Source organism: Giraffa tippelskirchi, chromosome 4 (assembly GCF_054371585.1).
Source record: "Giraffa tippelskirchi isolate mGirTip1 chromosome 4, T2T-mGirTip1v1.2.pri, whole genome shotgun sequence".
In the NCBI taxonomy this organism is placed as follows: domain Eukaryota; kingdom Metazoa; phylum Chordata; class Mammalia; order Artiodactyla; family Giraffidae; genus Giraffa; species Giraffa tippelskirchi.
The window spans coordinates 24900725-25044903 of NC_137278.1; the positions used below are offsets into that span (position 1 = coordinate 24900725).

A 144179-nucleotide genomic window follows, 5' to 3' on the forward strand; every position below is an offset into this window, starting at 1 on the left:
CAGAATGAGAGGGCAAGAGTGTCTGGAGGCCTCCATGCAGTCTTGTCCTGGTCCCACAAATGGTAGGGTAGAGCTGAATCTATGGGTTACTTTACCAACCAGCTTTGCTCATCATAGCCAGTCTCTGGAGTTCATTTTGGATCTGGTCAATTGGCCTAACTTGCCATTTGGTGAAAGTTTTCCATTGACTGTGAGATTTTCAATGGCAAGGACCATATATGGTTATGCATATGTAGTGAGATAATATTTTAAAATATTAGAGTGCTTCTCCCTTATATATTTTGTGTACACAATCTTCCCCTTATTTAGTTAGAGGCTAGGATTAGCATTGTTGTTAAAGGAATGCAAAGAGAAAGAAATGTCAGAGTTTCACTTTTGACTTGCAAAATAGGCTCTCGAAGCCCATAACAATGATTTCCAGGGAAAGGAATTAACTATAGAAGCTCAGGAGTCAAGGTTTTGACATAAACAGTAGATGAGAAAGAGAGTAGATGAACTATGATTTTCCTGCTCAGAGTTGATAGTGCCAGCTATGAGATGGTGGAAAGACCTTTGGGACTTAGATCTAAGAGGGCAAGTAAAGACCCCCAGAAGGGGAGGAAGATGGACATCCCAAGTTAAGTCTGGAAGGATCTGAGATCAGAAGATACCAATATTCATTTTTGCAAACCACATGGCAATATCTGCTCCCAGCATGACTTTCGAGTCAAGGAGTAGTGGCATCTCAGTCAGTTGTCTGAGAATGTGGGCCAAGGGTACCTTCCAGGATGCCTCATTTACTCCATGTAGTTCCGGAAAAGGGGCTGAGAGTTTCTGAGCCCCATGGAGGTATCACAGAAGTGTTATAAATGGGGTGATGGCCCCAAACCACTCAGGTCAGGTCCATGGGGAAACAGAGTACATTCAACAGGAAACAGAGGGTCCAGTGAACACGTGGATATCAGTGATGAGTGGTGATAGAAGAGGAATACTAAACAGCGAGAAGCCCATCCCAGTGGAAGCCCACTGTGGAGTCTTTATTCCACTTACCCTCTCTGTGAGGAGATATACAGCCTCCAGAGATTACAGGTGCCTCAGAGGACAAGGGAAGGAAGGTGAGAGAGAAGCCTGAATTTACAGAATTTAACTCTGGGAATCACCAGATTGTCCCAGAACTATCAAGGTTGTTTTCTGTTGTCAGGCAGAAGCGGATTCTCAAGAGTTAAATCAATAATAGAGAAATAGAGAAAAAAAATTTGCAGCTCTGAATCTGAGTTCTTGAAATTCACATTCTATAATCCTGGTTCTTTGCCCTGAACCTGGTATGACCTAAGTGTTCAGAAAACATTTGTTGACTCTGGAAATGAGGGAATAAAAATTAAGCTGTTCTGATTGCCAAGAAGCGCACACTTGGAAGACATGCTGCCAGCCTTCTCGACTAAAGGGTCCTGCTGGTTGTCATTTGGCAGGACTCACAAACTCTGCCCTGGGATGGATTGCATATAATGAGAATGCAGCTCAGCTAGTTACATACAACCTAGTACTTTATTGTGAGAAGGGAATGGTGTGCTTTGAAGTGTATGTGGGATGTATATTGATTCTTCTCCTTATCCAACTAAGAATTTATTTTGTTTATGAGAAATTCCTCTTCTATACAGAATAGGAGCATGGGTACTAAGGACCAGGAGGGAAAGTGGAAGATAATTCACATTTATTACTTCCTCTTGTACTTGGAGGGCTCTAAAGCCTTGCCATATACTTTGAAGTTGGCACTATTATTACCCTATTTTATAATAGTTAAATTGTAGCTGTGGTGAGTACCCTTGGCACTCAATAGACCTTCAAATGTTGCTTGAAGGAATTCATAAATGAAAGTCGAGTCACATGCTTAAGGCAGCACAGGTGGTTAAGTGGTAGAGCCTGGAAACACCTTTGAAACCAGTGTTTCCACAACACTATGATGTGCATCCTAGGCTTGTAAATTAACTTCTTGGTGATGATTAAAACCCTCTTTCTTTGTAATCTTGGATCTCTTGGTCATCATTCTTTTGTCTCTAAAGTATTTGAGTCTAAGCATCCTTCCTGAAAGCAAGAGAGAAAGGGAAGATGCATGAAGCCTCAGAGAGACTTCCAGGTGGACAAGATGGAAGTTGAGGGACCACAACTTCATGACTTCTATCTTCTCATTAATTAAGGTAACAGGTCATATGCTAAGGATAACACCTACAGATTGGGTTGGGCTGAAGACACTCCAGGACTTAGATTGGAGAAGATTTGGAGGGGGTTCTATGAGATTTGCTTGAAATTAGAGTTAAATTTGCAATAGTCAAGACATGGAAGCTGCTTAAATGCCCATCGACAGATGATTGGATAAAGAAGACATGGTATATATGTGCAATGGAATGTTGCTCAACCATAAAAATGAATGAAATCATGCCATTTGCAGCAACATGGATGTACCTAGAGATTACCATACGAAGGTAAGTCAGACAAAGACAAATATTTTATGATATCACTTATATATAAATCTTTAAAAAATGATACAAATGAACTTATTTACAAAACAGAAATAGACTTACAGATATTGAAAACAAACTTGTAGTTATCAAAGGGGAAAGGAGGGAATAAATAAGAGTTTGGGATTAATAGTACAGGGAACTATATTCAATATCTTGTAGCAATCTATATCATGGAAAAGAATCTGAAAAAGAATATATATAATTAACTGAATCACTTTGCTGTTACACTTGAAGCCGACACAGTATTGTAAATCAACTATATTTCAATTAAGATAAAATTAGAGTTGAATAAAAGATTTGCTGAGTACCAGTGGGGAAATCCCCAAATAATTTGTATGGAGAGTTACTCAGCTCACGTGTTTCTAAGGGCAGAAATTAGTCCCAAGTTGTGGATGAGAAAACTTAAGAATTTCTCAAGATTCTAAAGGGGAAAAAAGTGAAAAGTGTTAGTTGCTCAGTCGTGTCCAGGTCTTTGCAACCCCGTGGACTGTAGCTTACCATGCTTCTCTGTCCATGGAATTCTCCAGGCAAAGATGCTCAAGTGGATTATCATTTCCTTCTCCAGGGGATCTCCCCAACGCACGCATCAAAACTGGCTCTCCATTGCGGGAAGATTCTGAGCCTGTCTGAGCTCACCAGGGAAGCCCCATTTCTAAAGGTAGTAAGAGGCATTTTAGATTCACGTCAACTCCTGTAATTACCCGTATATATTTATGGAGTCTGCTCTCCATATTCGTTTCTCAGTTGACTGTTGGATAGAATGCCCACCTCTTGGGAGCAAAGACTATGTTTCTTCATCTTGTGTTCTCCGAAGCCCATCGCACAATGTGCAGTGCTGAGCAGGCTCTCAGAGGACTGGGATCAGAGCCAGAGGGTGGGCTTTAGATATACAAGCTGGGGCTGACTCAATCGATATGCTCATTTAGAGGAACAGCCCTGGAGAGAGAAAGATGGAGACTCAGGTAGGAGCTTAACTCGCAGGCTCAAGGGAGTATAAGGTAAGGCTTCATGGGGTCCAAATTACCCCTGGCTCATCAGGATTTTCCTTCTGACCCTGATCTGGAGTGAGGGAGGGGACCCTCTTCTTGCTGCTTCACCATGAGTGCACCTCCATGGTCAAGGACCGACTTCTTGAGTTTTCTTTCTCTTTATGACTCAGCATCCCACTTCCAGCCCAGGATACAGGTTATTGAAAATACTAACTCATATAACAGTCTAGTGCTCTGGAGAAATCTGGGGCTTTCACAATCGCAGGGAACCACCAGAGCTCTCACTGGGTGTGGATAAGAGGATGTTACCTGTGTGTGGCTGTTGAGTGTGTGTGATACGTGTAAGCAATTTCCTGAGACTATGCATGTGCCCATGCAGGCGTGTGCCTTGAGCGTATAGGCATGTGGATGACAGCGCCTGTGGCCCCAAGTCCTGGACAGCAGATTTGTGGTCCCAGAAATCTACTCCTAATTCAGTAGACAGAATTTTCCAGATTTTTCAGTCTTAAAATGACCTGAACACAAACCTTGATCTTGCTCTCCTGGTTGTGAAAATACTTGCTATACAATGCTATGCCACCACGAAACTTGACATTTCAGAAGCTAAAATAAATTCTTGAATCTTTGAAGAGTCTTATGTTTTAAAAAAAAATCTCATGAGTTTTTTAGGAACTGAACAAAATAGTAACTATGTATAATTTTTTATTAATATTTAATATTTGTTGTCTCAATTGAGATTAGAATTGGTTGTATTAATACACACACACACATAGACATACAAATAAATTATTTATTTTTCTCTCAGGTAAAAGAAGTGCAGTTGATATTGATATAATAGCTCTGTGAAGTGGTGAGGGCCCCAGGTTTCATCTAGGTAAAGGGGTTTTTGTTTGTTTTAGTTGCTCTAATGGCTGGGGACCATTAAATTAACTATATGTATATCCAGGGGTGATATTCAAAATACTTATGAATTGCTAGAGAGACTGTCAGTTCTCACTGGCCCAGGCATTAACCCTTTAGTTGCCAGATGGTGGAAATTTCTAAGGGCTCCTGGGGTAACAAGAAGGATATTCAGGGATCCTGGGAGCAGAGCTACTTACCAACCAGCATAGAAGTATTTCAGTATTTCTGTATCTGTCCTGTCTGTACTTTACAACCAGAAACCCTGGTAATATATTACCATGCTTAATTTTTCCCGGGTCCATAAGGTTGACATGAGTGAGAGAGGCTGTTCATCTCAGTGATGGGGAATTTCTGCTATTCTGGGTGCCCATCATTGGAGAGTGGATAATGTACACAGTAATAAAATGGAGATACACATAGACCAATGGGGATGGAGGTAAAAACCACAGCACCATATGGAATGAGACACATGAGAAGATTGAGATAAAGGCCAGATGACTATTTGCATAAATTTTAAATGTATGCATTCAAAACAGCCATACATATTTTGCAAGGACACATGGAAACGAAGGTGATCAATAAGCTCATTAGAATGGCAGCTTACGGAGAGCAGGTGGCAGTGGCAGTGTGGAAGGGGGGATAAAGGCAAAATAAACAATTAGAACAGGAGAGAGGCCTTGCGTGCTAATGATGATAATATGATGTAACTGAGGAGTATGAGTAAGTTAGCTTTCTGTAACCAAGGGAAGAAAAAAAAGAGGAAAGAAAGATGACAAGTCAGTCAAGCTGACCAACACTCATAGGTGACTGTAGTTGAATTTAAAGAGGAAGCATGGGTGTATTTGAAAGATCCAAAAAGATCTTTTGTTTCCTTTGCACCATCATATCTTGTTAGGGTAGGACTGCCTTATTATTATGGTAAAAAGCTGTGATTTTTTTTTCAAAATAAATTTTTATAGAAAATTTTTCCTGTCCCAGTGGCTGAATGTGGCTTCCCAAATGGCTCAGTGGGTAAAGAATCTGCCTGCAATGCAGGAGACACAAGAGATGTGGGTTTGATCCCTGGGCCAGGAAGATCCCCTGGAGAAGGAAATGGCAATCCACCCCAGTATTCTTGCCTGGGAAATTTCATAGACAGAAGAGCTTGGTGGGCTCCAGTCCATGGGGTTGCAAAGAGTCAGACATGACTGAGCAACTAAGCACAGTGACTGAATAGGTCACTTCCATTGACATCCCATTGGAAACACCTCAGTTGTATGCTCTCCCTTAGTGGAATGAGATGCTTGGACATGTAGACTTTATCCCTAGCCAGCAGTGTAACTTGTAGGATGATCAACTGTCCTGGTTTGTTTGGACCAGGGAGGTTCTTGGGACACTGGACTTTCAGTTTTAAAACTGGGACAATCCCAGGAAAACCAGGAAGAGTTGGTTACCTTATGACCCAGGTAACCATTGGGGCTATTACTACTGAGAGTGCAGAAAAGAAAAGATCACGAGGTTGTTCCTAGCAGTCTCCATCACAGAGAAAATCTTCCTTCTTCTGGTTGGAAATGAAGGCTAGACCCCTAAGTTCTATCATACAAATGAAGGATTATTAAAACAGGTGCAGGATTCCCCCAAAGGAAAACCCACCAGGTTCACACATCAGAGGTGGTGTTTGGTGCCTCTGAATTTGCTTTCCTGAGCCCTCCCTGAAGCCTGAAAGCCTGTATTCCATCCTTGTATCCATCATCCATCCATCCATCCATCCATCCATCCATCCATCCATCTCATTTATTCTTAAAGCAGTCACAGAGCATCTGTAATGGGCCAGGCTTTGTGGTATCGAGCTGAATAATACCACATAATGTTAGCCTTCAAGGAGCTCACAGTTTAACAGAGGAGACTCAATCCAAGGAGGCAATAGTAGTACAGGAGTATAACTGTACAAAGTAAAATGAGACCCAGTGGAAGGAACAACTAAATTGGATTTGTGGGTTAAAGGAAAGCCTCAGAGAATGGGTGATAATGATACTGGAGGTTGAATTGGCATTTGCCAGATAGAGAAAGGGGCGTTATCAAAATAGAGTAGGTAGAGCAAAGACTCAGAGAGCACACGAAGAGCCCAGGGGGAGGATGGAACTCATGTGTTAGTCTGGATTGTAAGAGCGAGGAGTGTGTTGGAGTGGGGGAAGATGTATAGGAATGGGTAAGGCAGAGAAAAGAGTGTGCCGTTGACACTGGCTGAAAAGGTAGGCCTTGGCCAGGTTACAAGCAGTCTGGAAGTCCACCCCTTGCAGTATTCTTATGACCTGAACTTCTCAGCAGAGCCTTTACTGTACTAAACCGTGCTGTGTGTACTGACAAGTGGGATGCCATATGCATGTGCCCAAAGCCTTTGACCAAGGCAGAGATGTTCCATGGAACTCACCTTGGGGGTTCTCAGAGGAAATCTCCAAGTACCTAGGAGAGCATTCCTTTGTGCCTGGAGATTTAAGTCACATTCTGTCACAGGGTTTTTTTCCTTGAATAAAGTATAAACCATGTCCCCTTATCTGTAGAACTGTAAGCTTTTAGAACTCACAAGGACTTTGGACATCATCTAATTCAAGTCCAAAGAGAACTGAAAAGGGGATATCACTGTCCTGTTCAGAGGCAGAAGTGGATTAGAATTCAAGTCTTTGAACTTTAAGGCTATAAATATTTAAGGCATTTTTCAAAATTAGTATAACAGAGGGCATTTAAAGTAAGCATACAAGTGATTTTGTGAAAGAAGAGCAATAATTGTAGTAATAATCTGGAATAAAAGCATTCTAGCTAATTAACAAGATTTAGTCTTGAGCTGCCTGGCATCCAAGCAAAGACATCAATGTGAAAATTTATATGTTTCTCTTAACCTGATAAAGGGTAACAGAGGAAAAAAAGAATGTCAGTTCCCACTAGGAGCAGATTGAGTTGAGCAATCCTATGACACAGCCACTGTAACTCATTTCACAAATATGCATACCCTAGAGAAGATTGTGGAAATTCAGTCTTCAAGGCCCTCATTGCCTGGTTGCACATAAACAATTAAAACTTATCTTTGACAAAGGTGGCAAGAATATACAGTGGAGAAAAGACAATCTCTTTAACAAGTGGTGCTGGGAAAACTAGTCAACCACTTGTAAAAGAATGAAACTAGAACACTTTGTAACACCGTACACAAAAATAAACTGAAAATAGATTAAAGATCTAAATGTAAGACCAGAAACTACAAAACTCCTAGAGGAAAACATAGGCAAAACACTCTCCGACATAAATCACAGCAGGATCCTCTATGACCCACCTCCCAGAATATTGGAAATAAAAGCAAAAATAAACAAATGGGACCTAATTAAACTTAAAAGCTTTTGCACAACGAAGGAAACTATAAGCAAGGTGAAAAGACAGCCTTCAGAATGGGAGAAAATAATAGCAAACTAAGTAACTGACAAAGAATTAATCTCAAAAATATACAAGCAGCTCCTGCAGTTCAATCCCAGAAAAATAAACTACCCAATCAAAAAATGGGCCAAAGAACTAAACAGATATTTCTCCAAAGAAGACATACAGATGGCTAACAAACACATAAAAAATGCTCAACATCACTCATTATCAGAGAGATGCAAATCAAAACCACAATGAGATACCATCTCATACCAATCAGAATGGCTGCTATCAAAAAGTCTACAAACAATAAATGCTGGAGAGGGTGCGGAGAAAAGGGAACCTTCTTACACTGTTGGTGGGACTGCAAACTAGTACAGCCAGTATGGAGAACAGTGTGGAGATTCCTTTAAAAACTGGAAATAGAACTGCCATACAATACCCAGCAATCCCACTGCTGGGCATACACACCGAGGAAACCAGAATTGAAAGAGACACGTGTACCCCAATGTTCATTGCAGCACTGTTTACAATAGCCAGGACATGGATGCAACCTAGATGTCCATCGGCAGACGAATGGATAAGAAAGTTGTGGTACATATACACAATGGAATATTACTCAGCTATTAAAAAGAATGCATTTGAATCAGTTCTAATGAGGTGGATAAAACTGGAGCCTCTTATACAGAGTGAAGTAAGTCAGAAAGAAAAATACCACTACAGTATACTAACGCATATATATGAAATTTAGAAAGATGGTAATGATGACTCTATATGCGAGACAGCAAAAGAGACACAGATGTAATGAACAGATTTTTGGACTCTGTGGGAGAAGGCGAGGGTGGGATGATTTGAGAATAGCATTGAAACATGTATATTATCATATGTGAAATAGATCGCCAGTCCAGGTTCAGTGCATGAGACAGGGTGTCAGGGCTGGTGCACTGGGATGACCCTGAGGGATGGGATGGGGAGGGAGGGGGGTCCAGGATCAGGAACACATGTACACCCATGGCTGATTCATGTCAATGTATGGCAAAAACCACAATATTGTCATTAGCCTCCAATTAAAATAAATAAATTTTAAAAATAACAAAATAAATAAATAAATAAGAAGTATGCTCATACACACACACAGAAAAACCTCAATATGGAGGAACTTTCCTTGTCTAGTGGTTAAGACTTAGCCTTCCAACGCAGGGGGTGTGTGTTCAATTCCTCGTGGGGGAGCTAAGGTTCCACATTTCTTATGGTCAAAAAACTAAAACATACTTGAGAGAATAGCATTGAAACATATACATTATCATATGTAAAACAGATAGCCAGTGGGAATTTCATGTATGATGCTGGGAACCCAAAGCCAGTGGTGCTCTGTGACAACCTGGGGTGAGGTGGGGAGGGAGGTGGGGGGATTCAGGGGGGAGGGGACATACATATGCCTGTGGCCAATTCATGTTGATGCTTGGCAAAAACCAAAAAAAACAAAACACAAAATTGCCAACACCCATTGGATCATAGAAAAAGCAAGAGAATTCCAGAAAAACATCTACTTCTGCTTTATTGACTATGCCAAAGCCTTTGACTATGTGGATCTCAATAAACTGTGGAAAATTCATAAACAGATGGGAATACCAGACCACCTGACCTGCCTCCTGAGAAATCTGTATGCAGGTCAAGAAGCAACAGTTAGAACCAGACATGGAATAGTGGACTGGTTCCAAATTGGGAAAAGAATACATCAAGGTTGTATATTGTCACCCTGCTTATTTAACTTCTATGCAGAGTACATCATGTGAAATGCCAGACTGGATGAAGCACAAGCTGGAATCAAGATTGCTGGGAGAAATATCAATAACCTCAGATATGCAGATGACACCACCCCTATGGCAGAAAGTGAAGAGGAACTGAAGAGCTTCTTGATGAAAGTGAAAGAGGAGAGTGAAAAAGTTTGCTTAAAACTCAACATTCAGAAAACTAAGATCATGGCATCTGGTCTCATCACTTCATGGCAAATAGATGGGGAAACAGTGGAAACAGTGAGAGACTATTTTCTTGGGCTCCAAAATCACTGCAGGTGTGACTGCAGCCATCAGTCACCAGACTTCAATTCAGTTGCTTAGTCGTGTCTGACTCTGCCACCCCATGGACTGTAGCACGCCAGGCTTCTCTGTCCATCACCAACTCCTAGAGCTTGCTCAAAGTCATGTCCATTGAGTTGGTGATGTCATCCAACCATCTCATCCTCTGTTGTCCCCTTCTCCTGCCTTCCATTTTTCCCAGCATCAGGGTCTTTTCCAGTGAGTAAGTTCTTTGCATCAAGTGGCCAAAGTATTGGAGTTTCAGCTTCAACATCAGTCCTTCAAATGAGTTTTCAGAACTGATTTCCTTTAAGATTGACTGGCTTGATCTCCTTGCACTCCAAGGGACTCTCAAGAGTCTTCTCCAACACCACAGTTCAAACACATCAATTCTTCAGCGCTAAGCTTTCTTTATGGTCCAGCTCGCACACCCATACGTGACTACTGGAAAAACCATAGCTTGGACTAGATGGATCTTTGTTGGCAAAGTAATGTCTCTGCTTTTTAATATACTGTCTAGGTTAGTCATAGCTTTTCTTCCGAGGAACAAGTGTCTTTTAATCTCATGGCTGCAGTGACCATCTGCAGTGATTTTGGAGCCCAAGAAAACAAAGTCTGTCGCTGTTTCCAAAGGGAGAGGAGATGTATAACTCAGGGCAGGAAAGAGGTGGTTTTCCTGAGGGTAGTGATTATCAGTTGAATGGTGTGCTAACAGAAGGGGAGTCTGTGGAGCAAAGAAGGATTTAGCAGAGGGTTTAAGGAGAGGTAGCACCACTGTGAAGGTGGGATCACATGAAAAAGGCTGGTGAGTTTAAGGAATTGTAAGTGTTTAACGTGCTCAGATTGGCTGGACTGATATTCAAACTCTGGATGAAAACTAGCAAATAAGGGGCACCAAATGAGTAAATGTTGCCCATCATTACTCATACTCTCTCACTCTCCACCTTCCTGCCAGAGATGAGAGCCTCTTCATCTTCACATGTAAACCTGTCCCTATTTAAAAACAAATGAGTACTGCTCTTGCCTCCAGGGATGCTGCCCAACTGTTTTCTGTCCTTTGTCCTTTCCTGAGAATGGAAGGTCAAGCACAGCTTTGGGTGAGGAGAGGGAACAGACCACACAGACATGTGGGTAAGTGGGTGAGAGAGGGAGACCCTGAAAATGGGAGGAATCAAGAGCAAGGAGAATATGGAGCCCTGAAGACAGGCTGCATGAGGCCCACTTGTTTCAGACACCTCCACTAACTCTGGGAATCTTCTCTGAAACCATGGAGGGGTGAGTACTAGTGTAAGCTGGTGATTAACCCCTTCCAGGCTGATGCAGGGCTTGTCCAGGTGCTTACCTGTGGGCAGGGTTAGTGAAAAGAAAATGGGGTGTCATATCATGGAGCAAAGAGACATTTTGGTGGGGTGGGAGGTGGATGTGTGGGAGGAAAGAAGGGGTCAGACAGATCAGAGCATGGACTTTAGTGATGGAGACTGTGGTCAGAGGAAGGGGCTCTAGATTTGGGGGGGGGGCGAGAGTGTGGCTGTGTGTATGTGGCTGAGTGTGTGTGCATTCACCACTTGGCCTGGCTCAACCTTGGAATAGGAAATAGACATGCTTTTTATGGTCCACGCAAAGCTTTCCTGTTATTTCACTGGCTTCACATGATCACCCTTTGAGGGAGAAACTTTTCTTATAGATGAATAAACCAGGGCTGAAAAGCCAAGTGACTTACTCTCAGGGCTCCCCACAGGGTACAGCAGGATAAGAACTCAGTCTGGCTCTCAAATCTGTGCCCCTTTTATCCTAACCCCTCCCCTAAATATGCCCAGAGTGGAGGCCTGTCCTTTCTGTCCCCAGGTCTCACAGATGACAAGTGGGGGCTCTTTCTGAGCCCCCTGTGTGTGCCTTCCCTCCAGTTCACATGTGCCAGCCAGACCTCACAGAAAGGACCTCACTCAGACTCTTCTGCACTGCAGATGCCTTCTGCAGTGCTTAGAGATACGGAACATACTTCATTCTCAAGTAAACAATGCTGGACTTCTGGGATAAACTTGGTGATTTAAAAGTGATTAAACTGCTAACTGCTGGGAGAGACCTGGAAGCATTCTTCTCAGGTGCTGATACAAAGTAAACATATTTTTAGGATAATCATAGCTTTGATGATAAGATGATGGATGGTGCATGAAAATTTACCTTTCCAGTCCACTTGCTAAGGCAGTGTAGATAAATGTCTGAATCCTCTTCCACAAGAGATGGGGCAGCCTAGAGGGTTCAGAGTCATGGGATCAGGGTCAGAGAGCTCCCCCAAAACACCTGTTCTCTAGTCATCTGCATCCCCATCTCGCCTTCCATGAATCCGACATCCTTTCCTCACCAAACGAAAATGCTGGAGGCTGAGGGCAGAGGACTTTCTCCTCTCCTCTGCCATTCCTGCTGGCCACCATCCTCTCCTCTAGCCAAACCGCCCTAAGGTTCAGGTTTGACTTCTAGAAGCCTACCAGACTTTGTAAGTACTGCTCCCTTATCTGACTCCCACTGTGGGCTTTGATCGGAGAAGGCAATGGCACCCCACTCCAGTGTTCTTGCCTGGAAAATCCCATGGACGGAGGAGCCTGGTGGGCTGCCGTCTAAGGGGTCGCACAGAGTCGGACACGACTGAAGCGACTTAGCAGCAGCAGCAGTGGGCTTTGATCAACCAAAAATGATGAGAAAAACCCCAAAGACACCCTGGGGGTACTTCAGTGAGGTCAGAGAAAGTGTCTTTCACTCTTTCCTCACACCCCTTTGCCCCCATCCCCTCCCGTGGGCCTGGTTCAGGACCTGGAACTTAACTATGTGTGTGTGGTCTTGCTAGGTGCTGGTCTGGGACAAGTGATGGGAGAGAGGGTGCTGGGTTGGGGGCGGTTGGCAGACTGCGAGATATGGGGCGGGAATCCGAGGAACACTGGGCGCCTACAGCTCGGAGCAGCTGGCTCCGAAGAATTATTGCAAGTCTGCACAACTTAAAAATCTGCAGTTTGAGGGCGGGAGGGGGAGCGCGGGGGTGGGTCCCCGAGCGTCCCATTTCGCCTCCGGGCGGTTCGCTGAGCATCCTAGCTCAGTGCGGAGGGGCGGGCGAGGCCTTCTGGACCACACGCCGCCCTCGCCGGGGTTCTGGGTTTGTTCCGAGGCATCTCCCTCCGAACCCCTCGTCCATCCTTCGGGAAGGGGACCGACTCGTCCTCCTTCCGCTCAGTGCACACGTCCGCCAGCTCTTCTGACTTGGTAAGTGGAGAAACGGAGCGTGTAAAACAATCTTGAAGACACTGCACGAGTCTTCAGGCAACGGGGCCGGTGGTAAACAAGCAGGACCTGGGGCTGCTTCCTTCGCACTTTGTTTTAAAACAAGTTGGGGGCCGCAGTCCTCGGGAAGAAAATTCTGGCAAATTCGCAGAGCTTTGCTTGCGGGCGGAGAGGCGTTGCGGGAGCCGCCGGGGCCGCAGAGGAGGTCACCGGTCTCCCGCAGGGCAAGGTGCACCCATCCCCGGAGGGCGCGCAGGTGGGAGGCGCAGGGCGCGCTCCTGCTGCTCCCGCCCGGACCCGGCGCGCCGCCCCGGGGGTGACTCTGCACTTGGGTCCGGGCGGGGGCGCGCGCCCCGCAGGGCCGCCTCTCGGTCCATCCAGCAGTCCGCTCATCGCGCGGCCTGAGTCCTGCAGCCGGCGATCGCCCGCGGCACCGGCTCCGCGCCCTCGGCCCGGAGCGCCGACTGCAAGTCTGAAGCCAGGCGGCGGGCGGAGCTGCGACCAATGGGGCGGCGGCCGAGCGAGGGGCCCCGCCCCGCCCCGCCCTGCCGGCGGCTCCCGGGCTCCGCGCTCCTGCCGGACTGGACGGACAGACCGACCGACGTGGGCCGCCGGGCTCTCCTCGCCGCCGGCGCGGCGGGCGCGGCGCCGCGCGGGAACGCCTGATCCCTGCAGCGCGGGCGGGCGGCCGCGCGGAGCGGAACCAGCCAAAGGCGCCGGGACGCCTGCAGGTACATGCTCGTGTCCCCTCCTCCCCGCGCGCTCCGGAGACTTCTCCGTGCGACCCCGCAACTTTCCCCATCATCTGCTGCTCAGCTCCGCCGTGGCCCAGGTCACGAGTGCACGACCCCCGCAGACCTACACCCGCAGGGCACTTGGCATCCTGCCGGGCGCGCCTGTCTCCGGCGCGCTCCATCCTCGGGTCCCCAGAGCCCGTCGTCGCTGGAGCCCTAAGGATCCGCCTGTTGCACGAGCCGCCGGCAGCCGAGACAGTGTCTGGTTCCCTCGGAAAGCCGCAGGGACGGTGTCTAGAATCCATTCTTGGGCGCCAGGTGGGGGACGGATGGAGGCGGGAGAATCGAGGAGCCACGGAAAGGCGGCACTTCGCGGAGGGGCTAGCCCTGGGGCGTTTCCTTAGCCGGGAAGCCGTTCCTTCTCTTCCTAGAGAAGAGGAGGAGGTGCTTTCCGGACCGCCTGTAAGTGTTTCCCTGGCCGCCTGCTCCGCCTTCTTCCCTGTCATTCTTCCCTCACCTTTGCCCCGCAGCGGTGCAGGGCGCCCCGCGACAGTTGCTGGGATGAGCGCACCCCGGGCGCAGGGCGCTGGCTCTGGGGCCGCGCTGCGCCCGGCCACTGCGGGCGCGCTCCGGCTGGGAGCCGCTTGGGGCTGGCAGGGCCCGTATCAGGTCCCCCGCCGACCGTGCGTCTGGATCAGCGGTTGTGATGGGAGTGGGTGCTTTGGGGTGGCAAACTTCCATTTCCCGCGCCCGGCTGGTTGGCTGCCCGACTTCTCGAGGTGAATCGGTTGGCGAGCGAGCCAGACCTGCTGGCAGGGGCCGCGGCGAGCCGGGCTGGGCGCCTTTCGCATTGCAGGGATCATTTTGAACAACCTCCCCGCCCCCCCGGACCAACTCCCCCGGTCCCCCCCCCGCCCCGCCCCCGCGCGCTTCTCCTGCTCTGCCTCTTGTGGTCTCTTTTGGGAAAGAGCACCCTTTGCGCTATTGGTGTCTGAGCGGCTCGGCTAGGGACCCTGAGACGGTAGCCTAGCTCAGGCAACCCAGGACACGGGTGGAGGGCAGCAGCGAAGCACCTCTACCTGCCAGAATGACCCTGGAAGTCCTGGTTTGAGGCTGGGGCGTGGAGGGCGTGTTTCTCATCGCCTTCCTGGAGAACAGTCTTGATTTTTGTCTTTCATTTCACACTCCCCCAGAATAGGGGCCAGTGAGAAAAACTAGATCAGAAACCTTCCCATCCCTTTTCACGTATTTGCTTAAGGGATTTGCATAAGCATTCGCTTAGAACTGGGTAAGTTACCCTTTGTTGCTCCTCTGTCTGACCACTTGCAAATACCTGCCCAGGTAAACAAGGCAAGCATTTTCCTGAGCACCTGCCCTCTTGCTAAAGGCAGATGCCCTAGTCCTTCTCTCTGCACGTCTCAGGCTGAGAGAGGGTGGCATTGATTCTGTGGTTGAACTTGCTGTACTAGGTAGGTCTCACTCTTTACCTGGGTGGTAAAATGCTTAAGGACATTGATTCACTCAGTAGGCGTTTACAATCAGACCACTGGGGTTGGGCCAGGCCTTGGTCATATGCAGTAAGGTGAAGTTTCTGCTCCCAGTTGTTGTTTTTTTTTTTTTTTTCCTTTCTCACTAGATTCCTTTCTTCTCCTGTTCTAATATTAAATTAGTCATTTCAGAACTAGGAATGATCAGTATTGGGGTAGGGAGAAGATGATCATGAAGTACTCAGACACTTGGAATCCAGAGCATGCTGTGAATATTTTAAGGAGACTTGCAGAATCTGTTTTGCCTCTGTCTTGTGTCTGAGCCATCATTACCTGGAAAATCAGCTTAAACAAGAAAAGCCCTTAGTGAATGCAGAAAAGCTAAGGTTTTGCTGGTCAAATATGTGAGAGCAAATGGGGAGGTTGGAAGCAATCTTTGTTCTGTTCAGAAATATTAAAATATTAAAAAGCCAATGCTCTGATGCTTGAGCTTGCCTGCAAAGCACTGGCTAAGTTTTTTCTTCTTCCTTATTATTTTAAAGAAAGGGAGGGAAGAGTGGGCACTTCAGCCACCTCTTCTGTGTTCAGTGAATTTTGCCCGTCCCTGTCATCCTTCAGAGACTGCCTCCCTGTTCTACCTGAGTTCTCCATCTGCCCTGTGTCTGGCATTTGGGGCTGGGAAGTGTGTCAGCTCTAAGAGAAGAGAGCAGGCATCACAACGATTTTCCTCCTTCTCTTTTTTTTTTGGCCAAGCCTCGAGGCTTTCGGGATCTTCATTCTCCATTTCCCCAGACAAGGGATGGAACCCAGGCCCGCTGCAGTGGAAGTGTGGAGTCTTAACCACTGGACTGCCAGAGAAGTCCTCTTCTTTATCCACCTGCAATGTGGGAGACCTGGGTTTGATCCTTGAGTTGGGAAGATCCCCTGGAGAAGGGAAAGGCTACCCACTCCAGTATTCTGGCCTGGAGAATTCCCTGGACTGTATAGTCCATGGGGTCACAAGGAATCGCACACGACTGAGCGACTTCTACTTCACAATATCTATCTATCTATGTAAACAATAGCATTTATTGGCTGGATACCATATGCCAGCTACTCTTCTTGGCACTTTTCCAGGCATTATCTCATTTAATCCTCAAAACACTCCCATTGGGAAGTGAGGCTTCCCTTCTTGGTGCAGTGTTTCTGTGGGAGCTAGCAATAGATGGAGCCCCTGCAGGGCGCTCTGAGACGATGGGAGACTGGACCCGCTGCACCCGAGGTCTCACTGGCAGGCAAGGACAGCTACCCAGAGGGGTTGGAGGCAGAGGGAAAGGTGGGCGTGCTTACTGTCCCTGCTGATCAGGTGTCAAGAAGATAGATCTGCCCAAGTACCACTTGTATGAAAAACCTACTAAGACTGGGGACCTGGGCTCCAGCCTGATTTCTACCTGCTCATGGCTCCTAGACTTACTGTGCTTCTCATTTAGCTGTGAGGATCTTGATGCTGGACATTGTTGTTACCCTGAACGAGGCACTATGCTGAAAGCTCTTGATGCATTAACTCATTTCATCCTGATGACAACCTTAGGAGATAGGCTCTGTTAACACCCCATTTTTTATTTTATTGGCTTAAAACGACAGAAAAAAAATTCTACAGTTCTGGAGGCTAGCAGTCCCAAATCAAGTTTGCGTACAGGCAGTGCTTCCTCCACAATCTCTGTGGGGAATCTGTCTTGGCCTAGTCCAGTTTTGGGTGGCTTCAGGCATCCCTTGGCTTATTGCTACATAGCTCTGATCTCTGCCCCCATGAATCACCCTACTGTAGATGAGAAAAAAGAGACAACTGAGTATCATGTGCAAAGTCACATAATGAGGATGATGGGAAGCTAGAATTCTGTCCCTGGCAGTCCGGCTGTGGAGCTGGAGCCACTGCTCGATTCCTTTTTGTGTATCACTGTAGCCCGGACTCTGTGCCCTGCGCTTAGTAGGACTCAGGCTGGGTTTGTTGGATGGTGACCTTGAGAGGTGGCTTGCTGCTACAAAGTAACTTTTTGGTTGCCTCTCCCCTTGAAACTCCCCATCTCCCCTTCCCCCTTCTTCCCATCTCCCCTTGAAAAGAAACTTGAAAACGATGCTAGAAAAATGTTCTTTTTTCTTTGGCCAATGTTATCCTCCAATGGAACTCTGCCCAGCTGGTTGGGAAAAAGGGAAACAGACCATAAAGGTCATGGGGTAGGTAAACATTATGGCTATTTCCAGAAAGGATGTTTATTATCAGTGAGAAATACAGGAAAATCACAGGACATTGCACTTTCTGTCAAATCCATTAAAAAAGCCAGCCAGTAACCAACTCACAAAAAATTATTGTGGGATTACCTGATGGTGGAAAAGATTGAAGGCAAAAGGAGAAGCAAGCAGCAGAGGATGAGATGGTGAGATAGCATCACCCACTCAATGGATGTGAATTTGAGCAAACTCTCTCTGTGAGATAGTGGAGGACAGAGGAGCATGGCGAGCTACAGTCCATTGGTTCAGAAAGAATCACTAAGTACATGACTTAGTGACTAACAACAACCACCACCACCTTGTGCCCAGTACGCAGGCACTAAGGACAGGCAGAATCTAAGATATATTCTGCAAGCTTGAACTTACAGAGGACTCGGAGACTCAAGATTAGCACGCATAAGACAGAAACACAACGAGATGCTAAATATGAGTCCTGATAAAAATCACACTGACTTTGTCATCTTTGTCTAGCCTATTGCAGTTTGCAGAAACCTCACAAGGTTATCTCATTTCACTTCTCACAGTAATCGAGTGCAGTAAGTGACAGGCTGAGGGAAGGTTAGGAAGTCCAAGTTGCAGATGAAAAAAATAAGGCAAAGTGAGTGAGACTTGGATTTGGCCATTTCTAGGACATGGCATCCCACTCCAGTATTCTTGCCCAGGAAATCTCATCGACAGAGGAGCCTGGCAGGCTACAGTCCATGGGGCTGCAGAGTTGGACACGACTGAGCTAGCAACACACACAGGAGTCTTCTGACTCCAAGTCCATCGTTTTTGCCTCTCACAAGTAGGGCAGTGGATGGGGAGGGTCCTTGGAGGTGTTGGAGTTTGAGTTTCATCCTGAAGCTGGATTTTGGCTGTTACTCTTGGCTATCTAGAAGGCTTAGTTTGGGCAGGGGAGAAGAAGAAAGTACCTTTTATTGTTGTTGTTTCATTTTTGCATTCAGTGATCTGGTAGGTGAAACTTGGAGAGAAATCACAATTGTGATGAACACAACAATATTTGGAGTGTGCAGTCAAATGTAGAAGCTGATTTAGAAAAAGTCCATCCTTGTCTTCCTTTATCATTTCTTAAGATCAGCCTTTGCAACTTTGTAACATACATCTATGGGCTATAAAAGTTAACTCCTCTTGCTAAGCTCTAAGTAGTTCCTAGATTAGTTTGTTGTCTTTTTTTGTTTGCAGACAAGGGGGTCTTGCTCTCTTTGGGATCCTGCAGAGCCTTGCATGATGTTTGTTTTTTTTCAAAAGTTTTTCCAGCACATTTCTGCTTACATCCTATTGGCCAGAATTGTGTAAGAGGCAGAGAAAGAAAGCAGCCTTTTATTAAAAAATTAAATATAATTATTAAGCATTTTAATTGTTGTATAGTTGATTGACAATGTTGTGTTAGTTTCAGGTGTATAGCAAAGTGATTCATTTATACAAATATATGTATCTATTCTTTTTTTTTTTTAATTCTTTTCCCGTTTAGGTTGTTATATAATATTGAGCAGAATTCCTTCCTGCACCATGGATTGTTTGGAGTAGATACCTTATAAAATTGTCTTTAATTGCACACGTGTTGGATGATAATGACCCAAGATCTCCTTTTAGCCAGTAACACTATAGATAAGCAATTCACTTCAGTATTCTTGCCTGGAGAATCTCATGGACAGAGCAGCCTGGCAGGCTACAGACTGTGGGATCCCAAAGAGTTGGACACGACTGAAGTGACTTAGCATTATAGACAAGCAGTTAGTGCTGATAGCAGCTGGCTTCAGTGTGCTTGCTGAAGTCTCCCAACAAATGAAGCATCCTGCTGATGTCCTGAGCAGATCACCTGAGCGCAACTGAGCACCCAGCAGATGCTCACCCATGTTGACTTAATGATTAGCTTCTGTGGTCATGTATAGATCCTCTTTACATATACAGATTTGCACAAGCATTTATTCAACAGGTATTTGAGTATCTACCCTGTCTTGTGTACTAGGCTGGGGCTGGTGAGGAGACAGATGTTAAACAAATGAATGCAAACACTTAAGTAGCGGCAAGAGTTCTAAAGAATTGCATCTGGGAGAATAGCAGGGATGGGGGTGCAGGCGCTAGTTTAGGTGGGGGAGCTGGGAAGACCTTACTGAGGAAGAGACTTTTCCTTCTGAGAGGTGAAGAGGAGTTTATCACGTTGAAAAGGCAGAGAGAGAGAGATTTCCGGCTGCGGAGGGTGTGAAAATTCTAAGACAGGAATGAACCTGGACAGTTGGAGGAACTCTAGGAGAATCGGCCAAGGTGCTGGGAGGAATTCAGAGAGGAAGGCAGGGGCCAGGTCATGCTGTGCACTTAGGGCCAAGTTCAGGATCTTAAGAGTTCATCACCAGGGCTCTGGGGAGGAGTTCATGGATTTGTGGCAGGAGAGTGTCAGGAGCCAGTTTATGTTTCTAGAAGATCACCCGCGAAGGCTGTGGAAATGAGATTAGAGACGAAGAGATTGGAGAGGTTCTGGCATGGCCACTGGGAGGCTAGTTAGAGGCATGTTGGAGAGGTGAGACCTCAAGCCAGCTGGGACTGAGGGAGTGAGGAAGTGGAGATCCTACAGGTGGAGGTCAGTTATGAAAGGGGAAAAACACGGGGTGAGGGCAGGGGAGGCTTGGCGTCTATGTCTGTCCGTGTGGGAGGCGACTGTGGCTGAGGTTAGGGAGCCGAATCCAGCTCCTCGGGAAACCAACACGCACCCATCTCTGAATGGGGTGTTACACAGTACTAGCACTTCTAGAAGATCAGACATTCCCCTGGCTTTGTCTCCAGTGGCTGAGTAAGTTTGAGTGTGTTACTTGTCCTTCCCTGCTTTTCTCCCCACAACCTGACAATTTCATGATTAAAAAAATAGATGATCTTTCTACAAATATTCTTCTTCCATAGAGTCATTTAGATGTGTTAATTTGGATCATTTTTATAAACTGAATTAGGAGAACTATGAGTGGGTATGTGGGAACATTTGTGGTGAGATTCTAAGCATTTGGTCTTTGATGATCACCAGCAAGCTGCTTTCAAATTGACTTAAATGGAAAGACATCCGTGATCAGCGTGCTGCCGGGAAGACGTGGAGCCTCTCCCAAGATGTATGGGGGCGAGGCCCAATGGGGAGCATCAGGCATGGCTAGAAGCCAACTTTCTACATCTCAGTGGAATCCTTCTTTACCGAGTCTTCCTCATCACATGGGACTCTTCCTCTGTACCCACGGGGATCCCGTAAAAAAATGCAAGAGAGTGACATATGGTCTGTCATCTGGGAACCTACGTGTAGCAGAATATGCTGGCCTGAAGATCAGTAAGGAACATCACGGGGAGCCTGATGGAGTCTTGAAGAAGTGATGGACTACCTAGTGACCAATCGATCGTTGAAGGGAATGACAACATAAACAGGACCATAGAATTGAAAATTATTCCAAAGATCAGTGATGAGGCATCTGCCTCTTGAAGGCTGCTTTCAGTAGTGCTGACTTATATCCTCACAAATCATTAGTGTGTTCAGATAAAAGAATGCCAGCAGACTAACATTTTGGGCTTGAGCATGTTTGCTTTCTTTTTTTTGCTTTCATTTTTCTGTCATCTGGTTTGGCTTTCCTAAGCCCTGATCTGCCTGCCAGGGTGAACCTAAAATCATGTATTTGGGCTTCTCTGGTGGCTCAGATGGTAAAGAATCTGCCTGCAATGCAGGAGACCTTAGTTCGATTCCTGGGTTGGGAAGATCCTCTGGAGAAGGGAGGAGCTAGCCGCTCCAGTGTTCTTGCCTGGAGAATCCCATGGACAGAGGAGCCTGGCGGGCTACAGTCCATGGTGTCGCAAAGAGTCAGACACAACTGAGTGACTAACAGTTAACACTTACAGTTTACTTAAGGTAACAAATTTATTGGCTAAAGAGATAGAGGAACTCCAGGGTTAAAGATTGTAGTTTGCAGATTTGGATTGAGAAGAGATGCCTGGATTCTGGCAAGGGTATTTCAGCGTTTTGGTCTTTGAGGTCAATAAATCATACCTTCTGGGTAGTGTTTCTCTTGTGGGTTCTTAAGATCCCAGTTTTCTAAGTGTGGTACCCTCATGAGGGGGCTTCCCTGGTGGCTCCATGGTAAAGAATCCACCTGCCAATGCAGGAGATGTGGGGTTGATCCCTGGGTCGGGAAGATTCCCTGGAGAAGGAAATGGCAACCCACTCCAGTATTCTTGCTTGGAGAATTCCATGGACACAGGAGCCTGGTGGGCAACAGTTCATGGGGTCGCAGAGAGTAGGACACAACTGAGCGACTAAACAACAGCACCACCTCATGAGGACTCTGCCCACCCTCCTCCTCTTGGTGATTAGCTATTGCCTGGCTAAGATTTAGCCCCTCGGCTGTTTCAGGGTTGAATCTTCTTGGTGAAGCTGGTCTCCTCATCGATAAATGTGTAAATAAAAAGTGTCATCATGTAACAGTGTTTATCTTTCTATCTTTGCAGAAGTATAAAAAGGTATCAGTATCCTCATACCTTCTCATCACCTCCTTAAATCACACATCCTATAGTGTAGGCGCTCCGGATATGCAAAAATAGGAATCTCATGAAAGTTCATATGGTGCCTAAGAGCTTTACCTTTAAGCCGTTTCCCCAAGCTTCTGGATCTAATTAGAAATCAAATGTCAGTGTGGTGCCTCTTTTTGGTGATGAGCCCTGAATTCCCTTCTTCCAGCTCCTCCAGACTTAAAATGTGGAAGCTGCAGCATACTTTGCCTTCTCATCTCATGTCTTTTATTCGGGGCTTTGAAGTAGAGAGTATCCAGTAGGATGTACGGTTATGTAACATGACCCTCACAGCTCCTGAGTTAGCTTTTAGTTGCTTTTTTACCAGTTGCTTCTCTCACCCGCATCAGCAGATAAGAGCACACCAGCAAACCCTTCATTTGTAAGTTGGTATCAGCAACTTGGAAATAATCCCCACTTAAATGCTATTTCTGTTGCAGGGCAGGGCTGTATTCCCTCCCTGTTACATGACCTGAGGCCAAACTATGGTGGAGGTAACTAAGATAATGGCGACCTCCTTCAAAATGTCCCATGCACGCACTGCCACACTCAGTGCCCCCGACCCTGCACCAGGCCACTGCTGACCCACACCTCTGCCTGAGACTCCTGGACACTCATGGGCAAGTCTGGGTCAGTCTCTTGTGGGGTCACTGCTCCTTTCTCCTGGGTCCTGGTGCCCCCAAGGTTCTATTTATGCCCTCAAAGAGTCTGTTTCCCCCGTCCTGTGTAAGTTCTGGTGGCTCTGTGGTGGGTTAATGGCGACCTCCTCCAAGAAGGCTTATGCCACACCCAGGTCTACTGCACCCAAAGCCCCTACCCCCACAGCAGTCCACTGCTGACCTGTACTTCCTCAGGAGACACCCAAACAAAAAAAAACAGTTCTGTCTCAGTCTCTGTGGAAGCTGGAATCAAGATTGCCAGGAGAAATATCAATAACCTCAGATATGCAGATGACACCATCCTTATGGCAAGAAAGTGAAGAAGAACTAAAGAGCCTCTTGTGCTCAGTCACTTCAGTCATGTCTGACTCTTTGCAACCCCATGGACTGTAGCCCACTAGGCTCCTCTGTCCATGAGATTCTCCAGGCAAGAATACTGGAGTGGGTTGCCATGCCCTGCTCCAGGGGATCTTCCCGACTCAGGGATCGAACCCAGATCTCTTAAGGCTCCTGCATCGCAGGCAGATTTTTTTACTGCTGAGCCACCTGGGAAGCCCCTAGAGCCTCTTGATGAAAGTGAAAGAGGAGAAGAGTGAAAAAATTGGCTTAAAACCCAACATTCAGAAAACTAAGATCATGGCATCTGGTCCCATCACTTCATGGCAAATAGATGGGGAAACAGTGACAAACTTTGTTTTTTTGGTCTCCAAAATCACTGCAGATGGTGATTGCAGCCATGAAATTAAAAGATGCTTGCTCCTTGGAAGAAAAGCTATGACCAACCTAGGCAGCTTATTAAAAAGCAAAGACATTACTTTGTCAATAAAGGTCCATCTAGTCAAAGCTATGGTTTTTCCAGTAGTCATGTATGGATGTGAGAGTTGGACAATAAATAAGCTGAGTGCCGAAGAATTGATGCTTTTGAACTGTGGTGTTGGAGAAGACTCTTGAGAGTCCCTTGGACTGCAAAGAGATCCAACCAGTCCATCCTAAAGGAAATCAGTCCTGAATATTCATTGGAAGGACTGATGCTGAAGTTGAAGTTCCAATATTTTGGCCACCTGATGAGAAGAGCTGACTCATTTGAAAAGACCCTGATGCTGGGAAAAATTGAAGGTAGGAGGAGAAGGGGACGACAGAGGATAAGATGGTTGGATGGCATCATCAACTCAATGGACGTGAATTTGAGTAAACTCTGGGAGTTGGTGATGGACAAGGAGGCCTGGCATGCTGCAGTCCATGCCTGTAGGCCAGGCGTGCATGCTGCAGTCGCAAAGAATCAAACACGACTGAGAGACTGAGCTGAACTGAACTGAACTGCTATTAGATGTTGGGGTTAAGTTTCAGAGTGCCCCATGAAGGCAAAGTTAAATCATAAGGAGTGGAGCTGGAGGTGGTTTTGAGCAGTGGACATCTGGGACTGTGTGGTGTAGATAGGAGGGGAAGGAGTTGTCTCCTGGGTACAGGGTCCTACCCCACACATCCAACTCCACAGACACACACCCTACACACTCTAGAGGAGGAAGGGTCCCATTAGTGTGGGCTGATTAGCTGATTGGACGAAGTAGACAGATCCACAAAAAGTACCCTATCAGGTAGAGAGTTCCAGTTTTAAGCATGAAAAGAGTTCTGGATTTTCAGATGGTGTTTGCATGCTATTATGAATGCTTTTAATACTGTTGAGCTGTATACTTCAAAATGGTAGAGAGGGTAAATTTCAGGTCATGTATATTTTACCACAATAAAAAAATCAGAAAAAAGAAATTGAGATTGCATTGCTGTGAAATTGCATTTTCAAATGTTTTGGTCTTAGGACCTTTATATGCTTAAAAGGTTTTGTTTTAAGCTTTTGTTAATGTGAAAGTCGCTCAGTCGTCTCGAACTCTTTGCAACCCCATGCACTATGTAGTCCATGGAATTCTTCAGGCCAGAATACTGGGGTGGGTAGCCCTTCCCTTCACCAGGGGAGCTTCCCAACCCAGGGATCGAACCCAGGTCTTGCGCATTGCAGGCAGATTCTTTACCAGCTGAGCCATCAGGGAAGCCCAAGAATACTGGAGTGGGTAGCCTATCCCTTCTCCAGCAGATCTTCCCAACCCAGGAGCTGAACTGGGATCTCCTGTGTTGCAGGTGGATTTTTTACCAATTGACTTACCAAGTAGTGTTTATATTAGAAATGAAAATAGATACCTTTCAAATTAATTATTAATTCATTTAAACTAATGATAATCTCATAACATGTTAACACAAATGGCATATTTTTATGAAAAATAACTATCTTTTTTAAATAACAAAATTATAAGTGACGTTGTCTTTCACTTTTACAAATTTATTTGTCTAGGTTAATAGAACACAATGGAATGCTTAGATTTGCTTCTCTGTTTTGTTCTCAAACATCATATATCCTCTGGAAAACTCCATAGGACACTTGTGAGAGAATGAGAAGAAAACAGGAAAATAACATCTTAGTTTATTATGAAAATAGTTTTGACCTTATGAACCCTTTAAAGGATCTTAGGAACCCCAGAGGTCCCTGACGACACTTTGAGAACTACTTGGCTGGCTTGCGTGCGTGCTCAGTCATGTCTGACTCTTTGCAACCCCATGGACTGTATAGCCCTCCAGGCTCCTCTGTCCATGGGATTTCCCAGGCAAGAATAATGGAGTGAGTTGCCATTTCCTCCTCCAGGGATCTTCCTGACCTAGGGATCGAACTCACATCTCCTGCATTGGAAGGTGGATTCTTTACCACTGAGCCATCGGGGAATCACTTGAGAACTACTGCTATAGAATAAATCCACAGCCAAATTAACTTTTGGTTATGTTAAATGTTTTTGTCTCTTTTCATGTCATACTATCTGATTTTGGACCTTCACAATTCCCTGTATTGCTTATCTATGATTTCAAGTGAAAAAACCAGGTGGCTTCTGAAAAAGAGAAGTATCATATCATTTGTTGTTTTCAAGCGTGCATTTCTGTTTACTGTGGAGTGAGGACTTCTGCTTAGAAGGTCAGGAACAAAGTCTGCACTGGTCTAGAGATGGTGCCAAAAGCCATCTCTGGGGTTCTGTCCACGTCACTGCTGTGCTTGCCGGAGGGCTTGGGGTCTCTCCTTTTCTTCCTTCCTGTTCTACCCCACCTTGTTCATCCTTGTATGGAGAACTTTGAAACTCAGAGAGAAGTGAGCACCCTTAGGATGTAGACTGGAGAAAGGAGAGGTGTGCAAATTATTTTAATAAGTCAAATTGAGAACTCTTTTTTAACTCACTTTTTAATGAAACAGTAACAATAACAATTGATGAAAGCAACCACAGGATTGGAGACAATATTTGTTCTACCCATGTCTGACAAAAGAAATTCTAGGGCATTTTAGGAATTTTTAATTTCTATGCTAGTCTACAGTTTGAATTTGCAACAGGTATATGTGGTCATAGGGTTTCCCTGGTGACTCAGACAGTAAAGAATCTGCCTTCAATGTAGGAGACCCAGTTTCAGTCCCTGAGTTGGGAAGATCCCCTGGAGAAGGGAATGGCAACCCACTCTAGGATTCTTGCCTGGAGAATTCCATATTGGGGCTTCCCAGGTGGCACTAGTGGTAAAGAACCCACCTGCCAATGTAGGAGATGTAAGAGACATAGATTTGATCAGTGCGTCGAGACAATCCCCTGGAGTAAGCATGGCAACCCATTATAGTATTCTTGCCTGGCGAACGAATCCCATGGACAGATGAGTCTAGCAGGCTATAGTCCATAGGGTCACACAGAGTTGGACATGACTGAAGCGACTTAGCATGCACAAATAAGATCAAAGGGAAGAGTTTATAATCACATATGGGGATCTCTATGTTATTGGCATTTTTGTTATTTGAGTGTTAAGTATTTACTCAAGGGTTGGCAAATTTTTTCTATGAAGGGCACGATAGTAAGTAGTATTTTAGAATTTGAGGACCGTGCATTTTTGGTTATATCTACAAATGGTCCTGACATGATATTTTGACTTACTGTTTTTTGATTTTACGATGGTGTGAAAGCAATACACACTCAATAGAAACTATACTTTGAATTTTGAACTTTGTCTTTTTTCTGGGCTTGGGATATGCCATTAGATTCTTTCTCATGATGTTGGGCAGTGGGAGCCAGCCACAGCTCCCACTTAGTCACGTGATTCTGACTTGCATCCCCTGGGGAATCTCATTATTTTATAATTTTTTTATATTGATAAAGTTAGGAATGAGTCATAGTGGATAGTTCTGGGCAAAGCGTTAAAAAAAAAAATCCTCCCAGCTTGGTTTCAAGGAGCTGGATGTGGATATTTGTGAAGCATAAAAACATTTTTTCTCCCTTCCAAATAATGGATTAAATGTTACATAAACCATCATATTTAAAATGTTAAGTGAAACTTCTTTTTTCACTCCATGAAATAAATAGTCTCTGTGACAACTTACTACAGCAACAGACATTTGGCTGTCTCAGAGTTTTGTTGTAAATATGTTGAAGATTTATGATTTAGCAAAATCTGTGACTCCTAGCAGCAATAGATGCTTTTCTACAATCCTTTGGAAAGACCTTGATGTATCGGGCTCAGACTAGGTAGAAATGACAGCTTGGTCAAACATGCTCATCCCACATGCTGGAGACTCCAGGGAAGACTGTATGGTGTGAAGGCACCCTACGAGCAGCCTTCTCCACTCTTGAGCAGGAAAATCCTTGTTTTTTTTTTACCGTTAGGTGGAACATTCATTTAGTCAGGATCCCACCAGACATCTCCCACTTGCCTGCTGTGTGTCGGGTGCTGATATCACTGCATGTTGGTGATATTGCTGAGAAGTACAGGTCTGTAAGCACCGAGCATGGTGCCTGTGTAGCTAGAGATGTGTGCATGGATGTGTGTGCACGCACTCACGTGTGCAGTGCCTCAAAAGAGAGTGTCCTGGAAGAGATGACACTGGAGCTCATTTCTTGAAGACCAAACAGGAATTTAACTGAAAAAGGAGGGAACCAAGGGGACAGCTTCAGTGAGATTTGGGAAAGAGAGTGTGCCGTATGGCTGGGGATGGGAAGGAATATGTCTCAGCCCACGAAGAGGGGTTGGAAGTAGATGGGTGGAGACAGTGGTCAGAGATACAGGCGGGGATGTTCTGGCTTTGACATCTGTGGAAAGGAGTTTGAACTCTGTCCTGAAGACACTGGGGAACTACTATAGGTTTATGGAAAGTGTAGACATGTTCTGACACGTTGTTTAGAAAAGTCTATGGCAGCTTGTGGCGAGGGAAGGGATGTTAGTGAGAAGTAGGGATGAAATGATGTCACTGACTTGACTACGAGGGGGATTTGGGGCATTAGAGAGGGACCTCAATCACCCACAGAGGTAATTTGACCTGTTCCTTGAGACCTGAAATTCCTTAGACTTTTATAGTGTTCATGTCGTTGGTTAGTCGCTCAGTCCCGTCCCACTCTTTGCGACCCCACGGACTGTAGCCACCAGGCTCCTCTGTCCACGGGATTTCCCAGGCAAGACTACTGGAGGGGGTTGTCATTTCCTCCTCCAGGGGATCTTCCTGCCCCAGGGATTGAACCCGAGTCTCCTGCATTGGCAGGTGGCTTCTTTACCACTGAGACACCAGGGAAGCTTGTACATTATTCATCATCATATTTATATTTATAATTCTAAGGTCGAGAGTAGAGAACTCTGTGGGAAAGTTGAATGGAATTTTCAGCCACACATCACTTTCCTCTTCCTGCAGCCCTCTAAGTTCCTTTGGGTAATTATTCCTCCCTGTTTGGTTGTTGTCTTGGTGGGATGGTGGTTGTTAAGGATGCCCCTGAGATTCCTTCTGCCCCAGTCCTGCCATGGGATGGACAGACGGTTCGTCCAGCCTGTCAGGCATCTGTCAGTGGAGGGACTGAAGAATGGAGGAGTCCACTGGTGTATTCCTTGCTCTCCCTGACCAGACCTCTTCTTCTTTCAGTTGTTTCTGTCTCCATGTCCTTCAGAAATGCCCTGGCTCGTATCTCTTGCCACGTGTGGATCTTCAGGCTTCTCTTTGGCCCAGAGAGCTTCAGAGAGCCTTCTGACGGACACAGATTGGATTTGTTAGTGAGCCACCCCAGCTGTTGTTGTTTGTATCCAAAGAGCCCTTGGTGTTGTGAGAAGTGTCTAGAGGTCTCACTTCATACCTAAGCATGAAGACTAACCTCACAGCATTTCCTACTGGTTTTGAAAGGGAAACAGCACAAATGCAAGAAGCGTGTTGGCTGGAAGCGAGTGAGGGGTGTACTAAAAGAGAGACATTAGACTAAAGCCCTGCTGGTGAATTTTGCTGGCCTCTCATTGTTGCTGTGGGTGAACCTGATGCAGGTGTGTCTACCTGGGGGGCTGGGGTGGGGGTCAAAGTAGCATCAAAGAGATGGGTCAGTCTCTGTGTACTTAGAATTCCAGGTCTTACTCAGATGACACTCAGGGCTCTGGCAATGCTTAATGATAAAATAGAATAATAAGTATTTATATAGTGCTGTTCTTAGGTGGTGCAATGGTAAAGAATACACCTGTCAATGCAGGAGATGTGGGTTCGATCCCTGCATGGGGAAGATCCCCTGGAGGAGGAAATGGCAGCCCACTCCAGTATTCTGGCCTGATAAATCCCATGGACAGAAGTGCTTGCTGGGCTGCAACGCATGGGGTCATGAAAGAGTCAGACACGACTGAGCATGCATGGCCTTGGTCTTAGATTAAGTTTTGGGTAGATTCAAACTCAAGCAGTGTGGATCCAGAGTTTATCCTGAAGTCCAAGGGAGCCATCAGAGCATGTTAAGGTTGTGCATTTTATTTATTTATCTATCTTTTTTCCTTTTTAAAAAAAACTTAAATTGGAGGATAACTGCTTCATGATGTTGTATTGGTTTCTGCTTATACAACAACATGAATCAGCCTTAAGTGTACACATGTCCTCTCCTTCTTGAACCTCCCTCCTATTCCCTCCCATATCTCACCCCCTCTAGGTTGTCATAAACCACCAGTTTGAGTTCCCTGTGTTATATACAAGGCTGTGCCTTTTAGAAGGTAGCTTTAGCTTGGATGGAAGAATGAATTTGAGAGTAGAGAATGTGGACAGGCCTGGAGTGGGGAGGACAGTCAGAAGTCTATTGAGTAAACCATGGGAAACACTGTGTGTCTGAACTGAAGCGGAGGCAGGAGAGAGAGGGGAAGGAAAGGGACTTGAGAGATGTTTGGGAACAGAGGATGAAGGGAAAGTGTACACGTGTTTTATTTCAAGGTCCCATTAGGGCATTTGAATGGATATATCCAGTAGGCAGTTCCGTGAATCCACAAGGTAGGAGGGGGCTCTGGGCTGGAGATCCACACCTGGGCTCCTGAGTTGAGTGAAATTTTCAGGGAGAAGAGCAGCGAGATGAGAAACCCACGGGATGGGGAAAATGACACAAATTTGAGATCCATAGGCTGTATCCAGGCTACAGATCTGTTGATTTGGCTTACAGTATTAAAACATTAACCACAAAATAGATGACATTAAAAAAGTTGGGAAAGTTCCCATAAAAATAAGATTAATGGATATCCTTGACAGGGTGGGTTCATCTGGCCACCTGATGCTCACAAAAGAGGGGCAGCGATCCTTTTCTGGCAGGACTGGTGCTCTCCAGGTTGTCACAGTGGCCAGGTGACCTCCTTTCTCATCTGACCTAGTCCCTGCAGGTATTTTATTTTGTGAACTCAGATTTAAGGTTTGGGAAGAGGAAGCAGAGTCTCATAGGAAACCAAGAATAAGTAGCCAGAGAAGTGGCATCAGTGAAGTGCAAGGGCTGGGAGGTGGGCAGTGACAAATGCCTTAAACAAGCAAGTCTCGCAGAGATGGGATGTGAACTTCGGCTTTGGTCGTCTGGAGGTGCCTTTAGCAAAACACTTAGTGCAGCATTAGGGCAAGTATTGTAGGAGAAGAAGGAAGGATGAGTGTAAAAACTGTTTTCGAAAAGCTGTGTTGCAAGGAGGAATTTGGAAGATTTTTTGTATTTTTATTTATTTATTTATTTGACTGCTCCTGGTCTTAGTTACGACACGGGGATCTAGTTCCCTGACCAGGGATTGAACCCGGGCCCCCTGCTTTGGAAGTGTGGAGTCTTACCCACTGGACCACCAGGGAAGTCCCTATTTTGTGTTATTTTTTAATATGTGAGTGACTTGAGCATGTCTGTATAAGGATGTATGTGATATAAAATAGCACTTCCTTTATTTGTCCTTGACTTACCTTTTGTAACTACAAGAAGTCCAGTCTTACGTTGCCTGGTTAGCAGATTATCCTACAAGAAGAAGGTTGTTCTTATTAAAACCACACGCTCCTGGGGTGTAGCATGGAGTGAGGTGCTTCATATGTCTATGAAGACAGTGCTGTGAACTTCAGATTTTATCAATATTAAAGGCAGCTTTGCTATTTTAATAGGTAAGCAGCAAAGCCTTCAAATGGGTAATTCTGCATTTTAAAAGCAGCAGGTTAAGTCAAGCAGTACCCATGTAGTGATTTCTTACATGTATTTACTCATGCCTTTGTAAGCTGTCCATTTCCTTTTTTAAATCATTTGCCAGGTGAAATCTGTGTGATGATCATACCAACCAGCATCACTTCTACTACAGTCTGAGTTAGTGTGCTTTTACTGGTTGTATGCCATATGCCAATTTTTCTGTTTACTTTTTTGTATTTGTTATGCTATAACTTTGATCCATAACTTGTGTGTGTTAAAACTTATCTATTTTGTCTTTGATGCAAAACTCTTTTTATTAAGGAAAAAAATGTATCTCCCATCTGCAGTGGCTGATAAGTAAGCTCCTTTTCATCTGTGGTGACCACAGTTTCAAAAGCACATTTTGTGTGATTTTTTTTTCCTCCCAGTGGGCAACAGAGACTGTCAAATTCGACATGGTGTGGAAGCAGCCAGTAGCCAAGATATGTGATAAATGTCAACCAACTAATTGATTCATCAATCAATTCAGTATGTAATTTTTGAGAACCTCATATATGTCATGTGAGGTTCAAGGCGCTGGGGATACAGTGAAGCATAAGATAAAAATTTCTGCCTTTATGGGGCTCATATCCAAGTGGGGAAACAAACTATAAATAAGATAAAAAAAAAAAAAACAAAGCATATGTCTCTCTATGTATTTTAGGGATTAACAAATACTAAGGAGAAAAAGTACAGTAAGGAAGAGGGCTAGGAGTTTCATCAAGGGATATTTTAGATAGGGTGAACAAGGAAAGCTTCACTGAGAAGCTGTCATTTGAGTAAAGACCTGAAGGATGTGAGAAAGAAGGATGTGGGATTCAATCACCTGGACACAGAGCATTCGAGGTGCAAAGATCAGTCAGTGCAAAGGCCCTGAGGCAGGAATGTGCCTCACTTGGCATGATTAAGGAGTGTTACAGAGACCAGCCCCTGCATTGGGAAGATCCCTTGGAAAAGGAAGTGTCAACCCACTTCAGTATCCTTGCCTGGAAAATTCCACTCACAGAGGAGCCTGGCAGGCTACAGTCCATGGGTCACACAGTTGGACACAGCTGAGCAACTGAGCACACAAACAGAGAGAACAGTATGCCAGATGGCAGTGTAAGAGAGTGAGAGGAGTAGGAGGCGGAGTCAGGTAGGTCAGGTCAGGGAAGGGAGATTTTACTCCGAGTAAGATGGAAGCTACTATTGGAGTAGCATGAAGTGATTTACAATTTTACACTCTTAACTTTTTTTGTGCCATGGAATCCTTTGGCAGTCCTGGGACATCTATGGACCACTTTTTAGAATAGAATTTTTAAATGCAAAAAAAAAAAAAAGCCACAGAATATAAAAGAATCCAACTGTATGGAAATACAGTTACCAGAATATTAAAACCAATTTATAACTTCGCAATGTATGTTCTTCTCTATTAATTCATTAAAGACGATCTAGCCATTTGGGTCACTGCAGTTCCTGGTGCACTGTTCTACCCAGTGGTAGCTTCTGATTTTTCAGATATTCTAGAGCAGTGATAATGCCAAAGGTTTTCTTGTTTTGTTTTAATTTCTCTGACCATAGCTTTGACCAGACAGACCTTTGCTGGCAAAGTAATGTCTCTGCTTTTTAATATGCCATCTAGGTTGGTCTTAACTTTTCTTCCAAGGAACAAGTGTCTTTTAATTTCATGGCTGCAATCACCATCTGCAGTGATTTTGGAGCCCCCCCCCCCCAATAAAGTCTGTCACTGTTTCCCCATCTATTTGCCATGAAGTGATGGGACCAGATGCCATGATCTTAGTTTTCTTAATGTTGAGTTTTAAGCCAACTTTTTCACTCTTCTCTTTCACTTTCATCAAGAGGCTCTTTAGTTCTTCACTTTCTGCCATAAGGGTGGTGTCATCTGCATATCTGAGGTTACTGATATTTCTCCCAGCAATCTTGATTCCAGCTTGTGCTTCATACAGCCCGGCATTTCACATGATGTACTCTGCATATAAGTTAAATAAGCAGGGTGACAATATACAGCCTTGATGTACTCCTTTCCTGATTTGGAACCAGTCTGTTGTTCCATGTCTGGTTCTAACTGTTGCTTCGTGACCTGCATACAGATTTCTTAGGAGGCAGGTCAGGTGGTCTGGTGTTCCTATCTCTTTAACAATTTTCCACAGCTTGTTGTGATCCACACAGTCAAAGGCTTTGGCGTAGTCAAAGCTATGGTTTTTCCAGTAGTCACGTATGGATGTGACAGTTGGACTATAAAGAAAGCTGAGCGCTGAAAAATTTATGCTTTTGAACTATGGTGTTGGAGAAGACTCTTGAGAGTCCCTTGGATTGCAAGGAGATCCTACCAGTCCATCCTGAAGGAAATCAGTCCTGAATATTTATTGGAAGAACTGATGCTAAAGCTGAAACTCCAATACTTTGGCCACCTGATTCGAAGAATTGACTCATTTGAAAAGACTGTGATGCTGGGAAAGACTGAAGGCAGGAGCAAAAGGGGACGACAGAGGATGGGATGGTTGGATGGCATCACCGATTCAATGGACATGAGTTTGAGCAAGCTCCAGGAGTTGGTGATGAACGGGGAAGTCTGGTGTGCTGCAGTCCATGGGGTCACAAAGAGTCGGACATGACTAAGTGACTGAAACTGAAAACTGAATTTCTCTGACTAGTTCCTTGTGGCTGAATAGTTCAGGAGACCTGGGGTGTGGTCTCACGTTTCAGCAGATTCTCTATATGGCCACTTGCAATCCATTTTTCTTCCATAGAGACATCTCTCACCTGGGTAACTCCCAGCTCACCAAGGTGTAGACAGTACAAGTTCAGTACATATTCTGAGAAGAAAGAATATATTTAAATACGTCCAGGGACTTCCCTGGCAGTCCAGTGGTTAGGACTCTGAGCTTCCACTATTGGGGAATCCCTGGTTGGGGAACTAAGATCCCAGAAGTCACAAGGCACAGCCAAAAAAAAAAAAAAAAAGTAAAATCAATAAGTCTAGGTCATACAGCTACATCTTGGGCGAGTCCAGCCATTTTCTGCTCTCTACCTACTATAGGCGTTTTAGTCCCCACATATTACACAAGTTCTTTCCTCTACTTGGAGAGCAGCCTTACTCTCCCCTGTTCTTTACTTGTCCGTATTTGATGCAAACCTTAGGGCTCAGCTCTGACACACCTGGTCAGGTAGTGTCCCTGCTTCCCCATCCCGGGGGATTACCTCCTCTGAACTGCAGCATCTTCTCAGTATCTCCTCTTGTGTTGATACTCTGCCTTGGGTTGCAGTTGTTTATTTACCTATGTACTCTCCTCCAACACTTTCTAAGCTCCTTAAGCGCGGAGGGCAAGAACCATGTTGTGTTTTGTCTTCCGTTATTTCCAGGACAGGCCGGCCTTAAAGCAGACGGAATGAACAGCAGAAGCTTATAATCCTACACGTGACGCCAGAGCACGTCGGCCTTGGGCTCTGTCTCACCCGGACCTGTGAGTTGACTTAATGTCTTCTCTTCTGTCTCTCCTCCCTTCCCAAATACTGACCAACGCTGCTTATGACCTTTTATTTTCCCAAGTAGAAATAACTGTTTTCTTCAGTGTTTTTGTAATACTTGAAAGAAATTCACAGAATGCTGAGAGTACAGAATAGAAGGCAAAAATCACCCCAGATGCCATCATTCAGAGAGAATATGTTTAACATTTTGGGTCATGTTTATATAGTTTTTTTTTTTTTTTTTCCATTTCATAAAGGCAGACATAGTTTATAAAGATCAGATCATGACACTGTTGTATTATAATTATTTTCTTCTCTTACTTAGCATTTTGTGACTTACTTTTCATGAATCTCTGGGCAGTGGACTCCGGTGGATGAACAGGGCTTTAGAGCATTATTGTTTGAATTTAAACTGTCAAACCATCACTTAGGAGCTACTGACTCTAGAGAGTTAGTTAACTTCTCTGTTTGCCAGTTGTTCCCTCTGTAAAATGAACCCAATGGAAATACTACTAGTCCAAGTGTTGTGAGGATTAAATGGGTTCAGGTGTGAACACCTAGAGAGGAGCCTGACTTGGTATGCAGAGCTGTTATGATCATGTCAGCATTTTTAACGGCCACAGAGTATTCTTTGGCATGGCCCACTCCTAATCTCATTTCACCATTCCCCTATCGATGGACTTTTAGGTTGCCTTTTTACTCTTATGAATAATTAATGATGCAGTGACATCCTTGTATCTGCATCCTTGGACATGTGTCTGATTTATTTCCTCAGGATACATTCCAAAAGGTGAAACTGTGGGATTTTGTGATATACATTACTAGTGTCCTCCAGAAGATTTCCTTTAATCAATTGACACTGCTACTATCCTTGCATGATAGATTTTTTTCCCCCCTGTACCCACAGAACTGTTTGCTTTCAGTTGATCATTTTATCACGGTGTTAGTGTAGGTGTTGGATGCATCAGTCATGTCATTGCAAATGTGGGGACAGATAAGACTGAACTCAAAGTCTAAAGTCCCCAGGTGGGATGATTTTCCTGTTTCCTGGCTGCAGGCTGAACCCCTGCTTGTCAGCCATGAAGCTGGGGGACTCCTGCAAAGTGGAGGGAGCCAGGGCATTCCTCCCTGGGGCCAGTGGAATGGTGGCAGTCGTGGAGGAGGGCCACACTAGGGTCAGTGGCAGTGTGGTTTTGCTTTTCCTTACGAGGTGCACAGCCTTCCACAGGACCCTCCTTACCTTCCTGTGTGTGGGTTGTGTTTGAAGATGACTCAGCAGCAGCCGGCTGCCTTTTACTGCTCCCTAGGGGAGGTCGTCTAGGAACAGAACCCTGGGGGAGGACAGTGATGTTCAGTTACCACGCTTGTAGCCCTTGGGATTTCTGGGGATGGTATTGCATTCACTCATTCTGGATGGCCAAGGGAAGTATAATTTGTATTAACCTTTCAAATATCATTTAGAGGCCTTGCTTTAGCAAGCACTTACTGGTTTTCTCTCTGAATACCAGAATACCTATCAATTTATTTTTAATTCCTGAATATTTTAGACCCTGGGAAGCTTGCATTTTCTTCTTGAGACAGAGCAAAAGGAAGGAAAAAGAAAATCTTTGTTAATTTAAGGATTTTTCCTATTGGCTTAAGGTATTTCTTTTTTAATGGCCTCTATATTTTATATTTTGGGCTTCCCTTGTGGCTCAGGTGGTAAAGAATCCACCTGCAATGTGGGAGACTTGGGTTTGATCCCTGGGTTGGAAAGATCCCCTGGTGAAGGGAAAGGCTACCCACTCCAGTATTCTGGCCTGGAGAATTCCATGGACTGTATAGTCCGTGGGGTTACAAAGAGTCAGACACGACTCAGTGACTTTCACTATCACTTTCACATTTTATTTATTTATTATTTTAGTATTGGAGTATAATTGCTTTATAATATTGTACTAGTTTCTGCTGTACAACAAAGTGAATCATCTATATGTATACATATATCACTTCTGTCTTGAGCCTCCCTCTCACTTCCCCCATCCCACCCCTCCAGGTCATTAGAGCACGAACTGAGCTTCCTGTGCTATTCAGCAGCTTCCCACTAGCTGTTTTACACATGGTAGTGTATATACGTCAGTGCTAGTCTCCCAGTTTGTCCCACCCTCCCCTTCCCACTCTGTGTCCACATGTTCATTCTCCACTGAGATTTGATAATTTGGAAAAAATAAGTCCTTTGGAGATAGATATTCTTAGTAAACTACTTTCTGAATTAACTGGTCAGGGTTGTATTATTCTGATTGCTTTGGATTATAGGATTTAAATATGATTTTACTGGCACATTAAATTCTACTGTGGTGGCCTGATTGCGTTATTTTAGCTTTATTTAAGCAAAACCCTTGACCACAGTTCTTACTAACGAAGCAAGCTAGCGGTAGGGTCAACTTTCACCTTTTCTTTGTACTCGTGTCGCATCATTACTCTTAGATTTTATTGGAAATTGGTCTGTAGATGATGAATACGGGCAAGACTACCAAACTGATATTTTGTGGAAGATCAGAGTTTCCACCAAGGGAACATTTCATGCAAAGATGGGCTCAATAAAGGACAGAAATGGTAGGGACCTAACAGAAGCAGAAGATATTAAGAAGAGGTGGCAAGAATACACAGAAGAATTGTACAAAAAAGTTCTTCATGACCCAGACAATCACAGGGGTGTGATCACTCACCTAGAGCCAGACATCCTGGAATGTGAAGTCAAGTGGGCCTTAGGAAGCATCACTATGAACAAAGCCAGTGGAGGTGATGGAATTCCAGTTGAGCTATTTCAAATCCTGAAAGATGATGCTGTGAAAGTGCTGCACTCAATAGGCCAGCAAATATGGAAAACTCAGCAGTGGCCACAGGACTAGAAAAGGTCAGTTTTCATTCCAATCCCAAAGAAAGGCAATGCCAAAGAATGCTCAAACTACCACACAACTGCACTCATCTCACACGCTAGTAAAGTAATGCTTAAAATTCTCCAAGCCACTCCTCAGCAATACGTGAACCGTGAACATCCAGATGTTCAAGCTGATTTTAGAGAAGGCAGAGGAACCAGAGATCAAATTGCCAACATCCCCTGGATCATCGAAAAAGCAAGAGAGTATCAGAAAAACATCTATTTCTGCTTTATTGACTATGCCAAAGCCTTTGACTGTGTGGATGACAATAAACTGTAGAAAATTCTGAAAGATATGGGAATGCCAGACCCCCTGACCTGCCTCTTGAGAAATCTGTATGCAGGTCAGGAGGCAACAGTTAGAACTGGACATGGAACAACAGACTGGTTCCAAATAGGAAAAGGAGCACGTCAAGGATATATATTGTCACCCTGCTTATTTAACTTATATGCAGAGTACCTCATGAGAAATGCTGGGCTGGATGAAGCACAAGCTGGAATCAAGATTGCTGAGAGATATATCAATCACCTCAGATATGTAGATGACACCACCCTTATGGCAGAAAGTGAAGAAGAACTAAAGAGCCTCTTGATGAAAGTGAAAGAGGAGAGTGAAAAAGTTGGCTTAAAGCTCAACATTAAGAAAACTAAGATCATGGCATCTGGTCCTATCACTTCATGGCAGATAGATGGGGAAACAGTGGAAACAGTGACAGACTTTATTTTTTTGGGCTCCAAAATCACTACAGATGGTGATTGCAGCCATGAAATTAAAAGACGCTTACTCCTTGGAAGGCAAGTTATGACCAACCTAGATGGCATATTTAAAAGAAGAGACATTACTTTGCCAACAAAGGTCTGCTAGTCAAGGCTATGGTTTTTCCAGTGGTCATGTATGGATGTGAGAGTTGGACTATGAAGAAAGCTGAGCGCCGCAGAATTGATGCTTTTGAACTATGGTGTTGGAGAAGACTCTTGGGAGTCCCTTGGACTGCAAGGAGATCCAACCAGTCCATCCTAAAGGAGATCAATCCTGGATGTTCATTGGAAGGACTGATGTTGAAGCTGAAACTCCAATACTTTGGCCACCTAATGCAAAGAGCTGACTCATTGGAAAAGACCCTGATGCTGGGAAAGGTTGAGGGCAAGAAGGGGACGACAAAGCATGAGATGGCTGGATGGCCTCATTGACTCAATGGACATGGGTTTGGGTGGACTCCGGGAGTTGGTGATGGACAGGGAGGCCTGGCATGCTGCGGTTCACGCGGTCGCAGAGTCGGACACGACTGAGTGACTGAACTGAACTGAACTGAGAGTTTCCACAAGATTGGCAGATTTGATTAAGAGTGGGTGTGGCCAGCAGGAGCACCCGCCCCTCAGGAAGTAGGCCACATCTTTGAAACTGTATGAATGTGAGGCCCTGGGTGTTATTCTAGGCTGAAAATGTTAGCAAACAGAAGACCAACTCACTGAGAAAATCACTAATCTTTACACTAGACTCAAGATTCAAGTTGTGTGACGCATGCTTTGACTTTCAACAAAAGGTTAACCTTGCTTTTATCTTTTCTCATTTGCAAAATTTTGCTTGTCTGACACCAGAAATGCCAGCACTGAATTCTAAAAGAATAAGTGTTTTGGGGAAATTTCCCTAGCACCTGTCAGCAGATGAAGTATTAGTACAATCTGTCGTTCTGACCTTTCTGAACTTCCAGCTCCCATATAGGTGTCTGAGGTGTTTTTCCCTCTGCTTGTTGATTTTGCCCTTGAGGGGACATTTGGCAGTATCCGGAGAGATTTTGATTGTCACCCTCTGGGGGGCAGGAAGGAGGTATACTGCTGGCATCTAGTAGGTGGAGTCCAGTGCATGCGTGCATACTCAGTCGCTCAGTCATGCCTGACTCTTGTGACCCCATGGTCTGTAGCCCACCAGCCTCCTCTGTCCATGGAATTTCCCAGGCAAGAATACTGGAGTGGGTTGCCATTCCCTCCTCCAGGAAGGATCTTGCTCCTCCAGGCATTTTCCTGACCCAGGGATCACACCTGTGTCTCCTGCATTGGCAGGTGGATTCTTTATGACTGAGCCACCTGGGAAGCCTTTGGGTAGAGGCCAGAGATGCTGCTAAATGTCCTGTAGTACATAGGACCTCCCTTAAGAAAAAAGAATTATCTGGCCTCAAAATATCGGTGGTGCTGAGGCTAAGAGTCCCTGCTATAGAAGTTTGCAAGGTCAGCATGTCTCCAGGGAAGTTGGTGGGTTGCTTAGGAGGGGGCTCCAAGGTGTCATTTACCTGGTAACCTTATCACGGATCGGAGTCAGGTCTCTCTCAGACTTGTGACTTCAGAAACTCAGGTGTCCCAGAGCTGAGTAAATAAACTTCTTTTTGCTTTACTAAGTTCCATTCTTTAAATAGAAGTGGTGGACAGAGTGGACACTTGTGTGAGCTGCATAGCTTATTTGCTCTGTGTTGGCAAGGAACCTGGGAACTGAAATCACCAGCAGGTGCCTCAAGGAGCTGAGTCCGAGCAAGGGGAGATTTGAGGGTAGGTAATGATATCTGAGACTCTGAGCTCTAGAGACTTAAAACCCCACTCAAGATGTATCATATCTGTGTTGGAGATGCTGTATCTTCAGAATAAAACTCTTCTCCTTTAGAAAGTGCTGGAATGGGTCTTGGCAACCAGTTTTGATCTTTGACACTTTCCTACTCTGCTTCCATTGCTGACCCTCGGCCTTTCATTATCCACACTGATTCTTTTAATTAATTTACTCTTTAGTCTTGTTGGCTTGGGGGAGAGGAATTGGCTCAAAAAGAAAAAAAAAAACCTTTCAGGTGTCATTGTGTAACAGAGACAATTAATTTGAAGATTAATATTAGGACACTGTCCCTAACTGCAGGCTTCTGAGTCTTGTGGGTGGCGCTGAAGTGACAACATTTCTGAAGGATGTGAGCAGGGCAGTGACAGCTGCTCTCAGCATTCTCTACAGACTCAGAGGACACAGACCTAGGCTGCAATGTCACTTGGAGTGTCTGCTTTAAGTTCTCAGGCACTGATTTTAAAGTTTAATTTTGGGAGAGCAACATTATTCCTGTGATTCTCTGGGAGAATGACGCAGGGCATCGTGATCAGTCTCGTCTACTGTCTGCTCGTCCGTTTGATTCTCCTCGTTCTGTTCCAAGATTGGATGTCAGGCCTCTGGGTGATGAAAGAGTCCGATCTGCCACTTAATCTTCACCTTTCGCCTCTCAGTATTGGAGGCAGTCATCGTGTTCATTTTGGAAAGCTGTAGTCAACCCAGCAGGAAATATAGCCAGGCTGGACGGGAGCCCAAGGATGCCACCAAGGGTCTCCCTTTGTCCTGTGAAGAGAGGAATTCTGCAGAGGCTGGAGATACTTGAATGAGCTTGATGTGTTTTGCCAGGATCCTGTTGAATCACTCAACAAAGTCAGAAACCAGCATAAGGGCAAAATCACGAATGCTCCAGTCTTTTTTTTTTTGAACAGTTGCACACAGATAGGGATGATTGGAACACAGAAACAGAACCATTTGGTGGTAATAGTTCAGCAGGAAGAGGGGAATGTGTCACATGTACACATTTTTCTTCCCCTCAAACCTGCTGGTTTGGGCCATGGCTGCCATCTCTACCAATCTTTCCTTAATTGTCCCCAAGGGCTAGAAGAGGATCATGATTTTCTATACTCACTGAAATCAGGCAGACCTACCTGAGTTTGAATCCCATCTCTGGTACTCACAGGTGTGGAGCTTTGGGCAAAGAGTGTCTTTGAGCCTCAGTGTCCCACCAGTAAAATGGGAAGATTCCTGGTGTGTTGTAGGGACTTGGAAAATGCTATTTATCATTTTATGTGGAGAGGTCACACCTAGTGTATGAATGCCGTAAGCAGGGGTGAACTGACATAAATTCACATCAGTTCAGTTCAGTTCAGTCACTTAGTGGTGTCTGATTCTTTGTGACCCTATGGATTGCAGCACGCCAGGCCTCCCTGTCCATCACCAACTCCCGAAGTTTGCTCAAACTCATGTCCATTGAGTTGGTGATGCCATCCAACCACCTCATCCTCTGTCATCCCCTTTTCCTCCTGCCCTCAATCTTTCCCAACATCAGGGTCTTTTCCAGTGAGTCAGTTCTTCGCATCAGGTGGCCAAAGTATTGGAGTTTCAGCTTCAACATCACTCCTTCTAATGGATACTCAGGACTGATTTCCTTTAGGATGGACTGGTTGGATCTCCTTGCAGTCCAAAGGACTCTCAAGAGTCTTCTCCAACACCACAGTTCAAAAGCATCAATTCTTCGGCACTCAGCTTTCTTTATAGTTCAACTCTCACATCCATACATGACTACTGGAAAAACCATAGCCTTGCCTAGACGGACCTTAGTTGGCAAAGTAATGTCTCTGCTTTTTAACATGCTGTCTAGTTTGGTCATAACTTTTCTTCCAAGGAGTAAGCATCCTTTAATTTCATGGCTGCAGTCACCATCTGCAGTGATTTTGGAGCCCCAAAAATAAAGTCTGTCACTGTTTCCACTGTTTCCCCATCTATCTGCCATGAAGTGATGGGACCAGATGCCATGATCTTAGTTTTCTTAATGTTTAGCTTTAAGCCAACTTTTTCACTCTCCTCTTTCACTTTCATCAAGAGGCTCTTTAGTTCTTCTTCACTTTCTGCCATAAGGGTGGTGTCATCTACATATCTGAGGTGATTGATATATCTCTCAGCAATCTTGATTCCAGCTTGTGCTTCATCCAGCCCAGCATTTCTCATGATGTACTCTGCATATAAGTTAAATAAGCAGGGTGACAATATATAGCCTTGATGTACTCCTTTTCCTATTTGGAACCAGTCTGTTGTTCCATGTCCAGTTCTAACTGCTGCCTCCTGACCTGCATACAGATTTCTCAAGAGGCAGGTCAGGGGGTCTGGTATTCCCATGTCTTTCAGAATTTCCACAGTTTATTGTGGTAAACACAGTCAAAGGCATAGTCAATAAAGCAGAAATAGATATTTTTCTGGTACTCTCTTGCTTTTTCGATGATCCGTCGGATGTTGGCAATTTGATCTCTGGTTCCTCTGCCTTTTCTAAAATCAGCTTGAACATCTGGAAGTTCATGGTTCATGTATTGTTGAAGCCTGGCTTGGAGAATTTTAAGCATTACTTTGCTAGCATGTGAGATGAGTGCAGTTGTGTGGTAGTTTGAGCATTCTTTGGCATTGCCTTTCTTTGGGATTGGAATGAAAACTGACCTTTTCTAGTCCTGTGGCCACTGCTGAGTTTTCCATATTTGCTGGCCTATTGAGTGCAGCACTTTCACAGCATCATCTTTCAGGATTTGAAATAGCTCAACTGGAATTCCATCACCTCCACTGGCTTTGTTCGTAGTGATGCTTCCTAAGGCCCACTTGACTTCACATTCCAGGATGTCTGGCTGTAGGTAAGTGATCCCACCATCATAATTGTCTGGGTCGTGAAGATCTTTTTTGTACAATTCTTCTGTGTATTCTTGCCACCTCTTCTTAATATCTTCTGCTTCTGTTAGGTCCATACCATTTCTGTCCTTTATTGAGCCCATCTTTGCATGAAATGTTCCCTTGGTATCTCTAATTTTCTTGAAGAGATCTCTAGTTTTTCCCATTATATTGTTTTCCTTTATTTCTTTGCATTGATTGCTGAGGAAGGCTTTCTTATCTCTCCTTGCTATTTGAAACTCTACATTCAAATGAGACTGAGACAGAACTGTGTTTGAGTGTCTCCTGTGGAGGTACGGGTTGGCAGTGGTCTGCCTCAGGGACAGGGGCTCTGGGAGTTGGTATGGCATAAGTCCTCTTGGAAGAGGTCGCCATAACCCCACTATAGAGCTGCCAGAACTTGCATAAATTCACACAGAGTAGTATTGACTGATTTTACGTGTTTTCCAAAAACCCAGTCTTTTGGACAGAAATCATGATGAGGGGAAATGAGGCAAGGCACAAGAATTCTGATTTTCAGAGGATGAAGAGAGAAAAAGACAGCCTAGGATGTTATTCATGCATCAGACATTGATGCCCACTGAGTGCCAGTTTCTGTAAAAATGATACGCTTGGCTAAGGTCACAGTCTGTCCCTGGACCAGCTCCACCCTGAGAAGGTGATGAGCCAGTGTCCAGAAGTGCTGAGGTTTCTTAGAAGTGCTGAATAGCCTAAGGACTTTGTGGATTTTTTTTCTTCAGTAGTTAATGTAGTTATATCAAAGCTGTTTGTAATTAGTTAATTATCTCCTAGCTAGATTAATCTTACCTTCCTTTAAAATGTGCTACTTTTGGAAAATGTGTCTGGTAGGGAAAGGAAGCCTATATTTGTGTGCTGTACCCTTTAAAAAAGGCACGGCATTTCTACATTTCAAGGGGAACACAAATATCTGAGGCTAACCCTTTGAGGTGCTGCTGGGAGGCCGTGGAGGAGGAGGAGGAGGAAGAGGAAGATGAAGATGAGAAGGAGGAGGGGGAGGACAGTAAGGGGGAGGAGGGAGAGAAGGAAGAGGAGGAGTTGGAGATGGAGAGGGGGAGGGGAAGGAGGAGGAAGAAGAGGAAGATGAGGAGGAGGAGGGGGAGGACAGTAAAGGGGAAGAGGGAGAGAATAAGGAAGAGGAGGAGTTGGAGATGGAGAGGGGGAGGGGAAGTGGGGGGGAGGAGGAGGAAGAAGAGGAAGATGAGGAGGAGGAGGGGGAGGACAGTAAGGAGGAGGAGGGAGAGAATAAGGAAGAGGAGGAGTTGGAGATGGAGAGGGGAAGTGGGGGGGGAGGAAGAAGAGGAAGATGAGGAGGAGGGGGAGGACTGTGAGGAGGAGGAGGGGTGAATAAGGAGGAGGTCGAGGGGGAGGTGGGGGGGAGGAGAGGGGGGAGGGGGCTAGCTCCTGAATTTTATTTGTCTGTGTTGAAATTTCTCTACCTCTTCCGCCAAGGGTCCCAATCACAGAAGTTCAGTGTGGGTAGAGCTGCACCTGTTCTGTATCCTTCCTCACTGCCATCTCTGTTAGAGGTGGAAATTTGCTGCAGGGGCGCTCTGGCCCTTGTTGGGACCGGCTTGTGGTTGCTGCTTTGCTCCCCGCCCCGTCGCCCCCTGGATGTTGGTAGGACACCTCCACGTGTTTGGCTTCAGTCCTGTGGGCTCCTGAGATGGGGGAGAGGGCAGGTGCTGCGTCTTGTTTGTAATCCCAATGCCCAGATAATATCAGGCAGAGCTTCGGCTCTAATGAAAGTTTACAGTGACTGACAGCTGGAAGCATGTCTTTCACTTCTTTCTGAAGCTCAGGATCAATCCTTTCTTCTTTATCTTCCCCGCTTCCCCTTTGAACTTAGCATTGATTGGAAAACCTGAAAATCGATAGGTAGATGCTTAGATACTACCATGGGAAAGCACCACCATGAGGCAAGGCTTACCTTGTTGGTAAGTAAAGGTTTTTTTTTTTTTTTGCTTTCTTTAATTTATTCAAAGAGAAAAAATGAAATTTGTCCTCTTATTTTCATATTAACTCTCCCTTATACATAACACACACACACACACACACACACACACACACATGCATTAACTAGAGAACTTTGATCTAGCATGTGTAGTCATTTCTGATCTATGAAAGACGACAGTGACCAATGAAGCAACATTGAATGTGGCCAGCCTTTGAAACCTATTGATTTCAAATTAGAGCAGCAGTATTCATTCTATTAGTGCAGTCACACTCAAAACTTGGTCTCTATATGGATTAAAGATATTCAATTAGAAGTTTATAAATATGTTGTTGTTGTTCAGTTGCTAAGTCATGTCTGACTCTTTGAGACACCATGAACTGCAATAAGCCAGGCTTCCTTTTCCTTCACTATCTCCCAGAGTATGCTCAAACTCATGTCCATTGAGTTGGTGATGCCATCCAAACATCACATCCTCTGTTGCCCCCTTCTCCTGCCCTCAATCTTTCCCAACATCAGGGTCTTTTTATAAGTATATCCTTGATGAATTAGCTAGGAAAATGATGCTCCTGGAAGAAACAGTGTGGGAGGTGAGTGACTAACATCCTAATTCTAGGACCTCATGTTATGGATGTTTTGTTGGCCTTGGGGTCAGTGGAGATGCCCCAGGTGTCCACTCCTGTCAAGATCTGAGTCCTGGAGCCTGAAAGTGGTTGCGAATCACTTCATGATGTCTCCATAGCCACATGACCAACGGGAGTGATGGGTCCCTGGGAGTTTGATTGGGCTCTACGATACGAGTCTAATTGGTAAAATGCCCAGAGCATTGAGTCTGAGATAAAACTTCTTGGATGTGTTTTCTCCCTGTAGTTACAACATGACTGATACTTTCTTCTGCAGGTGAGAGTGATTTCCCAGCGATTGCTTCGGCCGGTACAGCCAGAGAACAGGATTCTTTTCTTTTTGGCTGCTAAATGCCTCTGTACCCCACGCTTTCCAGTGAGGGGAGAAGGCTGGAGCTTCTTGGATGATGATGGACATTCCGCTGGGCAGGATGAGGGCAGAGTGTGTGACATCAACACCACAAGGGTAAGAGCTGCCTGTCTGGTGTTTTCTCTGATGCCAGCATTTACCAAAGGAAGGGGAGAAAAACCTAGTGACAGAAATGAGGATTAAACATCCGGGAGACTCTTCTGTTTGTAAAAATCCATGGGGCAGTTGGGGTAGATGACTGAGGAAGGAAGGGAGAGGACTGGCCTGGAAGGACTGGGTTGCTGTGTGCTGGGAGACACAGCAGGTCATCTTTGGAAGATCCTGTTGTCCACGTGGCCCTCCCTCTTTTGTGGTTTGTAGTTCAGACTTGAGGAAGTGACACTCCTTACTGTGACAAGGTTCCATTTGTGTCCATTTGAGTTAGCCAGGCCTGAAATGAGTGCCATGGTGCTGGAGCTGAGAAGAATCTCGCTCTGGTCCCAGATTGAGGACTTATTGGCAGTACTGGGCCCGGAGACACATTTTTGCTTGAGCTTTATAGGTGGTTCGGATGGTAAAGAATCAGCCTCCACTTTAGGAGACCCAAGTTTGATCCATGGATTGAGAGGATCCCTTGGAGAAAGAAATGGCAACCCTCTCCAGTATTCTTGACTGGGAAATCCCATGAACAGAGGATCTTGGTGGGCTACAGTTTATGGGGTCCCAAAGAATTGGACACAACTGCACGACTGACACTTCCTATAGTGTTAAAAACTTTTTGGATCAATTCTGATTAATGTTGAGATAGCCCACGTAAAAATTAGATTTCTGGCTTTTCCAGGAACACTGTAAGATACACCCAGACTGGCCTTCTGTTCTCAAAAAGGACTCATGCCGAGTAGCCTGTGCCTCTGAGATAAGCCTGAGTGGTTAACCACAGTCCCAACCAGCCCACTTCATTTGTGTAACTTACTTGTTTGATTGTTTGGTCACTGGAGGCATGTCATTTCACCATGCCCGATCTACAGCCTTTTGCTAGCTCTTTCACAAAACAGTGTTTTTTTTAAGAACAGTTTACAGAAAAATTGTGCAGAAATTTCTGAGTTCCCATGTACACCCTCCCCTTATCCACACAGTTCATCCTACTTTTAACATCTTGCCTTGGTGCAGTGTTTATTACAATTGATAGCCAATACTGACATATTATTATTGACTTAAGTCCATAGTGCATATTAGAGTTCACTCCTAGTGTGGGACTTTCTATGGGTTTTGTCAAACATATAGTGGCATGTATGGACCATCACAGCATCATATAGAATAGTTTCACTGCCCCCAAATGCTCTGTGCTCCATCTGTTCACAGTGATAAATTTTATTGATTCTTCCAAATCAAAATGAGTATCTTTCACTAGACCATGGGCAGCACTTAGCATAAGGGGCTGGTGCTGTGGTGATGACAATAATACATGGTCCCCTCCATGGAAAAGCTTGGAGTCTGGTGACAGTAATGGTCAGAGTTGTGAAGGATAAAGAGAACTATAAAGGCAATAAAGAGAAGGATAAAGAAGATAAAGATAACTATAAGGGTATAAAGATAACTAAGGATAAAGAGAAATATAAAGGCACTGTAATCCCTTGCCGGGGGTGGGGTGGGGGGTGGGGGGGGAGGGCAGTACAGATAAAAATGCACTTGAAAGGCTATGGGAGAAAGTGAACAGAGCTGGGAAGTAGGGCAGGGGGAATGACTCATGTGGTGCAGATACATTCAGTGCTCCAACACTCTACCTCTGGACCTCATCGCATCACCCTGACAGCTGTCTTTAGGGTCTTCTCCAGTGAGTTGGCTCTTCACAACAGGTGGCCAACTGTCTGCATAAGGGTTCCTCCATGTAATGTGACTCAGTTGGAGATGTGATGAGGTAGCTACTGGAGAGTTAAGTCTCCCCTCTTGTGGCAAAATCCACAGTTTTCCAGTTTCTGGTTGAATATCTTTCACTTCTGGTTCTTTGCTTTTTACAAATAGAACAGATTTCTGGCTTTTGGGTTCACTGAATTAGCCTTCTAAAGCAGCTCTCCGGCTTGGAGATGAGCTAGGTGAGTTACAGGGATCCCTGGAGTTTGCAGAGGGAGTCAGCCATTCTAAATGGAATCCGGAGGAAATATGCACCTCTCTAGTATGACTGTCCAGATGGAGGTGGTAAGAGAGGGAAAGGAGTAAGTAGGGGCAGGAACGAGGAGGTAGGGAGACTCATCTTTTTTTTTTAGTTCTGCCTATTTATTGCTACCAACCCATGTCCCTCCACCCCCCTCACATGTGCGTGCTCAGTCTCGTGACCCCATGGACTACAGCCCTATCAGGCTCTTCTGTCCATGGAATTTTCCAGGCAAGGATACTGGATTGGGTTGCCATTTCCTTCTCCAGGGGACTCTTATCTTAATCTCTTATTTTTGAAATAAGGTTTTACATGTATCTTATGCTTTGTGTTTTCAGAAGACTTTTGTGTTTGTTATCGTATCATCAAAGTGTGTACATCATTTTTTATTGATCAAGAACCTCCCATCCAAAGTCACAGAGATGGGAAGTGGCACTTCAGGCACAAGTTTTCAGAGTCTTAACCTTGTCTTCTTTTCTTTAGGTGCTTCTGATAGTTCGGCATGGATAAGGGGACCTGGTGGGTTCATTTCTTTCAGTGCAACATTTAAAAGTTGGGTTTGGGTTATGAATCTTCTGAATAAGGGTGACCGGGGACCTATGCCACTGGTGTGTTGTCAGCTGCACGTAATGCTGTTGGAACACGGATGTGGAAGAGACCAGGAGGGAGTTTCCTTGCTCTGCTTGGCCAGTAGGACTCACTTTACATCTAGGCTTCCTCATGGTCTGGGAAGAGCCGTTTGGAAGGCTACTGGGGGGATTGGCTCCACTTAGAAGCCTCAGGATACCCAGGAAATGCTGATCCCCACAAACAAAGACTTAGATCTAGAAGGCTCTTTGAGGCTTTGTATGGCCTGCACACTGGCTCTGGGCATGTCCTCCTAGATGTCTCATAAAGAGCTATTTCTTTCTCAGGATTGTGCTGTAAAAAGACACTCTGATCCACAAAGATCTGAATCAAGGACCACTAGCATCTCCATTTCCAAATTCACAGTCAAGGTGGACCATGCAATGCCACTGACACTTCATTATACTTTCTGCCCCTCTGTGACCCAGCCCTGACTTCTAATTTCCTTCTCCTTACACACTACCTACCCCAGTGCATGGTGAGCTTGCTCTGGGAGAAGGTCATCACCAGGGAAGGTTCCTGGTGAGAGGATGCTCAATACCTGGGTGTGGATGAGGTTTAGATTTTCACTTCTGTTTACATTTGTTTCATTTTATTTGGAATATTCTCACACAGCATGGCTGGAAATAGAATTTAGCATGATGATAAAGAATCCACCTGCAGTGCAGGAGACCAGGGTTCGATCCCTGGGTTGGGAAGATGGAGGAGGGCATGGCAACCCGCTCCAGTATTCTTGCCTGGAGAATTCCCATGGACAGAAGAGCCTGGTGGGCCAGAGTCCATGAGGTTATACAGAGTCAGAAATGACTGACTGACTAAGCACAGCACCCTTTTAAAAAACATATATGATTTTTCTTTGAAAGTTAATAGAATGAAATACAGCTTTTCCAGATGATTATTCCATAAAGACGGCAGTGTTAATGCAGAAAGATGCCCCCTCTTCTCCCTCGATGATAGGACTAATGTAGATTTTGGACAAGTGGGAAGGACAAAAGAATCTAGGTTTTTTGTTTGTTTGTTTGTTTGTTTACTTTTATAGAATTGGTTTTAAAGAGTGGTTCTGCCCAATAAAGCAAGTAGAAGTGACTTGTATTTGTTATGCCTTTCTTACTTTCTTGAGCGAATCAAGTGCATTGTCAAAGCCACCCATGCACTTGTGTGCATGGATATGTGTCAACCTTTAAAAGACACAGTTCTGAGAGCATTTATAAAGTGAGTTTGAGAGCATGAAGCAAAGAGAGCGGTAAGAGGTTAATGGCTTTGGAAAGGCTTTATGGATGCCACTTGGAGAGAAGTAGATCAACGTGGTGTTTAGTTTAAGCTGCCAGAGAATATCTTGAATTTTTGACATCTTTTTTCTTTCTTTTCAATCTTACAAACACCAGGAGACACAAGGGGCTGAATACAGTATATGGTGTTCTCACCATGAGTGATTTGTGTTGATAGTAGGCAGAGGATTGATGCAATGAAGTGAAGCTCTTGAGGAAGAGAATGAAAATAGCACTTGAGTTTTCTACCTCATGGCCAGATGCCTTTGGTATACATAGATGTGCCTGATTGGAGACCACATGTATCCTTTACGTGCTAGTACCAAATCCCCTACCAGAGTATACAGCATTCTTTATTGAGGCTGACTGATAAAATATATAAAATTGAAGACCAACCAGTTAAAGACCTTCCTCCTTCCAGTTAAAAAAGTTAAATGTTTGAAGCATAGTGGAAAAAGTTTGCCCTATAAATCTGTGTAATGTTGGCTAAATCCTGAGCCTCAGGTTTCTCTATTTGCAACACGGGGTATAAGATCTACTGCTAGAACTGCGGGAGAATTAAATGAAGTCATTCATTCAATGATAATTACTCATTGCTTATACTGAGGTACTACGTTAGTTGCTGGGAATTAAAGGGTGCACAATAATGTATATGAAAACATGTATCACAGTGCATAGCCACACAAGATGCTTAGTAGATTTTTATTAAAACATTTTTTGATGGAGAATTTTAATGTGTACAAAAAAAGAGAATAATTCATTAAATTCCTCTGTACCTGTCACTCAGCTAAAATAATTGTCGTAATTATTAATTCATAGCCATCTTGTATGATCAGTGACTCCTCCCTGTCCTCCCAACCCCACACCAATGAATTATTTTGAAGTAAATTCTCAATGCAGTAAAATTTTATCCATAAAATCTTAGCATATATTTCCAAAAGATAAAGGGTTTTTTAGAGCATAATTACAATACCATTAGCACATTGAAAAATTGAACAATTGTAATTTTACATTATCAAGTGTCTAGTTTAGTGTTCAGATACTCCTGATTTTCATATATATATTTTTGAAAGCATTTGGCTAGCTTGAATCAGTATCCACACAAAGCCACACACTAAATCTATTTGATGTGTCATTTATTTGATCCATCATTTGTCCTGTATAATTTCCCACAGTCTGGTTTTTGCTGATTGCATCCCTATAGTGTCTTTGAACATGTTCCTCTGAAATACCCTATTTGATTTTAACTGTTAGACCTAGAGCTACATCAAATTTATGTCTTATTTTATTTTTTGTCTAGGATAGTTCAGAATTGTGTATGTGTTTCCATCAGGAGGCACATTCTGTCTTGTCTCTTTTTGTTACACTGGCTTGAACAGTGAGTTCAGGTATTGTTCTCTGAACTAACCATTGTGGAGTTCCTTATTTGTTTTTTAACTGGGTTTTAGTAGCTGTTTATGAGCACACTCAGATCTGTTACTTTATTATGAGTGGCCCAATGGTGAGATTTTAATTTTATCATTCCTTCACTGTTTTCCAAATTGGTCACACCATTTTCCATTACTACTCATTATGCTTGAAGGTTCTGATTTCTCTGCATCGTCACAGACACTTACTGTGTTATAGCATAAGACTTGTACTATTATTACTTTTTGGTTATATCCATCCTAGTTGTGTGAAATGGTATTTCATTGTGACTCTGACTTGTGTTTCCTAGTGACCTGTGAGCATCTTTTCATGTATTTTTTGGCCATTTATATATCTTTGAAGAAATGTCTATAAAATCCTTTGCCCATTTGTCTTTTTGCTGTTGAGTTGTATGAGTTTTTTATTTTTTAAATCTATTCTGGATTCTAGACCTATCTAGGATTAGATAGGTCTAGATTAGATCTATCAAGTCAAGTGTTAGCCACTCAGTTGTGTCTGACTCTTTGTGACCTCATGGAACACCAGTCTCCTCTGTCCATGGGATTCTCCAGGCTAAGAATTCTGGAGTGGGTTGCCATTCCCTTCTCCAGGGGATCTTCCTGACCCAGGGATTGAACTCATGTCTCCTGCATTGGAGGCAGATTCTTTACCATCTGAGCCCCAGGGAAGCCCAATAACTTGCAATATTTTCTCCTAATTTGTGGGCAGTTTTGCTCAGTATTTCCAAATTCCCCTTCATAAGAGTTGCCCTTCATTTTGTTTTCCAAATTGCAGTGTGCAAAAGTGCCTGCTTCCCCACATACTCAGTAATAGAGTATGTAGCTCAATTTTTGTATTTTTTTCCCATTTTGGTATTAGATATGATTTGTTGTTGTTTAGTCGCTAAGTCATGTCTGACTCTTTGTGATCCCATGGTCTGAAGCCCTCGAGGCTCCTCTGTCCATGGGATTTCCCAGGCAAGAATACTGGAGTGGGTTGCCATTTCATTCTTCAGGGGATCTTCCCGACCCAGGGATCGAACTCACGTCTCCTGCTTGGCAGGTGAATTCTTTACCACTGAACCACCTGGGAAGCCCATTAGAAATGATACTGCTCCATAATTTTAATGTGCATTTATCTTACTACAAGCAAGGTAGAACATTGTTTCCCTGTTTTAAGACCCACTGACATTTTTTTTTTGTAAACTGTCTATTCATATCTGGCCCATTTTTCTATATTGTTTTTCTCTTTTTCTTCTCTGTCTAAAGCCTTTTATATGCTAGGTATATTAACCACTTGTCTGTGATATAAGTGGCAAATTTTTTTTTAACATTGCTTATGGCATGGTTTTCCATACCAAAATTTTACTTTTATATAATCAAAGCTATTTTTTGTATTTTTAGTCAAAATTAAAGAGATTTGTCTCACTTATAGAGGAATTGACCCAAATCTTTATTTAGTACGTGTATAATTCTCTCTCTAAATATGGTTCACACTGTATGTATATTATATACATCTGTTTACATGTACATTTATGTGTAGCTTCATGTATAAAATATATATAAGATAATTATATATAAGATATATACTAAAAGTATATATTAAATATATATATAAATATACCTTTGACACATAGTATTTTCTAAATGGGAATGAATGATGCTGTTAAATGCTGGCCTGAATATAGCAGTCTTGCAAATAACGATGTTCATTATTGCTTTTCTTACTTACTTCTTTGAGTGGGTGAGCCAGCAGACTGCAGAGCAGAGCGGCTGACATAGGGAGCCCTGGCTTGAGTTTTGCTCTAACCCTTAATAGTTGTGTGATGCCCATCTCTTCTAACCCTGCTTCCTCACCTGCAAAATCTCAAGGTAATAGTGAGGAGCAGATGATATAAGGACTGAGTGTAATTGGCCAGGGACTAGCTTCATGTAAGGAAACCTTGCTACAGTCTATAAAGGTGAGGTCTTCTTCTTCCCTGCTCTCCATGGGCTGCTGTGGGCCAGACCCAGCCAAGGAAACCAACAGTGTACTCTGGCAGCCATGATGTGGAGAATCTCATCTTGTCCTCTGAGCTGAAGCATTTGATCTGATATAGAGATGCTTTCTTTTTTCTCTCCTCTAAAAGTCCCATAATGCCAGATCCCTGGTTTTATGATGTGTATTGCTATTGTGATTAGGCTTTGTGGAATGAGGGCTTCCCTGGTGGCTCAGGTGGTAAAGAATCTCCCTGCCAAGCAGGAGACCCAGGTTTGATCCCTGGGTTGGGAAGATTCCCCTGGAGGAGGGAATGGCAACCCACTCCAGTATTCTTGCCTGGAGAATTCCATGGACAGAGGAGCCTGGTGGGCTGTAGTCCATGGGGTTGAAAAGAGCTGGACATGACTGAGCGACTAACACTTTTTGTGGAATGAGTAGACCTCAGAACAGGCTCTTTTTTACTGGCATAGAGTGAATACAAAGCAAGGAGGACAGAACAGGAAGACGGCTATTATGGTTGATAACAACGTTCTTTGGAAAAGTGATTTTGGAACAGTTGGGAAATGGATGGCACACTCTCTGATCATGAGACTCACTTCAGCAGGTTGTATCATGAAGGGAGACAGTGGCTTTCAACTATTGTGGGTTTCCGGGAAAGCTAAGGAGATAAAAAATAATACACCAGAAGAAAATGTCCATGAAAGCCTTAATGCTAGCTTAGCTAAAACTCGTTCCTTGGAACATTTTACTCTTGTACTTGTCATGAACATAAGCCTGCTTTCAGAGATCTGAGGTTCCATAAATATTTGGACCAGGCCATGAGCTCTGATTTAGGCCCTTCAAAGAAGATCTCTAACTAAAAATAGAAAGCTGAGGCAGGAAAAAATCATGTCTTTTATAGAGGTCAGCACATCTGTGAAGTGTTTTGCTATGCCAGGCTGTGGTCTCTGATTTCATGGGAATATTGTCAGTGCTGGTGTGTCTAGAGCAAATGGAGCAAATAGCCTTATATTCTCTCTCACAGTGAGCATCCTCCTAGGGTGGATGGCAGAGGGCTGTGTTTTCAGGCTGTGTTCTCTGGAGTGTCCTTTTCAGAGGTGGAATCTCTTGTCTCGCTGACAGCTTTGTCTTTGTAAACATGTGGACAAGAAATTCCTACCTGACCTTTATGTTTCCTCTAATGATGTTATCCGGTTGTGCAGAGTAGAAAACACATCTTCCTTTTGACTTTCTTCTTCCTTATCTTTTCCTTCCAATCAGTGACCAAGTCCTCTTGATTCTACATTATTTGTTGTTCAGTCACTAAGTCGTGTTCGACTCTTTGCAATCCCATGAACTTCAGCGTGCCAGCCTTCCCTGTCCTTCACTATCTCCCAGAGCTTGCTCAAACTCATATCCATTGAGTCGGTGATGCCATCCAACCATCTCATCCTCTGTCACCCCCTTCTCCTCCTGCCTTCAATCTTTCCCATCATCAAGGTCTTTTCTGATGAGTCAGCCCTTCACATCAGATGGCCAAAGTATTGGAGCTTCAGCATCAGTCCTTCCAATGAATTGATTTCCTTTAGGATTGACTGGTTTGATCTCCTTGCTCTCCAAGGGACTCTCAAATCTTCTCCAGCACCACAATTCAAAAGCATCAATTCTTCGGCGATCAACTTTCTTTATGCTCCAACTCTCACATCCATATATGACTACTGGAAAAACCATAGCTTTGACTATATGGCCCTTTATTGGCAAAGTGATATCTCTGCTTCTTAATACCCTGTCTAGGTTTATCATAGCTTTTCTTGAAAGAAGCAAGTGCCTTTTAATTTTGTGGCTATGGTCACCATCTGCAGTGATTTTGGAGCCCAGGAAGATAAAATCTGTCACTGTTTCCACTTTTTACCCTTCTATTTGCCATGAAGTGATGGGACTGAATGCTATGATCTTAGTTTTTTGAATGTTGAGTTTTAAGCCAGCTTTTTCACTCTCCTCTTTCACCTTCATCAAGAGGCTCTTTAGTTCCTCTTCACTTTCTGCCATTAAAGTGGTATCATCTGCATGTCTGAGGTTATTGATATTTCTCTTGGCAGTCTTGATTCCAGTTTGTGAGTCATCCAGCCTATCATTTCGTATGATGTACTCTGCATATAAGTTAAATAAGCAGAGTGACAATATACAGCATTGATATGCTCCTTTCACAGTTTTGAACTAGTCCATTGTTCCTTGTCCAGTTCTAACTGTTCCTTCTTGTCCTGCATACAGGTTTCGCAGGAGGGCAGGTAAGGTGATCTGGTATTCCCATCTCTTTAAGAATTTTCCACAGTTTGTTGTGATCCACACAGTCAAAGACTTTAGCATAGTAAATGAAGCAGAAGTAGATGTTTTTTGGGATTCCCTTGCTTTTTCTATGATCCAGTGGATGTTGGCAATTTGATCTCTGATTCCTCTTGCCTTTTCTAAATCCAGCTTGAACATCTGGAAGTTCTATGTTCATATGCTACTGAAGCCTAGCTTGGAGAATTTTGAGCATTACCTTGCTAGCATGTGAAGTGAGTGCAGTTTTATGGTAATTTGAACATTCTTTGGCATTGCCTTTCTTAGGGATTGGAATGAAAACTGACCTTTTTCCAGTTCTGTGGCCACTGCTGAGTTTTCCAAATTTGCTGGCATATTGAGTGCAGCACTTTCACAGCTATAAACTTCTTGAATTTGTCACCTCCTCTTTATACATGCCACTGCTGTATGAGTTTGCATCCTCTCACCTGTTCTGTTGTAACCCTATCTCCTTGGCCCCCGTCATTCCTGCCAACAGTCTTCTATCCTGCTGTCAGTAGGTTTTTTCTAAGTTATAGTCACAAATACAGCCACGTCCACTTATTGATTAAGGTGATTTAGCAGTCTTACCTACAGGATCAAGTCCAGACTCTCTATTTTATTTATTTTTTAAAAAAGATATTTTTTTGATGTGGACCATTTAAAAAGTCTTAAGTTTTGTTACAGTATTGCTTCTCTTTTATGTTTTGTTTTTTCTTGTCACAAGGCATGTGGGATCTTAGCTCCTCAACCAGGGATCCAGCCTGCACAACCTGCATCGGAAGGTGAAGTCTTAGCCACTGGACCACCAGGAAAGCCCCATGTCTAGACTCTTTAGATTGATTCACAATTCTCTTTACAGTCTGACTTGTCCCCACCTTTTGATGCCGAGTGTTGGGAATGTCCTTTGCCTTCATTGCTCAGCTCTGCTTAAACCTTTAACATTTACCTAAATAGAACCTCTGCTATGAAGCTTCTCCAGACAGAGGTCATTGGTGGTTCCCCAGTAACCCCAAGGATGCTTGACTCACTTTGGTCATAATACTACTACCTTTATTGGGTTATTGGATTATAATAAGGAAAAAAAACCAGAAAGAGATGGGAGGGATATGTGTGTAGCGGACATAGCATGGGCTTTGGAGTTTATCAACCTGGGTTTAAATCATGGCTTTACCATTTGCTTATCTTGTGATCTTGGACTTAACTTCTCTGAGTGTTTATTTTCCTATACGCCTACTGTATAGTATTGAAAGGATGAGATCACATGATATATGCAAAAATTTATTAGCACTTGGTTGGAACTCAGTATACAACAACCTCCTACCTTTCTTTTATTTGCATCATCAGCTCTGAGGAAGCATCATTATATTGGATGATGCTCAAAACCTATTATTTTCTCTCTGAGAAACAGTTTTGGTACATCTTGGTTAGAGTCAAGACTAAAATAGCCTGTATATGCTGGGCCAGTATAGACTTGAGTATCCAAGATTGGGAGTGTGTAGGAGACTGTTTGTGAAGGGAGGAGGGAGATTGCAGAGGAGTGTAGCTGTATCAGGAAATTGATACTGCAATTAACATAAAAAGGTTTCCCTAAGTCACTTTCTTCCCTTGTGGATGTACCTGAAACCCCATCCCATGAAGTGTAACTGTATCTTTAAGATACTAATGGACAAGGAGGTAATTATATCCTCTTGATTGTCCACATCCAAATATAGGGACTAGAGCTTTCTCTAAAAGGAGTGAAACATGGGAGCATAAGAGGAAACTACATCTTTTGTAAGATCTGATCTGAGCTCCAGTGATGTGTGGCTTGTGTACGAGGTGCAGAGCAGAGAGCTGTTCCTGAGGGTACTTGACCAAGCCCTAGGGACCAGGAGAGATGAGCTACAAGCCAGGCAGCAAATAGCCTGCCACATCTGAACTGAGCATTTCCAAATGAGGAAGCCTTGTGCTTGAGGCTGGTGATGCTTGTATGTGTAAGTGATCTCAAATGCATTGCTTTTGGGGTATGGCATGTTATTATGAATGCTTCAAAAATAGAGAAATAGGAATTGGGAATTCATAAAAATTATATGGTAGTCTTTTCCAAAAAATGGATATATAAACCCATTTTTAAAAAACCAAAAACCTATTTTATGTTGAATTTCTTCTAGTCAAAAGGGGATAGTATATTCTTTTTTATTCTGTTTTCAGTTTTGCCTTCTTTTTTTAATGGTATGTAGTCTTTATAGGATGACTTTTGTTTCATTTATTTATTTTTTCTGGTCCAGTCACATGGCACGTGGGATCTCAGTTCCCCGACCAGGGATTGAATCCGCAGCCCCTGCACTGGAGGTGTGTTGTCCCAACCCCTGGATCGCCAGGAAAGTCCCTCTGTTTTTAGTTTTAATGTAGTCCATCATCCTGGAAAGGGCAGATTAAAAATAAGTTTGGCACGGCTGCTCGGAACAGGGCTCATGCCGTCTTGTGTTCCTTCCAGGGCCAGCGTGAACTCCCTCGTCTCCCTTCCCAGCCAGCTCTCCACCGCTTGGATCCACCATGGTGTTTGGTGAGTTTTTCCATCGCCCTGGACCAGACGAGGAACTTGTCAACTTGAACGTGGGGGGCTTTAAGCAGACGGTCGACCAGAGCACCCTCCTGCGCTTCCCTCACACCAGACTCGGGAAGCTGCTCAGCTGCCACTCGGAAGAGGCCATCCTGGAACTGTGCGATGACTACAGCGTGGCCGATAAAGAGTACTACTTTGATCGCAACCCCTCGCTGTTCAGATACGTCTTGAACTTCTATTACACGGGGAAGCTGCACGTCATGGAGGAGCTGTGTGTGTTCTCGTTCTGCCAGGAGATTGAGTACTGGGGCATCAACGAGCTCTTCCTGGATTCCTGCTGCAGTAACCGCTACCAGGAGCGCAAGGAGGAGAACCATGAGAAGGACTGGGACCAGAAGAGCAACGATGTGAGTACCGACTCCTCCTTTGAAGAGTCGTCTCTGTTCGAGAAGGAGCTGGAGAAGTTTGACAAACTGCGATTCGGCCAGCTCCGAAAGAAGATCTGGATCCGGATGGAGAACCCAGCCTACTGCCTGTCGGCCAAGCTCATCGCCATCTCCTCCCTGAGCGTAGTGCTGGCCTCCATCGTGGCCATGTGTGTCCACAGCATGTCGGAGTTCCAGAACGAGGACGGGGAGGTGGACGACCCCGTGCTGGAAGGCGTGGAGATCGCGTGCATCGCCTGGTTCACGGGCGAGCTGGCCATCCGGCTGGTTACCGCTCCCTGTCAAAAGAAATTCTGGAAGAACCCTCTGAACATAATTGACTTCGTGTCCATAGTTCCCTTTTATGCCACGTTGGCTGTAGACACCAAGGAGGAAGAGAGCGAGGACATCGAGAACATGGGCAAAGTGGTCCAGATCCTCAGACTCATGAGGATTTTCCGAATTCTCAAGCTTGCCCGGCACTCGGTGGGACTTCGGTCTCTTGGTGCCACACTGAGGCATAGCTACCAAGAGGTTGGCCTGTTGCTTCTCTTCCTGTCCGTGGGCATCTCCATCTTTTCTGTGCTTATCTACTCTGTGGAGAAAGACGACCACACCTCCAGCCTCACCAGCATCCCCGTCTGCTGGTGGTGGGCCACCATCAGCATGACGACCGTGGGCTATGGAGACACCCACCCGGTCACCTTGGTGGGAAAGCTGATCGCCAGCACGTGCATCATCTGTGGCATCTTGGTGGTGGCCCTTCCCATCACCATTATCTTTAACAAGTTCTCCAAGTACTACCAGAAGCAAAAGGACATTGATGTGGACCAGTGTAGTGAGGACCCTCCAGAGAAGTGTCAGGAGCTCCCTTACTTTAACATTAGAGACATTTACGCTCAGCGGATGCACGCCTTCATCACCAGTCTCTCTTCGGTGGGAATCGTGGTGAGCGACCCCGACTCCACAGACGCTTCAAGCATTGAAGACAACGAGGATGTTTATAACACAGCATCCTTGGAGAATGGCCACCCAACGTGAGCAGGGACCTTTGTGCCTGGACCTTGTGTCCCTTCCCAATGTTAGGTTAACACAGCTTTATCAACCTCAATGGGTTCGTTAAAATCATTTACTTCTCAGGGTGTACTCTTCAGCCATAGTTGGACATTTCATTGCTCTGAAATGATAGAAACGTCTTTATTTTTCTCAGTGAGGCAAATGAAATGCCTTGCTCTGAAATTTATTTTTTACAAGAGAGTTGTGATATGATTTTGATTTTGCAAAAAAAAATTATGGTATATGGTATTGGGTGGGATTTCTTGCTACGGCTTCTGTATCATTCTTTGTTTATCATTTACTCACATTGAGCTAACTGACAAGTAGAATCAAAGGCCCAGCTGGAGGCTACATGCATGTAAGATCCACAAAATGAGACAGTGCATGTCAATCCGTGTTCACGTTCTAGACATGGACAATAGGAGCCTAATAAATTGCCTAATTCAGTACAGAGAATGTCTTGGTGGTATGTTTTTGTATAAAGTAACTATATTTCAATACGTTCACAATCAACTTGGGAGGGAAAATGCTCTTTTTAGCACATCAAGAGCCCTTTCTGTATGTTTTTGAATTTTGGATATACATCATCAGTGGGCTAGTTCTTCTGTTCCATAGAGCTGGTGGAGGTTGGCACTTGGAAGGGTCATGTTCATGATTAAACCACACTTTCCAGTGTAACCTGATTATGCATGTACACGTTTAGGACATACTCAAATTGGTATATGTGCGTGAAACATGTGCCCCTACAGATATGTTTCTAGTATTTATTTTCTAATTTTTAACTGCTAGAATAAAACCTCATCACCTGAAAATTGTGGAGCAGAGTAAACTTACACACTCACAAACAGAGATAGCATTCAGTGAGTGGAAGGAAAGAGAAATGCTGTACAAACCCACAGATGTGACTCACTGTGGCCAGAGGAGTGAGACTTAAATCACTGAACACGGCTATGCCAGCAGCTGTGAAATGAGCCAACATTTAAAAATAGCCTGAGAGGCAGTCATGTCCACCTCTTATGTTTCTACTCTTCATAATGGGAGAAGACATATTAATACATACTCATTTCCAGAGCGATGACAGCAGTTCTATCCAATGTGGAGAGAATGTAGCTAAAATCTTAATTTTGGAGATGTATAGCTTCCCTGGTGCCTCAGATGGTAAAGATTCTGCCTGCAATGAGGGAGACCTGGGTTTGATCCCTGGGTTGGGAAGATCCCCTGGAGGAGGGCATGGCAACCCACTCCAGTATTCTTGCCTGGAGAATCCCCAGGGACAAAAGGGCCTGGTGGGCTACAGTCCATGCGGTTGCAGAGTTGGACACAACTGAGTAAGCACCACCAATGGCGACTCTAACTCATGCTGTCGGACTGGGTTCTTTCCATGAGATCTTCTAAGTGGAGAAGCTGCATGGATTTATGATCCAACTTTTTAGGTTTGCAGATGCGTTTTGTTGAAAGAAGGTTGTTCTCTCTAGGTTATTTGATGAAGGTAATTTTTTGACTCACCACTCCTGCTGTTTCCTTGACTTTTGAGATGGTTGCAACTAACAGGGTTTATAGTCACTTTTAAATCTGGAGGCTTATTACATGTATGTGTGTCATCTCCTGGGACTTCCCTGGTGGCTTAGTTGGTAAAGAATCCACCTGCAATGCAGAAGACCCAGGTTTGATCCCTGGGTTGGGAAGATCCCTTGGAGAAGGGAAAGGCTACTCACTCCAGTATTCTTGCCTGGAGAAATCCATGGACAGAGGAGCCTGCTGGGTCCATGGGGCCTGCCCATTTGAAGAAATGTTTTTTTTTCCCCAAATGCCTTTGATGTTGGCATAATTATGTTGACTTTGAGGCATGACAATAGGATTTGGAACCCAGTTTTATTTAAGACTTCCCAAATAGTAATGAAGTAATTGAAGACTGCTTAAATAGTAATAGTAATAGCAGTGAAAGTGAAGTTGCTCAGTCGTGTCCAACTCTTTGCAACCCCATGGATTGCAGCCTAAGAGGCTCCTCTGTCCGTGGGATTTTCCAGGCAAGAATACTGGAGTGGGTTGCCATTTCCTTCTCTAAGTAATAGCAGTAGTCATAGCAATAGCAATAGTAGTGGTAATAAACAGCAATGGCAATAATAATAATAAGCTACTATGTAAAGGCTTTACCTATATAATCTCATTTATTCCTTACAACATCCCTAGCAGCAAGGTTTGATTAATGTCGGGTCTGGGGTATGGGGGAGAGCAGGGAGGGGGTAGGGAGTGAGTGTTTTAATAGGGACAGAATTTCAGTGTAGGAAAAGTTCAGGAGATGAGTGATGGTGAGAATTACACAATCATGTGAATGTGTTTAGTGCTACTGTACAGTTAAATGTGGTTAAAATAGCATATTTTCTGTTATGTGACTTTTACCACAATTAAAAAATGAGGACACAGGTCATAGGAAAATGGCTCGAGTTCTCATGGCAAGTAACAGGCTTGGGCTCAGAATCCTGGGAGCCATATTCTGGAGCCTGTCCCTTGAACCCTGCACTGCACTGCCTCCTGCTGCGCTGGGTTCAGGAGTGGATTTAAGGATGCGTCAGGGCCATGTGCATCTGAAGAGGCAAAAAGCAACAAACTCTGTCAGATGTTGATTTTTCCAGTACGTGAGTAGAAAGGGAAAATACTGGCATATGTACCTTCCTCCTCCCGACTCACAAAGCTGACACAGTTGTTGACAGAGCAGGGTTTTCTAGAAGCTGGAGCATCCTCTGAGGGTCTTTCCCTGATCCTGAGTTGTGGACTCAGTGGGAAACTTATGGTTCTATAAGAATCCAGAGCATCTCCCAATTAGTGGGTCCTTAAGAAGAGCTTTCTGGATCCTTTTACTCTTGAGTTCTTACAAGCTGTAAAAGACTCGTGTTTCTGCCTGTTGTTGTTCAGTTGCTTGGTCATGTCTGACTCTGCGACCCCATGGACTGCGGCTTGCCAGGCCTCCCTGTCCCCTACCATCTCCCAGAGTTCGCCCAAGTTCATGTCCATTGAATCGGTGACACTATCCAGCCATCTCCACCGGTATCGTGTGTTAATTCCTAGGGGTGGCTGGCCAGAGCACGTGATGGCGTGTGGAGTGAGTAGTGGGCTTTGCCAGCTGGAACTCTCTCTCCCAGAGCCTCACCTCAGTCCCTGACATTCTCTTCAGTTGAAATTTGTGCCGCATCATTAAGGCTCTAGCGACAGAGCTGCAGACCTTCTTGTGTTTATGCCTCTCTCAGCTTTCATGTGATGCACTGGGTCACTGTTGGTCATCCTCACGTGGTGCAATGGGGGTTCCTTCTTGAGGGAGGAGCTGAGTCAGTGGCTGAATGCCCACTGCATAGGGATTCTGGAGGTGGAGTGGGTGCTGAGGGCAGAGGAGGAAGCCAGGCAACCTGCCCTAACCAGCATGGCTTCTCATGGAATTGATCAGTCCCAACCACTGGGGTTCATTCGTTCCAGTGGGACCAGACAACCTCGCAGAATTTTGTCTTCTAGTTCTTTCAGACTGCCTGTCCCTGAGTTGATCAATCCCAGCCACTGGGGTTCATTCGTTCCAGTGGGATCAGATCACCTCGCAGAATTTTGTCTTCTCATTCTTTCAAACTTCTGTCCCTACGCTGTAGCCACTTCCTCCATTTCCGTGGATTTGTTGTATCATTCTCAACAGCAGTTCCTATGTTGCTTTGGAATGTCCTTGGAGCACCCAAGGACCTATCCCACCAGCCATGGTTTCCTCCCTGCCAGTCCTTCCCCTTTGGAAGTAGTCTTAGTTTCTTGTGTCTCCACTCAGCATGGCCTGAGTGCTTACTGGGGTGTGTGCTCAGGGCAGGCACTGAGAATATAAGAATGAGACACAGTCATTGACCTCAAGGAGTCTTTAAAAGGCTGAAGAGAGATGGATAAATCCATTGACTTGCATGTGTGTGTGTGTGTATGTGTGTGTGAGAGAGAGAAGGAAGGCTTCCTGGAGGAGGTGACATCCTCTGTTGGGGATCATTGGTCTCAAATTGTGGTGAGTTCAGTTCAGTCTTAGGGATAAAAACTTAACTGATTGAGGACAGGTCCCAGTCACAGACATAGCTAATCTCTGCCTTCAGGGCTTCTTTCCCCACCCCTGCTGACCACCCCTCTTTAGTTAAAGGCTCTTCTGCCTTTAGTTGTAATGATCCTCCTTTTTTTTACTGTGGAGGTTTAGCGATGCCCATATAGGTAGACTTTGTGTCTCTGCTTGCTTGTCCTCTTTTTGGTTTGTTTGTTGTTGCCAGCAATATTTGGTCACAGTTGCTTTTGTATGTGCCTGAGCTCATCCTCCTGTGTTGATCTGATATTTAACTTAGAGTTTTGGGGGCACTTGGTATTGTCCCCATCTAGAGGATCAAGATGGGCCATTGCCTTGGGACTTCCATGCTCTGAGACCCCTGTTCTATTTTATAGAGATTGATTGATGTTGTTGAAGAAGTTTTCCTAACGTCCAGAAAGGGATGGTTCATGCTATTATTTTGACCTAGAATAATAGCAGTTTCAATATGGTTCAATTTAAGGTTAAAGGTTTGCCTCATGTTAGCAAAAAGGAATTTCTCAAGTTCTTAGGCAAACCCTGTGGCTGGTCCCATCTCTATGTCTAGTTTCAGGAAGAAGTGGGCATCAGGAGGGGCTTCCCAGGCAGTGTTAGTGGTAAAGAACCTGCCTGCCAATGCAGGAGACAGGCGTTCGGTCCCTGGGTCAGGAAGATCCCCTGGAGGAGGGCATGAATACTCCAGTATTCTTGTCTGGAGAATCCCATGGACAGAGAAGCCTGGTGGGCTACAGTCCATGGGGTTGCAAAGAGTCGGACACGACTGAGTGCATGCCCGGGTCACCTGGGAAGCCCATCATGTAGCTATACTAGTAGTAGTTTAGTCACTAAGTTATGTCCGACACTTGGGACCCCATGGACTGTAGCCTGCCAGGCTCCTCTGTCCATGGGATTCTCCAGGCAAGAATGCTGGAGTGGGTTGCCATTTCCTTCTCCAGGGGATCTTCCTGACCTGGGAATCGAACCCGGGTCTCCTGCATTATGAGCCTGCTATTCAGCTTCTGCTATTATTGAAACATTTTCTCTTCCTCAACTCACTTCCTCTCCTCCCCAGGTTATTTTGAAGCAACTGTCAGTCATATCATTGAATCCATAAGTATTTCAGTATATTTAAAAGAATAAATTTTTTCTAAACACAATTGCCGTGCCATTAGAAAACTTAAAAATAATTTCTCAGTACTCTGAATGATACAGTCTTAGAAGATATTGCAGAGCCATTACTTTCCAGTTACCTGGCATCTTTGAACACCTAGTTCAGGTAAGAATTTCGACAAATCATGGCTAAAAGAGTCACAGGAAAGCAAGGAGCCTCAAGAAGTAATTGAAGTGATTTCTGCTTAGACCTGCAAATTATCCGAGACACACAACTATTTCCTCCATATTTAAAAATCTCCAGAGGCTCAGCGAACACACCTTACAGCTTACATTTAATGTTACATTGTGCTGCAATTCATGGGGTCGCAAAGAGTCGGACACGACTGAGCGACTGAACTGAACTGATAGCTAAATGTTGCCAACATGATGGTAAAGAATCTGCCTGTAATGGAGGAGACCTGAAGTTGATCCCTGGGTTAGGAAAATCCCCTAGAGAGGGGCATGGCTACCCACTCTAGTATTGTTGCCTGGGAAATCCCATGGACAGAGGAGCCTGGCAGACTACAGTCCATGGGGTCGCGAAAGAGTGAGCAACTAACACTTTCAACACTTGCCAACAGCAGTTTCAAGTTCTTTCATCCTTGTTTCACTCTCCCTAAAGGTGGAACCAACTACAGCTGCTCCTGAATAAGGAATGTCTGTGTCTGAGCTATTCAGTTTCCATCCTGAGTTCTCTTCTTAAAAATATCTAAACTCATCCTGAGTTCTCTAAAGAATCCCAGTTTTGAAAACTTAACTCAGTTTTTTCGCAGGAAGATAAGAAGATAAAATATTTATTAGGTGTTATTCAATTTGAACAACAGTCAAATGAAGGAAGGTATTTTAGTAGAGAGCTTAAATGACTTTCTCAAGAGTGATAGTTTCCTGAGGCTGCTGTGACAAATCATCACCAACTGGGTGACTTAAAACAATAGAAATTGATTCTGTCCCAGTTCTGGAGGCCAGAAATTTGAACTGAGTCTAAAAGAGGCTAAAATTGAGGTGCTGGCAGAGCTGCTTCCTTCTGGAGGCCCTGGGCTTGGGGAAGTGGGGATCAATTCTGGGCATCTTCCAGCCTCTGATGGCCGCCTACATCCCTCAGCTTGTGGGTGCACCACGCCAGTCTCTGCCAGTGTGAGGCATTGCCTCCTCTTCTGGGTCACACTTCTCTCTGCCTCCCTTTTATAAGGACGCTTGTGATTACAGAGCTTCCCTTGTGGCTCAGCTGGTAAAGAATCTGCCTGCAATGCGGGAGACCTAGGTTCAGTCCCTGGTTTGGGAAGATCTCCTGGAGAAGGGAAAGGCTACCCACTCTGGTATTCTGGCCTGGAGAATTCCATATAGTCCATGGGGTCACAGATAGTTGGACACAGATGAGCAGTTTTCACTTTGTGATTGCAGTTAGAATCCACTCAGATAATTCAGGGTAATCTCCCCATGTCAAGATCTCCAGTTTAACCAAAGCTGTAAGTACCTTTCCCTGTAATTTAGCAGATCCAGCTGCCAGGAATGAGGCCCTGGATATCTTCCAGGGCCCATTTCAGCCTACTATACCAAAGTTACACTGTTACTAAGAAGCTTTCATTTAATTTATATATTTATGGCTGCTCTAGGTCTTTGTTTCTTTGCTCACTTTCTCAAGTTGTGGTCAGTGGAGGCTACTCTTCCTTGTGGTGCATGGGCTTCTCATTGTGGTGGCTTTTCTTGTTGTGGAGCACAGACTTGAGGCACAAGGACTTCAGCAGTTGCAGCTGGTGGGCTCTAGAGCACGGACTCAGTTATTATGGTACAGAGGCTTATTTGCTCCACAGCATTTGTAATCTTCCCGGACCAGGGATTGAACCTACATCCCCTGCATTGGCAGGTGGACTTTGTTATCCACTGCGCCACCAGAGAAGTCCAAGAAGCCTTCATTTCAATTGTATGCTAATATAAATAATCTTATTGGTTGGGAGAAAGGAACATTGGGTAAGAACGTGGGTTTTGGCATCTGATAAACTTGAGCTCTAATCCTAGCCTGGTCTGTAACCATAGATAAGCTCTTTAACCTCTCTTGAGTCTCATCTTTTCATCTATGCATGGGGTTGATACTGATCTTCTCAGAGAGATAGTATAAGGATTAAATTGGCTAATCAATATAAACTTTCTGGTGCAGTGCCTGGCATATAGGATACATTCTGTAAATGGTCTTCCATGTTATTTTAGTGCAAGACATCTTTTGATTTATCTCTAGTGGTACCCAGGCAGGACCTGGTGTTTTCTGTCTGATGTAGTACATTAATGAAATCAAACACAATTTCTACTGACACGGTAGTAAAATTATTTATGAAGTAGTATTGTATGAAAAGACACTGAAGCTAATACAAAATCAAGAAATATAAATCTAAAACAGAAGAATCACATTTAATGTTAGGTCAACTTTTAAGTGGATAGTAAGGGCTTTTGTAAAACAGAAAATGTCACTGAGATGTAATGAATTTGAAGATGGAAAAGAGCACTGGACCTGGAGTCAGAATACCCTTTGTTCACATCCAGATCTGCTGATTACTTTCTGAATGGACTTGGGAAGGCACTTCATCTGTCTAAGCCTCAGTGTCTTAACGTATGAAAAGGGATCAAGATCATGGTTGTGAGGATGTAAAATGCTTCACGCATGTTCCACAAACACTGCATAGTAAGAAGCCATCATTAGGCCTTTTTATAAGCAAGGCAGAGAAGCAACTACATGTGGTGTCTATCTATGACAGACTTTACTGCCTCATTAAAAAAATCAATGAATATGGCTCCTGAAGCTTTGCGCAGCTTTATTTGAACACAGCTTTCTTTTCAAATGAATCCTGCAAGCTACCAATGTGAGTATACATTTTATTGTGAAGTTCCATGGTGCTGTAAGGCCAGATGTATGAAGCACGCAGAGAGCTCTTTTTCCAGTAGCAATTAGCTGATGAAATCGCGCCTTGTCTGCAGCAGGCAAACCGGATATATTCCCATTGGAGTAGGGAGCACGTGCTGTGGTATTTATAAACTGTAAAAGATGTTTGTCAGCATGCACAGCACATATTTTCATCCCTGAGTACTGGCAAGAAACAGCCTCATTGTTTCTGAAGAGCTAATGATGGATTCATAAATTCTGTCAGCAGAGTTATTGCTGCATGGGATTCTCTCCATGGATGGTAATGATTCTAGGACATGCAGTTCTGATTGTGGACTGAATTAAGTGCAAGGACCCATATCAGACTCTTGGCCCATTCTTCCCTGGATCAATCCCAGCAGATTCCAGAAGCCAGGGAAGAGTCATAGTGTAGAGTCCTTGGTGACACAGAGAAGATGGATCATGGAAGGACAGCTCAGTTAGAGTCTTCGTCTTCATACCTGCCATTGCCCAGCAAGAGAAAGCTTTCAGAACCAACTTAGATATATTTCACTGCCATGCTGGGGGGGGGTGGGATCTGCAAAGACCAGGACATTTGAATGCTTTTCAGGTTCTCAAGGGGGTTGGCTCTGTTAGGATAGGGGCAAGAGTGGTTCACAGTTTCTATACCTTTTGTCTCCTGGCCAACCCAGCTGCCTAGCTCATGAAAGTGAGCTACAAATTCACAGCCATCAACCCAGACCCTCTTGTTCACAGCAATAGACTCAAGCCCTCTTCACCAGTCCCTTCCAGCTTCCTATGATCTGGGTGTGATCTGACTCCTGACTCTCAGGTTTGGCTTTTGTTTATCATCTTCCTATTAGTTCAGTTCAGTTCAGTCGCTCAGTCATGTCTGACTCTTTACAACCCCATGGACTGCAGCACGCCAGGCCTCCCTGTCCATCACCAACTCCCAGTTTACTCAAACTCATGTCCACTGGGTGGACATGATGTCGGTGATGCCATCCAACCGTCTCATCCTCTGTCGTCCCCTTCTCTTCTCGCCTTCAATCTTTCCCAACATCAAGGTCTTTTTCAATGAGTCAGCTCTTCACATCAGGGGGCCTAAGGATTGGAGTTTCAGCTTCAACATCAGTCCTTACAATGAACATTCAGGACTGATTTCCTTTAGGATGGACTGGTTGGATCTCCTTGCAGTCCAAAGGACTCTCAAGAGTCTTGTCTAACACCACAGTTCAAAAGCAGCAATTCTTTGGTGCTCAGCTTTCTTTATTGTCCAACTCTCACATCCATACATGAATGCTGGAAAAACCATAGCCTTGACTAGACGGATCTTTGTTGGCAAAGTAATATGGATCTCGGCAAATGATTTCTCTGTTCCTCACATAATTTGCCCTCATACCCTCTGTATATTTGTCTTTTCATTTCAAACCATTTTCAATGTGAATCTACCCCCAGCTGGCCTCTCAAGAAAATCTCAAACCCCAAACAGCCAGGGATCAGCCCAACACCCTGAAAGTTCTGCAGGGAGAAATGACATTTCAGGCTGTTAGAATCCATGAGCTCAGCTGATTGATGTAGGACCAATTAGACATCACTCCAGGCTTCATAGCAAGAGTTATCAGCTAACGGTGGGAGCCCAGAGTCAAACCTAAGAAGATGCATGATGGGTAGTAGGGTTTTGAATGGACCACCCTTCCCCTTGCATATTCTTGGGACCTCCAGTATAACTAGCAGTTATAACCAGCAGTCCCAGCTACTCTTGGTGGTTAAGGGACTTTGTGGGGTTGGGTAGTTACTTGTGGTAGCTTCTCAGGTTGTTGTAAGAGAACCCTAGAGCTGTTAGGGCTTTTCAGGTAGCTCAGCGGTAAAGAATCCACCTGCCAGTGCAGGAGATGCAGAGACACAGTTTCGATCCCTGGGTTGGGAAGTTCCCTGGAGAAGGGAATGACAACTCACTCCAGTATTCTTGTCTGGAAAATTCCATGGACAGAGGAGCCTGGTGGGCTACAGTCCATAGGGTCACAAAAGAGATGGATGTGACTGAGTACTCACTCACTCACTAGAGTGCTTATTCTGTGTGATTGCTTTCAAGGATCCAGATTACTTATTATGATTTTGCCTGATTTACAATTTCATTTGTTCAATGTAAGTTTATTAAGAGCTCTATGTTAATATATATTTATTTAATACATATGTCTATATATTCTGATATACATGTGAAAAGGACACAGATCCTGCTTCCAGGAAGCTCATGGTATAATGGAATGGGCAACTGAGCTGAGGGGCCTGAGGGAGAGCAGGAACAGAGTACAAGCCTTGGAGGAACTTCCCTGGTGGTCCTGTGGTTAAGCCTCTGAGCTTCCACTGCTGGGAGCACAAGTTGGGTCCCTGGTTGGGGAACTAAGATCCCACATGCTGTGTGACACAGCCAAAAAAAAAAAAAAATTAAGAGAGCACATGCCTTGGAGTATGGACCTTATTGAGGGTCTAGCTTCATCACTTAGTTCTCTGATCATGGTCAGGTTATTGAACCTCTCTGAAGACCTCTGTTTTCTCAACTAGTCAAAAGGGGCTAATCCAGCCCATTTCACAAGGTTCAGATAATGCACATTAAAGATGCATGAAAAGAAAGTGAAAGTCACTCAATCGTGTCCGACTCTTTGCAACCCCAAGGACTATACAGTCCATGGAATTCTCCAGGCAAGAATACTAGAGTGGGTAGCCTTTCCCTTCTCCAGGGGATCTTCCCAATGCAGGGATCAAACCCAGGTCTTCCCCTTTGCAGGCGGATTCTTTACCAGCTGAGCCACAAAGGAAGACCAATGATGCCTAGTGGGGGCTCAATAAACATTATTTTCCTCTTCTTTCCATTAACCAATATGCACTCTTGGCTAAGCTTTCTAGATAAGAAGAACTGAAGCCATGACATGTATTTAGTGAATCTGAATAATGTGGACAGTAAGCCAGATGATTCAGACTTACCATCTTCTTGCTCTTCACCTCATCCTTTGCCTGATAAATTTGTGTTGGCTCCTCAGAATGATATTAAATTCCCTTAGTGCTCTGAGGTGAAGAGCAACCTCTTCCACCCCTGACTGATTGCTGATACTGACCTTTTTATCTTCCGCTGATGATCATATGCATTCTGAATCAGGAGATCCCTGAACCACAGGAACCTCTTTGAGCAGCTATGGACTTGCTGAGGTTTGTGAGTTCAGTGTTGCCTTGTCAAACAATGAGGGATTCTAAAAACAACATGGGCCCAAAATAACTGCCTCATGAACAGTATTTGAGTGATGACAGTCATCACCATGGCCCATAAAAATTTTGGCAAAGGTTTCCATTCTTCACTGAGTACCAGACTTTTACAATGGAGCCACACAGCTTTGTCCTGGGACAAGCCTCCTTCATTTATGATGGTTAAATGCTTCAGTCCATCTCAGGAAATCATCTGCAATCAGCAGATCTAATAAAGCTGGAGTTTTTAAAGTAATTTTGGTGCCTTTGGGATGTGCAGTTGCATTTGAAGTGGCAGCTGTACAGTAATAATATTACATGTGTCCTTGGCATTGGTTTGAGTGCTTTATATAAATACACTCATTTAATCCTTACAACAACCCCATGAAGTAAGTTACTGCCTTTACCCTCATTTTACCATTAAGAAAACTAAAGAACAGAGGGGTTATGAAACATGCCTCAAGTCACCCAGCTGCTAATATGGAAGCTAGAATTTGAACCAAGGCAATTGGTTTGACCTCAGAATTCATGTTCTCAACCATTACAATATATTGAAAAGAAAGTGTTAGTCGCTCAGTCATGTTTGCTTCTTTCGCAACCCCATGCCCCCAGGTTATTCTTTTCTTGGGATTCTCTAGGCAAGAATACTGAAGTGAGTAACCGTTCCCTTTTCCAGGGAATCTTCCCCACCCAGGGATCAAAGCTGAGTCTCTTGCACTGTAGGCAGATTCTCTACCATCTGAGTCACCAGGGAAGCCCCACAATACTAATTTAAGTCACACAGTTAATGGTTATTCAGAAATTTGATCGATGAGATTTTGACTATCTCAAAAGGCTGAGTTTTTAACCTTTAGTGAAAGTGTGACTTCCAAATCTGAATGTTGAAAACCGGTTGATCCTTTTCTTGTCATGGCTATTTTTATGGAGACCCTGCTCTGTGATGAGGATTTTCTTAATTTGAGGGGGAGAAGACTGGAGGATCATTAGATATAGTCCTGTAGAGGACTGTGTAGAATCTGAAATTTTACCCTGCTTGCATGGTCATGAGTCTGCCTGCCATAGATTCACAGATGCTGGAGGAGAACACAGGATTCTGGGCTCAGAGACAATGGGCAGTTCATTAATCACAGCAATAGCAGTCACCAGTGTGTCAGCATTGACACCTGTTTCCAAGCTCGTTTCCTTAGAGTGATGCAAAGTGGGCCTGAAGAAGACACTAGAGCTGAGGGATCTCAGATGTCTTATATTGGGAAGTAAGCATGTCCACCCTTTGCCCCAGAGGGTGGCATTAACTTTATTATACTGCACAGTTAGCAAACTTACCTTTTATTTCCAGGCACCACCTGGAGACACTCCTTCTATTATCTGAGGCTGTTTGTTCTACAAACATCCTTGAAAAAGTAGTTTAGAATGAAGGCAATTCATGGGTCTCTTGTGTTTCTTCTCATCTTGTGAGCATGAATTGTCTCCTAACAGGTCCCTAGACTCCTAAGAAGACTCTAGAATTTCATTGTGTGAGTGTGAACAACAGACATGAAACATCTGAGTAATATAGAGGGATTGTATAATTTGACCACAAATATAAAGGGCCTCTTGGAGGGGAAAGTCATTGTGAGCTGCGAGGAGTATAGAAGTATGAAAGAGGAGAGATTACACTAAGCAGAAGAAATTGGAGAGTGAAAAAAGGGTGAATATTTGATGTAGCATCACAGCTGAGGCTAGGTGTTCAATCATACAGGGCTTTGCACTTGGGGTCAGACCTGAGCTCCAATCATGGCTCATTTGTTTGTTTGTTATGTGCCCTATGCAACCTCTACGAACCTTCTGGCTGTTGCTTATTGACTTTTTCTTTGCTTTTCTAAAGGGTATGAGTACTTATTACCTGCAGATGTAGAGGTCAGAATTTTGATCAATATCACGGTGAAAAATGACAAGACCTTTGCTTGTCTACACCCGCAATGCAGAGTTAAGAAAAAAGTTTCTTTGTATTGAGGAAACTGGTGATGTGGCCGCAGTTACTCAGGTTGTTTGATTAATTGCTGATCCTTCCTCTCTTAACCAGTGAGACACAGGCAAGCGATCTCCCTTCTCCAGTTGAGTTTTCTTTGACTACCCCAACTCAACCTAGCTTTCTCTTTCTGATCATGTCACTGTTGTTCCCAGTCCCTCCGTTGTGCTCACTGTCTAAGGGTGAAGTTCTAACTCCACAGTTCAGCTCACGTGACCTCTGTGAACTGGCCCAGCTCTGGCACTTCTGCTCCATCTCCTCTTCTCTGCCCCTTAGACTTCACTGACCATCTAGACTGAAAGTGGTATTGTTCGTACTCACACATACACACACATAACTGATTTTTCAGCTTTTCGTGTTTTTGCTTACACTGCTCTGTCTCTCTGGAAAGCTTTCTTTCCTATTCATCCTTCATGAATCAGCTCAAGAATTCCTTCTCCTCTTCCCTTAAAAATAAAACAGCTAAACTTAATGTTCCTGGTTAATTTCTCACCTTTTCCCTCTGATCTCTCCATCCATCCATCCATCCATTCATCCATCCATCATCTATCTATATCTTGCTATAGTTACTCCCACAGTAATATAAAATGTGTATATAAGTGTCTGTCCATTAGACTGGGTTTTTAAAGACAGATAATAGGCCTTCAGTGGATATTTGTCTAATGAGTGAATGAAAACATTTAAATGATTCTGTGAATGAATGACTGCTTTGGGGCCAACAAGCATACATCTGAGTCAAGACCCTCATGGCAAATGTACAGTGTATCACAGATTCATAGCCTCTCTCTCCTGCACATGTTGATGCAAAGGAGGGTGGGGGGTAGGGCTGGGTCTGGGCACAGCCTGTCTTTTTCTCCAACTCTTTCTTACCTTCTCACCCCTTACACTGCCCATCCTTGTCACTTATCCCTTTCTCATAGCAGATTAGTCAAAGCTAGAAGCTAGGATTAGAAGCTTGGGGAGGGGGATAAATTTCCATGTACTCTCATCTCCCTTCCTTCTAAGAGCACTTTGGTTTTTAGAGAGGCCTCATGAAGATGCAGGGCTTCCCAGGTGGCATTAGTGGTAAAGAATCCACCTGCCAATGCAGGAGACACAAGAGACAGGGGTTCCATCTCTGGGTCAGGAAGATTCCCCGGAGAAGGGAATGGCAACCCACTCTAGTATTCTTGCCTGGAGAATCCCATGGACAGAGAAGCCTGGTGGGCTACAGGCCATGGTGTTGCAAAGAGTTGGACACGACTGAGCACGTGCACACATGATCCAAGAGCCTTGAGCCCTCCTACCCTGGGAGAATCCTGAGCAGTGAATTCTAGGTCAGAAGAGAGCACAGGCTCTACAGAGCTCCACTCCAGACCCTTTTGTTCTGTCCACAGGAATGAAAGTGGACTCTGCTCTCTGTTATGCTCATCCAAGCTTTCAGGGTCACAGTGAGGTCATAGTCCATCTCTGTAAGCCTGTAGACAACTTTGAGAAAACAAGCATTATCAGGGAAGGTGGTAGACAAGTTCATTTTCCCAGTGCATCCCAGTGGAAACCTGGCACCTAACTTCCATGAAGCTGAAGCCAGAGAAGTTCTGGGATATGACCACCACCTTTTTCTGAGGCATGAAGTGTGTGTGAGGGCTCTACAGATGTACATCGCTTGTGCCTTTGAATTCTCAAAGAGAGACGCAATTCAGTAAATTGGTGGATCTGAGTTGGAGATGACCTTGAGATGGACCACAAAGCCCTGGAAAGCCGTTTCTGCTACGCTTGAGTGCTGGGAGGGAGACTTTGACCTTGGGGACATTGCTGGAGAAATCAGGATGATAGGCTGAATTCAGTGGCACATTCTAGCCCTTCCCACTTATTTCTGTGGGGTGTTTGTGTACACCCGTTCACACATTTTTATTTATGTGTGCATTTTAGAGGAAAAAGCCAGGATTCAGGTGTCTCGTACGCTTGGATTCAGATCTCTAACTAGCTGAGTGAGCTGAATAGCTTCTTCCATCTTCAGTTTCCCCATCAGTAAAGTGGAGAAACTACCCAATTTAGCTATCATGAGGGTTACATGAGATAAAATGTGAAGAGTCCTTGGGCACAGTCCTCAGTGGCTATCAGGTGCTCAGTAAATGGTACCTATTGTTACTCTAGAAACAGGCTGCATTTATTTGTTTGGTTACTAATACTCTACCTTACTCCAGAAAAAACCTGGGGTCACTTACAGAGAGTTAAAAGAGATTAGTTCCCCAAACATGTTCTAACCCCAGCTACCACTTCAGTCAGGACTCTGGAATAGAAATGAGAGAAACAAGAAGATAAGGATAAATTACTTGAGGAAGAGGTGGCCACGTAAACTACATTGGTAAGTATGCAGAGCTATACACTTCAAAAGTAAATATTTTAAAATTATTTGTACCTTGACTCTTTTTACGAGGGTTTTTTTTATATGGACCATTTTAAAAGTCTTTGTTGAATTTGTTACCCTATTGTTTCTGTTTTATGTTTTGGTTTTTTGTCCTCAAGGCTCGTGGGATCTTAGCTTTCCAACCAAGGATCTAACCCTCACCCTCTGCACTAAGAGAATGAAGTCTTAACCACTGGACCACTAGGGAAGTCCCTATTAGAAAGTTTTAATGTAGTTTACAAAGATATATTCATCTAACATGACAGAGTTAAAAGACCTGCAATATACCCGTTCATGCCCTGACTGCTGCCCCAAATGACTTTAACTTGTACATTGAGAACAAATGCCAGAAAATTAATATTAATTAAAAAAGAACAAAAGTGAATTAGCAGAAGAAAAGTTGAATTGAGCTGAGACGCAAAGTGTGCGGTTTCTATGAGCTGTAAGTGGCCTCTGGTATCCATCCAGACCCTTTATGATAGTGCATAAACACTAACCAGGGCAAACTTGAGACCCTGAGAGATCATGTTTCCTGCAATCATCTGGCTTCCCCTGCTTTGCTTCCAATCATCTCTTCTGCCTCTACCCCGACTCCTGACTTTGATTCCTTTGTTTTGCTCCTGCTCTCCGGTTTATACACCAAACCCTGTCCTCATTTGACTTCAGCAAATCCCTTAGGACTTTGGTTCAGGCCCCCTCTAGCACTCTGTTCCTTGCTGCCCCATCTTGGAGTCATAGGGTCCGAATCCCCATATGGACGGAGTTGTCTGGAAGGATGGGATGCGCTGCTGAGTTAGCAGCCCCACATTCACTCTGATTGACCACCTTCTCTGGTTGTTTCATTTGCCTGATGGTCTGTTTCACCAACTTGTCTGCCTTTGCTGTGAAGCCTGGATTTGGGACCCTTCAGTTCTCTTGACTGTGTATCAGGCATTGGACTACTTTGTGCACTGTTGGTGGTTTCTGTAAGTCACTGGCTGGCTTGTCAATTTGCTGATGGGACACTCTGCAAGCGTAATCAAGACAGCCACTTATAAAGGGTTTCAGGTTTCTGCTAAATAAAATATTTAGACACAGGAGGGCTTGCTTCTTGGCTGCAAAACAACACCATCAATGCAAACAACAACAGCATCCTCTTCAATTTTTGAGTGCTTCTGTGGCAGGTGCAGTGCTAGACACATTATACTTGTTCTCACAAAATCCCATGACTGAAGGATAATGTTTAGCACTGTTCTACAAGTAACAAACTCAGGTACAGAGAGGTTAGATTTTCCCAAGTTCAAATGTGCAAAAGTTTTAAACAGGATTATAAACTGTGTCTTCACGACTCTATCGCCAGCTTTCCCCATGTCATAGCATCTTCTGGGTTGTTTGGCCTCATCCATGGCAGCCAAAGGACCTGCCTGGAAAAATTCAGGGAGGAGGGTCCTCACCTGGGGTCCCTGTGTGACGAGTGCCTCGACCTCTCAACACACCCTCTCTCCAAATAGCCTCTGAGGTAAATGTTCATTCAAAGTGAAATCTTTTACTTATGATTGCTGGGGAGAAGGGTGGGAAAAATAGATAAGTTAGGGAATTTGGGATGGACATTTACAGATGCTATGTTTAAAATGGGTTACCAACAAGGACCTACTGTATCCCACAGGGAACTCTGCTCAATGTTATGTGACATTGAGATGAACGTGTATACACTGCTATGTTTAAAGTGGATAACGAACAAGGTCCTACTGTATAGCACAGGGAACTCTGCTTAATGTTATGTGGCAGCTTGGATAGGAGGAGAGTTGGGGGAGAATGGATTTATGTATATGTATGGCTCAGTACCTTCACTGTTCACCTGAAACTATCACAACATAGTTAGCTAATTGGTTATACCCCAGTACAAAATAAAAAGTTTTTTAAAAAGTGAAATATTTTGCTGCAATGCTAGTTAAAATCCATAGCAATTTATTTATATCTGCACCCGTTCTGCCTTCTTTCCAGTCCATGAAAGTCTTTCTCAAAACCATTCTCTTCACCTCTGTCTGTCCATTTGTTTACTTGTTCATCATTCATTCATTCAGTACTTATCAGTTACCTGCTGGGTGCCTGACACTGTGCCCAGCAGTGGGAATAACACTTGCTCATCCGTCAGTGCCAGCCTTTCAGGGCTTTCACCCATCTGTCACCCCCTTTCTGTCACTCTGTCTTTCTGGTTTGTTCCAACTCAGCTTATAAAAATGCTCCAGTCTTTTCCATCTTCTCCCTTCTTTTGTCATCTTACTTTTCCTCTTCTCCACCAAGCTTCTAAAGAATTGCCTGCAGTTCCGGAAATCCCTTCCTTTTTGCAAAATCCTCACAGTCTGGGTCCTACTGTTCTGGCACTGGCCTTGCCAAAATCACTTCACTGCACACTCTGAGTCCACACCATGCTGGGTCTCTCAGCTGCACTGGACAGCTTGGTCCCTCCTGCCTCCTGGAAACCATCCTTGTGTTTTTGACCCTACTCTCTAGGTTTTGTAGACTCCTGAATGTTCTTCCTCTGTCTTCTCTAGGGCTCGCTCGTGCTCCGCCTAGCACTTCAGGATGGATCTGTGCGAGCTTTCTCTTGCCCAGTGCTCTCCTTTCCACGTGTGTTCTTCCTCTTGTGGCCCCATCCACTCACAAGGCAAAGGCTGTACATGAGAACTGGCTTAAGGGCTTAATCAGAGCAGTGACATGATCATTTTTATTTTGTCTCACAGTGTGGAGAATGGAGAAGAGAGGAGAGGGCGCAAGAGGGGAGAGGATGGTTAAGAGGCATGAGATGATGGTGGCTTGTCAGTATCACCCCCCCCACCCCCGCTGCCCCCAAACAGAGCTGTAGGTCACTTTACACCAAGTCTGTCAATTTGGTTTGAAAGAACTCAGTTGTCTCTTTGGAGAGAGTAACCCTGATCGCTCAATTTCATGAGCCCTGTGTCTTCCTCAGATCAAGGGCTTTATGGGATGATTTAACTCGAATCCTCCTGAGGAAGCTGATTTGCTGCCCATGAGGCTGTTTTCCAATGATTCCTTCACAGCTGCCAAGCCCTCCTCCCACCCCTTACCCCCCCATCAGTCAGACACAAGCCAGGCTGAGGTCACCCTAACAGTAGTGTCCTTAGCTCTGTGTCCAGAAGGGATCAGTAGCACCCATGCCCTGGTGGCCACGGAAGGCACCCCAGACAGTCCAGCGCTTCAGGGAGTGGGGGCAGCCTCCCCCCTCCCTGGCCTCGGTGGACCTCTGTGTGAGGCAGCTGCCCTCTTGAGCCAAAGCCTGGATGCCAGCCGCCCAGCTGGGGTCATGTGCAGCCTGGGTCACATGAGGCCACTTTTAACTGCAAACTGGACTAAGGTTTTAAAATGAATTAATTGTTTTTCATCATTAAACTTTAGAGCTGGATGTATGGGCTGGAGCCGGAATCTGAATGTGAAATGCACCTTGAATATTCTCTGGGGGACCCTTCCTCCCAGTTATATGGATATTTATTGAATGAAGGTGCAATCCTTCTGCCAAAATTTTAGGAAGCTTCATCTTGCAAGAACATCAGAGCAACAAGTCAGGATTTGGAGGGGGCCCTGGAACGGGTGGATGATGGAGGCCATTACACAGAAGGGAAGAGACTGGGGGCACTTGGTAGTGAAGATGCTGTGTGGGCAGGAAGAGGAGCAGCAGTCATGCTGTGCTATCACATTTGGGGAAAGAGGAATATGTTCAAAAAAGATTTTTAAAGAAATCATGCTGTGTGTTTTATGGAAGGCACAGTCCTCTTCAGTTCAGTTCAGTTCAGTCACTCAGTCGTGTCCAGCTGTTTGTGACCCCATTGACTGCAGCATGCCAGGCCTCCTTGTCCATCACCAACCCCCAGAGTTTACCCAAACTCATGTCCATTGAGTTGTTAATGCCATCCAACCGCCTCATCCTCTGTTGTCCCCTTCTCCTCCTGCCCTCAATCTTTCCCAGCATCAGGGTCTTTTCCAATGAGTCAGTTCTTCCCATCAGGTAGCCAAAGTATTGGAGCTTCAGCCTCATCCTCAGTCCTTCCAATTCAGGACTGATTTCCTTTAGGATGGATGGGTTGGATCTCCTTGCAGTCCAAGGGACTCTCAAGAGTCTTCTCCAGCACCACAGTTCAAAAGCATCGATTCTTAGGCACCCAGCTGTCTTTATAGTCCAACTCTCACATCCATACATGACTACTGGAAAAGAACTTGACTAGATGGATCTTTGTTGGTAAAGTAATGTCTCTGCTTTTTAATATACTGCCTGCTGCTGCTGCTGCTGCTAAGTTGCATCAGTTGTGTCCAATTCTGTGCGACCCCATAGACGGCAGCCCACCAGGCTCCACCGTCCCTGGGATTCTCCAGGCAAGAATACTGGAGTGGGTTGCCATTTCCTTCTCCAGTGCATGAAAGTGAAAAGTGAAAGTGAAGTCGCTCAGTCGTATCCGACTGTTTGAGACCCCATGAACTGTAGCCTACCAGGCTCCTCCGTCCATGGGATTTTCCAGGCAAGAGTACTGGAGTGAGTTGCCATTGCCTTCTCTGTAATATGCTGTCTAGGTTGGTCATAACTTTTCTTCCAAGGAGCAAGCGTCTTTTAATTTCATGACTGCAGTCACCATCTGCAGTGATTTTGGAGCCAAAAAAATAAAGTCTGAGTTCCTTTAAAAACCTCCACTGAAGTTCGATGTTATTCTTCAAGGTCTTTGCCATTCAATTTGTGTCTTATTTCATGTGTCAAGTGGCAGAGGCATGCCTCCAGGAAGCCCAGACATTCTGGTTTACAAATAAACAAAGGAGCGTGTCTGGGCTCCTTCACCGCACTGTTTCTGGCAGGATCCTGGGGTTGGCACTAAGCTGTGCCAGTGTCGCAGGCTCCTGGTAGAATGATCAGTACAAGGGACTTTAAACAAACATTTGTATTGGCTCATTCTTGACTCTCAAAAATTCCTAGGCTGTCATAATTTACCATTGGTAAATGGTAAATCATTTAGCATTTTCCTGATGGGGACATTGAGGCTCACAGAATGATATCACAGGATATTATGTAACTTCTCAAGAACTGGAACATTCTTGCAGGGAGAACTTGTTTCTTTCTTGTTTCCCAGTTCTCTCTCCTCCTTAGGGTCAGTAGCTGAAGTGGACTTAAATTAGAAACTCCCTGTGTCCATGAAGACTCTTTTGGTTACAAACAACAAAAACAGTTTCTAGATTACATTAGCAAAAGGTGGGGTTCATTCAAAAACAGGAAGGAGACTCACTGGCCCATAGGAAGAACAGAATACCACTCCATGGGAGGACATGACTAGGGCATCTTCAGGGTCACCAAGGATGCCTCCCTGGGGACCTTGCCGACTGACTCCAGCTGCTGGGGTTTTGGACTCGGAATAATCACGTGGTTCTTTAAAAAAAATTTTTTTTTCTAGCTCTTTTACCCTCTCAACTGAAAGCATTTGAAAGAATCAAAATTGCTCAACTGATTCTTGTTTGTTCAAAATAATCAGAACTTTTGTTGATGGCAAAAATAATTTTTGCCACCTTGTGTTCAAGTCTTTGGGTAAATGCTTGGGCATGATGGGTGTTAGAAAGTAGGGGGACTGTTGGAGGAACCTGACTCAGCTTGGCTGTACAGGCTGCCGTTAGGCTAAATGCATGGATGAGTGATATTAGACTGGGTGACTGGGCATTGATGAAGATGGGAGAGTGTTCAAGGCTGAGAAAACTTTGGTCAAAGGTGATCCTGGAGCAAAGGGAGTGTACTGGGTTGAGATGAGAATTGCAGGCAAATGGAGAGAGCAGTGCCAAGTCATGAAGAGCTTGGATCTGATCCCGTGCCCTGTGGGGAATCTTTGAGGCAGCATTAAGGAGGGGAAAATGGGAAGTTTGTATTCTAGAAAGCTTTCTTCGGCCATGTGGTGAATGGGAAGACAGCAAGAAAAGATGAAAAACAGGAAAGTGAGGACTTAGAAATGGGACATGCAGCAACCTTACTCCACATTATTGCAACAGGCAAGTGAAATTTAGGAATAAAGAGAATTCGCTGACAGTTTTCAGCTGTACAGTGGAGTCTTATTCATATCAAGGTCCCATTTATTAGACGGAATCACAGCCCAGACTTGCAGTGGCCTTAGAGTGAAGTTTCTGCGTATACCTGCCCTTAGGTAAGCAACCCTCCATTAGGTGCAGAGGTGATATGGGGTCTGGCATGGCTTATTGTTTGGAATGGTTTTCTTATTTTTTAAATTTTACTCTTTTTCTTTGGAAACTGTCCGGGCGGAAGGGCCTCTCTCTGGTCACATGATTCGTTAGAGCTCAATCCCAAGAGAATTAAGGAGCCACAGCACGTGGTCCCTTGTCTGAGACTGGTCGCAGTCACGTGCTGCCTGGCTCTCCAGGCAGGGTGAGGGTTCACGGGTAGGGGCTGTGTTGATGTTCTGCTGTTGCTCTGGGGTCAGCAGGGCCAGTGTGTGCGACCCAGGGTTCAGACATACCAGCCCCTTGAGGAGTAGAGGCCTGTTCTCATGGCTGGGCAGGCATGTGGGAAGGCAGCCCAGGGCTGAGCCCTCCCTCTGACACCTTGGGGACTGTTCCTTGGCTGCTACTCCCCTGTGCTTTTACAACAGCCTCATCCTTTGTCTGTCTACCTCCACATTCTGTGCAGCCACTACATATTCATCATACCGTCATCTTCTTTTGGGCTTCCCAGGTGGTGCTAGGGGTAAAGAACCCTCCTGTCAATGTAGGAGATGTAAAAGATGCAAGTTTGATCCCTGGGTTGGGAAGATCGCCTGGAGGAGGGCATGGCAGCCCGCTTCAGTATTCTTGCCTGGAGAATCCCCATGGACAGAGGAGCCTGGTGGGCTACAGTCCATAGAGTTGCAGAGTCAGACACGACTGAAGCAATTTAGCACACAGCATGCATATTCTTTTGATCTCCCCAACCCCAATTTAATTTTAAGGAAAGTTTTAAAAGTTGAATTGTGGTAAAATACACACAGCATCAAATTTACCATCTTACCATTTCTAAGTGCATATCAGGAGTGTTCAGTAGTTTTCACATTGTGGTGCAACCCATCTCCAGAACTCTTTTCATCTTGCAAAACTGAAATTCTGTACCTCTTAGCCCAGGGGTCCCCAAACTCCAGACTCTAATGCCTGATGATATGAGGTGGAGTTAGTGCAATAATTAGAGAAATAGAGTATGCAATAAATGTAATGTCCTTGAATCACCCCCAAACCATCACTCCCAATCCTGTTCCAGTGAAAAACTGTCATCCATAAAACTGGTCTTTGGGGCCAAAAAGCTGGGGGACCACTGCCTTAGACAATATCTCTCCATTGCCCCCTCCCCCAGCCCATGGCAACCATCATTCTACTTTCTGTTTCTATGAATGTGATCACTCTATGTATTTCATAAAAGTGGAATTGTACAGAATTTTTGTTTTTGTGATTGGCTTATTTCATTTAACATATCTACAGGGTTCATGTATATCATAACATGTATCAGGATTTCTTTCCTTTTTAAGCCTGAATAATATTTCACTATTGTATATACCACATTTTGTTTATTCTTTCATTTGTTAACAAACACTTGGGCTGCTTCCACCTTTTGGCTATAAGAATAATGCTGCTAAGAACATGAGTGAACAAACCTTGTCCTTCTTTGTATAAAGTCCTGTCTCCTGAGCCGACCCTTTTCTTTCATCTGGAGAGCAATGACATGGCAGCTTTTTCTACTTTCTGCCCAGCCATTCTGCATCCTGGTGGCCTAAAGGAGTGTCTGTTCTACAAGTACATTCTGTATTGTTTCAGTTGAGCTATTTAATCCTTGTCCCTCAACTATCACATATTTTTAGGAGTTTCTTTATAAATTTTTTTTGAAAGTTTTGCTTCCTGATCTCTTTTCCATCATTTGCTTCTGGAGGGGACGGAACAGGAGCATCACTGCGTGAGGGGAAGATGCTCCCTAGGGTGTCACCCAAGGAAAACATTCCGAGCAAGAAGACAGTGCACTGCAGGAGAGGCAGATCCAGCCCTTCATGGGATCGTTAGTCGCAAGGATGACTTTGCAAGGACTGAAAGTCCCAGTGTCCATTGGTGCCATCACGTGGGGAGAACTTGACCAATTGTTGGGAACTGCAGGCCCAGGAATGAGCGTGGACCCATGCCAGGGTGTCGTGCCACTTGGATGAGAAGGAAAAAGGGACAGGAGACGAGAGCCTGTAGGACCTGCATGCATGTGACAGGGGGAGAGGAATCAGTGCCTGAAGGTACTTCTGAGAGGCTATTTGGGAGCTGAGATGTGTAAAAACCCCTGCTTTGGTGCCCCCTTTTTTAAACCTACAAGTTTAAGTGCTCCTAAGATCCAATTTATGTTTCCTTTGCATGTGACACCATCCAGAGGCTTGGTTGTAGAGGGCTCCCCAGGACTTATTAAAGTTAAATGTTGATATTAAAGCTGCCTGTCTTTGGTCTTTGGTCAATACTTCCTTAGTTTGAGTTTGGCAGTGCTTCCCCACCACTCTCTCCCCATTTTACTCTTAGATTTAGAGAGAAAGTAGTTTATAATTTCATATCTAACTTGTCATCTTCTTCTAGACCCAGGAAAAGTAAAATGAGATCTCTCAAAAAACACTAATAAGAGGAAGGCAATTGTGTTCTTTATACAGGAATTTAAGCTTTAAAATGGAAAAAATTTCCTTGAGTAACGCTTTCCTGAAGTCACTGGAAATGTGATTTCACCCGATTTTTCCAATATTCAGTTCAGTCGCTCAGTCGTGTCTGACTCTGTGACCCCACGGACTGCAGCATGCTGGGCTTCCCTGTCCATCACCAAACTCAAACTGGAGCTTGCTCAAACTCATGTCCATCGAGTCAGTGACATCATCCAACCATCTCCAATATTTCCATTTCCAATATTACACTAATATTTTTCCTATATTACACTAATATACACTTGTGTACTTAATACACATGAGGACAGTAATATTTTTAAATTATAAAATATAGTATTTCCTATGTTATATTTTTATAAGCAGTTGGCTTGAGGAACATTTCCTTACTCTTGGCCTGGTATTTGAGAGCACATACATCAAATGCCATTAAAGGAAAATGGTTCTAATTGGCAGAGATGCCGTTGAAGATTAGGAAGGATTTACGATGCAGATCAGGGATGAACCCAAGAGTTCCTGCATTTTGCTGCATTCTTACCTGCTGTCACCTGCAACATACTTCCTCTCTCTGCAATGCTCCCATCAGAAGAGCCACAGGCATTTTTTGCTCCTTTGAAAGAGGTATCTGTGGATCACACTTTAGTGTTCACTTATCTGGGTCCTACCACGAATTCCAATTAATATTTCCTTTGAGATCTAAGACAATCCTTTTACTAGCTTCCTAGCCTCTATTTCCAACCATCATTTTAAGCTGTTTAATTTCAGGGCTGACTGGTCACCAGAAATATTGTTTCCACTAAAGCAAGTAATTTCAAGCTTGTGAGATTTAATAATGATCGAATTCTTCCATTCAGAAAAATCTCTCTAGGAGTCAACTATGAGATTAGGAGAAGGCAACTTTAGAAAGCTGATATTATAAACCTGTGTGTCTGTGGGAGTGAGGCCAACCTATGGAGGCATTTAGTCAGGAATGTGAATGCTTTCTCACCTGGTGTTTTAAATCTGACGTCACCCCCTTCGTCTCTTTGACACTAACATGTTTTCAGCTCCTGTTAATGTCTTTGGTGGAATGCTGTGATCTATTGCGTGCATGTGCTACATTGCTTCAGTCGTGTCTGACTCTATGGACTGTAACCTACTAAGCTCCTCTGTCCATGGCATTCTCCAGGCAAGAATACTGGAGTGGGTTGCCATGTCCTCCTCCAGGGATCTTCCCCACTCAGGGATCAAAACTGAGTCTCCTGCAGCTCCAGCATTGCAGGCGGAGTCTTTACCGCTGATCTACTGGGGAAGCCCTGAGATCTATTAGTGCCTAATAATTTATGGTTTTTTTTTTTCCCATGTGGATTTCATCCCTAAATTAGGTAGATTGATAAATGGTGGTAAGATTTCATTTCATTATTCTTCCTAGCTTCATACTAGTACTAACTAGTGTCTTTAGACTATTATAAGAAACTTGTCAGTCACCTGTCATACCCCTGCGTTGATTCCTCCAGCAGGAGTCTCTTGTTATTGGAGATTTTCCTGATGAATGCAAATTGAGATATTTCCTGCCATATCAGTAAATGAAGGAAGTCACAGTCATCAGCAATAGCAGCCATCACTGAAGGTGAGCGGGTGAGCCCTGAGAAAACTCAAGATGTGAAAAATGCAGGATACTGGCCCCAGATAGCTGAGGTGGAGATCAGAGGAAAGATTTCAGTGAGCCCAGACTCTTGCACCTTTCCACAGATTAAAAAATAACGTTAAATTCCTTAACTTGGATATCTGGTTTTCTTTAACTGAAAATAGACTTTCCACATTTAGACTACCGGCCTTTGTTGCAAAACTTCTATGTAACCTGGCTTCTCTTCCTCACCTCCTCAAAGCATTTCTTTCAGGGTTGCTTGAGATGCTGCCTCCTAGGCTTGAAATCCTAAAAATTCCTGCTGTGTAAAACATACCTCTCAACTTTTAGGTTGTGAATATTTCCCCCCCCCCCCTTTTTAGGCTGTGAATACTTTTTTAAAGCCTACATTAACAAACTTTAATTGAGCGATACAGTTTTTGCACCTTCCCTTCTCCCAAATTCCTTTGGTGGCAAAGATCATCTTTCTACTGCAGAAACCTATTCCTGTGTTCTCTGATGGTGCTAATGTTTCCACTTTTTTGGCCACAGGCGTGGGCAATGCCCCAGACCCTTCAGGTACAAATGGTCAAGAGGTGGAGTTTCTCCCTTTCATAGAATCAGTCTTTATAAGGATGATGTGAACTGAAGCTGTTGATCCCCATCATTGCCACCACATTGGGGAAACTGCCTGAGAATAAAGTCAGAACAGAAACACAGAGCTAAGGGATGGAGAAAAAAGAGATGCCTTCACAATATCCTTGAACCTCTTTCTCTTGACACCCCTCAGTCAATTCTGCTCCTTACACCTACCTGGGGCTACAGTCCATCTTTTGTGTACACTAGTTTAATAGTTGGGCTTTTGTCATTTGCAATCATAGTATCCTAAGTGATACAACTGGCAGCAATTTCATCTGTGGAAGTTTCTTTGTATCAGGTTTCATTGCCTATTTCATTTACTTCTCTGTCATTCTTGAACTTATCTGGTGATCTGCACAGAGTGGATGATGGACGGACACCTATTTTTCATGAAGGGCAGTAGGCAGGTGGCTTTCAGTGAGTTGGAAGATCTCCTACTAAGGTTGCCAGATAAAATACAGGATGCCCAGTTAAATCTGAATTTCAGATAATGAATATTTCTTTTAGTATGAGTATGTCCCCTGTAACACTTGAATTTCAGGCCAAATAATTTTAGTATAAGTATGTCCTATAAATTTATGGGATAGACTTATGCCAAAAAATTTCATTGTTTACCTGAAATTCAAGTTTGAGTATCCTGTATTTTACCTGGCAGTACAAGTCTCACCAAATAATCATACTTTAGGAATATGCTTAAAATAACATCATGAGGTTTCTAAATTTAGGAAAGCATCCTACATAAATATCATGCACATCTACAATGTAAAATTTAAATTTAACTGGGCATCCTGTATTTTTATTTGCTGAGTATGTTCTCAACTTACTTCAATTATCTTCTTGATTTGTTGATACAGTTCCTAAATTCTAGTTACCAGGAGCCAATTTGTTTTTCTGCCCCATGGTCAAAGAAGTGATGTTTAGCTTCAAGCCACTTCAATTGGCCCTCATCTCTCTCCCTTGTCTCAAGGCAAAGGGTATTATTGCTTATTTAAAATTTATTTTATTGAAATATAATTGATTTACAATGTTGTGTTAATTTCTGCTGTATAGCAAAGTGATTTAGTTATACATATATGCATTCCTTTCCAAATTCTTTTCCATTATGATTTATCACAGTATATTGAATACAGCTCCCTGTACTATACAGTAGGACCGTGTTTATCTATCTTGTATACAAGAATTTGTGTCTGCCAATCCCAAGCTCCCAATCCACCCCTCTCCCATTTCCCCTTCTGTTTAGCAACCACAAAGAGCGTTACTGTTAATGAAGCACAGTTCCATGGCCCATGTGGGAGGGAAAGAGATGTCAGGAGAATTAACATTTACCAAGGCTTGCTCACTTGTTAAGCTTTAGGGAAAGTTTTATACCCTTTGATTCATTTACTCTTTGGGACCACTGTGTGAAATAAACTCCATCTATCCCTATTTAAAAAATAAGGGAATCGAGACCCAGACAGGTGAAGTAATTTGCCTCAAAACTCATAGCTTGAAAGTAGTATCAGGTTCAACTGACCCCAAAACCACACTCTTTATGTTGGTTCAGTTTCTTAGAGAGAGAATAACGCCCGTGCCAAGTGGCTTCAGTTGTGTCTGACTCGTTGTGACCTCCATGGACTGTAGCCCACCAGGCTCCTCTGCCCATGGGATTCTCCAGTCAAGAATACTGGATTGGGTTGCCATGTCCTTCTCCAGGGGATCTTCCTGACCCAGGGATCAAACCTGTGTCTCCTGCGGCTCCTGCGTTGCAGGCAGATTCTTTATTGCTGAGCCACTGGGGAAGCCTGGAACAACTCTTGTGGTATTTTTTAGCGGAGTAGGACATCCCCAGAGCAATGAGATCAGAGCCAGCAGAGGGACAATGATTGCCAATGTCCAACTTTGGGCCAGAAAATCTGAGACCTTTACCCTCTGTTCACACCCAGCTGGAATGGGTGGACAGTTTCATGCCTTTCCTTGATATAGCAACAACAGCAAAGCAGATGGACCTCAAACATATGAAAAAAATGTTCAAATATACTCATAAGTAGAAAAATAAAAATTAAAATATCTCAACATAGCATTTCTTACCTATCAGGTTTGCAGATATTAAAAAGGTTAATCAACTGGTTGATGAATCTGTGGGGAGACAGTTACTATTATACATTGCTGGTGGGGATGCAAACTGGTACTACTCATCTGGAGAGGAATTTGGCTACACTTGACAGAACTATAAATGTGCTTACCTTTTGACACAGCATTCTGGCTTCTAGGAATCTGCCCTGAAGACATATCTCAAGGATGTGAAAACATGTATGCACCAGTTTCTTCATGGAAGCATTGTTCGCAATTGCAAAATATTGGTTTATAGTTAATAGCATTATGCCAATGTTAATTTCCTAGGTTTATCCTTCTATAATTTTGCTCTGGTTATGTAAGATGTTAACACTAGGGCAAGCTGGGTAAAGGGTACTTTTCTGTACCATGTTTACAAGTCTAAAATTACTTTATCAATATAAAAAGTTTGAACTACAACAAGGAAGCAGATTTCTCATCACCTCATGTGAGGCATGATGTCAGGAGTGGACCAGCAGTGAAGGGTCTTAGCTGCTCAAGTGCCTCGTCTTTAGGACCATTGCATCCTGGAGAAGTGGGTTGGGCTGAGCTTGCAGGCAGGAGGTCATGAGAGAGAGAGTGAAGAGGTGGAGATGGCTATCAGCCATGTCCTTGCTGAGACTTTGAGGAGCAGCACACTCCAGTGGGAGAAAACCAGAGGGCAGCATACCTGTCCAGACTGCTCTATCTAATGTTCAGACTAAGGCTCTGAAGGATATCCTTGGAAACCATTCCGTTATATGAAAGTGTCATCTCATTTATGTGAGAGATTTACCGTCCTTTCCCAGTCACTGGTTATTTGTATCATATGTTCAAATACCTTGAACTATTAAGACAGTACACATCCCTCTCTTTATGTGGCATTTTCAGTCCTACAAAGAGAAAAGCTATGAATTGCTTAAGAGGGAGAGTCAGTTCTTTCTCCAAAATGACTTGCTCAAAAATGCTGTGCTCTTACTTCTAAAAGTTGACCACTGAATTGAAGTGTCCTTAAGATGACTTGGGTGTCTCCTAACATCTTTTATCATTTTTAGTTTATGCTTCATAGTACAATAGAGATTCAGTTCAGTCACTCAGTCATGTCCAACTCTTTGTGGCCCCATAGATTGCAGCACACCAGGCTTCCCTGTCCATCACCAACTCCCAGAGCTTGCTCAAACTCATGTCCATTATATTGGTGATGCCATCCAACCATCTCATCCTCTGTTGTCCCCTTCTCTTTCTGCCTTCAGTCTTTCCCAGCATCAGGGTCCTTTCCAGTGAGTCAGTTCCTCGCATCAGGTGGCCAAAGTGCTGGAGCTTCATCATTCACCATCCTAAAATATAGATTAGCTGATTTCTATTTGCTCTTCTAAATTTTTTGGCCAGAGCTAGGCTTTGGGCTTCAGTGATACCTCACCATCATATGAAACCCATAATCTTGTGGAAATGGGGTGGATTGATATGTGTATGGGGAATGTTTTTAACCATGCAGCATCCCTAAATTCACACTTACTCTACTACCTGGGATGAATGCTGAGACAGGGCAAGCCCAGCCCTGCTGGGAGTCCTTACTTTCAATGTGGGGGTTCATGTCCATGGGGCCTGAAGTACCTGCATGAACCAGGAACCATGCTAAGGCTGATACTGCATTTAATCACCACAGTAACCCACCCTGTTAGGGCTCAGAAAGGGTAATGGCTTTCCTGAAGGTCACAAAGCTAATGAATTGTGGAGCTGAGGTTTGAATCTGTCTGATCCCAAGAGATCTTTTTAATAAATACACCTTCTACCCAGTGGGCCGTCCCTAGTGGCTCATATGGTAAAGAGTCTGCTTGCAGTGCAGGAGACCTGAGTTCAATCCCTGGGTCAGGAAGATACCCTGGAGAAGGAAATGGCAACCCACTCCAGTATCCTTGCCTGGAAAATTCCATGGACGGAGGAGCCTGGCAGGCTACAGTCCACTGTGTCGCAAAGAGTCAGACATGACTGAACAACTTCACTTCACTTTACTGTACCCAGTAGAGCGTGACCAACTTAGCCAATTCTGCCACCTTCCTGAGGCCTATTTCTGCCCATGCTTGTGGGGAAAAACAACAGGGTCCCACTGTCAGTAGAGGCACCTCACCTCTGTTCTAAACATGGGAGCATCTGTCCCTCGTTCTCACTCAAGGTTCATAATATTTTCCCAGCATCAAAGTCGTTTCAAGAGAAGGCTCACTTGTCAGTTAAGATTGGCATATGCAGGAGACCTCAGAGCAAGCCCAGCCTCACCACCTTCTGACACCAGAGCCTCAGGACTCTCACCCAAGAGTGAAGAATGCCAAGAACCCCTCTTCTTGCTTTTCAAGGAAAGGTTCCATTTGTGTCTTGAAAAGACCATAGGCTTGGAGTCACACCAGAGTATGGATACTGTCTCACCACTGTGTTTCCTTGGATAAATGAGTTCACTTCTCCAGACTTGACTTTTTTTCTATAAAGCAGGAATTGTAATACTTTTCACTGAATTACTGTCTGAATTTATGAAATCATCTAGTCTGTGGCAGGCGTTGAGTAAACGTTTCTTATTTTGACAAACACTACAAATTCTCAGTATAGCGCTTCTCCCATATATTCCTTCCACAGTGCTTGGTTTGTTTCCAATGTAGAAGAATAAAGTTGCAAAGCATGCTGCCTCTCAGAATTACTTTTATTTCTGGAGAATGGAGACTCTGCCTAGGAGGAAAATGGGAGTTTTCCCGGCTTTTGTGCAGGTTTTATTTGTATGCACCAGCAAACAAGCCTTCTTTGTTCTGAAGATAAATTTCATTCTAATGGTGCCAATGAATCTTTCAAAAATTTCATAATTGCCATTCCTAGCATGTTCCACACTGAAAGATAACAAAAGATTTAGGTGGCCAGTTCAGATTGGACTTGGAGATGGATGTGCATTTGAAAACGCTTCAGCTGCTCCCTGAGTCATCTCAGTCCATGATGACGTGCAGCTGAGCTAGATGGTGGAGTCAGCAACATCAGCCCAGCCTGGGTTGGCCTGCCAGTAGGACTGAGGAAGTCTATCGTATGGGGTACAAACTGGAATGTAAGAAGAGAAGATGATCCAGAGGCTACAGCAGGATAAGTTAGTGAGAGATGCAGTTTATGAACATGTGCAAACAAAGATCTAGTAATGTTTTGGCAGTTATTCAAACAGAAAAAAAATGGTGGGAGAATTTAGTTACCATGTCACACCAGGTAGTAAATTTATCCTTTGGCCTTCAGGGCATAAATGTTCTAGAATTACCCAAGAAAGTATGATTGATGATGCAGGTGAAATGAGCAACCTAAAATTACCTGTTTTTGTCATCTATAATGATAGAATAATCTGCTCCACTTTCTTCTGGCTAACTCCTATTCATCCTTCAAAACCCAGCTCACGTGTTTAACAACTGCAGGAAAATTTTCCTAACCATCATTTGTCTCCTGAAATGTATAAGGTTTCCCTCCTTCGTGTCCCCATTTCACTTCACAAGACCTCTGTCATGGCCTGATCTCTCTATCTGATGATTAAGGGTACCTCACGTCACCTAAACTCTTGCATCACTTCTCTACTGTGTATTTGGGAGTAATGTCTATTTCAGAGTTGATTCACACTCAGCTGCTTCTGGAGAAGGCAATGGCACCCCACTCCAGTACTCTTGCCTGGGAAACGCCATGGTTGGAGGAGCCTGGTAGGTTACAGCCCATGGGGTCGCGAAGAGTCAGACACGAGTGAGTGACTTCACTTTCACTTTCACTTTCATGCACTGGAGAAGGAAATGGCAACCCACTCTAATATTCTTGCCTGGAGAATCCCAGGGACGAAGGAGCCTGGTGGGCTGCCGTCTATGGGGTTGCACAGAGTCGGACACGACTAAAGCGACTTAGCAGCAGCAGCAGCAGCTGCTTCTTTATGGTCACTGTCTTCCAAGCTGCTTTCTGCTTCACTTCTTGGAAGTGATCTCTTTTCTCCCTTAATACTCTGTCATCACCAGCATGTGCATCTCAAAGGCAAGATGCTCTTTATTGCCATATCCTTTTATTTCTCATACCATCAATATGAAGTTTATAATGTAGCAGATTTTGCTGAACATTTGAGATAATGAGAACATGACAAGAACTCTTAAAGCTTGATGTTAAATATCATTGCTTCCATCACCTAAAGGGAAAGGTAAAAGGTTAATTCCTTTGTAGAGAACTCCTCATGATGTTTCCCAGGCTTTGCCTCACTTTTTCTGTCCCCCGCCCCACCCCGTTGGCAGAGAGAAAACCCTTCTTCAATGCTTTACTATAAAATTATCTTCTGCTTGAAGCAAATCACCATCCCCTGCTCACCGAAGTTAGCTTGCTCCAAGCTTCTGTTCTATGTCCTATTCTGGCTTAGTTCAGGCTGTTACAACAAAATACCATGGACTAGGTAGCTCAAACTTCAGACATCTATTTCTCATCATTCTGGAGGCTGAGAAGTCCAAGATTAAGTTGCTGGCAGATCCAGTTCTGTTTAGAGCTTTCTTCCTGGTTTGCAGGCTGCCATCTTTTTGTTGTGTCTTTACATGGCAAAGAGCACAAGCTCTAGACTCTCTTTTTACAGGGACACTAATCCCAACCTGAGGTTTCACCCTTAGGAACTTACCTAAACTTCATTAGCTCCCAAACCCTCACCTCCTGATTCCACTGGGGTTTAGGGCTTCCCTGGTGGTTAGGACAGTAAAGCATCTACCTGCAATGTGGGAGACCCGGCTTTAATCCCTGGGTCAGGAAGATCCCCTGAAGAAGGGAATGGCTACTCGCTCCAGTATTCTTTCTAGGAGAATCCCATGAGCCTGGCGGGCTACAGTCCATGGGGTCGCAAAGGGTGGGACATGACCTTTTTTCACTTCCACACTTAAGACTTCAACATACAATTTTTTGAAGGCTGCAAACGTGCAGTTCGTAACATTCTCTTACACAGGTCACCCACAGGGCAAAATGATTGGAAGCTGTTCATTTTCCGAATTTGAAAATGTATGTGAGAGAGGGAAGGTCTTGACAAGCCAGTTCTGCTTTGAGGTCCCTAATCGCGTGAGATGAAGCTATGGGCTTGTTCTTCCTGTGGACAGGGACAGTCCTTCCTGGGACAGTGTCCCAGCCACCTGAGGACAGCTCAGGGACACAAATCCATATTTGGGTGCACACTCACACCTCCCCCAAGGATACATGTAAATGCTTGTGGACAGTTCAAACTAATTATAGGTTTAAGATAAGAGCTATCTTCCTGAAGGTGATATCATTGAAATCCTTCCCCTGACCCACAATGCAGGAAGCTCTCTTCCTTTTTCTTCCCATCCTCTTGCTTTCAGGTTCATGTACAGGAAGCATACTGTGCATAAGAAGTGGGCATCCATTACAGGATCTTCCTGAACAGCAGAACCATCTGTCTCTTATTCCACCTCTGGCTACAAAATAAGCTTTCTGCCTCTGTGTTACTCCTTTGTCTCTGTTAATCCATTATTGATTGATGCCTGCAGACTGAAGCTTCCTTAGAATCAAAGTATTTATTCTTTTCCCAACTCTCCCTGCCCCTTATCTTCCCCTTTCTCCACCCCAGCATTTGCCTTTTTTTTTTTTTTCAGTGAGCTATTGAAGTCCTTGTTCACTGGAGCCCAGATTTTATGCGTCCTGGATATCACCAGCTGAGCAGTAGGAGGCCCACTACCAGTTGGGTGAGGCCATTGGCTACAGGGACAGTTTTCCCTGTGAGGATGTGTTGCACTGAGATACGGTAACTTTGGCTCCAAATAGGCACTGAATGTATCTGGCTCTTTAGGCAAAGAGGGTTTAGTTTTGAATGATTAATGCTAAGAAAGGTCAGGTGTGCATGGTGTGACCAGTTAATGGAAAAATGACACCCTGTTCTCAGTTGACTGTGCTTACCCCAGACAAATGATGATGCATTTGACAAACTTCTTGTGAGTTTTGTGTCCCGGCTCAGTTCTAAATATTTCAAGCAGTCTGTTCTCTATTCGGCATGCTCTGAAGTGAGCTTTTGTATGCAGCATGTTTTGTTCCCTATTGAAACTACCCAAGCTTTTTAAAGTGTTTAATAACAGAATAGGCAGTAATAGATCCGGCTGCATCTGGCTGTTGAACCCAGTAGGCTTACTTATCTGTAAATCCTCTGAGGAGTAGCCAGTAGGAACATTGCTCATTTTTCTGTTTCTTCCAGGAATTCTTTTATAAAGTTTGAGCGAGGCTGCAAAGTCTCTCTTCCTATTATTGATAATGATATTATTATTATTAATACCATTGACAGAGGCCAAAACCATATTTAAAAGAATGACAGTGGATAAACATGGTAAACCCAGTTTCCTGATCAGGGATCCTACTCTCTTTATGGAAGAGTGTCCGCTGAAAGCCCTCTACTGTTGCTGATGTCATATAGTTGGAACTTAATGAATGCTTTTCTAGTGTATGAATCAAGACTAGGTGAATTGACACCTAGGCAACTACATTGTAAAGTTCCAAGGCCACATTGCTTACAATATGCCTTAAGAAGACCTAGGTTGCTTTCCCAACGTTGTCACTTTTCTAGTCCAGTGACCTTAAGTCAGGACCTCGATTCTTGTGATGATTCTAGTTACCATTTGTGAGTCATAAAAAAAATGATGCATGGTGACATTTATATAAATAAATTTTGTATTTAATCTTAATAAATGATAAATTAAAATAATATTTTATTATATATTTTATACTATATAATATATAGTATAATAAATATATTATATAAATATATATATAATTATATATATAAATATATTATGCATGCACACTTGCTAGGACTCTCAGTAGTGTCCAAGTCTTTGTGATGCCATGGGCTGTAATCCACCAGGCTCCTCTGGCCATGGGATTCTCCAGGCAAGAATACTGGAGTGGTTTGCCATATATATTAAGATAATTATATATATATGTATATACATACATATATATAGTAGTGTTAGTTTCTCAGTTGTGTCTGACTCTGCGACCCCCCTGGACTGCTGCCCATCAGGTTCCTCTGTCCATGGTTTTCTCCAGGCAAGAATACTGGAGTGAACTGCCATTCCCTTCTCCAGAGGATCTTCCCGATGGAAGGAATCGAACCTGCATCTGCTGCATTGCAGGAGGTTTCTTTACTGTCTAAGCTACAAGGAAGCCTCAAGGAAAATGTTTATACTATTGTCCAGCACAAGAACTAAGGAATTATTTGATATTTGAGCAATACCAGCAGAAGTAAAGCGACTATATTCTGTGTATCTAATATGAACACAAAGTGTTTCTAGCTGGCGGGAGTAGAGGTGGGAAGAGCTTTGATTAAAGCATAAATATGTCATAAGTAGTTTAAGTTACACTGATACATGCGTTATCTTCTCTTCAGAATTCCTACAGTACTTGTTTTTGCTGCTTAGTGAGCACTTAGTCAAGTCAGGACATGTGATTGAAGGACAATTATTAACTTGTGAGAGTTCACATTTTTCCCCTGCCGAAGAGAATGTGTAATTGGCAGTCAGATGCACCATTTGTCTCCTCCTCTGTCCCTGAGAACTATTCTTCACATTAAAACGCTACTGTGGAAAACAGATAGGGAAGGCAGGAAGAGGAGCAAGTGAGTACAAGAGGAAGGAGAGGAGGAATTTTCTAGGAGCTATTTGCATGTGAGAAGCTCTTGAGAGCGATGACTTAAGAAATGTTGTGGCAAAGCTAAAGAGGTCTGGGATTTATAACACAAATAAAGAACAGAATTACTTTAAGAATCCTTTTTGCAGATTGACTGCCACCTGGCACTTCTTACAGACTGGCCCCTCTGGTTCACAGTTTTAATAGGGTTACAGATGAAAAGCATTCATGTGAAGTTTTTTTCTCCATCCACCCAAATAGTCTCATCTTTTTTTGTCATCTCCCAATTTGGGCTTCCCTGGTGGCTTAGACAGTAAAGAATCTGCCCGCAATGCAGGAGACCTGGGTTGGTTTCCTGGGTTAGGAAGATCCCCCGGAAAAGGGAATGGGTACCCACTCCAGTATTCTTGCTGGGAGAATCCCCATGGACAGAGGAGCCTGGTGGGTCCTTGGGATTGGACACAGCTGAGTGACTAACACACACGATCAACTCTTGCTAGTTTATCCTTCACTATCATTCATCAGAATAATTTTTGTGGTACACAAATGTGATTATGTCAGTTCTTTGTTTCAAACCCTCCCTAATGGTATGGACAACCCATCCCTTGTGAGTCAAGTTGAATCTGCAGATACAAACACTCCGTGAGCCCTTTGCCCCATGACTGCTCCAGACAACACTCCACCCTCTCTGTGTAGGTGGTCTAACACTGATTTTCCCTCAGGAGGTTAAGATGAAGATGGCTCAGCTGGAGATGAGAGCAGGGATGTCCTCCTGGATGCCCTGGTAATCTCTGCCCAAGCCCACGAGTGATGCCAGCCAAAGCGACAAAGGCAGCAGCCGCACTCCTCGTGAAATCCAGCCTTCAGCTGAAAGCACCAGTGTCATACCAAGGAGTGGGGGTGCGATGGGCGTGTCTGCCCTGTTCCAGAGCCCTGTTTCATCATGGCCATTGTTTGAAATTTCCAGCATAGGATACCACTTGGCTTTATTATTGCTTTTAAAATTCTCTACTGCAAAGCACCCCCTTACTGCCTTTGCAGACTGCTGCCCTGAGGCAAACTGCCCCCGCTCCCCATTTCCTTGTTCACCATAGGACCATGACACCCTCTCCTTTTTCTTTTGCTAGAGACTGAAGAGAGAATGTATCACAGACTTGTGTTGACTGATGCGGAAGTGCTGGTGACCATTGGAGCAGCATCTCCCAGGATTGAGGAAACCAAAATTTGAAGGTCAGACACTTTAGGTCCACACAGAGTGAGACCAGAGGGGAAATTCCATGCCTTGGATTTTGGACATGGGGTGGTGGCTTCAGAAAGGCAAGACATCATGACAGAAAAAGAAGCACTGTGACTGTATAGGTAGAGTTTGGTCATTAACTATGGCTGGCATATCTATATTCAATTTCTCAGCTTGGGATTGTTTTATAAGTACTTATAGATATTAAGAAGATCAAACCAATCAATCCTAAAGGAAATCAATCATCAATATTCATTGGAAGAATTGATGCTGAAGTTGAAGCTCCAATACTTTGGTCACCTGATGTGAAGAGCCAACTCATTGGAAAAGACCCTGATTCTGTGGAAGATTGAAGGTTGAAAGAGAAGAGGGTGATAGAGGATGGTTAGATAGTATCACTAACTCAGTGGACATGAATTTTAGCAAGTCCCAGGAGATAGTGAAGGATGGGGGAGCTTGAGGTGCTGCAGTCCAGGGGGTTGCAAAGAGTTGGACACAACTGAGAGAATGAATAACAAAAACAACAGACATTAAACAGGCTTCCCTGGTGGCTCTGCAGTAAAGAATCCACCTGCCAATGCAGGAGACACAGGAGATGCAGGTTTGATCCCTGGGTGGGGAAGATCCCCTGGAGAGGGAAATGTCAATCCAATTCAGGATTCTTGACAGATATATCCCATGGACAGAGGAAGCTGGCAGGCTATAGTTCATGGGGTCCCAAAAGAGTCAGGCATGACTTAGCAGCCAACAACAACAGACATTGAATGCTATTCCTTTCAAGAGGGCTCTGTTGAATTGTTTAGGTCCCGAATTTGTTATACATTAAAAGTGCTTTATAAAGTTTGTGTGTATGTGTGTGTATGTGTGTGTGTGTGTGTGTGTATGTGTGTGTGTCACTGTTTCACTTACTGTAAATCCTGATGAATTTTGATTTAAATTAAAAACTCTCAGCTTGCTTAAAAGGGGGCAGATATTTGCTACTGATAAATTTGTTTCCAGCAAAGCCTTATAGAACAAACATTGATTCATATGCTACAGAGAGAAGGAACTGGTCAAACACTAAAACTAATGTTATCAACAGCTGGGCAGAATTGAGAAAGGGAGGGCCTGGCTTGGAGAGGAGGCCAGAGCTCTTGATAGAGATCTTTCCTGGGCCTCATAACAGACATAGGTTCCCATCACCTGAAAGATAAGCCTGTGCTCCTAAACGTAGCAGGTACAGACTTGGAGCCCAGCTTGCCTTCTCCACTCCATCTTCCTATGTTGTCCCTTGCATGTATCCTATCTCCATGCCCCAGGCAACAAAAACAGCCAGTCCCTGACTATGACATACTCTTTCATGCCTCTGTGCCTTTATAGGTATTGTTTACCTTCCCTGAGAAGCCAAATTTTCTTCCTTCTCCATCTTCCCATACTCATCTTCCAGAATTAGCAAGTTATTGCTCCCATGGACAGCTCTCTGATTCCATTCCCAGTCATATCCTAAGAAGAAGTAATTGTTCCCTCATCCGTCATGTTTTAGAAGTGGAAATTCTGAGTTTGGCTCATGTCTTCTCCACTTAATGCTGTGTGACCTTGGACAAATTGCTTAATCTCTCTGTGCTTCAAATCCCTCAACTGTAACATGGGGATAATAGCAATAATGATACTATCCCTTATAAAATTAAAGTGAGGATAAATCTTTTAGAAAGTTTCCTAGAATCACATAATAACTTAATGTGTTAATTGTTTTTATTATTATTTGTTACTCTCACTACCATTATCATCATATATATACCTCCTTTGTGCTTTTATTCACACCAGTTTTAGTCACATGATTATTATTATTGATGTCAGTCTATCTGAATCTCATTTACTATCTTTTTGGGCAAAAAAGATAGTAAATCACTGCAGATGGTGACTGCAGCCATGAAATTAAAAGACGCTTGCTCTTTGGAAGAAAAGCTATGACAACATATTAAAAAGCAGAGACATTACTTTGCCAACAAAGGTCCATCTAGTCAAAGCTATGGTTTTTCCAGTAGTCATGTATGGATGTGAGAGCTAGAGAAGAATTGATGCTTTTGAACTGTGGTGTTGGAGAAGACTCTTAAGAGCCCCTTGAACCGCAAGGAGATCCAACCAGTCCATCCTAAAGGAGATCAGTCCTGAACATTCATTGGAAGGACTGATGCTGAAGCTGCAACTCCATACTTTGGCCATCTGATGCAAAGAACTGATTCATTTGAAAAACCCTGATCCTGGGAAAGATTGAAGGTGGGAGGAGAAGGAGACGACAGAGGAAGAGATGGTTGGATGGCATCACCAACTCGATGGACATGAGTTTGAGTAAGCTCCGGGAGTTGGTAATGGACAGGGAAGCCTGTGTGCTGCGGTCTATGGGGTCCCAAAGAGTTGGATATGACTGAGTGGCTGAATTGGAACTGGATCTTTCTCCTCAGGGTTCAAAACAGTACTTGGCATTAGCAGGTGTCCAGGAAATAGTTTTAAATTTTAATGCAAAAGGCATCTATGTCTTTTTTCTTATCATAAGCTTCATAAAGTGTCTTTTCTGCTTTGTAGCAATCCTCATGGATGCTAGTTCAGTACCCTGCACATAATCAGGCTCAATCTACTGAAGAAACATGTGTACAAACGACTATTTAGATATTGGCTTCTGGCCAGCAGGCAGACCAGTGGTGTCATAGGATACTTACTCCCAGCTTCTCATGTAAGATCAGCTGGTGAACTGAAAGCAGATTGTTTGGTTCACTTGCTTTTTTGTTTCATAAACTTCTGCTGAGTTTAAAAGGCAGTCAAGATGTATTTAAAGATGAGGCTCTGCCTTGTGAAGATGAAACCAGTGTATGAAAGTGGTAAGGGATGGATTAAGGATTTGTAGATGGATTAACTGAACTAAAATGTCCTTTGCAAATATGAGAGAAAACTTCTTTACCCCATAGTTTTAAAAATCCATATTTCTACAAAATTGGGGTCTTATTACCAAAATTTCTCTGCTTCTTCAAACTATCTAATGGAGGTTTTTGATTGGATGTTCATTATGTTACATCATCAGGTTACAAATAGATTAAAGTCATACTTTTTTTCAACTAGGGACCAGTCTAAATGGAACTCTTTGATCCAACTCCGGAGGACAGGACACAAGTATTCCAATGGGAGTGTTTCAAATGAGTTGTCTCTTATCCCAGGAATGTGATGCGTTTTTGACCCATCTCATATCATCTTCTATTAATAATATTCTGAACTTTGGATTGATTATTTAATGTTGTTGTTGTTTAATTCTTAAGTTGTGTCTGACTCTTTTGTGACTCCATAGACTGTAGCCTGCCAGGCTCCTTTGTCCATGGGATTATCTCGGGCAAGAATACTAGAGTGGGTTGCTATTTCCTTCTCTAGGGAATCTTCCAGACTGGGATTGAACCTGCGTCTCCTGCATTGGCAGGTGGGTTCTTTATCACTGAGCCACCAGGGAAGCCCCTAGCTCTTAACAGTATATACTATTCCTTTAAAGGGACATTTGTGAGTCTATTTGAGCCCTGAATTTATGTTTTGTTTAAAGCATGCCATTTAAGGTTAAGATCAAGAGATTTTTTTTTGGGGGGGGGTGATTTAAGGTAAAAAATGAGAAAGTTACTGAGTCCGAGTGTAACCTTCAAAGATTCTCCCAGGGAACTGAAACACACAGGGGAAAAAAAGTGATGACATTACGAATGGAATGTAAGACTCTTTACTTTTCTCTGTAAGCTCCTAGAAATGAAAAATGTAAATAGAAAGATAACTAAGGAAAAGATTTTGAAAGTTCTTCATCAAGCAGTCGAGTTGTTGCCTGAAATGGCAAGGGAGATAGAGCAGATGCCTCTCAAAGAAACCTCAACCAGACCTGTCTGCCCAAGAACCCTGAACACAGCTCCAGAAGCCCATCCTCAAAACAGCTCATTTGCCATCTCTGCTTTTATACTCACCACTGCCTCTAGAAGCTTCCATTCTCCCAAGCTGGAGGCAGCACCCTTTACTCAATCAATCAAATCCCATTTTCCATTCTATTGCTGTTATATTATGTAATAAAGACTTGTCTAGTAATAGAAGTAAGGCACACAGCTTCCAGTCTTCATCTCAGAATCTGCTTTAAAAAGTCTTCCCTAAAATCCATCTGGGAATTTAGGGTTTTGAGTATGAGCCATACATTCTCCTTGCTTGACCCTACAATAAACCCCTCTCTGTTGCAAAAAAAGAAAAAAAAAAGAAGACTTGGCAAAGAGTAAGAAGACAGTCAGTCATTTACTTATGTCAGGCTGGTTCTTCTTGCTTGGTTCTTACCTTGTGGCAAAGAATTGAAACTACAGACCAGTACAACTTAAGCAGGCAAGATTTATTGGGCAAGCAGTAAGCAGTATGTTCTCCAGGGGTGAAGGCAGACCAACAGGCACAGGAGTTGCCCTGTTCCATTTTGGCTTCCCTCTTTTACATTCCTTGCTCCCTTCCCTGAGTGGTCCCTGGTGCCTATGCAAATAGGGCATTATTCCTGAGACCAATCAGGGAAGGGGATGCAAATACAGTGTATACTCAAGACCTATCAGGGAAAGGAGCATGTTGGGCATGTTGTCCCACTGGAAGTCTTCATTCAGGTCTGTGCTTTTTATTTTATTTTATTTTTTACAGTTCATGGTGTCTGTGGTTGTCTAGCTAGCACTTCCTCTACCCACTATTTCATACCCGTTTCTCCCTACTCTAACTGCCTAACACTTGCTAAGAAACTTTTTTTTGAGAATCTATAATGTTATGCCTACCACTGTAACAAATGCTAAAAGTTCAGGGATGTTGTGGCTTGGGCACATTGGGGTGGTCATAGAGCAGTTGCTTTTTCCTCCTGGGTCTACAGGTATTCAGTTCACTTGCCATCAAGAGAGACCATGTGACTAGATTATGGCTAGTGGATTTCAGGAGAAGTAATGGAAGCCACTTCTAGGCCTGCCTCCTAAAATATCTTTCATGATATTATTCTCTCTCCCCCTTTTACCATCTTTAGCTGAATGAGGAAGATCCAGGAAAGGACCCCAAGAAATCACCTCCTCGCTAGATCACAAAGCCTGGATGCCTGAATCACCAGGTAGAGGAGGGCCACCTGGGATATCTGTCTGCCTAGAAATACCATGCATTGAACTTGAGTGATTAAGCAATGAACTTTAATTTTGTTAAGCTACTGAAACTTTAGGATTTAGTTAATGTAGTATCAATAGTATAGTATAATAATTACATACTAGTATGATAGCTTATGGTGAATGGTGCCACCGGATTTATGGTCTCCAAAGGAGAAGATTTCACTCCAGGACCCAAGATGGGTCTCAGTCACTCAGAGCTTTGTGCAGCAAAATTTAATTTAAAGTGACAGGACAGAGAAAGCTTCTGATATAGACATCAGAAAGGGGTAGAAAGAGTACCCACCCTCACTAGTTTAAGCAAGGCCTTATATACTTCTCAACCAGCTGCTGAGAACAGATAAAAAAGAATACCTCAAGGCTGTAAGAGTTCCATCCGACCCTTTCCCAAGGCATACATGCTGAGATGACTTTGACACAAGATTAGCCAGGGAGAACGGGTTCCAGACACTGTCACTGGGCAAGATATACTCTTCTTGTGTAATCAGGGGGACAAGTCTTGAGGAACAGGTTCCCAGGCAAGGCTTTTTACAATTATAATCATCAACATACAGCCTAAGAAAAGCTTTTTCTTAAATAAGACATGGTGCTGTGCTGTGTGATCATTAGCTCCTAAAGAAGGGCCAGTTCTCGGGCAAGATACATAGTTGCACAAGGCTTAAGGGAAGCATGAGGGAGAATGTTCACTTCCTCCTTAAAGGGGCCTGGACTGCCTAAGCTTTAACTCTCTCAAGTATGATACAATTACATAATACAGTGACACATAGTGGCATAATACAGTGGCAAATCACTTCATGGCAAATAGATGGGGAAACAATGGAAACAGTAAGAGACTTTATTATTTTGTGGGGCTTCAAAATTACTGCAGGTGGTGACTGCAGTCATGAAATTAAAAGACACTTGCTCCTTGGAAGAAAAGCTATGACCAACCTAGAGAGCATATTAAAAAGCAGAGACATTACTTTGCCAACAAATGTCTGTCTAGTCAAAGCTATGGTTTTTCCAGTAGTCATGTAAGGATGTGAGAGTTGGACTATAAAGAAAGCTGAGCACTGAAGAATTGATACTTTTGAACTGTGGTGTTAGAGAAGACTCTTGAGAGTCTCTCGGACTGCAAGGAGATCCAACCAGTGCATCCTAAAGGAAATCAGTCCTGAATACTCATTGGAAGGACTGATCCTGAAGCTGAAACTCTAATACTTTGGCCACCGGATGCGAAGAACTGACTCATTGGAAAAGACCCTGATGCTCGGAAAGATTGAAGGCAGGAGGAGAAGGGGATGACAGAGGAAGAGATGGTTGGATGGCATCACCAACTCAATGGACGTGAGTTTGAGTAAGCTCCGGGAGTTGGTGATGGACAGGGAAGCCTGTGTGCTGCGGTCCATGAGGTCCCAAAGAGTCGGACCCGACTGAGCGACTGAAATGAAATGATAATACAGTGGCAACTCTAATATAGTCTCTGACTAATAGACATGAGTAAGAAAGAACTTGTCTTCAAGGAGTTAACCTTTTGGTTGGGAGAAGTGTGTAAATTATAAAACAAGTGGTCAGTCTAGCAAATGAGAGGTATAACGTACAGTGGAAGTAGCATGAGAAGTAAGATGGGGATGATGATGGTGATAGACTTTCTGAATGAAAACCATTGTGCATTTTTTTTTCGCAGTGGTGGGCATGGTTGAGGAGGGTGGCCGTAGGTTGAGAGAAGCAGAGAATGAGAGGCAGATCAGTGTTGTGAGAGCAGAAAAGATGAGGTCAAGCATGATGACACATGGGGCTGGAAGAGGAAGCAGATGTTGGAACTTAAAGCATCTTCCATAGGCCCCTGGTCCCCTGGACTTTCTGAGATCAGTACCATTCAAAGTGCTGATGTGCAATGATGTAAGAAGTTTGAGGCAGAATGTGTATCAACACTCTGCTTCTTTCACAGGGAATGTGTTGCTATTTGGGAAAAAAAAGTCAGCTGAACCAAATAGCAAGCTTAGCTATATGGCTGGTTCACGTCACAGCACAAACTTCTTGTTTTGTCATGTCCAGGAAACTGTTTCTTTTTCTGAGGACCATTCTTGGAGTGGGCCTGTTTTGGACAAATTATTCTGTTTTCTCTGGAAAATGGATGTGAAGGGTGTACAGGGAGATGACTTAAAAATTGTTAGTCACGTCTGACTCTTTGGGATCCCATCCACTGTAGCCTGCCAGCCTCCTCTGTCCATGAAATTCTCCAGGCAAGAATACTGGAATGGGTTGCCATTCCCTTCTTCAGGGGATCTTCCTGACTCAGGGATTGAACCCTTGTCTCCCACGTTGCAGGCAGATTGTTTACCATCTAAGACACTAGGGAAGCATGGAGAAATAATTCTGGAGGAAAATGATGAAGATCCTAAATTAGCGCAGTTGTCATATTGCTGGACCAAAGAGAATGGGTTTCAGACATATTTAGGATAAGATCAGGGTGTAGTGTGGACAGTGAGAGAAATAATTTTAAAAGATGGGTCCTAATTTTTTCGATCAAGTGTCTGGGTAGAGCCATCAACTGAAGAAGAGACAATCATGAACTTAGTGGGGAGTTTATCGAATTAACTTCCAGTGCTGTGGACAGTGAGGTGGACAGGGAGCACCAGGCAGATATGTTGAAAGGCCAGCTGGAGATGACTGCCTGGATCTTGGGAAAAGAGTTCTGGGGTGGAAATTCACATTTGGGAGTTGTTATCACAGGAGGTACAAAAAATGGGAGTGTAACTCTGCAAAGTGAGAAAGGCAGGGGTTCGGGATGAAATCATGAAGGACATAAAAATAAAGGAGACAAAGAAGATCTCCTGAGACAGACCTGAACTTCAGCAGAGTGAGAGGTGCTGGGAGCCCAGGGTGCTTTTAGATGTTCTGAGTCAACTAAAGCAGCAGGGAAGACCAATTAAATCTCAATGAAAATGCTTCTGCTGGAACCGCTAATCAGGATGTCTTTGGTGAAATCCAGACCAGAGCACTGGTGGGGGGCAGAGAAGACACTGTAGCAGAACTATAAGGAATTCTGAAACCATTGAGAGATGTACACAAGCTGCTTTTCTCTAGAGTACTGTTTCCTTCTCTGTTAGATGAGAAGTCAGACTAAGTGAGATACTTTCAGTTCTAACATTCTCTAATAATAGATCCCATTTTGAACAAGCAAATAGACGGTAGTCATATGATGTTGACAAAAATGGTGCAAGATACTGGTTTGCCACCTCGCCTGAGGCTCAGAGAGCTTAAGGATCATGCTGCGGTTCACATACACAATGAATTTCTCAACCGAGAATTAAATATTAGGTTTGTCTGACAACAAAACCAGTGTTCTTTTCACTGTCCTGCACCGTACAATGATTTTAAGAAGAGATAAGATACTAGGCAGAATGTGAATTGAATTTGGGTAGTAGATGATTTATAAGAGCCATCCTTGCTATATTTTCATAGGCGATATTCTTTAATAAAAGGCAGAATGCTCCTTTTGAGGAACATAAACAAAATTCACTGCGAGGGCTTTGAGCTAAGCTGATGTTAGATATATAAAAAAGACCAGGTTGATCAGCAAGTGACAGGGAAATGGGGAACTTTTATATACAGAGAAAAAAATCAATACTAGCGTAATAGTTTATAGAGGCAATGCATTTTGCAGTTAAAAATCTCTGAAGACAAGCTTAGCAGTCGATCGGTATAGAAACTCTTGAGGACATAATTCTCATTCAGCTCAGGTAAGCATTATCTGAAGCCAATTATCTGATATAATAAGAGAATAGCTCATGCCTTCTCAAGGTGTCTTTCTTTGAGTATGTTTTAGGAATGATTGTTCTTAAAGTTAGCTAGTGTACCAAGGGACTCTCTCCATCTATCCTAGGAGGAAACGGAGGAGCATATTTTGAATAGGGCACATTTAAAGAACCAATGGTGTTCTTGGGCTTTATAAAACTCAGCAAAGAGACATGGCCAGCGTTTTCAGAAGCTTTCTGATTTAACTATTCAGAATTTTCTATATATTCTTTCTCATGCAAAACTCTGTCCAGGAAGCTTGTAATTTCTTCTTATGCCCTCAAATAGTCCAGAGATAGTCTACGTTGTGTTTTGCGTGCATGCATGCTAAGTCTCTTCAGCCGTGTCCGATTCTTTGCGACCTTATGGACTGTAGCCTACCAGGCTCCACTGTCCATGCGGTTCTCCAGGCAAGAATACTGGAGTGAGTTGCCCTGCCCTCCTCCAGAGGATCTTTCCTACCCAGGGATTGAACCTGTGCCTCTTACCTCTCCTGCATTGGCAAGCAGGTTCTTTACCACTAGCCACACTTGGGAAGCCCATAAAGTATTATCAAGTCAGAACATCCCATTTTAAAATCATAGAAAAGAAACACAGCTAGAGGAGGGATCTTGCCCACAGTCACAATTAGAGTAAGGCTGTGGCTACAGCACAGGGATCCTAGCCTTAGGTGTAGTGCAGTTTCTGCTGCAGTGGATCTGGGATGTAAGCTCAGTGCAAAATGGGGCTCTGTCTTAGCCACTGTTACATCTGTTGTAGGATCTTGAATAGTGCCTAGTGCCCAGAGAGTGTTGGCTGTGTAATGATGGTAAAGGTCAAAGTGCTTATGTTTTAACTTCCTAGCAACACAGAAAAGCTTCTTCTGAAACTTTGTATGATATGGGTTTCCCCATCTGTTCTAATTCTGCCAGGCTACTGTCCTGGAGACTAGTCAGCCCCATCCCTAGCTCTTACTTGTCTAAGGATCTGGGAGGAGTCAAGCCCTAAGGTTGTGGTAAGGTGAAGGATCAGAGGCTTGAGGCCAGCTCTGACCTGGTGTGGATTGTTGCTGGGTTCATGCTCTACCTTGATTCAGCAATTGAAGTTACTTTGTAACAACCCGAGGTCTCAGTCTATGCCTTGATTTTTTGCTCATTATTTCTTAGACTAATCTAGGCTCTGGGGCAGTCACAGATAGGGACCCAAACCTCAGTGGTTTCATACATAAAGGTTCATTTCTCTCTCATGAATCTGACAGCTCTCTAGGACAATTCTTTAAAAAAAAATTTTTTTTATGTGGACCATTTTTAAAGCTTTCATTGAATTTGTTACAATATTGTTTTTATGTTTTGATTTTTTGACTACGAGGCACATGGGATCTTAACTCCCAGACTAGGGATCGAACCCACATCCCCTGCATTAGAAAGCAAAGTCTTAACCACTGGACCCCCAGGGAGATCCTGACAATTCCTTTTTAAACAGTGACTTGAAGAGCTCAGTTTCTTATACCTTGCAGCTGTGCCACCTGAAAAACATGGCTTCCGGGTCAGCTGGCAGAGGAAGAGTGAGCTACAGGGCTGTGCATTCTCTCTTAAATGCTTTAGCTTGGAAATGACACACATCACTTCTGCTCAATGCCAGTTGGCCAGAGCTAGTTACATGTCCTTCTCCAACTGCAAGGGCATTGGGAATTTCAGAAAGTACACAGGCTTTGGGAAGTAACAAAGATCTCTGTTAGAATGGAATTAGGCAAACGACAGATCACTGAGGTTTTCATCTTTATTTTTTCTTCCTAAAAAAAAAAAGGAAAAAAATTACAATAAACCGACTTTCACAGTGGAATGTTCTTTGTGGCTTAGCTAGACATAAACAGTACCATTGGTGAGTCTAAGGAGTATATGCAGTGGGGATTTAGGCTCTTGAGAACTTTGCCAGATCCAGTGATCGTTCTGAGGTTAGGTCCCATGAATTGTCACATTGAGTAATAAAAGGTGGAGTGGAAGTGGCTGGCCTGACCCCCAGTTGGCTGATTATTCGGTTCAGACAGAGCTAAAGAAAAACAGTTGCCCAGTGGCCTTTCAACTCTGCTCCTTTCCTGTTATTTCTCCAGCCATTTATAGTCTAGTGTCTGGATAGAGCTGGGCCAAAGTTTGGCAGGATTCTAGGGAGATAAATTATTTGTAGGCCAGCAAGGACCTCACAGCTTTACTAGGAAAGGGAAAATTGGAAGCTTGGATCGTGTTCAGTTGTTAAGTCGTGTCTGACTCTTTCTCCAACACCACTCAACTCCACCTCTCATCAATTATCAAATACTCATGATTATGCCTTCTGATGATTCTACACTCTGCTTCATACTCAACACATGATTGCCTTTGTCTTAGATTAAGCCTCCGCTATGTCCATTCTAGAATAGCATTCTTTTTTTTTTTTTTATAAATTTATTTATTTTAGTTGGGGGCTAATTACTTTACAATATTGTAGTAGTTTTTGCCATACATTGACATGAATCAGCCATGGGTTTACATGTGTTCCCCTTCCTGGGCCCCCCTCCCACCTCCCTCCCCGTCCCATCCCTCTGGGTCATCCCATTGCCCCAGTCCTGAGCATTTGTCTCATGCATCGAATGTGGAATGGTGTTCTGTTTCACATATGATAATATACATGTTTCAATGCTATTGTCCCAGAACGTCCCACCCTCATCTTCTCCCTCAGAGTCCATAAGACTGTTCTATGCATCTGTGTCTCTTATTCTGTCTCGCATATAGGGTTATCGTTACCATCTTTCAAATTCCATATATATGCATTAGTATACTGTATTGGTGTTTTTCTTTCTGGCTTACTTCACTCTGTATAATGGGCTCCAGTTTCATCCATCTCAATAGAACCGATTCAAATGTATTTTTTTAATGGCTGAGTAATATTCCATTGTGTATATGTACCACAGCTTCCTTATCCATTCGTCTGCTGATGGACATCTAGGTTGCTTCCATGTCCTGGCTATTGTAAACAGTGCTGCGATGAACATTGGGGTACATGCATCTCTTTCAATCTAGAATAGCATTCTAACTGGTCTTGCTAATATGACAGAGTAATACATTAAAGCTCAAATAAGCTCCAATAACCATAAGATGTGTAAAATTTTCAGTGGCTTCTGATTATCTATGGCATACATTTCCATTCTGCCTGTTTTAATGCATGATGCCTGTCAGGATGTAGCTGCTGTTTCCCTCTACTGTCTGTCATCTCTCTATACTCCAAATGTGGGAAATAACTGGTAGATACCAGACTGTTTTAAATCCATGTGTGCCTCTGCTTATTCCTGTATGTTGCTACCCAGAATGCTTCTCACCTGCTTTTCATCTTGCAAACTCTTGAACCTTTCAGGATTCAGCCCAGACATCATCTCACCTAGGGAAATTTTCTAGATCCCCTCAGTTGGCTTAGACACTCTATATCTGGTTCTGGCAGCATTTATTATCCTGAACTGTAATGTTTAATCTGCTCAAAGTCTCCACATACATTCTGAACCCATTAAAGTCAGAAACTATAACTTATTTAACTTTGTCTCCATTATATTTTTATATTCTCCATTATGTTGTATTGATCTTTATTCTATATTTATGCCAATATCACACTATCTTAGTAACTGCAGCTTTACAATAAGTCTTGAAATAAGATAGTGTAAGAACCACAACTTTATTCTTCTCAAAGTTGACATGGCCATGCATACTCTTTATATTACTCTATATTTAGAACCAACTTATCAATTTCTGCAAACTAAACCTCCTTGATATTTTGATTTGAATTGTATTTAATCCATGGTTTAATTTGGGGAGAATTGACATCATTACAATATTGGGTTTTTGGATCCAGAAATGTGTTGTATCTCTCCATTCATTTAGGCCATTTTTCATTCTTTCAGTAATATTTTGTAGTTAACAGTATACAGGTCTTACACATCTTTTATCACTTAAAAAAAAAACCTGACAAGCAAAAGCTCAAATTTAGGAAGCATAAATTGGGAAGGAATTCTTTGCTTTCCAGATGGATTTAACAAAAGGCTTCTTGAGTACCCCCAAAATTTGTATTGGAAAAAATACATCAAAGAGTAGGTACTCAAAAACACTACTGATAACTGAATGTCTGCTGTGATTTAGACAATTTGCATTCATGAGCAAACCCAAAGACAACAGGGAGCAAAAGATGCCTGTGTTTTATTCACTCTACTCATTGATGGTGTTTCCTTGGGTTTACTCCTGTGTTCCATTCAGCTTAATCATTGATGGTGTTGGCTTGGGTTTACTTGTAAGTTAGAAAAACAAACAAACAAACTTGTATTCTTTAAATCCAGCAGTCTGTGTCAGGCAGACTCAGCATCTGGGAGAGCAAATATGGATTTGGTCACACTGACTAGGGCCTAGGCTTTTTGGTGTCCTGAGTTCCCAACAGCTTGCAGGTTTTCAGAGAAGATTCACTCCTCCAACATAGAGCCAGACTGTGTGCTCATGGGATAAGGATTGGATCCATGAGCCAGGTATAATTTATAGGCAGCTACGGGAAGCACAGAGGAGGGCATGGCAATCCATTCTAGTAGTATTCTTGCCTGAAGAATCCCACGGAAAAAGGAGCTTGGTGGGTTACCTTCCATAGGGTTGCAATGAGTCTGACACAACTGAAGCAATTCAGCATGGAAAGCTGAGTCTTTAGGCTCGACTAAAAACGCAGACATGGAAGCATCTTTCTCAGGGCAATGACAATACCTACCAGGCTGTGAGAAGTTCACAGTCATGTTCCTATTTATCTTGCATCTGCTCAGAACTGAAACTTCCTAAAGTTTAGTTGATTTGCAAGGAGTTCAAGCCAGTCAATCCTAAAGGAAATCTACCCTGAAAATTCATTGACAGGACTGTTGCTAAAGCTGAAGCTCCAATACTTTAGCCACCTGATATGAAGAGTTGATTCATTGGAAAAGACCTTGATACTGGGAAAGATTGGGGACAGAAGGAGAAGGGGGCGACCAGGGATGAGATGATTGGATATCATCACTGACTCAATGGACATGAGTTTGAGCAAACTCCAGGAGGTAGTGAAGGACAGGGAAGCCTGGTGTGCTGCAGTCCATGGGCAGAAGGAGAAGGGGGCGACCAGGGATGAGATGATTGGATATCATCACTGACTCAATGGACATGAGTTTGAGCAAACTCCAGGAGGTAGTGAAGGACAGGGAAGCCTGGTGTGCTGCAGTCCATGGGGTCACAAAGACTTGGACAAAACTTGCCTGAACAACAACAACAAAGTTCATTTATACCCAATGCCCATCCCAGCTCCAAAGACTCTAATGGCTCCCTCGTACCCACTGAACAGTTCAAACTTCTTTTTATGACATTTAAATCCATTTATAATCAGCACCCAAATACCTAGCAGGCATTATATCCTACGTAGTCTCTGCATTTTTTCTTGATCTCTAGTCGTAATGGAGAGTGTGCTGTTCTCTACAAATGGCAGACTCATTTCTCACTTCTGCTATTGCGGTTTCACTGCATGGTTGGACCTCAGTCTCCTACTTTATATATTATTTTACTTTGAGTGATTTCTGCAATTTCATCTTCCAATCGTTTTCTTGAAATTTTCATTTCCACTGTTCACCCCATCCATTCAGCCCAAGTTGCTGGAATAATGTTCCCAAAATTACAGCTTTGCTTATGAGCCTGAAGAAAAAGTTCAGGGCATTTCCAGAGTCAAAAAAATAAGACATAATTTAATAGTTTGGCATCAAGACTCTTTAAAATCTAAACAACACTCCCCCAAACCACCTCCTCAATCCCCAGGCAAACAAAGACAAAACGATTCTTTAAAATCCATTCTGCCCTGCCTTAACCTACCTTAGTTACTGGGCTTCTTACTCTGAGTATGCAAGTTTGGGATTGATACCCTTTGGTATTTCTCTTGTACTTATTCATTGGTTGTTCTCATCTATGCATCAGATATTGTTGCTGATTATGTGTGTGTGCGTGTGACTATGTATGTATTCCTATTAGACTGTGAGTTCTCTATGGCCCATCCTACAGCCTCTTTAGGACCAAATACCACTTCTTCCAACAGTAGATGCCCAGTTAGTATTTGCTGGTGATGAAGAAGAAAGAAATGAAGCAGAGCAGAGGGTGCCTTTGGTGAGTGTTGCATCAGAGAAATTCATACATCTATCCAGTTCACAGCCTGAACCTGGTTGGCGGTGATAGGAATAAATGGATGCTCTTTCACTTCCATTTAACAGATATATGTGGATCATCTCAAGGTAAGATACTAAAATATAGCTCTAAATACTAATCCCAGAGGAAGAAATGCAAATTCATGCATTTCCACTTATGTCTGCAGGTGAGATGCCAAGCTTGGGCTAGCTTTCCATGATTTAAAGAGCTGTGACAGAGGACATTGCGTTCTTCCACCTGCTGCCCCAGGCTTGTGGTCACAACCATGAGACAGCTGGACTTCATCAGCAGTTGACATGAAGATGAACGTGTGTCCCGTCAGCGGAGGGAGGATCACTGAAGGTTGGGAATAGAATAAAAGGGAAGAACATCACTTTATGCCCATTGAAGAAATTTTCAACTGACGGGCATCCTTGAGTGAAACTGTGTTCAAAGGGCTTTTATACACATCTGCTTTATGCAATATGCCATGCAGAAGCCCTGGGGCACGCAGATGAAACAGACATGGGGAGCTATAGGACACATGGACAGCCATTTAAAAAAGTCCACATTTGTGTATAACTTTACACTTTTCCTCTAAATAAATATACTTCTATTGCTGTAAAGTTATATCATAAAATGTTAATTAAAAGAAAAAGATACCTGTATTCCTATACACAAAGATAATTGTTCATAATGTGCTAATTTTTTCATTCCTTTATCTAAGCCTGAGTACTTTTCAGTAGTTGAGAGCATACCAGATGTTCTCTTTTTCCATTTACTTTGTAACACAAACATTTCCCCATGTTAATACACAGTTGTTTTACAGTTAGTCTATTCCTGTGATGAATACTGATTGATTTTTTAAAAGTTAAGCCATGTTGAATACTTTGATTATGATATGTTTTTCTTTTTATGTATTTTTAGATTGGGGTTTCTGGAAGTTTGTTGAGGATATTTATGTCATGTCCATGAGAGATATTTTGTCTGTAATTTTATTCTTTTGTAATATCTTTTCCTGGTTTTGGTATCAAGTTAACGTGTGGTGAGTAAAATGTGTTGGGTATTGTCCCCTTTAACAGTTCTAGAAGAGAACTTCTAGAATTGGTAGAATTAGTATTGTGTATATACAATTGTGTGTAGAATTGGTATTATTTCTTCCTTAAATATTTAATAGAATTCATAAGTGAAACCACCTGGGCTAGGAGGTTCATTTTCCTTTTCTTTTTAAAAAAAATCATGAACTCAATTTCTTTAAGAAGCATAGTACTGATTAGGTCTTCTTGCTCTTTTTCCTTTTTGTGGGAGCTTTGGCAATTTTCATTTTTCAAAGAATTTGTTCACAACATCAAAACTGTTGTGAATGTGGGCAAAGAGAATTTGTCCATATTATTCTCTTCAGTTCAGTTCAGTCACTCAGTCGCGTCCAACTCTTTGCGACCCCATGAATTGCAGCACGCCAGGCCTCTCTGTCCATCACCAACTCCCGGAGTCTACCCAAACCCATGTCCATCGAGTCGGTGATGCCATCCAGCCATCTCATCCTCTGTCGTCCCCTTCTCCTCCTGCCCCCAATCCCACCCAGCATTAGGGTCTTTTCCAATGAGTCAACTCTTTGCATGAGGTGGCCAAAGTATTGGAGTTTCAGCTTCAACATCAGTCCTTCCAATGAACACCCAGGACTGATCTCCTTTAGGATGGACTAGTTGGATCTCCTTGCAGTCCAAGGGACTCTCAAGAGTCTTCTCCAACACCACAGTTCAAAAGCATCAATTCTTCAGCACTCAGCTTTCTTCACCGTCCAACTCTCACATCCATACATGACCACTGGAAAAACCATAGTCTTGACTAGACGGACTTCTGTTGGCAAAGTAATGTCTCTGCTTTTAAATATGCTGTCTAGGTTGGCCATAACCTTCCTTCCAAGAAGTAAGCGTCTTTTAATTTCATGGCTGCAATCACCATCAGCAGTGATCTTGGAGCCCAAAAAATAAAGTCTGACACTGTTTCCACTGTTTCCCCATCTATTTCCCATGAAGTGATGGGACCAGATGCCATGATCTTAGTTTTCTGAACTTTGAGCTTTAAGCCAACTTTTTTCACTCTCCTCTTTCACTTTCATCAAGAGGCTCTTTAGTTCTTCTTCACTTTCTGCCATAAGGGTGGTGTCATCTGCATATCTGAGATTATTGATATTTCTCCCGGCAATCTTGATTCCAGCTTGTGCTTCCTCCAACCCAGCGTTTCTCATCATGTACTCTGCATATAAGTTAAATAAGCAGGGTGACAATATACAGTCTTGACGTGCTCCTTTTCCTATTTGGAACCAGTCTGTTGTTCCATGTCCAGTTCTAACTGTTGCTTCCTGACCTGCATACAGGTTTCTCAAGAGGCAGGTCAGATGGTCTGGTATTCCCATCTCTTTCAGAATTTTCCACAGTTTATTGTGATCCACACAGTCAAAGGCTTTGGCATAGTCAATAAAGCAGAAATAGATGTTTTTCTGGTACTCTCTTGCTTTTTTGATGATCCAGCAGATGCTGGCAATTAGATCTCTGGTTTCTCTGCCTTTTCTAAAACCAGCTTGAACATCTGGAAGTTCACGGTTCACGTATTGCTGAAGCCTGGCTTGGAGAATTTTGAGCATTACTTTACTAGCATGTGAGATGAGTGCAATGGTGCGGTAGTTTGAGCATTCTTTGGAATTGCCTTTCTTTGGGATTGGAACGAAAACTGACCTTTTCCAGTCCCGTGGCCACTGTTGAGTTTTCCAAATTTGCTGGCATATCAAGTGCAGCACTTTCACAGCATCATCTTTCAGGATTTGAAATAGCTCAACTGGAATTCCATCACCTCCACTAGCTTTGTTCATAGTGATGCTTTCTAAGGCCCACTTGACTTCACATTCCAGGATGTCTGGCTCTAGGTGAGTGATCACACCATCGTGATTATCTGGGTCGTGAAGATCTTTTTTGTACAGTTCTTCTGTGTATTCTTGCCATCTCTTCTTAATATCTTCTGCTTCTGTTAGGTCCATACCATTTCTGTCCTTTGTCGAGCCTATCTTACTATGTTGTAATTGCTAATGTTTGTAACATCTGTAATAACGTTTCCTCTTTCATTTCTAAATGAAATTTTTGTGTTCTTTCTCTCCCATAACCACAGCCTTTTTATTGATTTCCTCAAACTACTAACTATTGGTTTCATTGTTTTTGTCTACTTATATGTTCTCATTATCACTCATTTCTGCTCTTACCTCCTTCTTCTGTTTGCTTGGATATTTTTGCTTTCTTTTCTAGTTTCCTTAGATAAAATCTTAGATCTCCGATTTGAGACCTTTTTCCTTTCCTAATACATGCATTTAATGCCATACATTTCCCTGAAAGCACTGCGTTTAGTATGTTTCCCAAATTTTGATATGTTGTATCTTCATTTTTACTCTCAAAATAGTCATCTGAGTGCCTCTAGCCAAACATTAGAATTGCCTGTGGAGCTCTGAAAAATGCTGATGTATATACCCCATGTATACCCAAGACCATATGAGTCATGAAATCTGGGGATGGGTCCTGGGCATTGCTTTAATACCTCCCCCAGGGTAATTTGAATGTTTACCTAAGATTGAGAATCCATTCTCTAACTTATTGAAAAGGATTCCCAAGCTCTTGTTGTAAATGTTCATCTGGATGCTTGTTGAAAAATGTAAATTCTTCCACCCACTCCTAGAGATTTTGATTCAACCAGTAAACACAATAGTCTGTAGACATGGGAGTTTTTTTTTAAAGTAGCCCATGTGGATTCTGATGCATGTGGGGCTTAGACTACACCTTGAAAACGTCTGCGTTAGAGAATCCATAAAACAAGAAATATGTCCTTGCTGTGATAGCAGCTATAGGTGTGTGTGTGTGTGTGTGTGTGTGTGTGTACTCAGTCATGTCCATTGCCATTTCCTACTCTAAGGATCTTCCTGACCCAGGGATCAAATCTGCGACTTCCATGTCTCCTTCATTACAGGTGAATTCTTTACCACTGAGCCACCAGGGAAGCCCCTGCTGTATGTACTTCAAGAGGTAAAAAATAACCTGATTGCTGTTGGTATCTTGGAGAGGGTGTCTTCCTCCTACCCCTTGCTGTCAGGTAACAAGTCTATGATCGCAACAAAGTCTCCATTGCTGGGAATACTTGGCTTCATTACTGAAATCGCTGACCTTATCATCACTTTCTGATAGCAAGTAGAATTATCTTCATAAATTTCAGGTCTCTGTTCATAAAGTTTGCTGTGTCTAAATGCCTCCCTTTCAGCTAGCTGACTCCTGCTTATCCCTAGCACTCCATCTAGGAAGATTTCTCTGACCTCCCACACTAGAAGTCTCTGGACTCCACACTTCTCCAGTCTAGATCAGGTGCCTCTCCTCTGGGCCCTCATAGCCTCTCCGCATAGTAATCTCAAAGATTAAACATCTGTTTCTATCCTGTTTCCTCCACCAAACCCTTGAGGAAAAGTTTAGCCTCCAGGGTTTAGCCTGGAATCTGGCCTTAACAGATCCTCAGGAATGTGTGCTGAGCTGATCTTATTGAACATGCTTCAACTAGTGGGCATCCCAGCATTCTGCTTTCCTATTGGTTTCAGCTTGGGATGCGACCAGGACAGTGACTTCCTACGTCTTCTAGATGGACAGTCCCTCCATCTGGAACTGAATCAATGTGTGTGGGGGTGGAAGGGGTGGAGGAAGCCTCAGCTGTTTCTGCAAGCCTGTAGCCCAGGGTTTGGCAAATAATAACTGCTCAGAAATATTGTATGATTGAGTGAAATAAGGGAACAAAGAAGTAAAAAGTCAAACGATAATCAGAAGGAGGACATAGAGGCCCTACAAAGTCATGAATCATGAAAGAAAAATCTCATGTGACTTATTGTTTGTTAGATTCTGGTTTTGAAGAAGCAGAGGAATCAGAGATCAAGTTGCCAACATTCATTGGATCATGGAGAAAGCAAAGGAGTTCCAGAAAAACACCTACTTCTGCTTCAGTGACTATGCCAAAGCCTTTGACTGTGTGGATCACAACAAACTGAAAATTCTTAAAGAGATGGGGATATCACATTACCTTACCTGGCTCTTGAGAAAACTGTGTGTGGGTCAAGAAGCAACAGTTAGAAATTAACAGGGAACAACTGACTGGTTCAAAACTGGGACAGGAATACAACAAAGCTGTATATTGTCACCCTGCTCATTTAACTTCTGTGCAGAGTACATCATGCAAAATGCTGGACTAGATGAATCACAAGCTGGAAACAATATTGTGGGGAGAAATATAAATAACCTCAGATATGCGGATGATACCATTCTAATGACAGAAAGTGAAGAAGAACTAAAGAGCCTCTTGATGAGGGTGAAAGAGGAGAATGAAAAAGTTGACCTGAAACTCAACATTCAAAAAAGTAAGATCATGGCATCTGGTCCCATCACTTCATGGCAAATAGAAGGGGAAACAATGGAAGCAGTGGCAGATTTTATTTACATGGGTTCCAAAATCACTGCAGATGGTGACTGCAGCCATGAAATTAAAAGATGCTTTCTCCTTGGAAGAAAAGCTATGACAAACCTAGACTTTGTATTAAAAACCAAAGAAATCACTTTGCTGACAAAGGTCCATATAGTCAAAGCTATGGTTTTTCCAGTCGTCGTGTATAGATATGAGAATTGGACCATAAAGAACTCATGAACACTGAAGAATAAATTCTTTCAAATTGTGGTGCTGGGGAAGATTCTTAAGAGTCCCTTGGACTGCAAGGAAATCAAACCAGTCAATCATAAAGGAAATCAATCCTGAACACTCGTTGGAAGGGCTAAAACTGAAGATGAAGCTCTAATATTTTGGCCACTTGATACAAAAATCTGATTCATTGGAAAAAGACTCTGATGCTATGAAAGTTCAGTTCAGTTCAGTTCAGTTCCTCAGTCTTGCCCGACTCTTTGCGACCCCATGAACTGCTGCACGCCAGGCCTCCCTGTTCATCACCAACTCCCGGAGTCCACCCAAACCCATGTCCATCGAGTCGGTGATGCCATCCAGCCATCTCATCCTCTGTCGTCCCCTTCTCCTCCTGCCCTCAATCTTTCCCAGCATCAGGGCCTTTTCAAATGAGTCAGCTCTTCACATCACGTGGCCAAAGTATTGGAGTTTCAGCTTCGGCATCAATCCTTCCAATGAACACCCAGGACTGATCTCATTTAGGATGGACTAGTTGGATCTCCTTACAGTCCAAGAGACTCTAAAGTCTTCTCCAACATCACAGTTCAAAAGCATCAATTCTGCGGCGCTCAGCTTTCTTCACCGTCCAACTCTCACATCCATACATGACCACTGGAAAAACAATAACCTTGACTAGACAGCCCTTTGTTGACAAAGTAATGTCTCTGCTTTTTAATATGCTGTCTAGGTTGGTCATAACTTGCCTTCCAAGGAGTAAGAGTCTTTTAATTTCATCACTGCAATCACCATCTGCAGTGATTTTGGAGCCTAGAAAAATCAAGTGAGCCACTGTTTCCACTGTTTCCCCATCTATCTGCCATGAAGCGATGGGACCGGATGCCATGATCTTAGTTTTCTGAATGTTGAGCTTTAAGCCAACTTTTTCACTCTCCTCTTTCACTTTCATCAAGAGGCTCTTTAGTTCTTCTTCACTTTCTGCCATAAGGGTGGTGTCATCTGCATATCTGAGATTATTGATATTTCTCCCGGCAATCTTGATTCCAGCTTGTGCTTCCTCCAACCCAGCGTTTCTCATGATGTACTCTGCATATAAGTTAAATAAGCAGGGTGACGATATACAGTCTTGATGTACTCCTTTTCCTATTTGGAACCAGTCTGTTGTTCCATGTCCAGTTCTAACTGTTGCTTCCTGACCTGCATACAGGTTTCTCAAGAGGCAGGTCAGGTGATCTGGTATGACCATCTCTTTCAGAATTTTCCACAGTTTATTATGATCCACACAGTCAAAGGCTTTGGCATAGTCAATAAAGCAGAAATAGATGTTTTTCTGGTACTCTCTTGCTTTTTTGATGATCCAGCAGATGTTGGCAATTAGATCTCTGGTTCCTCTGCCGTTTCTAAAACCAGCTTGAACATCTGGAAGTTCACAGTTCACATATTGCTGAAGCCTGGCTTGGAGAATTTTGAGCATTACTTTACTAGCATGTGAGACGAGTGCAATGGTGCAGTAGTTTGAGCATTCTTTGGCATTGCCTTTCTTAGCGATTGGAATGAAAACTGACCTTTTCCAGTCCTGTGGCCACTGCTGAGGTTTACAAATTTGCTTGCATATTGAATGCAGCACTTTCACAGCATCATCTTTCAGGATTTGAAATAGCTCAACTGGAATTCCATCACCTCCACTAGCTTTGTTTGTAGTGATGCTTCTTAAGGCCCACTTGACTTCCCATCCCAGGATGTCTGGCTCTAGGTGAGTGATCACACCATCGTGATTATCTGGGTCATGAAGATCTTTTTTGTACAGTTTTTCTGTGTATTCTTGCTACCTCTTCTTAATATCTTCTGCTTCTGTTAGGTACATACCATTTCTGTCCTTTATTGAGCCCATCTTTGCATGAAATATTCTCTTGGTATCTCTAATTTTCTTGAAGAGATCTCTAGTCTTTCCCATTCTATTGTTTTCTTCTATTTCTTTGCATTGATTACTGGGAAAGACTTTCTTGTCTCTCCTTGCTATTCTTTGGAACTCTGCATTCAAATGGGTATATGTTTGCTTTTCTCCTTTGCTTTTCGCTTCCCTTCTTTTCACAGCTATTTGTAAGGCCTCCTCAGCCAGCCATTTTGCCTTTTTGCATTTCTTTTTCTTGGGGATGATCTCGATTCCTGTCTCCTGTACAGTGTCACGAACCTCCATCCATAGTTCATCAGGCACTCTGTCTATCAGATCTAGTCCCTTAAATCTATTACACTGAAAGATGAACTCCCCAGGTCGGTAGGTGCCCAGTATGCTACTGGAGATCAGTGGAGAAATAATTCCAGAAAGAATGAAGGGATGGAGCCAAAGCAAAAACAACACCCAGTTGTGGATGGGACTGGTGATAGAAGCAAGGTTCAATGCTCTAAAGAACAATATTGCATAGGAACCTGGAATGTTAGGTCCATGAATGCAGGCAAATTGGAAGTGGTCAAACAGGGGATGGCAAGAGTGAACATCGACATTCTAGGAATCAGTGAACTAAGATGGACTGGAATGGGTGAATTTAACTCAGATGACCATTATATCTACTACTGTGGGCAGGAATCCCTTAGAAGAAATGGAGTAGCCATCATAGTCAGCAAGAGAGTCTGCAATGCAGTACTTGGATGCAATGTCAAAAATGACAGAATGATCTCTGTTCGTTTCCAAGGCAAACCATTCAATATCACGGTAATCCAAGTCTATGCCAGACCAGTAACGCTGAAGAAGCTGAAGTTGAACAGTTCTATGAAGACCTACAAGACCTTTTAGAACTAACACCCCAAAAAGATGTCCTTTTCATTATAGGGGACTGGAATGCAAAAGTAGGAAGTCAAGAAACACCTGGAGTAACAGGCAAATTTGGCCTTGGAGTACAGAATGAAGCAGGGCAAAGGCTAATAGAGTTCTGCCAAGAGAACGCACTGGTCATAGCAAACACCCTCTTCCAACAACACAAGAGAAGATTCTACACATGGACATCACCAGATGGTCAACACCAAAATCAGATTGATTATATTATTTGCAGCCAAAGATGGAGAAGTTCTATATAGTCAGCAAAAAAGAAGACTGGGAGCTGACTGTGGCTCAGATCATGAACTCCTTATTGCCAAATTCAGATTGAAATTGAAGATGCTAGGAAAGTTTGAAGGCAAAAGGAGGAGAGAGCAGCAGAAGATGAGATGGTTAGATAGCATCACTGACTCAATGGACATGAATTTGAGCAAACTGCAGGAGATAGTGAAAGACAGAGGAACCTGACATGTTGCAGTCCATGGGATTGCAAAGAGTCAGACACAACTTAGTGACTGAACAATAAATCACTCTGAACTATCTAAACCCACTTCTGGGCTTTCTAAGTAGAAGAGACCTATAGTCAGAGGAGGGCTTTGATTTCCCCAGAAAATACAATGAATGAGAGTATTTTTCTAAACATTCCACTTAACGGGTTAATGTAATGAGTGTTGATAGGTCAAATAATGTAGTTGCATGAAAATGTGTTTAAACTGCTGCCAGCAAAGATTTTTAATCTCCCTGAAGGAAACGTAGTGTTTAGGCCCTTTAGAAACATCTCTTTGCAAGTAATCAAGTTGGCAAACATAGTATTTCTCAGTGTACAAGCCCAATCCCAGGGCACTTGTTTATCACCGCATGTTTGCTATAGGCACTTGTAAATAATAAAGTTGCTTTCCTTTGAAAAATAATAGAAATCCTTGCCCATTCCCCATGGTTATTCAGACTAGTGATAGTTTTCTTAATAAGAAAAAAAGTGCATGTGTAATTTTTTTAGTTCGAAGAATGGACTGATGCCCTTTTCAATGTGACATCAGTTAAAGAGCAGGCAATATGATTGTGTCTTTGTGAGCTGCAAGGAGGAAGGACCAGTCAAGCTCTGAAGGCAACAGAAGGAGGAGAGTTGAGGATGGCTGAGGTAGTTTGCTATAGAGTGCTGAGGGGAACTAGTTGGTGAGGACTTTATTCATTCAATCAGGAAATATTTATTATGTATCTACTGTGTGTCAGCCACTGTTTTAGAAGCTGAATGATATACAAGATTTCACAAAATAGCTTATGGTGAGATAGAAATGGCTCTGAACAAGAAAATCTAGTTATAGTTCTATGAATGGCCTGGGTAATTTCTTGCCCCCTCTGGGCTCTGATTTCTATGTGTATAAAATGGGGAGATGAGATTGGACCCCATGATCCCCAAGGTCCCATACATCTCTGTCATTAAGATACCACCAGTCAACTTAAAAATGAAAAATGTGTCAGCAGTTTCAATGTGGAAGTTCGATCCTCTAAGGTCGAATATGAGAATAGGTTGAGGAAACTGCTGATGTGGCTGGCATAATGGATAGAGAGAGTTCATAATTCTTTTTGATGAGGTTATAGAAAATTGGGTGGAAGGTGTGTGGGAGGGGTCTGAGAAAATTGCAGGTAAGGACTGGGCGTATTTCTCCACATCGCTGTACTACTACAGGGATGGGCTGCAGTCGAATGTGCACAGAGGCTAAAGCCAGGCTGATTGTTGGCTTTATGGTGTAAGAAAAAGAACTTTTGTGATAGTCCTGAAGGTCTGTTGCTTTTACATCTCACTCAGTTATTAGCTCATTGAGGTCTCCCTCTGTTACCTCCTATCTTTGTGACACTGGTCAGTTTCTAACAGTTTCCGATTGAGGTTAGTGTGTTCATTTTATGAGATAAAACATACAAGCTACTTAAAGTAAAACTTGATACTGAGTAAGTTCTGGAGGGTCAGTTTCTTTTCTTTCTAGTATAAAAGCACAATGATCTGGGATCTTCTATTATAGAGGCAAACTGCGAACATAAATTCCTTTATTCTTTCATGAAGGTAATGGTGACTTTTACATTCATCTCATTGGACTGAAGTATGTGTTCTCTCTCACAAGGATTTCCAATTATAGGCTTGTATTGTCTCTTTACACCCAATTACTCCTTTTGTCACTGCATCATCCACCTGCTGTCAGTTTTCTTGCTAAAGCACAATTTGGATCAAATCATGCCCTTGAGCAAAATTCTACAATGGCTCCCCATTGCTTGCAGAATAAAATTCCCACCCCTGAGCTTGTGCTCTAAACTCTCCGTGATCCAGACCCAGCATGCCTTTCCATGTTCATCTCCTATCATATCACTCCATGCACAGGACCTCTATCCCAGTGGTTCTCAAACCTAAATATGCTTCAGATTCACCTGGAGGGCTTCTTAAAATGCATGTTTCTGGGCCTCATGCCCAGTGTTTCTGATTCAGTAAGTCTGGAGTGAGGTGTTGAAATTGTGCATTTCTAACAAATTCCCAGGTGATTCTGATGCTGCTTGTATGGGGACCACACTTTAAGAACCATTGTTTGACCACACAAAACACTGGTACTTTTTGGTATATATCACATAAGTACTTTTGAAATTGAGCAGGACTCTATGGGCCTTCCCCTGAGACCCATGTCTGCAGCCCAACTTTTGCCTGTAGAAAAACTTTAGCCAAAGAGTTAAGTTTCATCAGAGAAGTGAGAAAATGCAGAAGCAAAGGAAAACAATCAAATAGGACAAAGTAAGTCATTAAATAAAATCAAGAACCTTTAGATCCTCCTTAAGGGCTATAATATATTCTGAGCCATATCCTTTGAGCTGTTTTGTAGATACTGAAACACCCAACTGGTGGAAGAAGTTAACTACATGATGACCAGATTGTAGCCATGACATAAGTTGCCAAAATTCCAAGAAATGACCTCAAAGAAATGGGAACAAACCAGCCCTGGAACTGAAGATTAGCTGTACTTAAAACATTCAAGATGAAGCTGATCAGACCACTGATGACCAATTTCAAGATGACTGTCAGAGCTGACTGTGCTGTTTCTGCACGTAAACCCCTCCCTCTGCCTGTAAAAGCTCTTGCCCACTGGTTGTTAGTGGGGAGAATCGGCCTTTGAACACGAGTGCGTCCTCTCCCCCTTGGTGGCCGGCCTCTGGAATAAAGCAAAGTCTCTTTTCCACCAACCTTGCCTATCAAGTACTGGCTTTCGAGGGGTGAGCGGCCAGATCTCACTTTCAGTAACACTTTTACATCATGGCATTCTTCCCTCAGGCTCCTTCTCTTGGTAGATAGAGTTCCACTCACTTTTCAAGTTAATTTCACTTTTTAAGGATGCTTGTCTTGTCACTCAGAATTAGTGAGGAAAGCATTCTTTTCTCTAAGTACCCATAGCTCTCATGGGTACTTCTTCACATGCTACTTCTATTTTAGTGTTTTTTCATTCTACATTGTGCTAGAGCTAATTGTGTGTTTGCCTGCTCTTTTATTCAATTGTCAGTCCCTTGAGGGAAAGGAGCAGATTTCATTAATCTGAATCCTCAAAAGGCTTAAGTTTTATGATGCTGCCTGGGAGGAAGATCCAGCGAATTATATTCAATACATGCTTCCCTCCCATTCTCTGCTGACTGCTGCCTTCCAGGAAGACAGCAATTTCAAGGTGAGCCACCACTCCTTCTGAGATTGGAGAATTTGTAGCATTTAAATATCTGAAATGTTCAATTCCATCAGCAAGGTTAGAGAGAGATTCACCAAAGTTAGAAGGGAACCAACACAAAATATTGGTCTAGGATAGGTTTCAGGGCTACCTGTGTCATAAAGGTGCTAAGACCCACTGTAGCACGTCAAGCTGTTGTGGTGAACACTGTCTAAAGTCAACTCTGATCTAAAGAGGTGTTTGAATTTTTTTAAGAGGACAAGTGTCAGAAGCAATTTCATCTCTGTGGGTAGCCCTTTCCCATGCTGAATGTGAAAAATAAAATAAGAGAGAGGAAAAAAAAAAAAAAGAAGGCAGAGTAAGTGCACAGTCTGGAATCGTTTTGCTCAAAGTAAATTTCAGGAAATGCAAAATAACCAATCTCTTTAATACCCTTTCGGTTTCCAAAGAGCACAGAGTAAATCCAGTTCTCCCACCTGACTCCCTGCTAGCTGTTAGTGAGGAAGCTTCTTCTTAGCCTCCCTCTGCTCCTCCCTTTCCCCTGCACACCAGGAGCTGTTCCTGTTTCTCTTGGTTCGTCTGCCTCATGCTATCTTTGGGGGATTCCATCTGATTCTGCAACTCCTGTCACCTTTAGGTGATGACTACATCCAGTCTAGATCTTTCTCCTGAGCCACACACCCTTGGAGCCAATAGTTACTCTTAACTCCCCTTGACTTTTCCACAGGGATCTCAGATTCAATATGCCTCTAAATTAAATTAATTCATCATATTCCAGGTAAGTTGACCATTTCCAGGGCACTGATTGCAAAGAGAGCAGCACTGGTTTAACCAATTTGGAAAATTGTTCAAAAATAAAAAACTGAACAAATGCATAGTGTATGAGCCAAAATGTCCACCCCTAGGTAGACTGCTAACAGAAATGGTTACATATGTTCACCAAGAGATATACGTGTTAGTCGCTCAGTCATGTCCAACTCTTTGCGACCCCGTAGACTAGAGCTCACCAGGCTCCTCTGTCCATGGAGTTCTCCAGTCAAGAATAATGGAGTGGGTTGCCATTTCCTTCTCCAAAGAGATATATACAAGAATGTTTATAGGTGCACTCTGAAATAGCTCCAAACTGGAAGTCATCCAAGTGGTCCACTGACTATAGAATGCATATGTCAATTTGTTTTAATCATATGATGAACTACTATAAAACAATAACAGTGGAAAAAACTGTGGAATAAATAACCTACAAAGAACACTATGGATATCTCATACAAACATTGTTGAATAGAAGCCAGAGGCAGAAGAATACATACCGAATGCTTCCATTTATTTTATTTTATTTTATTTTATTTTTATTTTATTTATTTATTTTTTTTTTATAAATTTATTTATTTTAGTTGGGGGCTAATTACTTTACAATATTGTAATAGTTTTTGCCATACATTGACATGAATCAGCCATGGGTTTACATGTGTTTTTTACCATGCCATGCAGCATGTGGGATTCCCCGACCAAGGATCTAACCTGGGCCTTTGACAGTGAGGGCACAGAGTCCTAAGGGAATTCCCATCATTCCAATTATGTAAAACTCAGAAGCAGGCCAAATTAATTTATTCTGTGAGAAGTCATGAGGGTGAATACCCTTGGGAGAATGAGATAAGAAGGAAGCATGAGGAGGCTTTAGGTGTGCAGCAAAGTTCTTCTCATTGATTTGGATGCTTATTTACATAATGGGGTTCAGTTTGTGAAAATTCCTTGAGCAGTACACTTAAGAGCGGTGCACCTTTTTTTAGTGTATGCTATACTTGAATAAGATGTATGAAAAAGGAAAAAGACCAGGGCTACTGTGCTCAGTCTCTTTCCTGCTGAGCTTTCAAGTCTCAGTTGTGGTTTCCGTCATATTCCTATTCTGGTACTTTGCAGCTTATTTCCTCCTTGGTAGCCAAACATGGAGCAAATAACCTCAAAAAAATAAGAAAATATCCTGTAAAAGGGCGGACTGTGTACAAGGTCCAGTCAAAGTGTTATTCTAAACATCTAGATGTTTGTCCTGGCCTCCATGATTTCCCTTTCTCAATGCATGTATATGAGGTACAGATTAAAGGTGATTTTTTTCTGTCTGTGCAAAACCAATGTGTGTAGCACCATTTGTTGAAAAGTGTGGCCTTTCCTTGCTTAGTCGCCTTTGTCAAAATCAGTTGTCTATATATGTGTGGATTCATTTCTATATTCTCTATTCTGTTCTACTGATCTATTTGTTTATTCTCAAGCCAACAACACATTGTTCTGACTATTATTAAACCTTGTTGGAGGTCTGACTTGTAATCTCCAGCTATAAAGAACTCTCCAGACTCCCACCTCTGTATTTTCTTCTCTAAGAAATAGTTTAGCTCCTCCAGAGATCACTCTCCTTCATAGCAATGGACATTTTCCTCCAGATCTTAAACCGAGCAATTGTAGGGTTTTACCCAATATTCTTGCCTGGGAAATCCCATGGGCAGAGGAACCTGGCGAGCTACAGCCCATGGGGTCACAAAAGAGTCAGACACAACTTAGCAACTAAACAACAACAACAATTCCTCTATCTCAAGGATCTCTCTCTCGCATTGATGAAAATTATTGTTTCTTATGCTTTGTCCATTTAAAAAAGTTGCTTCAAATGGGAAGGGAAATCCTATCCCTTTTGGCCAGAAGCACAAGTCTGTATTACTTTTTTGGGTGCATATCTTTTTGTTCTTTTTCACTAGTTGCTTTAGATATTGCAACATAGAGTTTTAAGTTATCAAATTAATCCTCAAGCAAAATTATACTGCTTATTAAACATTAAAGAACCTTGCAACTAGGTTTTCCATTCACTCTTTTACTCATTTTACCCTTATTATCTTATATATTTTCTCCGTATATGGTATGCTGCAGTATCTTGTTATTATTTATATTCTAAACTGTTAATAGCCTATAAAACATTTCAAGATGCGTTTGAGATGCTGATAAAAAAGACTTTTATATTTATTCAGTTATTTACCCTTTTCAGTGCTCTTTATTTTTTCCTATAAATCTGGAGTTTCATCTGCTTTAATTTTCCTCAATCTGAGGAAATTTTTTATCTTTTTGTCCAAGACTCATTATTTTTAACTTTGTATGAATAAAAACTTCTATTATTTTGTCATTATTACTGAGGAATATTTTCTGGGCATAAAATTTTAAACTGAAAGCTTTTTTCCTTTCCATCACTTCAAAATTATTGCTTCTTTTTTTTGGTCTTCATTGTTTTTGATGAGAAAAGCTGTTATTCATATCACTGTTCTTTTTTGCTTTGGATCCATTTGAGAGTTTCTCTTTATCTTTGATTTCACATGTTTTCCTTATTTTCTATGTGTAGTTTTCTTTATCCTACTTGAGATTGGCTTTTTGAATCTATGGGTTGATGTCTCATCAATTTTGAAAACTGTTGACCATTTATTTTAAAATATTTTTTCTGCACTATTCTTTCTTCAGCTTCTGGGACTCCAATTACATGTGTTAGAAAATTTTATATAATCCTACAGATTTCAAGTAGTCTGTTTTTTCCATGCTTTTTAGTCTTATTTTGTTTACTTTGTTTTGATCTATCTTCAAGCTCATAGGTCCTGACCTCTGCTGAGTCCATTTTGATTTTAAGGCCTTATATTAACTACTTCATTACTCATATTGTAGCTCTTATTTTTAGTATTTACATTTGGGCTAAAGAATACTTTCTTTTTTTTCTACTCAGCTTTTAATATTGAAATATAGTCGACATACAATACTATATTATCCATAATAATAGTAATATAATAGTAATAGTTTCAGCATAGTGATTTGACTTATATACATCATGAAATGGTTACCACAATGATTTGAATGAACATCCATCATCTCATATAGATACGGAATCAAAGAAATAGATTTTTTTGTGTGTGTGATGAGAACTCTCCTAAAAACTTTTGTATTTAATATAGAGCGGTGTTAATTTTATCTGTTGCATTGAAGAGAAAGTCCCAGGTCATCACATTTTTAATATTTACCTTATAACTGGAAATTTAAGTACTATTTGACAGCCTTCATTCATTTCCTCCTCCCTTCACTCCCTGTCTCTGGTAACCAGAAATTTGCTTCCTTTTTTCCTATTTGTTTTTGAAGTGTAATTGGTCTGTACAATGTTAGTCCCTGTTACACAACCTAGTGGGTTTTTTTCTGTACATTTTGAAATGATCACCACAAAAGGTCTAGTGTGCTCAAGGGAGGAGGTGAGATCAGTGTCTTCCTACTCCACCATCTTGGCCACACTTTTGTAATCATTCCACTCAGAAAGCATGTTGTATATCTTTTCAGCTAGATCCTCTAGCATTTTTACCCCAGGAATTTTCAAGACTCAGTCTGACATTTCATCATCTAGACTATCTCTGGTTCTGCTTTCATTGACTCTTTCCTTACTGTTCACAGGTTACATTTTCTTGATTCTTACTTTTCATCATATGCAGACATTTGCTGTTAAAAACATACTAATGCAAACAATATTTACTTAAGAAAAGAACAAAATCCTCCTCTGTCTGGCTTTTAGAGTGAGGACTTAAGTCATTCTGATCTGTCGCTGGTCTCACCAGGGCTGTGTAGTAGCTTTAGTTTGAATCAGTTTGCTCACTGCAAGCTTGAGTGGTTTTGAGGGTGACCTGGGACTTTCTCTTCAGCAAGATTTATGCCCTGCACCTGCCACAGTTCTAGAGATCATTTTATGGATTACAACTGACTTAACTGCTTTCTGAACTTTGTGAAAACTCTCTTTACAGTCTGGCAGTAAGATTTATGGATTGCTAGGGGGTTCTCTTTGGTCTCTAGATTAATCCCCGTGGTTTTGTGGCTTAGAAAAACATTTTTTCTCGTCTAGCTTGTTCAAGCCTCCTGAGGGCAGCCCCATTCCCCTCGATGAAGCTTTGGAATGCCATGTGTTTTTCTCAGATGTCTTGCATTTTCTCAAGCATCTGGTGCTTGAGAAACTGTAATACCTCCAGTGAATTTCCTCTAGTTCTCTGGCCCTAGTTCTTGCCTTTGGAGAGTGGCTTCTTTGTGCCTGTAGAAGGCACTGTGGGTGATCTTTCTCAGTGCTCCTGACCTGCTCTAAGCCTTTGGCATACTACATCTGAGCACTCGGTAAAGACCCTTTAGAAAGATTTGGCGGGTGAATTTGGTCTCTGTGCCTGGGGTTTCTCAGAATATTAATCTGTCATGCCAGCCCACATACAGCCTTAAAGTTTTGTTAAAATTTCAGCTGGTTCTCCTTTTCCCCAACTATTTTTTCCTCATTATTCTGCCAGGAAAGCAAACAGCTGAGAATTTCATCTCTCTTTTAAAGAGCTTGTCCTTTCTTGGAATTTAGTTCAGTTAGGTTTCTTTGTGTCTTCGACTCGTATGTTTGAAAAAAAGACGTCATAGCTTCTCTGGCTTGTTTTATTCGTTAGGGTGAGACCAACACTCTCATGTGGTTTTCTACATCATAAACAGAGATAGAATTTTTATGTGTGATATTTTTAAAGAATTTCCTGACATACTCAGCATGTTCGGCAATTTTAGCAGTTACCATGCTGTAGGAGAATTCTAAAGGGGATGGTCCCCGTAATAACTTCTAAGTGATTCAGTAGAATAGCTTTTCACTCCATAAGACCATTCCCCAACTCCATTTGTCTTTCTCTGGATCATAACTTTAATCAGCTCTTGGGACAGGTAGAATCTCTGTAGCACTGGTTGCTCTAGAAATCTTACTAATAACACCACGCATATTTATGTGGTGCTTCTACAGGGATTCACTCTTATTTACTGCTACATCTCTAAGTCTAAGAACAGTATATACAGAGAATAAACACTTAATAAATATTTGTTGAATGACTATTTGATCTTTATTTCTGAAGATAAACAGAAAGAAGAAAGAAATTTACAGTTGTTAGATATCTACTTTGTGTTAGGAACTGTTAAACTCACTTTGTATTCATTATTTCAGTTAATACTTAGACCAACACTGTGATGAATTATTATTAATGTTTCAAAGAATAAGAAACAGGATTCCAGTGGAACTACTGGCTAGCTCCACTGGAACCCAAGTCGACTCTTTGTTCTTGACCATTTCTACACTACTACTCTGTCTCTTATGAAATGATCCTCCCTGCATAAGAAAACTGAGGAACATAAGGTCTCTAGGAATTTTTCACCACTGATAATTGAGATGTCTCTTCTCAATTATAACCAAAGTTCAAATGTCTGCATCGAGGAATAAAAAAGACACATGTACAAATTTTTATATTTGATATCCAGGATTAAAATGAGCTTTTTTCAATAACAAGTTCTGCCTAAGTAAAAACATTAAAGTACTTGAGTAAATAAAAGGGTTATTAAAATACTAATACTAATACATATATATATTCTTTTTCAGATTATTTTCCATTACTGGCTATACAAGATTAGTTTCCTGTGCTAGATGGTAGGTCCTTGTTGTTTTTCTACTTTATGTATAGTAGTATGTATTATGTTAATTCCAAACTCCTAATTTATCCCTCCCATCACTGCTATCCCCTTTGGTAGTCATAGTTTGTTTTCTATGCTTGTGAGTTTATGTCTCTTTTGTAAATAAGTTCCTTTATATCATTGCGTTAGATTCCACATATAAGTGATACTGTATGATATTTATCTTTGACTTACTTCACTTAATATGATAATCTCTAGGTCCATCCATGTTGCTGCAAATGGCATTATTTCATTCTATTTTTTGTGGCTGAGTAATATTTCTTTGTGTGTATGTATATATATATCACATCTTCTTTATCCCTTCATCTGTCACTTATGTTGCTTCCATGTCTTTGCTACTGTATTTAATACACAGTGTTGCAATGAACATTGGGGTGCATATATCATGTAAAACATTTTTTAACTCTTCCTGATTAATTATTTTTCTAACATTTAAACTCGATTAAATTGATCTTCATCATCAGTTTTGCCATAACAGAAATACAACCTATGATGGTATATTTGCTCCAATCCTAATTTATTCATTTCATATTAATGCTATTAGTCATCTTTGTTGCAAGACATTTTCAACCTTTATAGAGAATTGAGATTTAAATTAATATAAAATGCTATATGAAATATATGTCAAATAATAATTTAGTATATTTGAAAAAGATTAGAAAGATAGAAGAAAATTGAATCTATTTATAGGCTAAGAGATGGAGAAGAAAATGACAACCCACTCCAGTATTCTTGCCTGGACAATTCCATGGACAGAGGAGCCTGGAGGCTACAGTCCATATGATAGCATAAGAGTTGGACATGACTTAGCAACTAAATAACAATAGCAACAACAAATAGGGTATAAGGATGGAGGAGATCATACAGAGGGGAGGCTAATGATTCATAAAAGAGAGCATAGTTGATGAAGGCAGACTCTGGGGGAAAGAAAAAAACAAAACATGGTCCTACTCAAAGCTGTGTGAATTGGGGCAAGCCAATTAATTTTTTTTTTTTTTGAGTTTCATGTTTATACCTCTGTAAAATGGGGCTAATAATACCTATTAGGCTTGTGGTAAGAATCGAAGAGATATTTTAGGGACAGTACTTAACCGTCTGTAAAGTACCACTCACATGTAGTTTGCAAGTGTGTCTAGGAAGAAACAGTGGAAAGGTCAGCAGCCCCTCCGGTTGCCCATCTAACCAGTGAACGGCCAGGGAAGTCCTTGAGTTCCCTGCCATCTTGCCCTACTCCCAAGTGCAATTCTTATTCAGCCACAGATTTTATGCCCCAGAATCCCTGACTGAACTTCTCATGCTCAGAAGTTTCTTTGCAGAGTCAGAGCATTGCTAGTCATCTGTCTTCCAAAGTCCCACCTGTCAGGCCCCACTGATCCATCCTTGTGGAAGTAGGGGTTGGGGAACCTCGGGTGAACGAGGCAGTCTAGGATAACAGAAATCTGAATTATTGTCTATTTTGTGAAACAATTCAGTTTTATTTCTTTCCAATATGCCAACTACCTAGAACAAGTTGAATAGCATGGTCCTGAAGGAACTTGCATTGGAGAATAGCCAAATAAGATCCATAATTAGCACACTAATTGTGGTAGGAGCAATTAAATGGCTTAAATGCCTACTCCCCCTCCCTCACCTTGTTTACATTATTAATTTAATCAGTTGACACTTTCTTCAGAGAATATAAGGTGAACATTAAACCTCTAAGTTCAGTTACATTCAGTGGTCACAGAGTAAATAGTAGCATATGCTTGTTCTTTAGAGGTAACTTTACAATAATCTCATTTTGTATTCCAAACAACACTAGGAAGTGAACCGGAAAGTTTTCTTATCTTTAGTTCACAGATGAGGAAATAGCATCTCTAAGACATCAGGTAACTTATCTATATAAGGCCATGAAGCTAGAGATCAGTCAGCTCATTCATACTTAATCTGATTCTTCAGAGATTTACTGTATTTCTGTTGATGTGGCGAGCAACCAAAGCAAAACAAATGCTGAGCATCCAAGGTAGGCGATTTTATTCATTTGTTTATTCACTCCTTTTTATTCCCAGAGATGGCTCTTATGCCCGGAACACAGTACGTGTCTCAGAAGGCCACTCACTGCATGAATGGAAAGGAGGATAGATGGAAGAATTTACTGTATATAGTAATAAATATAAAACAGGTGAGTAAGTTTATCTCGCTGTACCAAACTTGCATCCTCTCAAGTAGAACAAGCAACAAGGGAAACAACCTCACCAGATCAGTTCTTCTTTCTTCAAGCACCCAGATGAGTGAGGAATTCCTGCCTTGTAAGTGACCAGAATAAGTGATCAGATGGCCATTCCTTTCTCCCCATCCTCATCCACCCCACCCCCTCCAAAAAATCCTCACCATCTGCCTCATACTTCTAATGACTTCTGTTCTTATATTAACCTCCTGGGATAGCTTTTCTCTCTGTCTCATAGCTTTTCTCTCTGTCTCTTTCTCTATGTGTGTCTCCTTCCAGGCTTCTTTTTCTTCTTTTCCATTTGCTCCTCTACTTCCTCCTCCTACTTCTTTCCCATTCCCTCTCCCATTCCCTTTCATCATCATCATTGTTATTATTATTAATTTTTGGTTCAGTGGGAACTTATTCAATCCTGAATGGTATATGGCGTGGGTCGCCTTTTCCTTCTCCAGGGTATCTTCCTAACCCAGGGATCGAACCCAGGTCTCCTGCATTGCAGGTAGATTCTTTACCAGCTGAGCCTCAAGGGAAGCCTGAATGGTATAGCTAAGGCTAGCTATTTCCATAAAATGATTGGCTCACTTGAGGATAAAGACACACCATGTGTACCTTAGTCAACAATCCACTTTCCATGTGAAATAGTCACATTATTGTTAAAATATTTGGGAGTTTTCCAATGATTGACTTTATTCTGTACTTTATGCATTATTGAGAATAACTTGTTGCCTTAGACAAGTGAAAGTCTGTCAGTCATGTCCGACTCTTTGCGACCCCATGAATTATACAGTCCATGGAATTCTCCAGGCCAGAATACTGGAGTGGGTAGCTGTTCCCTTCTCCAGGGGATCTTCCCAACCCAGGAATAGAACCCAGGTCTCCCGCATTGCAGGCTGATTCTTTACCAGCTGAGTCACAGGGCAAGCCCAAGAATACTGAAGTGGGCAGCCTATCCCTTCTCTAGCCAATCTTCCCAACCCAGGAACTGAACTGGGGTCTCCTGCATTGCAATTATTATTGTTGGATTATTCTTCTGTAATAAGGGCATTTCTAAGGAGTATCAGATAACCCAACAATACATCAGCTTTTCTCTTTTGCTGAAATTGAGTAAGATTTCTGAGAAATACCTTAATTAAAGTGATTAAGCGGCAGCTCCAGACTGAATATGAGATTCTGTAACAGTCTCCCTGCTTCTGCTGAGCATCAAGTCCAGCATGTTTCACAGACCCTTAACTGGTCTCCAAGCTTCTAATTCTTCAGGCACTGCCCCCTCCTCCCCCTGCCACAAACCCCAGCCTCAGGAGTGATTTTCAAAAAAAAAAAAATCAGATTTTGTGAGCCTTCTATTTAAAATGTCAGTTGGTTCCTTGTCAACAATGAGGAATTGTTAACATTCCTTTTGATGCTGTGCAAGGTCCTTCATGCTCTCTTATTTAAAAAAAAAAAAAAGAAGACTTTTGACCTTTCAGTTTAATGTTGTGTTTTTTAAAGTCTTTATTGAATTTTTTATTAATACAATATTGCTTTTCTTTTAGGGATCAAACCTACAACCTCTGCATTGGAAGGCTAAATCTTAACCACTGGGCCACCAGGAAAGCCCCTACTTGATCTCTTTAGACCTAATGAAACACTCCTCCTTCCCTCCCCATCCATCGTCCTGAAACATGGACGGTGCATCTTTTCATTTATTTTATTTTTACATGGGTGCCGCCATTCCTTTTTTTGGAATGCTTCCTTCTCTCCATATGCTCTTCCTCTATTTCACCTTGGGATGGAGGAGAGAAGGGGATATATTTGAAATATATTTCCCAGGTTCCAAATTCATCTCCTCCATAAAGCCTTGGTATATTTTGTCATTCAAAGTGAATATATCCATTTTCTTGGTGTGTTCTTGCATTATGGCCTGGCAAGTTCTGTCTTGTATTACAATTATTATTATTATTATCATTTGGTGTGTGTTTCTCTCTCTCCTGGCCCAAGTTTATCTCCTATTTACCACCTTTCAGGTGTTGCATTCCCTGCTGGGCACACATTTGCTGTTCAGGATTAGGTGGCCACTGGATTGCTGAACTGAATTCTCCTTCTGTGCTTTGAGTTGGAATATTCTGTGAATAATAAGATCCCCTCAGTTCTCAGGAGCTGTAACACAGGCTATGATTCCAGTAAGAAATGAAAGCTTAACATTTATTATCTCATAAGTTAAAAGTTCTGACTGAGGCTTTATTTTGGAAACACATCACAGAAACACAGAAATCAAAGCATTTCTTTCACATCCATGGAAGATAATGACTCAGCTACCGCACTGCCTTCTGTTCTGGTGGCCCCAGGCTCTCTGAGTGTATGTTTCTGTCTCAGATGGAGTCCCGAGAGTGGCTTTGCAAATTTCTATCGTCTTCCTGATAAATGAATCATTTTGTGCTGTTTTCCCGTGAAGGGGAACATTCACCATCTCCTCCACTATAGGATGTCCAGATTGAGTTTAACTTTTCTACTCTTATAAATCATGTTTCTGGATTTTGTTGGTAAAGTTTCATTTCACATCATATCCAAGGCTGATGACTAACATGGCAAAGTGATACAGTAAGGGTTTGAGATCTGGAGACTTTGCTTCTGGATACATGAGTTTGGGCAACTCCTTCACTCTCTCCAAGGTTCAGTTTCATGCAGAGAATCAGCACAGCGATACACCTACTTTATAGGACTGTTAGACGGATCTTACAAGGTGTTTCTTGTGAATGGGCTTCTCAGCCTGGCAGGGAAGCTGTGGAGGAGTTCCTGCTCTGCAAATGAGGGGGTTGGGAGGCTGGGGTAGTAGTTGAAAAGGGTTCTCCCACCACTGCCATTTGGAGGAGCTGCTGTTTTTATCCCATATTTTCTCTTTGTCTGTTAGTTGCTCAGTTGTGTCTGAGTCTTTTGTGAGCCCATGGACTGTAGCCCTCCAGGCTCCTCTGTCTATGGAATTCTAAAGGCAAGAATACAGGAGTGGATAACCATTCCCTTCTTCAGGAGATCTTCCGGACCCAGGGATCAAACCACAGTCTCCTGCATTGCAGGCCATCTGAGCCACCAGGGAATCCTCTTTGGATCAAGATTAATTTTTATGTGTTTGGTGCATATGCATATGTGTTATTACATCTGGAACTCAATCTTTTTTTGTGCCATGAATCTCCTAAGTATTGTTGAAGAAGATGGATCTTTTCAGAGATGTTTTTAAGCTCAAAAATATTAGACTGACCAAGAAAAATTATACTGAAATACAGTCCTAGCTCTAGATCCTTTTAGGACTCATGCACTGCAGCTTAAAGGTTTTGAAATTATCTTAAAAATGTAAATCCAAAATGGGTCTTAAGAGTCTCAGGCTCCTCTACACTCTCTCACTTTGTGTGTGTTCAGTCGCTTAGTCATGTCCAGTTCTTTGTGACCCCATGAACTGCAGCCCATCAGGCTCCTCTGTCCATGGAATTTTCCAGGCAAGAATACTAAGTGGGTTACCATTTCCTCCTTCAACATGCTCAATTTACTGAGGGGAAAATGTGATCTCAAAGACAGTTCCCCAAAACTGGTCCAGAATCACACAGAGTTTTGTTCAGTGGACATTTACAGGAATATCTATTTCTATTTACTCTGGAAACAAACAAACCGTGGAATTATTTGTGCCTTGGTTCTAGTTTCCAGATCATAACACTGTAGACTTGCTGGGTTGAATGCTATTTGGAGTGATTTACTGGCTGACCATTTCAACTCAAAATGGAGATCACAGATGGAGACTTCCTAAATGTTCAGTACATCCCCACCAAAGTGCATTTGCACAATCAAGGTTATCCTAATATTAATTATTCATGGGCAGAGACTTACAAATGAATTCTAATTGCAAATAAGTGCAATTGCTTTTGATTGTATAATTTATGATTCCATTTGTTAAACTAAGACAGTGGGAATTGATAAAAGGCATTAAGTGGCCCCAAATTAAAGGTAATTTGGGTTCAAAAGCTTATATCTATGTGGGTGTAACTTGAATTTGTCAGCTTGTCTGAGATTCCCCTCTCTTCACTGGTGATAAATACACCAGGTAATCTGTGTTCCATTGGACCCCATGTCTGGCTGGAGATGCATCAGTCTGGACTTTCTGGAGAGAGACCTGTGGTCAAGCTCATGATGAGAGCATCTCTTGTCCATGGGAGGCTCAGTAGCCGCAGTCTTTCCCTATGGCTTGGGGTCTGTCCTCTGGGGCTTGGCTGCATAAGAGCTGGGCAGGGCAGCTTTGTCTGCGTTGCACTCTGACACTTGGCTGAAGAGAATGCGAACAAGAGACCAAATGGGCAGTAGAGAGATCCACTGGAAATTATTTGCTAGAAAATAAGTAAGATACTTTTCTTTCCATGGGACAATCCCACAGACCAGCATCTCACAGAGGTTAAGTGCAACCCCTGAAAAATTGCTTAGTGCTTTTCCTATATGTAACATGAGACAAAGACTCTACTGAAGAAGGAATCTTTCACATAATAAATTTCAAGATAACTTTGTTAAAAACTGGATCTTAGATTCATGGTGTGTGCAATGAGGCATTTGGAGTTTAAAATATGCATGTCAGCATTCATTCCTGGGTTTTGACTTCCCTTAATCTGAAGAAACAGAGCTATTACTTGGAAATATTTGAATTTTGAATCTCACGAATTTGTTCTCTAAAGGCAAAATTTCATGTAAGCACAAGGGAAGGGTTTGGAAACAATGTGCTATAATATAACTGTGTTTACTTTAGGCTCTGTGTTTAATTAATGAACAAATAATGGTTTTATTGACTTTCAATTGCATATCATGGACTGAAGAAGAGAAACAGCAGACCTGGCCTGGAGACAGTCTTGCCACACCTCGCGGGATTGGCGGCTACAAAGGAAGTCTGTTCCCTGCCAGGCCAGGGGTGGGGTGGTTGCTGAGTAGCTCTGTGACACCCAGGCCAGGCCAGGCAGCATGAGTCCACAGGAACTTGGAGAGACACAAGAGAACCCAGCACAGCTAGAACTGAGGAACAGAGTGGAGGGTAGACACTCAAAGGGGAGGCTGTCTGCAAATGGAGAGCCGGAGGCCCGCCCTGACGGCTCTCTGTGCATTTATAGAGAAAGGTTACATACACCCTACTGCCTGGTTGTTTTTGCTGGGTGAGGATGGATTCAGGAGATGAAAGAAGAGATGCCTGAGAATGGATTAATGAGGGAGTGTAACCCAGTCCTGGCTAGCTGGGCTGTGCTGGGATCTCTGGCTTCAGTGCCTATGGGGGTGACGCTAAGTCCTCCGTCCATGGCTGGTGCCTAGAGAGTTCTGTTCAGTTCTAGAAATTGCAATTTCATGCTAATCCCTGGGGAGACAAGATAATAGACAGGGTCCTAAGGCTCAGGAAACAGCCTCATGAGTGATAGTTTCCATCTGCTGAGTTCCTGTGGTGCCAGACACTTTGCAATATTATCTTCCTTAGTGTTCATAAGGCAGGGACTGTTCATAGTCGTGACTGTTCCTTAAGTGGAGGGTTGGAATGGTTTTGTTCACAGCTTGTAAGGGTGAGGCTAGACACAGCTCTGTCTTCTGGCTTTGAAAAGTGAAAGTGGGGAGGGGCCTGGAAGGTAGTGGAGCCTGAGCTGCTTATTAGTGAGGCTTTTACAACAGAGCAGGGAGGCGCTGTCTGGAAGTGTATGTGCTTGAGAGGGCTACAGGTGAAGCCATATCTCAGCTCCACCACCCGCTAGCTGGATAAATTTGAATGCATCATCCATCTTCTTTGAGCTTCAGTTTCTCCCACTCTGAAAGGGACTGGGACAAATACACCTTTGGGAGAGCTGTTGTGAAGACCAGGTAAAATAATTTAAAGTGCTGACATGGTAGGTGGTCAAAATTGACACTCAGCAGATCTTGGTCCCTTTCCTTGTCCTTTTTTTTTTTTTGGATGTGGACCATTTAAAAAGTCTATTGAATTTGTTATATTATTGCTTTGTTTATTTTTAAAATTTATTATTTTTTATTGAAGGATAACGGCTTTACAGAATTTTGCTGTTTTCTGTCACACCTCAACATGAATCAGCCATAGGTATACATATATTCCCTCCCTTTTGAACCTCCCGCCCTATCCCACCCTACTAAGTTTTACGTTTTGATCTTTTGGCCACGAGGCATATGGATCTCAGCTCCCCACCTAGGGATCAAACCCACACCCCTTGCATTGAAAAGTGAAGTCTTAACCACTGGACCACCAGGGAAGTCCCACATTCCTTGTCTTTAAAGAGTTCTTCCTCAGGCCCCTTCAGTAATATTTAATGTTTGGAAGGTGTATAAGAGAGGGATGCTAAAGAAGGTGGTGTGATTTGTATGCATGAGTTCAGAGCTGGGAGTCAGAGTACAGTTATGTGACCTTGATCAGGTGCCCCTAGCATCTCCTGTGACTTTGTCTGTATGGCTCACATTGAAGATGAGGGACTCTGAGTGTGAACATTGTGAAAGACACTGTCCCTCTTCTGGCACTAGGCTTGTTTATCTCTGATGCCCACCTCGTCTCCTCTCTGTTTTCTCACCAGCACCTACTTTTCTTCTCTTCAGCTTCGTTTCTAAGGAGCCCAAAGCTTCATTGTCTCAGTCATTCTTAATGAAAGTCACCATCAAAAGAGTATCTGAGGTTTATTGACAGGAAAGTCCAAGTTGTTCAGTAGACGGATTTCAGAACCTTAACAAGAGGGCCCCAGTCTGGCACCAAATATCAGAGCACAGGAGTCTCCTCTTGGCATTGGGTGGTCAGTGGGGGAGGAGAGCAAGCACTGGAACCATTTGCTTGATTCTGGACCCCTAACACTTGTACTATGAGAGGTCTTCACAAGCTATAGCTTGGCAGTCTTGTTTAAAGCTATAACCTGGATGCAAATGAGAGGTCTGGCAGGGACATCTAAAGAATCATTTTGCCTCGATTCAAACTAGGAAGCCATAAGCCCTGGATGTCACGAGTCTCTCTTATGACTGCTGATGACTCCTCAGGTGCCTGGGATGTCTTGATTGCATCAAGTAGCTCAGAGGAGACTGCTTATCTTGAGTGAGAGTAAATCAGTCCTGAATATTCATTGGAAGGACTGATGCTGAAGCTGAAGCTATAGTAGTTTGGCTACCTGATGCGAAGAACTGACTCATTGGAAAAGACCCTGATGCAGGGAAAGATTGAAGGAAGGAGGAGAAGGGGATGACAGAGGATGAGATGGTTGGCTGGCTTCACTGACTCGATGGACATGAGTTTGAGCAAGCTCTGGGTGTTGGTAATGGACAGGGAAGCCTGGTGTGCTGCAGTCCATGGATTTGCAAAGAGTCAGACACGACTGAGCTACTGAACTGAACTGAAAGCCAGGGGCATATGTCCTGAGGGTGCCGCACTCCCTCTGGAAGGGGGCTAGCTTCCCTCTGTGTCAGCCCCTTCCTGGGTGTGAAAGAACCACAGGATCGCAGGGGCCACTGGGGGGGAAAAGACCAGGAGCTTTGCAATCAGACAGGCAAATCTTTTTCAACTTCTTGTTCTGCTATTTTCCAGCTGAATGACCTTGGGCTAATTCCTTACCTTACTTGATTCTTCTTCTTTTATTTATTTATTTTTTTTACTTTTTATTTTTGTATTGGGGTATAGCCAATTAACAAATAATGTTGTGATAGTTTCGGGTGAACACCAAACAGACTCAGACATACATGTATCCATCCTCCCCCCAACTCCCCTCCCTCCGGTCTGCCACATCACATTGAGCAGAGCTCCATGTATACCGTAAGACCTTGTTGGTTATCCATTTCAAATATAACAGTGTGTATCCTTCATTTTTTAATGTGGAAATGTGGCAGCAGGAAGATGTTAAGATAATACACAGAGACCCAAGAAATGAAATGATTATGACTATTATTAGCATTATTATCTCAGAGATGGAAGGGGGTCACTTATACCAAACTCTCCATTTTCACATGCAAAAATTAAGACCCATGGAGGTTACATTCCTTTTCTAAGCTCATAGGTAAGACTCAGGCAGACTGGGGCTTGAGAAAATAAAATCTTTTTAATTTTATTTTTCAATTTTTCAGTTATAAATTTGGCTAATACTAGTTTTTTCTGGCCAGTTGTGGAGTGGAAAAAGCTATCACAACTGAGATATGATTTTTTCTTACAAGTGGAGTCTCCTTAGGATATCCACAGCCCAGCCCACCAGCTGCATAGCTCTGTGTATCTGCAGGAGATGCTGCCATGCACTTCTCTTTGTCCCCATGAAAACATTTTATGGGTCAAGGAATCTTTGGAAACATTAACTGGGGAATATTTAGGGCATCTGCTGCCACTGCTGGTGACTCCTCAAGTGTCCAGGATGTCTCCGTTGCACCAATCAGCTCACACAAGTCTGCTTATCTTGAGTAAGATGGCTTTCACTCCAGTGAATCTTGCCCCTCATCTCACTTGGCTTCCATGATCTTCTTTCCTGCCCATTTGGCCCCTTCTTGTCTCACCTTCTCTGGACCTCACTGACTTCCCTGCCCTTTTTTCCACAATATTCTCCAACTTTCATGCCTACCCCACTGTTTGGACTAGGGGGGCATCTCCTATTTGTTGGTGGGGCAGAGTGGTGAACACAAGGATCTGTGCTCCTTATCATGGTGTTTAGCTAGGTTATGCCTTGCTTCAAATTCTTTTAGGCTTTTGGAAAATGATATCTAGAGTCCTTGATATTCTTTTGGAGGCGCTGTTGCATCCCCTCCTAGATGTACTGAGCACTGAGTGGTCAGGCCTCTTCATTTGCCATTATCCCCAGCACCACACAAGCAAAGCCATCATTATTGATAATAACTGTCATTTAGGGGATGCTCACTGTGCAACTGTGCTCTAGTTGCTCTTTCTATCCATGATCTGCTTTAACCATCCCAGTAACGGTATGAGATGAGTATTTCTAATCTCATCTTACAAGATAGGAAGCTGTGCTAAATCATACCGCTAGTGGGTGGCAGAGGTGAGACCCAAACTGTGAATACAAAAGTCTGGCTCTTTCTGCTGCATCAAAATAGCTTTCGATTGAATATGAGAGAGAGAGACTAACAGAGGGGAGGTTAGCCTAACACAAGGCCCTCTAGGTTGCTCTTTCTTTACTGGTTGAATCAAAATGGTCTAAGCATGTGCAGGAAGTCTGCATACTCAAGAGCCTGATATGGGGTCAATTTGTGGAACATCTAGACGTTAATCTAGCAACATTTTTGTAACATATGAGCAGCTTGGGGTGGCCTAAGCTTGGATGCTGCAGTCCTAGTGAACTTGAAAAGATCAGGTCTTTGAAACTGGGCAACTATCAGGATAAAATATCTGGAGCATTCTTCAAGAGGGTATTAAAAGAAGATGTCATCAAAGAAGCTTTCAGATTCTGGCATTCTGTGATTCTAAATCCTACAGATACCAATATACTAAATTTTAATTAAAAAGACAATGAGGTTTAATGAGTACCTAAGACACGTGGAGTAGAACTTGGGGTGGGAGTGAAGTGGGAAGGAGGAGAGTACCGTGACAAACTGACTGTGGAATGAAGATATTTCAGATATTTTGTCCAGAAAGAAGAGGCATGAGTTCAGGTACAATGGAAAGAGACCAAATGTGAGTAAGTGGGCTAAAATTAAAATGAGAAGAATTAGTGAAGCGAAGGGTAACTTTCCTAGGGTTTAGGAGGGCTGAAAATAATTTCTGGAATCTTACTTTTTTTTTTTTCTCTTAGCACATATGAGAAATACCCTTTCCCTTTTTTTCTGGGGCAGCTGATACACTATTAGAGCAGGAGGCAAGAAATGAAACTTGGCATTCCCTTTGAGGATCAGAAGGGTTCTGGGTACTGAATAGCAGTGGTGCCAGTTGGGGTGGGGTGGGCTAGAATAATGCTGTCCTGTGGTAGAAGCATTGCACTCCATAGACCTCCCTGGGGTCGTTCAGCATAGGTCCAGTTGCGGGGATGCTCTGGGCACTCATCTACAAGATTCTGCCTCATACTGAAACTCAGGGCTTTATCTTTAAGCAGATTCCTACAGAACATTCAAACTGCCTGACAAAAGATTTGAAAATGTAAAGTAATAAAAGAGTGATTGTGGCAGGGATGACTAGTGCCACAGAGGAGGTATCAAATCTCCAGTCTTATCAAGACAGGCAAAATAAAATCCAGCAGCCCTGGAAGAATCAGAGAAATTCCAGCTTGCATTAGAAGGAGAGCCAACTTCAACTCTGCCTCCTTCATGGCTTTTGTTTTAAGCTAAATTATTTTTCTTCTGCCTCCCTCAATGTCATGCCCATTGGTAGATCCCAGTACATCCCTTGCTGGTCACAAGACAGAATGATCAAACATAGGGGACTCCCACTCACGAGCTGGTTGACTGGTGCAGTGACAGACAAGGAGAAGGGGTGGAAGGCAGAGCAATGTCTCCTGAAGATGGCCATGCCATAATCCCTGGAACCTGTGAATACGTTTCTCTACTTGACAAAAGCGACTGCAAACGTCCTTAAGGCTAAAGAGCCAGAGAGGGGAAGAGTATCCTGGATTATCCAAATGTACCTAATCTAATCACATTAAAATCATTAAAATCGAAGAACCTCTTCAGATTTCAGAGAATCAGAGAGATGGCAGCGT

General features: G+C 43.0%; 1 protein-coding gene across 4 annotated transcripts; it reads left to right on the plus strand.

The window, feature by feature from the left end:
- The first annotated feature begins 13497 nt into the window (after positions 1-13497).
- On the plus strand, positions 13498-98332 carry KCNS3 (potassium voltage-gated channel modifier subfamily S member 3). Of its 4 annotated transcripts, none has more exons than XM_081591216.1 (4): positions 13597-13853; positions 34677-34777; positions 46056-46244; positions 58342-60342. In XM_081591216.1, exon 4 carries the CDS (start codon positions 58401-58403, stop codon positions 59874-59876), a length of 1476 nt encoding a protein of 491 aa, XP_081447342.1. In that variant the 5' UTR covers positions 13597-13853; positions 34677-34777; positions 46056-46244; positions 58342-58400; the 3' UTR covers positions 59877-60342. The 4 variants fall into 4 exon arrangements, 3 of the variants coding, with proteins under 3 accessions (XP_081447343.1, XP_081447342.1, XP_081447344.1); XR_014082278.1 differs by lacking the exon at positions 58342-60342 and adding an exon at positions 97383-98332 and having other exon boundaries at positions 13700-13853; XM_081591218.1 differs by lacking the exons at positions 13597-13853; positions 34677-34777; positions 46056-46244 and adding exons at positions 53798-54165; positions 56590-56647; positions 57578-57838.
- The last annotated feature ends 45847 nt before the right edge of the window (positions 98333-144179 follow it).

Coding starts and splice junctions, on each gene's coding strand:
- KCNS3 (XM_081591217.1), top strand. CDS start 58,401: ATGGTGTTTGGTGAGTTTTTCCATCGCCCTGGACCAGACGAGGAACTT.